The sequence below is a fragment of the Apis laboriosa genome, unplaced genomic scaffold (genome assembly GCF_014066325.1).
Source record: "Apis laboriosa isolate Shangri-la unplaced genomic scaffold, ASM1406632v1 scaffold39_cov144, whole genome shotgun sequence".
NCBI classification, from domain to species: Eukaryota; Metazoa; Arthropoda; class Insecta; order Hymenoptera; family Apidae; genus Apis; species Apis laboriosa.
In genome coordinates this window covers 1,301,103-1,445,281 of record NW_025223140.1, presented here as the reverse complement: position 1 = coordinate 1,445,281, position 144,179 = coordinate 1,301,103, and the positions used below count along the sequence as shown (strand labels likewise).

The following is a 144,179-nucleotide window of genomic DNA, read 5'->3' as shown; positions in this document are numbered from 1 at the left end:
CAATCATTTACCTTTCAATTTCTTACTTTTAATTTTTTATTTTATTTTACTTTATTTAACAAACAATATTTTATTCGATTAGATGGCAAGCTCTACTTCAATTATAATTACAATACCAAAATTAATTTAATTTTTTACTATCTCTCGTTTTATTTTATAATTCTAAATTCATAAAATTCAAATACGATTTGTCCTTTCTTTTCCACTAGATGTCAATCATTCACCTTTCAATTGTAATTACTCATTCCTTATTTTATCCTTTATTTCATTTTATTTTACAAACGATATCTTTCTCAGTTTCACGAAAATTCAAATGCGATTTGGCCATTTGCCCTTTCCCTTCGATTAGGCGAGGCAAACTTCATCTCTCTCGGTTCTAATTATAATTCATGCGAGCTTCTGCCGTGTAACGTTGTCTCTTATTCAATTTCCAGCGTCCCATCGTGGCCGAGGCGATAAAGTCTCGGTGATATTCATGCGACACGTATGTTAGTTACGACGTAACATTATACCGGTGAATAGAATTATTGCCGGGCCGTCATTAGGTTGTTTTAAGCGCACCGAGACCAACGAGACTTTCCGTTTTCCGCGAACGGTCACCCTCGTGATTCTATCGTTCACAATTCTATTATGATATTCGTGCAATCGTTCGATTCGTTATTGTTATTTTAATCGTGCATTATTTATTGCACGCAATCTTTATTATTTTATTTTTATTATTATTTTATTATTTTATTATCTTTATTATTTTATTATTATTTTATTTTAAGTATTTGTTAATTTTACTTAAAAACATCATTTGATCATGTGTACGTAATACTTGAATTTCGAGAAATTTCGTTATTTACAGCGTTAGAAATATGTATAAATTAAGTTTAATTGTTGTTTTTTAAGAATGATGATCTTAATTTCAGTTATTATTTTTTTATAGAAGATAATTCAATTATTTTTTTTTTTTTTAAATAAAAGATTATCATAATTTCTATTTCATTATAATGAATTCGTGGATTTAGAAATGATTTTGAAGTAGAATTTGCGAGGATTTGAGTAACCTCTTCCAAGAAGTGGCAGCATTTTATCCTAACCCGACATAAAATCGTTTCGAAAATGGCGAAAAACAGGGGAAATATGTACAGCGCAAATATGACCCGGGATAAAACTGAGAACCATCTCTTTGTCCGTGGATTTCTCTTGAAACAGTATTAAAAATATCTTTTTGTTTTTTAAGAAATCATCTAAAAATTCGTTATCTCTGTTTTATTATTCAAAGAGTAGCCGCGTTTCTCCTCGATTTTTCGAGTTAAGATAATTATTTTAATTTATTTGAAATAATTCTTATTCAATTATTATGATAAATTATATATATATTATATATATACATATATATTATGATAAATTATTGTTCAATTTTTGCGAATTTCAAATATCAAATTTTATATATCACGAATGAATCTTTTTAATTTTGACAGAAATAATATGAAAATACCTTCTTCGTACTATTTAAAATTTCTTGTTAAATTTTTTATTTCAAATTGTATCGTTCGAATTTCACATCTTGCGAAATTCCAATTATTAAATCTTTTATCGAATAATATATATATATATATTTTTTTCGAAACAATAAAATTCATTAGACTTTCTCATGAAAATTTTATAAAAGGAATATTTGATAAAAAGGAAACAATCGCAGAGAATATAGAAATACGTGATATCGATCAATCATTGATACGTAATTTAATACTGAATTAATTGCATGGAGAAAATTGGATGACCACTTCCCTACAAACATTGACTCGATCAGAACAAATTGTTCTAACGAAGCATCGATAATGTTATCCTCCGTTAATTTTCAATAACTAAGTTAAAACACAATTTAATATATATTCTCGTATAAACAGAGTAAATTAGTGAAATTAGTGAAAGGGTAAAAATAAAACTAGAAAAAATAGTTCACAAAGGTAAAGTAAAACTTTATAGAATGACACATTTTGAAATTAATCTCGCGGTATATGTAATGGTATTATATATGGTATGATATAATAATCTAAAATTAATGGTTTAAAAGATTTTCAAAATTTTTCAAAAGAACTAAACTTTTTTGAAAATTACGAAAAATAAAGATCTACGAAATTTTCAGAAAAATTAAATTCGGAAGTATCCAGAATCAAAAATTTTCAAAAATTTCTAATTGAAATGAATTAAATTAAAAAATTATGAAATTACGAAAATTAAAGATTTTTAAAATTAAAAAAAAATTAAATTGATTTTTCGAAATTATATAAAAAATCTAAAACTAAAAAAAAATTTTCAAAAGTTCAAGGAAAATTAAATTAATCTTTTAGAAATATAGAAAATCTAAAATCAAAAATCAAAAATTTTCTAGATAAACTAAAACTTTAGAAAAATTATAAAATTACAAAAAATCTAAAAGTAAAAATTTCTAAAATTTCCAGAAAAATTAAATTGATTTTAATCTAAAATTCAAAATCAAAGATTTTAGAATTTCCAAGAAAATTAAATTAAACTTTCAAAAAATTATAAAATTACGAAAAATCTAAAATTAAAAATCACCGAAATTTCCAGAAAAATTAAGTCGATTTTTCATTAGTATACAAAATAAAGTATCTAAAATCCAAAATTAAAAATCCTTAAAATTTTCCAAAAAAAAAAAAAATCCAAAATTCCAATTTTTAAAATTCCAAGAAAAATCCAATTGCTGCTTCAGAGTTAAAAAAAAGTTAAAAAAAAAAATTCAAAATTAACGATCATTTGAAAAAAAACCAAATCCAAATGAACAAACTTAATTCTTGCCCTTAAGCGACCGATAGAAACTTATAACGAGACCCATCCACAAAAACCACGTCAACCGATTCTTTGGCAGAGTGTCGCACGTACCGCGAATTTCCGTGGACGGAATAAACGACGCCTGGTAAACCATTCGAACGGCTTTTTGCGATCGTACACGGACCGGTTAGTGGGTGAGAAGTGGCTTATAGTGTGGCCGTGTACCAGAGCCGGCGTGTTTGGACTAAATCCGCACTACTCCAGCTAAGAGCCATGGCGTGTAGCCCTAATGGCAATGTTGACGAGTGAAATTTACCTGAAAATCGCGTTACCCGCGAAGTTTCGTCCGGACCGGTGTCTCTCTGTTTTGCACGGGGAAAGAGAGAGAGAGAGAGAGAGAGAGAGAGAGAGAGGGGTAGGAGTGAAACTTTGGCGGAGGAATTCAAGGCACGACATGCGCGGTCCAAGTTCTCTCTGAAATTGAATTGAAACCGCATGAAGAAGAGGAGATATGATGTAGATGTGTGGTCGATGGGATGGAAAATTTATTATTATGCTAAATGAGTTTTTGTTGAGTTTTATTTTGGAAATGTTGATGACCATGTGGAAGATGTTATTTAATGGTGAATGAAGAGAGGAATAGAGGTTTCAATAGTGAAAATTGTGAAATGTATAATTCTGTTAAGCAAGTGAATGAATATTGTATATATTTGAATGTTGAAATATAAACACATAGAGAATGGAAAGCTGAACTGTATTAGGAAGAAGAGATGGTATAATTGATGGAAAAAATTTATTGATGATGATTTAAATGATGAATTGCTTTTAATGTATTTTGGAAACTTTGGAATAGTATTACTTATGGTTATTATATAAAAAAGAGATAGATTTTCAAATAATCATATTATTATCATTTTATTCTTTGAATAAAATTGAAAATATATATTTCTATTAAACAAATAGTGTAGAGTATTGTCTATATTTGAATGTTGAAGAAGAAAAGATAATGATATGTAGTTGATAGAAGAAACTTATTAGTTTGAATTATAAGTTTCTTTAAATATTGGAAAGATATTACTTATAGTCATTAATGAAGAAGAGAAAAAAGTTTCAATAGAGATATTATTTTTTTTTTAATAAAATTGGATATTTCTATATATAGAAACATAGATGAATATTGTTTACATTTAAATATTAATTATTTAGAAGTGTTTAATTTACTTAATTGTAAAAACACAGAGAGAATGGAAAACTAAACCATTAAGAAAAAGAGATGATATATTTGATGAAATTTATTAGCTTAAATAATGAATTCTTTTGATGATTTTAATGGTGAATGATAAGTTCCTTCAGTTTTGATAGTTTTGATAGTTGATGTATTTTGAAAATATTGGAAAATGTTATTTATGATTGTTATCAATTTTGTTCCAAATAATAATTTAAAAATTAAGGACATCAATGTAAGAATTAAGTCACAATATTTTTCTATTTTTAATAAAATTTAAAGATTCAAATAAAATTTAATTGTTAATATATTTTATATATATAATATAATATTATTATTTTTTATTTCCAATATGAATTCAATTGGGAATATTTGAAGTTTACTTAAAAACAATCACATACAAATCATTATTTGTCACGTTTATAATTTAAAGTAAAAAATTTTGAATATTTGATAAAAATTATCCAAAAATACGACAAATCAAAATGACAGAATATATGTATACTATAATAATTAATAGAGCCTAATCAATTAATAGAAATTATTATTAAATACTCTAAGACAAAAAAAATACAATAATTAGTTCTCTAATTAAAACCTCATCTAATCTCTGCTTCCTTTATTATATTAACATTACATAAATCTTTAGAAGAAAATCTTTAATAAAAATCTTACCATTCACAAGATTCGACTAAATTTCTTCCATCCACTCATTCTTTCATGCCACGAGACATCAGGACAAGTATCGTTAACGAAGTATCGCGGCAGAATAGAGATTGAAATTCAATCTCGCGGCACAATGGCGTCGCGTCTTCCTCGTTGCAATATTCTTTCGTTGTTTTATGTCTACTTGTTCCGCCTCGAACCGTGTTTCGTAGAAGTTTCCGGCTTTTAGCCGCATAAACTGGCTTTCCTTTTTCTTTTTCTCCTTCTTTTTTTCCTTCTTTTTCTTTCTTTTTTTTTTCTTTTTTTTTTTTTTTTTTTTTTTTTTACAATCGCGAAATTTCAACGTCAACGTCTTTCAAGCGAGACCGACGACCTCTTGAATTTTCAACCACTTTTATCCACCACCATCCTCGACTTATCACACCCTTCATGAAAGATTTCGCCCGTTTGCCCCTCGCGTTCCTTCGAATGTATACGGTCAGCTGTTCTCTATTTATGTCTAGTTTCCGTGATTTTTCAGGAAATTGTGTTGCGAAGAGGAATTTTAGAAACGTTTGTTTCGATCGTGTTTGAAGAATTGATGAGTTTTTTTTTTGCAGCAAGAAACCATTTTAAAGGAAGGAAGTAGAACAAAATATTAATTGAAAGAATATAAATTTTTTTCACATGATAATTGTTACAATTATTCTCTTCAAATTTTTCTATTTTAGATGAAAGGTATCGAAAGAATAGTTAATATTTGTTAATAAAACATAATTTATTGTTATATTAAATTAATTAATCAAAAATGTTTTATTTTATTTATTAAATTTAAGAAAAAAACATCTTTATTATATGCAATAGCTCAAAATTTTTAGGTATGTTACACATAAGAATTAAAAAAATTATTAAAAATAAATCTTTTTATTGTTGCAAAGTCTCCAATTATGGCAGGATGTTTTAAATGTTAAGAAAAATTTTGATTCTATCTTATTATTATTTTATTATTTTTATTCTGGATATTTTTACCATTTACTATTAATACTATGATAAAATTACTAAACGTATATTAAAATAGAAAATGGATTATAATCATGATCATGATCATCTCGATTGTTTTTTTATTGTTTATACCTTTTTCGTCAAAATTGATACAATAGACTTCGAAGAATTTTCAAGATAATATACATTCTATTCAAAAATTCACTATTTTTGCCAGTTCTTTTAGCAAAAAAGAATTATTTTCAAACAATATTTGACATTGTTATTGAAATATGAAAAATGAAGAAAAAATATTTTTCATTTTCTCTTTCTAAAAATGTCGTTTAACAAACTTGAAAAAAAAATATTTCAATTTCAAAAATTGTCGAAAATTTAATTTGCAACGATTATTATCCCACATTTTCCATCAATTTCCAATAATTATATACGCGTTTTCCAAAAGTTCACAGAAATTCAAAATTAATTACGAGGTCCACTATCATAAACTAAAGTAACTAGCATTGATCTTGTTTACCACCGGATATAGAGAAAATTAAACATCTTTCTAATCTAATATCACAACAACAACGGAACGAAATTGCATACATCGTGCAATCGTGCGCTGTTTATATAATGCAATGTTATTACTGTTTATTTATTTTGCGTCCACTTGCGTCCCAGATTTCCCTTCCAACCCACTTTTCGCCAGTTTTAAGTTTATTACCGCCCCGTTTGCAAACATATTTTCCAAAATATTGTTTCAAATATCAATCATTTTTTTCAAAGTGTAATTTTTTTAAGACGGTACATGGAGTGATGTTGCGCGAGAATAGTAGTGCCATTTTTAAAAATTTTAAATTCAGAGAATTTCATCTTGAAACATGATCTTGAGACAATTATATCAATTTCAATGATAATCAGAATTATTCTACTCGACAAATATTATTACGAACATTCGTGGATCAGTTTTTTCAGAATAATGGATTTTATGGATACTTGTCAGTCTAATTTTAAGAATTTTCCTTGAATTGTTGTTGGATCAGATGTCATTGGCTGCTCGTGTAATCCATGACCTTTCGAGATGAGCATAGAGAGGGTTTAAAGGACACGAGTGTGGTGGCACAGTGAGTTAACACAGAATAATAGAATAATAGAAAATAACTGGACAAAATTATTTTTTATTTTTTGAGCATGAGCTACATATAGAGATTTAATTTTTAGAAATAATACTGCTTTCTATTATAATTTATTATTTCGCTGAAAATGTATATGATGTAAAAATATGATTAAATATATAAAAATAAAATAAAGAAGAAAGTACATAGTAATCGATATATAAAAAATATATAAATATACAAATATTTGTGATTTGAATCTTTAAATTGTAAAGAATTGCATACACAAAGAGTTTCTTTCATTTTCTTTCGAAATGCCTCTATTGTAGTTCGATAATGTATACTAACTGGACAAAATTTATTTTCAAATGTATAAAAAAATAATTGTTTCAATTAATATATATATAACTATTAAAATTAAAACTTATAACATTAAATTTATTTTTAATTTTTTAATTTTAAAATTAAAATTATAACATTAAAACTCTTTTAAATGTATTAAAATTTTAAATCGTTTTTTTAAATATTTACAAATTAAACAAAATATAGGCAGAGAATTGATAACTGATCGATATTTTGATAGTTGACAAATATTCTATAAATTTTTTAAGAAACATTTAAATTTCAATTTTATAACGGATATAACATCTCAAAACATCTATTTTAATTTAAATTAAAATAGTTATAAATTATCAATAAATTTTTTATTTTTTTTTTCATATTAGAATTTCACACAATGTGTAATATTTTGTTAATGATTTTTTATATGTTCCATGTCGTTCCACGCAATAACAATTGAATGTATGAAAAGTAGAAACTCTTTTTCATTGATTTTTGATTTGCAAAACTTTGCAAAACTAAATTAAAATTAATTTTAATATACAATCGGCCATGATATATACAGGCATAATTTAGCAGATTCTTTGATCTAGTTATTAATATTTATAGATCAATTTTAAGCTACGTTATGTTATAATATATGGATTTCTATCATTGTTTATTTATTATATTTTGGAGAAATAAATAATAATAATATTCCTAACTTTAATTGGCAATTTTTTTTTATTTCTTTCAATCTTTGAGTGGTCGACATGCAGTATGTCTTTTTACAGTACTTTTTCCATTTTATAATTTTCAGTTTTATCGTTTTTATTTTGTTAAATTATCATTGTTTAGATTCATATCTGGCCCATCTATGGTCTATCGAATAATTTATATAATAGATTTCTCGAGAACATTTCATAGCAAATAGCTATAACTTCTTTTTTTAAATAATTTTTAATAATTTTTTAATATTTGTTTCATCCGTTTAAATTGTAATAACATTTGTATGTATTCTATTACATTTTGTGATCATTATTTTTATATATATTATATATAGCTTGCAAATGAATTTTTATTAAAGTATCCATTTTAAAAATCTTGAAAAAACTATTGCTTATTGCAAGGTTAAAATTAATATAAAATATACAATATGTATTATTATCTTCAACAACAAATAATATTTCTTTTTTAACTTTTAATTTTTTTATTTAAAAACATTACATTTTTGAATCTGCATTACAATAATATAAAATATATATTTTCTCAAATTTCTATCTAAGCAACGATGTTACTTTTTTTTTTTTTTGCATATTCTTTTTTCAGAATCTACAATCTCTGAATAAAGAATCTACTACGTTAAACAATTTACTCGATATACGCAAGATCATTTTCCATTAATTTTTATTTACGAATATGGGTCACAGATCGACGTGTATCAACGCCTTTGTTATTAAGAGCCACCCTTTTAATATTCCTTTCCATCCAATGTTTTCTGAAAATGTCGTCGCACGATGAAATATCGAAAAATACTCGCGTCAACAACGTTGGCCGCGATCTATACCCGATATTGCAATTTTTCTCCTCCCCCCATAGAGGGCGCTTGCGTGTTGTACGACGAATTAATTAAAAATGTAACGCAGCCAATGTGTTTAAAAGTATCGAGCGAAATACCATTATCAAACGGTTCTTTAATTAAAAAATACCTTCGACACTTTGGTATAGGTATTTCAAGGAATCAATTACGCGAAATCGATACGCTTTTGATCGACGATCGAATTTTTCTAGAATTAAAATTTTCGAAATATATATAATCTTTAAATGGATAGTTGATTTATTATTTTTATTTTCTTTTTGTTTTTAATATTTGATGAAACGTTGAAATTAAATAATGCAGAATTATTCGTGGTTCTATTGTGTTTTATTTTTCGACAAAGTAATTGAAATATTTTTTAGAAAAATATATATAATTTTGAAAGTAAATATATGAAGGTATAAAAAAGAATTCGAAATTTTTCATCCCTGTTTCTCGATTATTTTTAACAGTATAAATCTATAAACAGGAAAAATATCATTGCGTTTTATTTTCTACGACAATAATGTAACACATATGTCTCTGTTCTCGAAAATAAAAAGTATATCTTATCAGTTTACGTTAAATAGTATTGTGTTTTATATCTGTGATAATGATATAAAATATGATAAACAATTGTAGAAAAATATTATCAAGATTATATTAAAAAAATAAATTCAAAGTATGGAATTCTTTTTTTCATTCGATGTTTCAAAGTAAATCGAGTTTTTGAAAATTTTTCAAGAAGATGAATATTGAAAAAGTAGATTTTTCTTTGAAATAATATTAGTATTGAGATAGAAAAATAAAATTTTAAATATATCCTTTAACACCAATTTGTACAAATAATACTTTTTTTTTTTTAATTATAAAATATTTTATAAGAAACTATTTCGAATAAGCAGTTTTCGATTTTAATATTCTATATTACAATTAATATAATTTTAAAATTACTGTATTATTGATTAAGTTTATTTAATCAATTGTATTCATGTTATATTAACTTATAATTAATCAAGAACTATACTAGAATATATACGCAAGAGAACATGTCGAGAGCTCTATCGGTTGTTCTAAAACAAAAGAGAATAAAACAAAAGAAAAGGCAGGAAGGAGAAACTGAACAATAGTGAACGCCTAAGGGCAGCACCAAATCGCAAGATACCTATCTTAAATTAAAAACAATAACAATTAAAAATATAGGAGACACAACTCTTTTCATACAATAATATGTATAGAAACGATCAATTTAAACGTAAGATTTTAATTTTATTTTTCTATCTTCTATTTTCGATAATAAGTTAATTAAAATATTATTTACTTTTAAAACATAATTTTAATTCAGCAAATGATATTTTCAAATGATATTAGATTCAAGTATGTTCATAATATTTTCATGTATCGCTTGCATGAAAATATTTTAGTAATTCGAATTTCCCGCCTAGAATATTCTAGAGATTTTTGTACAGTATTTCCATCTATCGGCAAATGCCCACAGCAAGCACGCGACTGATCTCTTTTTACTTTATATACTCTTAAATACTTTGTCTTTGCGAATAATTCAATCTACTAGATAATTTTAATCACAGTTTACTTCGTTTGAAATTATTTTCTTCTGAAATTTAAAAATCAAACGATTCGAAAATAGGAGATATACATTGTAAGACAGATTTTTATTAACTCATTCGATGGATGGATTTCCTAATTTTTCCAAAAAATTATGAAATGAATCTTCTATTCTCTCATTCGATTCGATTTTTTTCAAAAAACTATTCCGTCATTTTTTCAAAAAGTCTATATATATATATATATATATCTTAAAAAATCTTAAAAATTTTTCCCAAAAAATTCGAAATGTGGAAACTTAGGTCTCGAATTCGTATAAAGTACACAGTTTCTTAGGAGTGACTCGTGTGTCTCTCTTCTCTTTGAAATTGAAATTCCGAAATTCGCGCTCCACGTGGCGTGGAAACGAGCGAGTAAGTGAATCCTTCGGCTTAATCGATTATCCGCACTGTTGTGCGACAAACGTATTTCCCGCGATTACTATAACAGGCTTTCACCTGCGTTTTAGGTAACGCCCATTAACGAAATTACGCCGTTTGCATACGGGACGCAATATTTCAACGTCGCTTGCGCGCCATGTGCCTTGAGACTGTTATGGGGAGACAATGTTTCTTTTGTGTTGAGCTTCTGCCTTCATTTTAATCCTGTTATGATACAATTTTCTGAGAAATTATGCATGCTATTTACAATGTAATGGTGATTTTTTTTTCATTGATAATGAAAATTATTATTAAAATAAATTATTATTAAATCTTTTTTTATGCTTCTTTTCTATATGCTCTCTGGTCCTTATCATGATCGTACAGGTTTTAAAAGAAATTTGAGCGAATAAAAGAGACAGATTGATAAGGTAGAGAAAATTGTTAAACAGAAATCTTGTGATGATTTTTTAAAAATGTTCCATGAACTCGTATAAATACATATAGTTATACAAAATATTTGAAAATTTTTTGCAATCCATAAAATAATATTGTATAAGTTTTGTAATATACTATCACATATTCTTCTCATAGTTTCCCTATCGTTAAAAAAATTTAATCATCAAATTTCCTATCATTTGAAAGTTTCTTAAAAAGATATTTAAAAGAATGTTGATTAAAATAATTTATAATGACGTATTTACTTGATATGATTTTATATCGAATTAATATTCAAGCTTTTAATTACAAGATTAATAAAATTAATAAAAGAATGAATGAGAATAAACGATTGTAATAATATTTTCAGAATTATTTATAGAGTTAATCGATATATATATTTTTCTTCGAGTTTAAGTATATTATCATTAATTCATTCAAATTTCAATTTTTCATTATGAACAATCATCAAACACGAAATATTATCCGTCAAGAATCGTAAGAAAAATAATTCTCATAAGAAATTCTTCCATCGTTTTCTTAATCGATACTGCAGCAATTATTAAAGATATCGTAATTGGTGGCATAGCATGGTTGTTAAAGATATTTTTAATTGGAGGATCAAGGTGTTCGGAGTAATTGGGTTTAAGGAGTCCTGTAACTAGTTTTCGTATTAATTGGGATTTCGGATTATGGAGGGATTAAAACTTGGGATTGGCGAATCAGTTTAATTAACTTTCTTTTCCGGTTCGTAATTCCCTAAGTTATCGATCATTCGTTCCCCAATGATTTATTTTTTGTGGAATTGTGGATCTGCAGTGATAAGAAATAATTTTTTGTGAGTCGATAAGTAACGAGAATAAAAAGCAGATTTTATTTTTAACGATTGAATCGAATTGTATTCATTATTTTTAATATAAAAAACATGTTATCGAATTGGAAAAGAATTTTCAAAGTTTTAGTGGCTTTAACATTTTATAACGCCATTCATAGTGGCGTCATATCATTTTTAAATCTTATTTCTGCCCTTATTCCTTTGTAACGCAAAAAGTTTATGATAATTTGTTGTTTTATTACAATTTATTATTTAATGGAATAAGAATTATTATTTGTTGAAAATTTTAAGATTACATAAAGTATAGGTGTAGAGATTATCAAGCTTGTTATTAAAATTTTTAATGAAAACGAAATAACGAGAGATATAAATTTCCAGATTTCGTGTATTTAATACATTCAGATTAATTGTTTTCATTTTCGAGGAAAATGTTTTAAACGAAGAATTTTAATTACATTTTTAAAAATATTGTTTTTAATCGTATTCCACTCATGTATTTTTCATTTCAATCGGCGCTATTAAATAAACCATTTATCATTTGTAGAAAAATCATTTCTACTATAATTGCTTATTCAATGTTCGAAACATTAAAAAGTAATCGAAATATCATAACTGAACTGATTTTATTTATTTTTTCACTTTATTTTGAATTTATCATTTCTAGTACTAGTTCTAGTTTTATCTTTAACTTTTTATTAATTGTTTATTGTTGGTTATTTTTGGTTATTAGAAATTATTTAGTTGTTTATAATGACTAATTAAATAAATTAATAAATATATATAAAGATTAATTAATTCAATATTTCTTTTCACAAATTTTTGCTTACATATAAAATTTTTCATTCTAACATTTATTCTAATTAGATAATATATTATTATAGTATTAAAATACGTGTTAAAAAAATTCCAAAATTTTTAAAATCGCAATGATAAAACAATCATTCACAATCAAATCGAAATTATACGATTTATTTTCTATTTAAAAATCGAAGATAAAAAACGATAAAACAACATTTCAAATTGAATTTCGAACTTTTCAAAAATGTTGATCCCGATAATTGTCTTCCATATTTAAAGTATAAATTTCCACAAGTTATCGAATTGCGCACTCGTGCCTCTGGCGTAAAGGGAACGATACAATCTCTGCCCATTTACCTACGAAAAAGCTAATTATAGCAGAATATGCGCCATTCGAGACTATTCAGACTCTTATCTGAAACATTTATTAATATTATCAAAAACAAACGAAATATTCCAATATTATAAAATGGGCCACCTTAAACAATATTTATTATTTTTAAAATGATTTCAGTATATATATCGATATTTCCAATTTATCATTTCGAGCACATACTCGTCTCTTTTCTTCATCTGAACTGACTCAATTATAGAATCATATCCTTAAGAGTTTTTATAATTTGGATTCTATTTCTATTTATATTTCTTTGCTCTTATAATTTTTATCTCTTGTTCTCTTTTCCTTTTCTAGCTTCTTCTTCATTTTTTCTGTAAAATTTCGTTGATCCAGTCAGTTGCTAATCAAATTCAGATAATTTGTTATCCTCGTTTTTTTGAAGAATAGATTTTACATTTTTAAAAATAGTAAACATAGATTACAATCTTTAGCATTACATTATACACTCATTATTATTGTTATTATTATTGTTATTGTTATAGTTAACGTTCCAATTGCTGTAAATATATCTATTTAATTGTGGATTGCACCTCTGATGCCATTTCACCAGAAAATATATAGTACACCAGAGAATGTAATGTAATACAAATATAATACATATTAGTAAATATATTACATATTAATCTAAATTTGGAATAAATGATGAAAAAATAGAGATAGTCAGTCCAATATCAGGTCTTTTGAATCCTAATCAGATAATTCTTAAATTCAATATCTTCAACTTAATTTTAACTTTCCATATAAACAAGATAAACACTTCAATCTTTCAACATCAAGTTGTGTTACAATCTAAAGTCAAGGATACTTGTTACATTTTTCATTAACAATCTGAATATTACTCGACATATGGTTAATTAATCATGACTCATTAAATCTAATAAATAAATAATATTTTTATATAAAAATTTTTCTTAATTTTTCTTAATTAATTAAAATATCTCAGCATAATCATATTCTAAAATATCATCATCACCCCCAATCTATCCTGTGTAAATAAATTGGCGGATAAATTGCTTCGTTCCTTTCATTTCCTCCTCCATTTCCTTCCCGCTCAATAATCATCGCAAATTAACAACGTACATATGGACAGTGAAAACAATAAATAAAATATACGGATTTAATTGAATGAATATATTTAATTACATTGCGCTATCTGTTACATTTGAAATATGTAACATTCAATAATGATAAAAGCACAAATAAAATTTCACTGAATTTTAAATTCTATAACAGTATATTCGTCACGAGAATATTTTTCCTTTTTTTCTTTTTATATATCAACATAATGATTCCTATCCAAGTCGAGACACCATTTTTCATATTAATAATTTCAAGTACTATTTTCGTACAAAAAAGAATTATTCTTATTTAATGGTAATAACAACTTTTTGGAAGAATCAATATTTCAAAGTCGCAACCTCCCCCCCCCCCCCTCTCCTGTCCAACCTGTGCAATAAACTTTAGCGGATATCGAGGCCGGGCCGAGTTTATTTTCACACCACTTTGCTCCTCGTTCTTGTCATTTCCCCTTTTGCTCGATTTTCGGTTATTCCGCCTGCCCCAGCTATCTAGTCAAGGGAAACAAACCTCGTGAAGGCGTCTGCGCTCATTAGAGCGGGCCGTGCGCCGCCTACAGAATTAATTTAAGATTTCGTGAGTTATCGAGAGGGAGTGTGGAATTTTCCGGGAATTTTCCCCCGTCGTGCAAGATTTCGACGGTCGACTTCTTGGCGAGTGGCGATGAGAGAGAGAGAGAGAGAGAGAGAGAGAGAGAGAGAGAGAGAGATGTCCATGTTAGATGCAAAGTTGATTACGTTGATCGTTTCAGAATGTCATGGGACTCTATCTCTAAGGAGGGAAATTTAGAATTGTAATTTTAGTGGAAGTTGTAGAGAAAAATGAAGCAATTCTTTCTTTTTTTTTTTTTGAAAATTTCTTTCAGCAGGCGATAGTAAGTGTGAAAATTTCAATTTCATTATCATTTTACGAAATGCTAAGATATTTTAAAATAATTTTCGTATTTTCATTAGAAAATTACATATATTGAAAGGAATATAAAAATTATAAAGATTGATTTCATATGTATTTGTGCAAATTTTTGCAAGTTTGTTCTGTTCTAAACACTGTTGCTGAAATTAAGAATAAATGAAAAATTCAAAGACTATAAAAATTTCATACAAAAATTTTCAATATTTTATATTTTATTCGAATTCATTAAAAGTAACTGTAATAATTAAATGTTAATATTACAAACAATCGTCTTATATTTGGATAAAAATAAGTTGAAAATCCTTTCGATGAAATTTTCCAAAAAAAATAAAATAAAAAAATCAAAGAAATTCAAATTTAATTTTGTTGAAAAATAATTCTATTTATTATTTAATAATCTTGAAGGGATGATTTGATAACGTATAATATTACAATATCTCAAGATTTCATCAGAATTAGTTTACAAAATAACCAAGAATAAATGGAATTACAAATAGAAAACCAATAAGTTACTAAGTTATAAAATCCAATAGTTTGAAACTCAATCTTCATTTAAACTTCACGATCGAAAATATTTTTTCTCTTCCGCTTAACTACAAGATCGTTTAAAATCTCTGGTCGAAGGTTTGTATTGCAATATGGTGATGATTTCGTAATCGGGACATTCTGATCGAGCGTCAGATAATAGGTTGAGGGTCTTAATAAACACGAATGGATCCCAAGTGATATAGTGATAATGAAGAGTTATAGGCGACTAGAGGATGTACAGGATGTTAATATATATACGTGTGATATCATTGAAGGATAGATTCTAAAGATTAAAAACAAAAGTTGATACACAAAAATGTTGGTTCACGTTTATTTATTCAATTATAAATAATTTAATTTAGACGAAATGAAATAGAATAGTGGAGATAAAGATCTTTTATTTTATCTAATATAAGTTTAAATTTCATGTTAATATTGTACATGTTTTACAAATATGATATAAATATAAAAATTATAAAATTTACAAAACCTGTTGATTAATCAAAATAATTAAATTCGAATCGATTTAATTTAATAAAAAGATTTTTTATATCATTAGTAGAATCGTTGTACATAGTATTCTTCCAGAAATAGATATATTTATAATAATATAATTTATCTTAAAACTCGATTAAATTCGTTAAAACTCTTAAGATAATTTTTTGTTAATGGATAAAAGATCATTAGAAGAAGCTTGCTTCTTGCTTAATATTTATTTTTATGGTTTCTGAAATCATCATTTTTCTAAAAAAAAATTTTTAATCGTTTATCTTAAACTTGATTAAACTTGAAAAAATTTTGAATCGCTATAATTTCGAATATAGTAACATCTGAATAATTATTAAAAGTCCAAAATCTTCTCCTTTACAATTTTCGGTTCTCGAGATATCGCCACATAAATGAAAGATAATTTTTAGTCGTTTACTTTAAATCCTATTAAAATTAGCAAAAAATTTGAACCGCTATAACTTCGAATATAGTAACATTTGATCAATGAATGAACGATCATTAGAAGCGCAGAATATTCTTCTTTAAAACACATTTTCATTTATTTAGATACGATTTTTAGTTCCCAAGATATCATCGTGCAAAAAAGAAATAATTTTTAATTGTTTTCCTCCCTGTCACTTATTCCGATCTTTCACTCGTACCTTTTCGCGGAGTTATCGAAATAAATTGATAATTGATATATTGATTAATTTTAATAGAAATTCTATTAAAATTAAGAAAACTTTGAACCGTTATAACTGTGAAAGTAGTGACTTCCGATCAACGAGTAAACGATCATTAGAATCGTAAAACCTTCCTCTTTAAAATGCATTTTCGTTTATTCCCAAATGACTCCCAGTTTCCGAGATATCGTCGTATAAAGGAAAGCGTAATTTTCGATCGTTTATTTCCTTGCAACTTACTCGGACCTCTCGCTTGCATCTCGTCTCGCTGACCTACTCCAAACTCTAGACAAGCGACAGACACAATTCTTGGGAAAACGTAATACTGAGATTCCTGGAAGAATACGTATTTCCTGAAAAGAAAAGATGTAGGTCATTGGATCGCGGGTTCATTCATTCGTTTTTAAACGCTATGGAAATTTTATAGTCTTTATATCTCGGCAACCGATTGAGATATCGGAATAAAACAAAAAGTGTTTTCAATGGCACGGTTTCCTCTATTTTTCAAGAGTTTTTGTTGAAAAAAATTTTAAAATTTTTTCCTTCACGCGTTTTTTTATGAAAGATCGAAGTTTCATTTGTGATTTAAATAAATATTGTATTTTATACGATATATTTGTACAAATAAGCTTCAATCGATATTCTTATATATCAATTTTCGTCAAAAATGATGATTCACGAATATATCTTGAATAAAGAAATGCATTGTAATCCTCTATCAGACGTTTCCCACGAGAAATATTATACCCGCGATGCGCATGTAACAGAAAGAAATTACATTTTAAAAAACACCCTCACGAGCCATTCTGTTTACTTCGTCTGACGTCTGGTAATTCTCTCCTTCCATCGAGGATTTTCTTGTCGTTTCAGACAAGGCGGTGGAACGATTCGATGAGCTTCCTGGGGAGGAATTTAAGGAAGTAAATTTCAGAAATTTGTCACGAATTTCTAAGAGTTTGTGGGTTGACGTGTAATTTCACCTGAAAAGGTGCAATTAATTTTATCTACGTGCTGTGACTTACAAATATATTTATATTACAAAACTGAAATATTTTTATAAATATTTATATTTATATTCATATTTTATAAATTTCATACATATTTGAAAAATATTTTTTTTTTTTAATTCATTATTAAAAATAATTCCATGTTTCATTTCTTATTTCTGCAATTTTTAGAATCATCTTCTTCTATATAAATATTTCTTGAAAACAAAATCCATATATAATCTACACACATTCATTGTAAAATTTCATTGTATCTGAAACTATGAATTAAAATTCATTAAAAAATTCTATTAAAAAATAGAAAAGTAATATCGTAAATCAAATTATTTCCTCCATCAAAATTTATCAAAATTCCTCTCGTTCCTTTTTCGTATCAAATAACCTCGATTGCGATACGATAATATACAACTCAACTCGAGAATCAAGTACGTATTAATACATCCATTTGTAGATCGTATACGAAAATTCGAATCCTGTCCTCGTGTCCCGAAACGGTGCAACTTTACGCCGTAAACTATTTGCGAAATAGGTACGTAACAAAGGCAATAGAGATACATTCACCGATACAAACCTCGTCTCGAATAATTAGAATTGTTAGAAATGCAATAAACACGCGCCTAGAGTGGCCATTTGCGTTTCCAACGCTGAGAATCACCGGGTCAACTTCTGTCCACGATTGCTTCGATATCCAAAAGTGCTTGTGCAAAAGCATCGAGATATATCAATTGGGACAAAGTATTTGTTGTATCGTTTGATGTATTTGCAATATTTGCAATGCGATAAGATTGCTAATTAAAGAATTATACAAATAGGTTATTGATTTGACGAAAATTATTGTGCTAAAATGTTCTGCCGAACGATTGTTCGTTTATTCATGGAACAAGTTTTCTCATTAAATTGGATATAATTGTAATATATATAGAATGATATTTTAAAAATAAATATTGCGAGGATTTATCGTTATTCGAAATTCGATTTTACAGATGCTGTTCGAATTTCACTATCCAATTGAGAATAATCTTTTATCCTTAATATCTATTGAATTTTAATATTATAAGTTTATCTGGTTAAATTGATCCTAATCGATATTAAAATCATCTCATCTCAAAACAATTGTACGACCTCAGGATGTTTAATCTCTTCTAATCTCGAAACAATTTCATTAGACGACAATTGGACAGAGATTATTGGTCGATCGATCGGAGAAACAAAGTTGGAAAGCACAGGTTTCTAAATGGCAAATCCGACGAGCGTCGCGAATTGAATACCGATAACAACGTTGTGCGCGCGACATTGAATGTGCCCGTTGCAACAATAAGTGAAAATTCCAGACCAGATAATGTCATACACGCGTCTCGATACAGATGTATTTGCGACCATGTCCTCCAACAGCTCGTGGACAAACGCGGGGGATGGATCCATGGGTCCCTTCCCGTACACCCCCCCCCCCCCCGTATACCCCGGTATGCGACCAATTCAGTCTACGTCGACGTGTTTCGAAGTCTTATTTATAGCGTGAGGTGCGCTTCACCGTCACCGTGAAACTGTTCCCACCCCTCGGCTACGCTACGTGCAAGTTTCGCTGGCGCAGGTAGATTACCTTGGGAAGTTTGGAATCGCTTAGGTATTTCCGAGAAATTGTAGAATTTAAGGGAGGCAAGTCGGATTACAGATATTTTTGACGAGGAAATAATTTCGCGGTAGATTTGGATTTTTCTTTTTTATCGCCGCGAAATTGATTATAGAGTGGACTCATCGGATGTTTATATATCGAATAGAGAGTTTGGTTTAATTTAGGCGTTTTTAGAATTTAGGAGGAGAATTTTTTCAGATCAATTTTTATGTATATGTTTTTTTTCGGTATTGTTAATTATTAATTGTTCAGAATGATTTGATATAATTTATTTTATAGAATTTAGAATTAGAATTTTTTAAAATTAGAAAATTTTTTTTCTATAGAATTTATTAAAATAAAATTCTGTAGAATTTAGGATTAGAATTTTTTAAAATCAATTTTTATGTATATTTCTTTCATTTTTTTTATGTATTTCATTCAACTTTCAATTCTTGAAAATTTGATATAATTTAAGTATTCTGTAGAATTTAGAATTAGAATTTTTTAAAATTAGAAAATTTTTTTCTATAGAATTTATTAAAATAAAATTCTGTAGAATTTAGGATTAGGATTTTTTAAAATCAATTTTTATGTAAAATTTTTTCAAATAATTATTAATTTTTCAGAAAATTTGATATAAAAGTAATCTTGATTTAGGTATTCTGTAGAACTTAAAATTAGAATTTTCTTAGAAATTTTTTTTTTTATAAAATTTATTGAAATGAGTAATATTGTTATTGAGTATAGAAAAATTAATTTAGAATTTAACATTCTGTAGAATTTAGAATTAGAATTCTTTCAGATTAGGAAATTTTTTTGTATAAAATTTATTAAAATGTGTAATATTGACTATAAAAATAGAAAGTTTAGTATAACAGATATTTTGTAGAATTTAAAAGAAAAATTAGAATTCTGTAAATTAAAAATTTTTTTATGTAGATTTTATTATAGTGAGTGATATTGCTATTGATTATATATAATCAATTATATATAATTATATATAATTAACTTATCTTATATTTGTGTCGAGTTAATTATTTATAAAAAGTTTGGAATCGTTTATTTTGTAGAATTTTGTAGAATAAGATTAAAATTCTGTGAGATCGGAACATTTTTTTGTGAAAAATTTATTAAAATGAATAATATTATAATCATATGGAATATTAATTTTTTAAAAATTTTAGTATAATTTAAATATTCTCTAGAATCGTAGAATTGAGAAAGGAAGTCAAATTAAAATTTTATAAATTTTATTCGCATAAATAATACAGCTAATTTTTAATCAAAATTAATAAAAGATTCAATGAAATTATAAAAAATGATAATACTGTCGATTGAAAGTTTGAATTATTCATATATTTTACAGAATTCAAAAATTTATAATAATTTTTATTGTATAAAATCTGTTAAAGTAAATAAAATTATTATTAGTAATTGTAATATTAATTTCAAATTAATAACAAAATTAAAAATATATTCAAATACATAGTTGTGACTTAGAAAATTATTGTGATTTCAAACATTTTATTGCCAATATACACATTTTATGTAGGAAGAATTTTAAATTTCCAAAATATAAATACATTGGATAAACGAAATAATGTGTATAATATAATGTAACGAAAATGTTCATTTTTTCCTTTTATAATTTTTAGCAAAAAGAAACTGTCTCCAATAACGCGATACTTAAATTATTTCATTTTATTTTAGGACGAAGAAATTTGAATTAATAAATTTCGAATAATTTTTAAAGAAAATTTTCGTCCCAAATACATAATTTTACATAAATTATTATAATTGATAATATAATAAAAAGTAACAAAGGTGTCAATCAAAGACACAAAAGTTAATTAAAATTTCAAAACCCTTTCACCCCTTTGAAAAATCAATTTCATATTACCTTCTAAAAATTTTAACGCAAATTTTCAAAAAGTTTTTTTTTTAAAAAAAAATAATCTTACAACATAACTTCTTTCTTTTTCCATTCCATTATTCATTATCCAACAGTTCCAGAGATAAATATATAATTTATATATAATCATAATTTAAAATTATATGTAAAATATACTATACAATAACAAAATTTTTATACATTATTATATATAAATATATATAATATATAAATATATATTATATATTATATATATATAATATATAAATTACTATACATTATTATATATAAAATATATAAAATATTATATATATAATACTATATAATATAACTATAATACTTCTCTCTTCTAAATATAATTATATAATACTTCTCTTTTCGCCATTTTACATTCGCTTAACGTGTCTAACGTCCATTGATTTATTCAATGCCAACATGCCAACATATGTCGACGAAGATTCTACAATCCAAAGTGTCGCATAAATTGCGAGAGATGCATGAAGTAGGGTTTGCTCGAGCAGAAGTGTTTTCGCTATTTCCTTCGAAAACCTCGAAATCATTGTGGATCCGCCGCTTAAATGTGCAACGATTTAATTAACATTCGAGCCTCGTTGATTTGTTCCTCGTTCCGAATCGGTGCCAAGATCGGACGACAAGAAACTTCCACGTGGATGGCGATGCAGATGCTTAACAGACGCGAACTTCTTCGACGAAGCCTTTGTGTCTTCCCCGTAATGCATAATCTAGACGATTTAACCTCAATTTCGTTCGATTTGTTCCGGGTGATGTATCAAGGCGATTAATATTCTACGTGAAATATATTGCGCCTTGGTAACTCGAATGGCAAGGTTAACGCAATGAAACATCTTTCGAAGGTCAATTCTAGATATCGAAACCTGATTTTTAGATTTAATAGTAGAATTATTAAATCTGTAAAATGATAAAAATATATATATCTGTCAATAATTGAAATTGAAATCGACTTCATTTTTCAAGACAATAATTAAATTTTATGTAATGAAATTAAAATTGACTTGAATTCATAGCCATATCGATATCAATTTCATGTCCAATACTAAATTAGAATATCAATGTTCTTATAATCGATGCAATTAAAAAAATCGAAATAAATATAAGAAATCGAAGATCTTACTTTATTCCGAACTTAATTAATTAATAACTTGAAAAATGTATCATTTTAATGGTATTGCAAGTAAAATAATTTTATATACCGAGTATTTGAGTGATTAAAAGTATATGTGCATTTATATGATGATTAACATGTTTATAATTATATTGCAATAACTGGAGAAGAAGAGATTATAAAACAAAAAAGAGCAAAAAATTTTCTTTTAAAACATTAGAGTTATATCGAATTATATCGTTTGTACTCGAAGCAAATATTCTGAATTATTTCTATTGTTTTTCTTTTTACTGATTGATTCTTTTAATTTTCTTCTATATTTTTTATTTCGATTTATTTAATTGCATCATAATAGAACGTTGATATTCTAATTTAGTATTGGAAATGGAAATGAAATTGATATGGCTATGAATTCAAGTCAATTTTAATTTCATTACATAGATTTTTCTTTGTGTACAACGAGATAAAGATTTGAATGAGTTTGTTATAAAGATTTCTTCGAAATTTTTAAGAACAAATTTAAAAAAGAATAATCGTGGCACAATGTGGATGGACTATATAAATTTTAACAAAGTTGATTTTTGATATTTTTTGATCTACCAATCTTATCCTATAATTGATCTTAGATCGAGAGTGAACGAGAAGATGAGTTGACGAGAATTAAGGAAGAAGTAGGAGTGTTTCTGCCGAGTGTTTCAGAAAGTTGGAATAAAAGTTGCAAAGATATATTAAAGAAAGAAGTAAAAGGGCACGATAAACGAGATAATGACGATAAATGATTATGTTGCTCGAGAACCGAGAGCGCCATTAGTCAAAGCAGTTTTAGAGAAGTTTGTCAGAGAAGTTGATCAGATGAAATCTCTCTGTTAGTGTTTTGTTTGAAAACAATTGATGAATTGTCTTATTAGAGAATTTATATATGTATATTAAAATTATATATCATTCGTATGATGATAAGTTATTAGAAGAATTACGAGGAAGTGATTAATTTTTGGGAAAATTAAATTTACATATTCGTCAAGTGTAACTATTTTTTGTACAATTTCAATGTTTTTTGAAACGAGAAAATTTTCTTCAATATTCTTTATTTCGATTTATTTAATTGCATCGATCATAATAGAACGTTGATATTTTAATTTAGCATTGGAAATGGAAATGAAATTGATATCGATGTGGTTATAAATTCAAGTCAATTTTAATTTTATTACATAGGATTTAATTATTATCTTGAAAAATGAAGTTGATTTCAATTTCAATATTTTTGACAGATATATATTTTGATAGATATTTTATAGATTTAGTAGTTCTACTATTAAATCTAAAAATCAGGTTTTGATCCATCTCTAGATAAAATAAAATTCATTCCAAAAAAAAACTATGGTTATTTATATAAAATTTGAGAAATCAAAATTTATTTATTTTTTTATAAAAAAAAATTAACTTCTTTATTAACATATTTTATAAATATTCTATATTTTCTAGAATTCGAGATATCGCAATCTAGATTTCCTTAAATTTAAAAATAACTAAATTTTGAAAAATTCCAGAAATCAAAATTCTAAAATTTTTGTTAAAATTTTCTCCATGTATTATTTGCAAACATTCTAGGTCCCAGATTCGACTTTCTTAAATTTAAAAATCATATTTTAAAAATAACTACCGTCGTTGAATTTTAAAAAATTTTAGAAATTTTCAAAAATTCGTTAAAATTTTTCTTCACATATTATTGCAAGCATTCTAGATTTCGACTTCCTTAAATTTAAAAAAATCACTCTCAATCCATCATCGATGACACTTAAGCGATCAAAAATAACTAAATTTTGAAAAATTTTAGAAATTTTTTAAAAATTCGTTAAAATTTTTTTTCACGTATTATTTCAAACATTCTAAATTTCGACTTTTTTAAATTTAAAAAAATCACCAATTTCCAGCGATCTCTGGATAAAATTCGAAAATTTTCTCCAAGATCACTATTATCAATGACACTCAAGCGATCAAAAATAACTAAATTTTTAAAAATTCCAGAAATTAAAATTCTAAAATTTTTGTTCTTTACGTATTACTTTAAGCATTCTAGATTTCGACTTCCTTAAATTTAAAAAAATCACATTTCCAGCGATCTCTGGATAAAATTCAAAAATTCTCTCCAATCCAAGATCACCTCTATCGATGACACTCATGAACGATCATCGGTCTCGATCTTCGAACCCGAGAAAGGATCTATTAAAATCCCTCGATGGCCCCAGTTGGCCGAGAGATGGCGATCTTAATTCGTCCCTCGCGATTGGCCAACGATTTTTTTGGCACTGAATCTAAAATCATTCTCTCTTCCTGCGCCTCTCCTCTCCTCCCTCCCCTTCGTCCAAGAGGAAGAGAGGGCAAGGTGCATTGTGTTCTCGATGTCTCATACTCCTTCGCCACTTCGTCCTCTCTCACGATCCTCTAAACTTAGCCTCTCCATCTTTATTTTTCCTCTGTCGCATCTGTACCCTCTTCTTCCTCTTCTCGCGTTAGGGCCATGCTGATTCGCGTTCCCTATTCTCTCGTTCGTTGATGATTCCACTTTGCACTCAGTCGTGTCTAATCTCTCGAACGAGTGAGATAAATCGATCTAAAAATTGTTTCGAAGAATTTTGAAATAGAAGTTTTCGAAAGTTTTCGAAAATTTTCGAGTTCGAGAAAATTCGAGGTAAATCGGTGAGAATATCGTGGAGTCTCCTCTGTACTTTCGAAGGAATTTTTGGAAAATTTTTACTAATTACTCGAATTCAATCGTATCGATGAGGAATTCTTAAAAATTTTTGAAAATTTTAATTAAGTTAGTTAAATAAAAGTGGTATTCTTGTATTCATTTCGAAGAATTTTTCAAAATTTTTGAAAATTTCGAAACAAATAATTTTGAAGCAAATAGTATACATTATTTCGAAATATTATATTTCGTAGCAAATAAAATTTCTAAAAATTTTCAAACAAATATTTTTTACATCTATTTCGAAAGATTTCCATCCAAAAAGTTTTGAAAATTTTCAAACACCTTTCGTATTTATGTCAAAAGATTTTCCAAAATCATCAAACGGTGTAACTTCCTTCGAAGTTGTTTCAAAAAATTTTGCCTAAATTTGCCAATAAATCGCATCTGAGATACACTGGAGGTTCCTCTCTATTTGCCCAAAGGCCAGCAAAGCCGTCAAAGAGAAGCCCGCCGACGACAGTGTGACAGTGTCGCGTCGCGGAGTGAAAAAGTGACAGAGCAACCTATCTAGCTAGGTGTAACGACCTTCCACGCTCGCGTACGCGCCGGGGGAAAGCGAGCAGAGACTTGTGCCGCTTGTTGACCGAGTGTCTTCAAGCCCAGTCTGGCAGAGGGCTTCCGGTCGTGAGTATACTTCTTCCTTCTTCGTGCTTCTCCTTCTCCCTCTTCTTTTTTTGTCTTTCTCTTTCTTCCTCTAGTTTTTGCTGCTTCCACTTTGTTGTTGTCACCTCCTTTTTACGCGACTTTTCTCTTCGCTTCTTCTCCATATTTCCATCTCCCTCCCCTTCCTCTCTTAATTTCTCGCCACTTGAGAAAATGAGGGGGGAGGAAGCGGTTCCTTCGAAATTATTGTGATAAGTGTTTTTAACGTTGGTTGAGAATATTATAGTAATAGTTATGTAATTAGTGTTTAATTGAAGCTAGTGTTAGATAGATTTAAAAGAAGAAGTAGAATATTTTATTTACTGTCCAATAAAATATTTTTATCTATTTTTATCTTAATGCATAATGTGAGATTTAAGAAAAAAAAAAGTAAATAAATGTATTTAGTTAGCAAATAAATTGTGAAGTGTACAGATATTTGTTGATGCATGATAACTATATTAGATAAATTTAAGAAAAGAAGTAAATGGAGGAATTATTTTCAGATAAATCAATTAAAGTATATACACGATTATATCGATATATAATATATATATACTAGATATTAAACTTATATTTATGAAGAAAAAAAAAAGAAATTGAACTTAAATAAAAATTCTTCGAAGCATATTATACGTTTAATATTTTTTGTAAATTCGTAATATTTTTGCACATTTAAAAATATTGCATAACTGTATAAATAAGGCAATTTAATCGATGTATTCATAAAAATCGTAATCCCTATCATCACATCGAATCAAATCGTCTTGGCAAAACAACTTGCCAGTTTCGAAAAACTATTAGGATAGTCCTAGCTGAAACATCCGCAATGACGATCGCAAAGGCGAACCAAGACCGCGGAGAAGAACGTAAGAGGAACGATAAATATTGCGAGGGCGTTACTGAAGAATTTACGGGGACGTAAGAAATCAAGGTGAAAGGAGGCGATAAGGAGAGAGGAGGGGAGGCATTGGAAGAGTGAAAAGGCTTTCCAACAGCAGAGGCAGCAGCCGTCTTGAAGACACTCGGTCAACAAGAGGCGCGAGCCTAAGCCTTCCCTTCTTTTGACGACCGTGTCGCTGAGGACGATACTTTAAACTGCCACCAAGTCTCGCTTTTTACTATCACTTTCCAGACACTGTTCCGATATTATCCTCTTGTTTAGAAGAGTGAAATTTAATAGAGAATTATAAATGAAAAATGTAAAATTTGGGATTTTTTGGATGAGCATTGAATGAGTTGTATTGGGAAATTTTTGAGATTATGGAAGAAGAAAAGAGGAATTTGGAATTTTTATTTAATATAACATTAATGATATAAAGTTTTATATAACATTAATGATTGAAAGAATTCTAAAAAGGAAGAAATATAGAATTTGAATATAGAATTCTTGAATGACTTAATAAGTTAATAAATTATATTGTAAAAAATGTAAAATTTGAATATAAAATTCTTGGTTGATTATTGATGATTATTAAATAAACGAGTTACGTATGAAATTTGACATTGATTAGTAAGAAGAATCGTAAAATATATAAAAGTTAAATACGTATTGATATTGAATTGATAGTTATTTGAAAAATAAATTAAACAATCTTTTAATTCAACTCTTATAATCAAAATTTTTCTATGAGTAATTTTTAAATTTTGTTGCTTTGTCAATTTAATTTGGGGGTTTTGAATTAGGATTGAAAATTAGTATAACATTTTATATTATATATCAATAATCTGAAAATTTGGAATCATTTTTAATTGTAATTATATATTTTTAATTAAAATTATATAAGGATAAATTTATTCTCAATTTCCTGAATTTAATTTATATTTTTGTGTTAATTAGTATCAAGATATAAAATTAGTATCAAAAGTTTTTAACACTTTTTTAAATGTAATTATATTATAATATAATTAAAAAAATAAATACTATACAAATGAACAGTCATCTCATCTTTTCGATCTAAGTATTTTTATGTTAAATTAATATTAAAATGAAAAATTATAAATTATATATATAGTAAATAAAATATAAATTATATATATAGTATGATAAAAAATGAAATCAATTATTTATTAGTACTTTGTTTTTTCAACTTAATTTATATCTTTGTCAAATTAATATTAAAATAGAAAATTATTATAATAAAAAATTTGAAATTTTTATTTATTTTTTTAACTGTATCTATTTAGAATCTTCTGCTAACATTGATTAAAAATTATTTTTATACAAATCTATAATAATAATAATTCCATCTGTTGTTATCAATTACTTTGTTATCAGTTACAATTAAAAATTTATATTATAAAGATTTATAATAATCTTATTTACATTAATAGAACTTTCATCAAAAAAATTTTTTAAATTCTAATTCTAATTCTTTGTTTGAATTTTTGAATTCAAATAATACATTAACTATTGAATAATCTTATATACCAAATGTCCAATTTTATATGGATAAAATTATTCTTTGATATCTTATGTATACGAACTTGAACATATATGTATTATTTATAATATCTACAAATTTTTATTTTTTTTACATATTTTTTATAAGTTTAGATTTTGTAAGATGTACTTTTACAAACACTGTTAAAATTGAAACTCTACGTTTATTATAAATATGTTATAAGTTCATATTATAACACATGAGTAATTCGAGGGGTTTGTTTTCCCTTGGGCTTAATCCCTCTGTTGACCTACATCATCACCTTGCTAACCCTTCAGGTATCAAGGGATCTATGATCCTGTGATGACTATTTAGGTTGTAAACTATCAATTATGATTTATTATAAATTGCAATTAATTGCAAGCAATTATTATTTAAAATCTATCTCATTAAGATAATTGATATTTTAATTTACTTTTACTTTGACTTTAATAAAAACTGCAGAAGATGTAATGTTGTAAGGGATATCAACTTACAATATATCAAATATTTTTTGAAACTAAGACAAAAACTGATCAACTCTAATAATAATTTATTATATATTTATTCATATGTTAAAATTAGAAATTTTTAAAAAATGGAAGTTAATCAAATTGTAGCTCTTGATCTTTTTATTCTCTTTTTATTCTGATTTCTATTTCTAAATCACTCTAATTTTGATGTATATACTTGTATCATTGGTTACGTAAATGTTTCTAAATCGATCTCATTTTAACAATTATTTACATGCCAATTGGCAATTAATTTATTTATCTCACACATTTAATCACTATTTTTCATATTAAAATTATCCTCAACAAGGTCTTTTTTAATAGATTGTTAATTACATCTACTGTATTATACATCTTTCTTTTTTAAAAGCAAACTTTCATACAATTAACAATTTACAATTAATACAAACTGATTGAAATAAGAGAAATCTAATTTTGGTAATCAAATATATAAATATAAACTATTTTGAATATATGTACATTCAAATTTGACAATTTTTATATCAATATTTTTCTTAATAAAGCAATAACAATTTTTGATCAATTGAACACATTTCATACGGTAAATCTTTCCTTTCTATTCTATATAATTTAATACAATTTAATACAAGAAGATTGAAATAGGAGAACCACTCTAATTTTGTCGACCTGTTTACACGCACCAGATTTGGTTGCACATTCAAACGTGACAGTTCCAATGTTAAATACGTTCTCAACGAGGCCTCCTTCGGTGGACAGCTTTTTCGATTCGCTGATCAACACCACATTTTGGCAAATTCACCGAGCCAGGTGAACAACGTTCTTGGCAATCCGACTTGAAGCTGCGTCGAGACAATTTGATTGGTCGGGCAAACATGCGTGTGTACACGCAACAACAGTGACCTGTTTCTGACATCTATTTCACATGGCATTATTGATGTCGTTTACGCGAAAACAGCGCTATACAGCGTGTTAAAATATTCGTAATAGATATCGAGAGTGGACAAAAATTGGACAAATTTTTCTTGCACAAAGAAAATCGTAAAAGATGATCGCATGGAATGGATGGAATTGAATTTTCTATGGAATATTTGAAATATGGAATATATGAAATATTTGAAATATCGTTGATTGTAAGTTATAACAAATGGAACAGAAGTGGAGTAGACTTCAATAAAGCTCGTTTATATTTATTTCAAATACAATCGCAAAAAGAAAATGATATTTTATATTATCGATATATCAAAAGATAATCACAATTTAAGCTTGCATTAAATTCGAAGCTTTATCTCTTAAATTAATGAATAAATCTCAACCAATATTTATATTTATTTCGTAGTTAATAAATGTAGTTTCAAAATAATAATAAATATTACACTCCATAACAATTTTATAAAATCCTGTTTTAACTCCTTTGCTATCAAAAATAACTCATCTCCTTGTAAATATTTCCTCCACATCTTATTAATTGACTTTTATTCAATATATAAGTCAATGAATTTATCAACAATTTCATTGATTCTATTTATTTATTTTTTTTCTTTTGCATATGTTTGGTGAATAAATATTATGAATATATCAAAGGATTAATAAACTCGGACAATCCTCACACACCACGAATCGTTCCATTCCACTGTTTTTGTATCAGCTCTCAGGTTAACAGGATTTCGATATAATACAGAATTGAATTAATCGTGTTGTAAGGCGTATTAACACTTTGTATGTGAACAAAGGTACAGCTGTTGGAGGAAGGCGCGAGAACTAGTCGTCGTGTTGTTAGCTTGTCGCTCGATCGTATTGTGAACTCGGTTTCAAAGGAGCTGCTTGTTTGCACGCAGTTCCATTTCTTTCTCTTTATATGAAACTATTCTATGTAAACTTTGACTAAGCTTTTTCTTTACTTTTCTTCTTCTTTTTTTTTTTTTTTGGAAATGGAGTGTATTTTATTTAATTGTGAGAATACAAAGATGGAATGTTATATCGTTTTAAGATAAAGGGTTAATGTTTCATTGCCAATTGTATTATTAATCCAATTATTTGTACAAACTTATTGCGATTATATAATAAATTCTTATGATAAATTTAGTTATATATATAAAATTATATATTATAGTTACATTTTAGATAAATAGTAATTTCTCGAAATATATAAGTATGATACAAAACAAGAAAGATATATGATAAATTAAATAAAAATTGAAAAATAAAATTAGGACAGATTTGCACAATAATTCAAAAGAATTTAACATTTATCATTTAATCACTATATTGAGATTAATCATCACATCAATTTATGTTCACATTCACAATATTAAGTAGATCATTAAATTATTATCTTATTTAAACATTAAATCGTTTCAATCAAATTTATTAAAATATTAGTTGATTTAACAATATTATAATATATATGATTTATATTCTTTTACCAAAGATCAAGGTATGAAATTGAATTAAACATCAATTTAACTGTCGATATAATTGTTCCAATTGTTCCTGTACGTATTGTACACAAAGAGCAGTATCTATTTGAATTTGATTTGTAATCGTGGATGGATTAAATTATCCACTTACAAATTAATATATTCGCTAATTAATATATTCATGAAATATTAACAATAAACTTTTAAAAATAAATTACAACCTGAAATTAATATTAAACTGTTTACAGTTATCTTGTTAAAAATTCATTAAAATATTATATAACAATATCGTGATAATCAAATTCACGTATTTCCATTAATTGTAAGAATTCCAGATACATAACTTTCAGTTTACAGTTTTAGAGACTATTATTCGACAAACAATTGAATTGTTGTTGTTGAGTTTTATTGTACCCAAACAAAAAACAGTATCCATTTAGGGGTGGATTTGATTTGCAAAAGGATGAATTTGGATTGCAAACCCTACGCACGAAATCGTGGATAGATAAACGATTAAATCATCCACTCGCAAACGTGGGGGTGATTTAACATTTTCATCGATCACCATTGTCACGATTCGTTTCCCTATTTGCAAATTCAGCGAAAACAATCACTGTTTGTATTTACACGCGATTGTTTGCCTCCAGATACCAATTAACCAATATTCTTGGCGACAATTTCAATCGTGTTTTCGCTTAACATTGGCAATCAATTATTCAACAGGAAATTATGCTGCAAATCCTCAACCTCTTTAACTCTTCCACAAACATCGTTCAACATCTTATACATGATTTTTTTTTTAAATTCTTAAGCTATTTTGGACAGGAAAGAAATTGACGTCGAAAAAGCTTTGTGCTGGTCGTAACCTTTTAATATTTTCATCTAACGCCTCTGATTTGAGAGATTTTGTTTTTGACACGAAATTTGAATAATTTTGATATATTTTGCGTAGGAGATAATAATCGATTGTTTTTGTTTCGATGGGAAATTATCCGGTTTAATTATTTTTATTTTCAATTTTTATTTAATTTTTATTACGAATTCATAAATCGATATGTAAAATTAAATTCAAATTTATAAGTTATTAGATAGTTAATTAATTGAGTTTTGGTATAATTTTTGTTTTGTTTGAGTTTGGTATAATTTTGTAATTAGTTTGTACATTACAAATACAGAAATTGATATTTGTAAATAGTTTTGATTTAAGATTTAATTAATTTTAGATTTAATTTTTAATTTGTAAAAATTTGTATTGAAGATTCGAGCAGTGATTTTGTTTTTGAGAAGTGGTTTTCAATCGGATCGATATGTTATTCAGAGATTGACAATTTTATAATTAATTTTATAATTTTATCTCTGTTTCATGAAAAAGTTGTCCAATATAGTTGCAGATTAGAATTATTTAATGGATTCAATATTATTTGTTTTTACAATTATTTAATACGATTGTTTAATATATTATATGTACAAATCCAAACCATCGTGTTCAATTAATTAATTTATAAGGTAATTAATTGGTCGATATTTGAATATAATAATATAATATAAAAAAAAAATTGGAGTAAATATTGTTTGATTTCTATATTTATAATTTTTATAGATTAAATCTCGATAAAATTTTAGGACAGATAAAGAAAGAAACGCCTAGTAACATTTAAATTTCAAAATTTACAACTGTTCTTTTTTTAAATAAAAATCGCTATTCCACTATATTTATATTCATTGGCTATTGCAATTTCAATTTTTTTTTTTTTTTTAGGTCTTTGTCCGGATCATTCTTTGTTATTTGCATCGGTGAGCTATCTATTTTTTGTAAAAATTGATCTTGCATAAAAATATCTAGTAAAAATAGCGCACAGAAAATAGTGCTCAGAATTCTGCATGCATTTACATATTGCACAGTTTGTATATCTATTTTTTCTTATATATAATTATTAATAATAATCATGTTCTATAAGGGAAAAATATATATGATGATTATAAATATTTTATATAGTTTATAAATTTCAAATTATATTGAATTTACAAATTCATACAAATTTGATAAAAAGTTTAAATACAATCAATAAGATTTGTTGAATTATTTTTCAAATAACTGCAATAATTTAAATTTTAAAATAATAAAATAGTTGAAATAATTATAATATTTTTTTATGATTATTAATTACATATTTGATGTATATAAATATTTATTCAATTCAAAGTATAAAAGTTTATTTCCATTGACAATTATAGTACTTCTAATTTTCAAGAATTTTCAATTTTCAATTCAATTCTAATTTTAAATATATATTTATGAATTATTACTTAGATAAATGTATTTAGTGATTTATTTCAAAAAAATTCTTACAAATTTCAAGATTTATATATTAAACACTCCTTAATTGAAAAAAATTTGTATTCCATATAAATCCAACCATTTTCCCAGATCTTCCAAAAATCCAAACTTACCCATCAAAATATACATCATATCTCATATCAATTAACAATTAAATTTCAAATAAATTACAAGTAATTGAAAAAAAAATTTATTTGAAAATGTTCGAATAATATTTATTCACATATATCCGTATATACTATAATTGATATATATTTCTTCCTTCCTATAACTCCTCATTTATTCAATGTTATAATTATTCGAATGCTTTGAATGATACTTTGACAAATAATTGATCGAATTTTTTCATTTCTTAATTTCCAACTCATTAAATTTCTGCTTATATCGAGATCCAAACATCGTTCAACCCTGAAATCATGATGCACGCCATCCACCACATCTCTCTCGCCATACGTATAATTCGATCGTGAACGCGGCTCAATAACCGAAACTTCCTTATCGACCGTTCCTTTCCACCGTTTACACCGACCGAGTCCGGAAGACGAAGCGGCTGCACGTGAATCGGCTCTAGTGAAAGAGACACACGCTAGAGAAATGGGGGAGGTGGAGGAGGAGGAGGAGGAGGGGACGATATCGCGCGAAAAGGAGAGTGGAGGAAGGGTTGGTGGAGAGAAATGGTGGATGGAAGGGACGTATTGCAGGGCCCTGGCAGGCACGACGATGCATTTAATAATTAACTCGCTGGATACACGACGATGGATGTCTGACGGGGGTTTCGCCGGGGGCTGGTGGCCAGGCAAGGGGTGCAAGACGGAGAGGTTGGTTTGTTGCAAGGGCGAGGGACGAAGGGAAGGTGGATGGAGGATAGAAGAAGGAGTGAGAGGAGGGGAAGGGAGAGATGGAGAGGAGAATGGTGGTCTGGAGGAAAGTGGGTGGGGCGGATGAGGGAAAGGGGTAGTGCTTGGGGTAGGTAGGAAGGTTGGCAGCCGGAATGGCTCTCGTGGATGCTGCGCGACGATCAATACACCACGTGATGCCACGCGTCACGTCCTTCTCTTTTCCACTTTCCGTTCGTTCTTCTTCTCACCCTCTCGGTCTGCTGCTTCTTCCCTTTTTCCTGCTTGTTCTTTCTTTTTCAGTCTCTATTATAGTCTGATTCCACGACTCTCTCTCTCTCTTCTTTCCTTTTCTGATGCTCTCATTTCCATCGGCCCCTTGGCTCTATCTTCTTCCCTACTCGACTCTCTTCTCGTTTTTCCACCCTCTTTCTCTTTTCTGGTAATCTCGCTATTTTCTTCATTTTTTGATCCGTTTTAAGCTTCGCTCTTTCTCCCTCTAATTGTAGCCAACCGGTTTCCTTTTCTTTTGAGCCGGATCTCTCTTTTTTCTTACCTCTGTTTAATTCATCCCCTCTAACCGGCGCCGTTTCTCTCTCTTAGGCCTCCGATTCCTCTTTGTTGGCCTCTACGCTCGAATCTTTTCGTTTTTTATTTTTCGTATTTTCATTTCTATTTTTGTTTTTCGCTCTTATTCTTCGCTATCTCGACCAACCCCTTCGCTAGAGCGTCGTATCTGCGCGTTTCGCTCTCTTTTCATTTAGCAATCATAATCTTCCAGCTCCGCTATTCATAATATTCGCTATCTTTCGCTCACTACCGATTCTGGTCGTTTTGTTGCAATGCATAAGTTGAAAGATTTTTTAAATAATAATAAATGGATAACCGAATATTTCTATTTCTTAATGCGATAAGAATTTTATGGATAAACTTTTCTCTTCTAATATTAAACAAATATATTTAAACATATCCGATTAAAATATTTCAGTATTTCTAGTATTTTGTTTCAAAATCTCCTTCCTATGCAACATTAGGAAATCCATATGGTTTTATTTTCTTTTTTATCTTTTTAAGTATAAGAAAATCTCCATTTATGTATTATGATATTCAAAAGAATTAATAATAATTTTTTGAAGATAATACAATAATGAAAAAAAGTATTAAAAAGTTTAAAAATGTATTCATATATTATTGTATTAAAAAATGAAACATTAGTATTAAAAAATGAAACGTATAGTGTTATGTATCGAAGAATCTCAAGAGTATAAAATGAATTCTGCAATTATATAGCACGAAGACTTAAATACAGTTTTTTGAACGTTCTTTTTCTCTGCCTTTCTTTGTGTAACCACAAGCTAAAATAAAAAATTAGAAGAGGGAAATTCTGCACTATTCCGTGAAATCCTATCCGCGCGTTCTACCGAACTGCTCGTTTATTCGTTTATCGAAAAAACGCCACGATTTTCATTATTTTTTTCTTCTTCTTTTTTCTTTTTTTTTTTTTTGCACACGTTATCGACCGAGCTCTGCGCCTCTCCGTCTTCGAAAAAGCGTACGTTTTCACGCGTCGAAGCAAACCGTGATTCGTATCTCGCGCGAGACAAACGATGTCGATCGCACGTCTGCGATTTCCGAGCGCTCCTGGATCTGGAAGAATTTTTACCAATACTCGAAATGGAACGAGATTTCGTATACATTTGTATGGATGGCTCAGTTATTTTATTATTTCGTTCGTTCACTTTAGATTACGATTGTTCGTAAATTGATTAGATTAGATTAAGTTAGATTAATATGAAAGATATTATTTCGTTAGGTTAGATTAATATAAAAGATATTATTCAATCGAAATTTTATTATATTTGTGGATCGTTTAGATTATTTTATTATTTCATATATTTCATATGTTAGATTATTTTATTAAATTATTTTATTATTGAAGTTATTTTATTTAAGATGTAGATCATGATGACTTGTAAAGTGTTTAAGTTAGGTTATGTTAGATTAGATTAATATAAAAGATATTATTTCAATCAAGATTTCTATGAATAAATTATTTTATTATTTCATCATCTGTTCGTTTATTTAAAATGTAGATCACTTGTAAAATTATTAAATTAAGTTAGATTAAATTAGATTAATATGAAAGATGTTATTTAATGAAAATTGAAATTTCATCACATTTGAATGGATGATTTTGTATTTTATTATTTTGTTATTTGTTTACTTAAGCAAAGAACATTGCTTATAATGGTTTGTGATATGATTAGGTTAGTTAGATTAGTTTGATATGAAAGATGTTATTTCAGTTAAGATTTCGTTATATTTCTATGGATGATTAGATTATTTTATTATTTTGTTGAAATTATTCGTTTTTTTTTGAAATGTAGATTAATTGTAAAGTGATTAGATTAGGTTAGGTTAGATTAATTAATATGTTAAAGATATTATTTGAATTAATATTTTACATATGGTTATTTTATTATTTCATTGGATCTATTTAGTTATTTAAAAATGAAAATGTAGAACAAATTATTTGAACATGAATGATTTGTAAATTGATTAGATTAGTTTGTAAAGTGATGAATTTGAAAAATTGTATTTATAATAAAAATTATCCAGCATTTGTTTATTTTAACGTAACATTAATTTATGTAAAAGTAGGAAGAAATAAATGAAAATAACTTGTGATTTACCACGGTGGATATTGAAAAAATATCACCATGCATATTAAATATTTTATATTTGCACTAATCTTTTAAGTCTCTAGTTTTTAAGTTTTCAGACTCTAAATCATTTTCATTTTCATATATAAATTATAAAACTGATATATAGGGTGGAAGGCAAAAACATAAATTGTCCTCATAGAAGATATTATTAGATATAGAATATTTATTAAAAATATAAAATTATTTAATATTAATATCAGAATTCTTTATTTCTAATAATCGTTTCAATTCATTTTTATATGTATTTGAATCTTATGTTTTAAATTTTTATCTTTTACGAAAAAAATGATTTATTTTTACAATTTTTAAAAGATAATTTTTTCAGATTTTTTTTATTTTAATTGAAACGATAGACAGAAAATAAATGTAACAAGATCAAATCTTATTCTAAGTTGTTTGTAATTTTTAATTTTATTTGTGAGAAATTCTATTACCTACATTCTGTGACAATCGATAGTGTTGAAAAGTACACCCATAGAAAGGGACACCAGTTTGGAATCTGATAGGATCTATTTTATGAACAAAAGTTCCAATAAATAAATAAATACAGATTTCATAAAAAAGAAATTTTCCAATTAAAAAATATTCTTTTCTATATATTTTCTTTTATCTTTTAAAGAAAAAATTTTTAATCCAGACATAATTCGATAAAATTTGTGAGAGATAATTTCGTGAGAGAAAAATAATTGATTTTTTTTTTTTAAATATCTTCTATATTAAAATATAAAAATAAATAAAATTGAAATATATTTTTAGAATACGAAAACAGCAGAAGAACGAAAGAAAAAATTTTTAGAAACTATTTTATTTTTGTATGTGCTAATTAATAAAATTAGCAAATTAGTTAGTAATTTTTTATATTCCTACTCACAAAGTTTCGTTAAAAATAAATTCTATTTTTTAATTCTTAATTTTTCAAACAGAATTTATAATAAAATATTTTTAATAAAATATCATGAATACATACAATATAATATATATATATATGATCAAATATTACTTTAAAATGATGAAAAATTCCATTGTATTTTTCATTTTTTCGAACATACTTTAATTATCCAAAATACAGTAAAATTTTAAACTACAAAATATTCAGATTTTATTATTCTATCATCCAGCTGTAAAAAATATTATATTCACTCAAAATTATATAATTATATTAAAAATATATTTCAAAAATATATTATAATATATTTTATAATATATTTTAATATATTTTTTATAATATATTATAATATTATAAAAAAATATATTTCAAATATTATAAATTATATTAAAATTATATAAAATTTATTCAATTTGCGCTTATAATTTATATATAAATTACATTAAAAATTAAAATATTAAAAAAATATATATAATTTGATTTATATACACTCAAAATTCAAACTTATATGAATTTCTCAATAAGACACTATTCTTGTGATACTTTCTTCTATCCAATTATGCATATTATACATTTCATCAAATTTTCGAATCGAAATGAAATTTTCAAAATTTTCAAAATTTTCAAAATTTTCAAATACTTTCATGAGCAAATATACGTTTCTTCTTTTTTTTTTTTTTTATGCGACAAACACCATCACAAACGAATACCATCCTCTCAGGCGAGCGTTTCCACCATTTTCTTTATAATCTTGTCCCAAGAAGACGATCCTCCGGGGGAAAAAGGAAGAAAAGGATATCGTTAGTCGTTTCGAAGACCCGCGAGACTTTAATTATGATGTAACCGGATCGTCGCCGTTTCCGGGAGGGGAAAGTAGGACGAGCAATAAAGGGATCCCGGTACTGCAAGTTATCGAGATTCATATTTTCCGTTTGTTGGGCTCCTCTTCGCCCCGGATGAATATTAATCAAAACAACGTTTAGCGGACGGAGGAGGTGGGGGAGGAGGGGTCGAGGGTCGGAGAGAAATACGGAGTATCCTGTAATTGGTGGTACAATTGGATAAGAAGTAGTTCTGCGTGAAAAAAAAAAAATAAGGCGAAAATCAGTAGAACAAAATCATTTTTATTTTGAATCATTTTGTTTCGAGAGTGAAACAAGTTTCGAAAGATTGATTGTTTTTTACGATTACGATTATATTCGATAAAGGATATAAGGATTTTTGAATATGATTTTTGAATATGAAAATAAGCAAAAGTAGTTTTTTTTTTCGTTTGAAAAAGTTACTTTTCGAAGAAAAATTTCGATTTTAAAAATAAGAATTATAAAAAAAATAAGAATTTCAGTAATACGTTTTTTTTTATTTTTGTAATTCTAATTATTGATGGTTTGTGTTTAAATGTTAAAAACGATTAATTTTTAAATTTATTTTTATTAGAAGGAAAATAAAGTTTCGAATGAAAAAATTTTATTTTATATTTTTCGAGTTATTTTTTCATTTCTTGTCTGGACGCACTATTAGTTTTTACAGGGAAGCCTAAATGGATGATTCGTGACGATCGAGATATTGAAATAAATTTAAATGAACGAGGAAAGCGCAAATTGGATGAATTTCCTGCTGAATTCGCTATCTCGATATTTTGTAATTTAATTAGAGAAGAATGATGAGAAAGAAAGAGGTAAGAATTTGAAGAGAGAAGAATTATAAAAATAGAGGAATGATAAGAGTTTAGAAATAAATGAATAGTAGAGATGATGAGAAATTATGAATAAAAAAAATAGTAAGAATTTGAAAATTTAATGATAAGAATTTTAAAAAATTTATAAAAAAAAATGGAACATATAAATGTTAATGTTTCATAATGTAATAGTAAAAGGATAATGAGAAATAGATGATTGAAAATAGAAAAATAATAAAAATGTTAAAAAAAAAATTAGAAATATTAAGAATGATGAGAAATTGCAAACAAAGTGATAAAAATTAAAAAATTTAAAAAATATTCAAAAAAAAAATTCATAGAAACTTTAATGTTTCATAATTTAATAACAAAAAAGTAAAAATTTGATAAAATTTTAAGAAGAGGAAGATTATAATTTAAGAATAGAAAAATAAAGAAAAAATGATAGAGATGAATGTAAAAATTAAGAATTGAGAAATTGATAAGGAAAAAAAGAGAATTGATAAAATATACTCATTATTTTTTTTTATTATTAATATTTATATATGAAATTTAGTATTTATTTTAGTAAATGTTAATTATCAATATATTCATATATGATAATATGTCATTTATATATATAGTACTATATATAGTACAGTATTATAGTACTGTAAAAAATTAAATTATCATAAATTTTATTAAACTAATTATTTATAATATAATAATATAATTATCTTGGCACTCAAATCAATTTTTCACAAATTTTCTATTTTTTATCAATTTTTTTAAAAAAAATTAAAAAAAATATTTTTGTATCAATTATTAATATTGAAAACACATTTTGTAAAAAAGATATAACATATTAAATTATTATATTGTAATCTATTTTATACGTCAAAAAGAATAAAGACTAATTATTTAATTGACTAATATTTAATTAACTAATTGTTTAATTAATTTAAAACAAAATTATTCGCAACAAAATAATTATTTTTATCTTTAAATTTTTCTTATGTTTAAAAGGAGCTTTGTAAATTGAGTCATTATAGCATGAAAGCAAATCTGTTCACAACAGAATAGTAATCTTGCCCGAATTACTCTTACAATGTACTTAATTACACTGGACAAAGTAATCCGGATAATTACATTTGTCGAAATTGAAACAAACACCAATTTCCAACTCTCAAACTCTTCTCTTAAACGAGGGAAACTAATATCTTTTCTTTACTGGAGGATATCATTCCAAACACTTTTCTAACTACTCTAAAATTCTATTTGCATCCTAATCTCGCCGGACAGAGGATTTTACACAACTAAATGAAAAAAAAAAAAAAATGAAAGAAAGGACATCGAGAGGAGGAGAAAGGGTACGAGGAAGAAAGTTTCACGTAAAATGAAGTAGCCAACAGTTTATTTCCAGCTCGTTCGTGCAGTACAAACGCTCCAAAATTGCAAATCTCCTCGATTGATCTCGGATGAATATTTAAGCCTGTTGCAAATCGCGTGGTTCACTCTCTCTTTTTTTTCACCTCGCTTTGACCCCATCCTGAATAAAAATTTTTCCATTTTATGTATGTGTATCATATCTATCATATGTAGAATAATTAAACTTTTTTAGAAATCTGTGTGAGAGGAGACCGGTTAACAAACGAACGGGATAGAGTATACGGATAAAACTTTATTAGATGTATGATAATATAAAAGCAAAAAAGAATAAAAAAATAATGAAAATACAATGTTATTCGATAATTTTTAGAGATTCAAAATGGTTCATAAGTACAGGTTCGAAACTTCACCACCAGATGGCAATATTGCATAGACAATAAGCTTGATTGAAATATTTCTAATAAAATTAATTGTTGCATTTATTATTTTATTTTAATCGTGTCATGTCAGATGCGTTTTATGGATCATCTTTATTAGATAATGTCTAGAATAAAGTTTTTCCAAATGATAGAAAAAAAGTAATTATGATAGTGATAGTTATGAAGAGAATAATTAAATTAATTGATTTTTTACTGCTGAAATTCATTGTTTTAGTTTTAATTTGTAAAAATTGTAAAATACAATTTCAGAAATATGATTTAAAATTAATAAGATCTTTTAAGAATTTTTAAAACAAAATGACGATTGATTTTTTTTTTTTGAAAACTGAAAAAATTTGGAACTATTTTTCTAGTTGTAACTATTTAGAGATTGATAACAATTTCACTTGCATCAATCTTTTGTGAAAGAATTTTTTGAAGTTATGAGATTCTAACCTAACTTTTGACCAAGTAAATTCTTGAAACAATCTCAATCTTTTTTTGTTGGTAATATATTCTTTTTATTTATAGATTTACAAATTTATTTTTTATTTTTATTAATTTCTTGTAATTAAAAGATTTTTGATTGAACTTTGAAAATTTATAATTTATTTCTTTTCTCTGTTAAAAATTTTTTTTACAGCAGAGTTCGTTCCCAAGTGATTTGAAATCGTTTGTTTTTGATATCAAATGCATCAATAATTTCACAAATATTAGTCAGTAATTATACACAGTTTAATTAGGCTCTGTAAAGTCGGCCATCGATGATCCATGCAGCATTCTGATCTATTTGCTCATTAAGTTTTGCTGTCCTGCTATGATGTATAAACAGAAATGTTTAAAGAGGCATACTTGTCACGTGTAAGCATGATATAATGAATTATTAGGTGTAGAAATTTGGAATTATTGTTTCGATAAATGGAAAAGGATACAATTTTTTTCTATATTTGGTTTATTAATTTTTTTTAAATATTCTTTTATATCTTTCTATGAAAAATATGAACAAGCACAAAAAAAAAGAAAAGTATAAAAAATATTAGATGTATTTCTTTCTCTATTTTCATTGAGAAATGATTTATAAAAATTATTAAAATATTATTTATACTTTTAAATTTTTATTTTCATTTTAATTCGTTTATTTCTATAAATTTTTTTATATTTAGAAGTTCTTTGTTAAAATTTATTAACTGTATAAGAAATATTTTATAAAAAATAATTAATAAATATCCAAGGAAATTTCTTTTTTTTTTTATATATAGAAAAAAGAAAATACAAACGACAAAACTTTTGGTTAGATTAAATTAAATCAGGTTATATTAAATATAGACCATCTTTATATTTCCATTTTTCACTTTCAAATACAAAATTAAATCCCTTAAAAAATAATAAATTCATCAATGATTTGAATAATAAATGAAATTGTAAAACTTCTTCACTTATTAATTCGAAAATTAATTCAATTTATAAATTAATTTCATACTCCATTTTAAAACCATTGAATCTTTTTCCCACAAATCCTTCATCTTCAAATTCTAAATTATGCCATTAAACGATAATCAATTCGTAAAATTGAACAAATGGCAGAACTTTACTAGGTTACTCTTAAAATCTCATCAATTATTGAAAAAATTAATCTTCTTTAACTGCTGCTTAAACACCTCTCCAAACCATTTTTTCCACGAATCCTTCACTTTCAAGTATTAAATTACCACGTTAAACGCTGTAAATAATACCGATTCATCATTTCGAGCATTTTGTATAACACGGGTAACTATTTTATTTGTGGTGGCAAAAATGAAATTTTCATTGTGTTTCTCTTTCTCTCTCTTTTTCTCTATTATTATTTATTTATTTATTTTTTTATTGCAACATTTATATCCCGCGGTTCTTGTCCATGCGTTGAAAAACGTTTAATTCATTTAATTCGTGCAAGGATTTCCTCCTGAGGAGGCGACTTGTCCGATAAAATTAAATTTGCGCCAAGTATCAGGGCTCACATCGTGTGCATCATGTTTCACGGAAACTGCAATAGTGGAAGTGAAATCGTGTGAATCCACGAAACAAGATGGAATCTCTGTGTTTGTTGAAAACACATTGTTTGATCGACTTTTATCGTTCGAGTATGAATATATGGAAAAAGTTTCTAGATTATTTTTCTCTCTTTCTCTTTCTCTGTCTCTTCCTTTTTTGACTGCGTTGCTATTTGATTGTTATTGTTCCAGGATCGAATGTTCTAGATAGATATACTTTTCTTATGGATTTTTTAAATCGAATTTAATTGACCAAAATTGAAAAGGTTTCTTGAGAAAATAAAGAAAGGTTTATAAAATATGTAACTGCAGATCAATTATGTAATAATGATTATATGATTATAATTAATTAGATATAAATCAATAATTATGAGGTATTATAAAATTATGAAGCTATAAAATAGAAGAATCAAAGAATAATGGAGGATAATGAATTTATATAATAATAATGGAATCATAGATAAAGTAATGGAACTTTATAATAATGGAATTGTAAAATAATGTAAAAATAAAGTAATAAGGCCACAAAGAACTTTATAATAATGGAACTGTAAAATAATGTAAAAATAAAGTAATAAGGCCACAATTTAGTGGAACCATGCAATATAGTAGAATTATAGAATAATTGAATTATTGAACAAAATGAAATTATATAATAATAAAACTGAAAAAGAGTAAACTAGAGTATTTGATTGATTTATAATAAATTTAATATAATAAATTTAAAATAAATTTATAAAGTAAAATCTATATAATGTAACTATTATTATTAGAATTATAAGATCTTATAATAATAGAATTGTAGAATAGTATAAAAATAAAATAATGGAACCATGCAATATAGAATAGAATTATAAAATAATTGAATTATTGAACAAACTGAAATTATATAATAATAGAACTGAAGAAGAGTAAGCTCATAGAGTATTTGATTGATCTATAAAAGTAGAATCTATACAAGAATGGAATTCTAGAATAATAAGATCTTATAATAATAGAATTGTACAACAGTGTAAAAATAAAATAATGGAGTCCCAAAATAATGGAACTATCCAATAATAGAATCATAAAATAATTGAATTACACAACAATGAGATTATATAAAAGTAGAACTAAATAAAAGTAAATCTATGGAATAGTGACCTATAAAAATAGGATCTGTGTAAAAATAAAACTGTAGAATAATAAAATTGGAGAACAGTGAAAGAATAGAAAATGATAGTAAAACTGTAGAATAGTAAAACCACAAAATAATAGAATTTTGGGATCACAAAATAATAAAAATATAATATATCAATATTAAAAAATAAAAAATACCATAGAATGGAACAATAAAATAAAAGTAGAACCAGAGTATAATGGAACTATAATGAAGTCATATAATAATAGAATTAAAAATAATGAAGTCTAAATAAAATAATGTAATGAAATCATAGAACAGTAGAATTATTTATCATTCTGTCAACTTGTTTAAAATATTCAAAACAATAGGAAAAGTAGAAGATTCCTCATATATATGTGATTAATAATATATTAAACTTTTCTATTAAAATTTTTCTCTTATAAAAGATGAAAAATATTTTTTCCTTGTGATCTTCATGTAAAATTTTCATGTAAATGTATAAAATACCAAAAATAATAATAAAAGTTAAAAATAATATTAATAGATGATTTCTCAGAAATTTAGCAAGAATAATAATAGTTTAGAATAATAATAAACTGTCGTTCAAATTCAATAGCACATATTCATGTATATGTATATAGAACAAAAGATAAAATTGGTGAATATAAAAGCAAAATTTGAGAAAATTAGTGTACTTTCAAGGCTATCTAGAGACGGAGAAAATTCTTGAAAGTAAATGGACAAGGCGATAGGAAGCGAAAAATGTCTGGAGAAATCTAGACAGTGAAAGTTTGAGAAAGAACAGAAAAGGTGCTATAAGACAACGTCGTAACTGTCACAGGAGAATAAGGGAAAATGGACCGTGTGTGGTCAGACATTCTTGTTCATGAATAAAGCATAGATTTATCTATCTATGATTACTTCTGTATGCTGCGATTGGAGAACAATTGTTTGTTGGATTAAATAAATTGTAAGAAGCTTTTAAATATTAAATTAGATAAATTTTATAATAAATTTATATTAACTTATGAAATTTTTATAAGAAGAAATTTATTATATAAATAATGTGAATTATTTGTTAGGGTTAAATATAATAAAATTTATAATAAATATTCTGTAAAATATTATTGTAAAATACAGATTAATGTATGTTTATTTTATGATTTAGCAAATGATTTTTACATATATTTTTGCTTTCTAAGTTTTTTTTTCCTATTTTAAAATATTGATAAAATTTTAAATAAATATTTTATTAAAATCTATTATTATCTATTATCTATTTCTATCATTGAAATGAAACGTATAAAAAACGATGATAAATATATTCAACTGTGAATTTTCAATGCTTCTCTATTATAAAAGTGAAAAATAGATTTCTCAATATTGAATAATAAAAAAGAAAAAGAAGAATTGTTTATTTAATTGTTCGTTTAAATTTTATTTAATCATTTTGGAATTTAACGAGTAAAAGAATTTCTATTTAAAACATTCTATTATTTATATTTCGTTTATATAATATATTATAATATTGACATATGTCAAGAAATGGAAACATATTTTTTTTATTTCAAAAATTAAAAGATTTGAAAATAAATTAGATTTTAGAAAAATCTTTCAGTGTTTATTTTCATTCTTAAAATTTCATTTTATTTTGAAAACAATATTTTTATAGTTTAAAAATTTGTTCGAAAGTTCAATTATATTTTTCCAAAGATGTTTTAAACGAATCAGATCAAAATTTTTATGATTTATCTTTACGATCTCTGTAAAAGAAATTTATTGTCAAGAATTTCTGCTGATTCCACTCAATAATTTAAGAGAAACATAAAACAATTTTTATTATTATTGCAGATAATAATTGCAATAATAATACAGTACTTAAATTTTTCTTGCAATGTCAAACTATATCTGATATTTCATTCGATTTTTTTTTAATTTTGATATAAATAAAATGTATTTACTTATATTAGAAATATGAAAATATGAAAATATAAATACAAAAAAAAAATTATATGAAAATTTCTGATTCTTCATACTACCGATAATATTATTTAGTCTTTGTCAGTAGATTGACTTTATTTTCTCTTGTTTTTATTTTATGTATAGAACATATATCAATATATTTGTGAGACACCTTTGAAGAGATTGAAATAAATACAAAAATACGAATCGAGGTTAATTTATCAAATTATAAACTATATTGGTTAGATAGAGCGAGAGAAGACGGAGTGAGATTGTAGTATAACGAAGACAGAGTAGTCTCACTCTATCTTCATCTCACTTTATCTCGCTTTCCTCGTCTTTAGATCATCTTGCTAGAAATTCATCTTGAAATATCTCCCAAATTAATGAATTTTTAGAACAATTATCCATTTAAAAACGACATATTTCTAATTAAAAATAAACTTAAACTATGTACATAGATCATTTATCCCTCCAACAAATCCGATCTTCCGTAATTACAAAAATTAATATTAATTTAAAACACTAATCTTTTGCTCGTTTGAATTCATCAACGATCATAGACATTAGAAATAATCTAGAATTAAATATATACATCCTCCTTTTCATCCCCTAACACAGAGGAGTTCACGTGAACTTTTGTTCTATTCTTTAATCTACTTTCTATCATCCAAAAGATTTCAACAAAGATTATAGAAATAATTAAATTCCAAACAACCAATTATATTCTTCCTTTTATTCGAACATTCGAAGAAACCGATTATATATATATATATATATATATATATAAAGGGTGTCTCAAAATTCACGCAAGATTTGAATTTTGCGCCGTTTGTGCGGTAAAGTATTGCCAACGAAAAAAAAAAGACAGCGTAAGGATAATAACTGACAGTTCAGGATTATTAAAAATGAAGCGCTCCACGAAAGAACAACGCGTTTTCATTGCTCCAATATTTTAAAAATAACGAATAAAATCATCTTCAGCGACGAGGCTCATTTTCATCTTTGATGGATCGGTTAATCGATAAAATTTGAAGTTTAGAAAATCCACGAGTGATTGTTAAGAAACAAATGCATCCACAACGTGTCACTGTTTGATTTTGAATAGGAGGTATCATACGATCATTCTTCTTCGAAAATATTGGTCAGGCGATAACAGTTAATGGTGCTCGTTATCGCGACATAATAATCCAGTTTTTCGTGCCTAAATTTCAAGATATGAATATGGACATGTGATTTCAACAAGACGATGTTACGAGAAATAATTCAATTACTGCACGAGTCATTTCCTGTAATTTCCCGTTTTGGTGATCAGAATTGGCCGCCCAGATGTATCGTTGGACTTTCTTTTTAGGATTTTTTGAAGTCTAAGCTTTATGCCGATAAGTCCATGACCATCTTGAAGAAGGAAATTGAGCGCTGTATCAACGAAATTCAGTCATATTTACGCGAAACAATCATAGAAAATCTTAACAAAAAAGCGCGTATGTGCTAGTAAAGTGTCATGAAGGCTATTTACCTGATATGCCATTCCATATATAACCCTATATTGTATACTTTATGAATCAATTTACAATTTTTTAATTACAAACCTGTGTGTTCTATCAAAATTACATTTTGTGTAAATTTTAGGACACCCTTTATATATTATATATAATTTAAACACGAATGTTCCCTCGCTCGAATAAACGTTCGAAAACAATCGAATTCCTATTATATACACCTTTCATCTCCCGACATTCTTCGTCGCCTATATACGAACTTCTACTCCATTCGAGATGCACCCAGCGCAATTATAAAAATCAGTCCATCTCTTAGACGCTTACCCGGTAGACAAAGCGGGTAAGCTTCGCAAGCTTACTCGAAACACTCATGGAGAACTCCTCGCCATATAAACATACATAGAGAAAGAGAGAGGGAGAGAGAGAGAGAGAGGGAGCGTATCTGTGGAGTTTGTCGGTGCGTCGTTTACCAGAGAGCAGCTGAATGCACGCGAAGACGCAGACGAGCGCATTCTGTGCGCGTTGAATGCGTCCGCCGGCGCAGTTGCAACCTGTGTGCCGGCTCTCTGGTCTCCGGTGTAATTGAATAGAGTAGCACGGCGGCACGAGAGCTGGAGAGAGGGGGGAAGGGGCGATAGCGAGGGCGAAAAGTGAGAGGAGATAACTCGTGACAGCGTAGACCGGAACACAGTTGCGCGCAGCGCCGCCTCATTGTTTACGGATAAACCGACTCTGCTCTGTTGCATCCCTGTGAATGCAGTTTATTCCCCGCGGATTGCGTTTCCCCAGTCCGCGCGAAAACGCGTGCGCACTGCTTCGAAGGGGTTTTCGAAGGGGAGAGGTTGGATAATAGTTGATTTTTCGGTTTGGTTTGATCCGCGCGGTTTGGCTTTGGAAAGGTAAAAGGATGGAGGTGTTTTTCTTTTTTTTTTTTTTTTTTCTTTTTTTCACAGGTGCAGCAAGTTTTGACGACAATGGTCGGTGATGGAAGGATAATTGGGGAGGAGGTGTGGTTTGGCTTTGGAAAAATTGGAGGATGAGGTTCTTTTTTTTTTTTTTTTTTTAGAGATGGAAGTTTTATAGCAGGTTTTCGCGGTATAGAGGAATGTGTAGAGGAATTATATGTGGCGGCGAGTAGGCAAAGGATAATTGAATGGGTATTTTAAATTAGAGTGTGTTGTGTTGCATGAAATTTATAGAAAATGTAAGAATATTCATTGTTCGTTATGGTGAAGAAATGAAGTTGATATAATATGTATGTTTCTTTCATTTTGAAAAGTAAAAATAATTATTGAATATAAATTATATGATGACATGTTATATTCTATGAAATTTATAGAAAATGAAAAACTTATTCATTATTTGTTCTTATTCTATTTAAATACTTATTCATTATAAACTAAACTTATTCACTTAAAACTAAAAGAAATTGATATAATATACATGTGTTTTTTTCATTTTGAAAAGTAAATAATTATTGAATGAAGAGATGGAATAGTAGACTTTTATATATTGACATATAGTAGATTTTCACAATATAATGGGGTTGTAAATTATTATACATGATGACAATATTAATATTTAAAAGATAATTGAATGGATAATTAGAAAAAGGATATATCTTTGAATATATGTATTTCTGAGAGAATAATTAAGAATTTTAAAATAAGTATATATGTCATAGATTATATGAAATTTAGAGAAAATGTAAAAATTATTTATTGTGCAAAAAAGTTGATATAATGATGTAATATGCTTCTATATTTTGAAAAATAAATAATTATCCACTAATGAAATAAAGAGAGATGATATGTTTTATTGTTATAATAATTGATGCTAGAAAGATAATTGAATAGATATCTAAAATAAGACTGTATGTTTATACTTTAAAAAAAATTTACAAAAAAATGTAAGGACTATTCATTGTTCATTTTGACAATAAGAGAAGCTGATGTAACATATAGATTTTTTAAAGTTATAACACGTTTTAGTTGTATAATAAAGTTATAAATTTGTTATACATAATGACTGATAATGAAAAAATAATTTAATAGAAATATATATTTTTCTTGTATATTCTCAGGTCAAATAATTTGACTTTAGACAATGTAAATTCTAAAAATAATATTTTATGTGTTCTCCCATTTTTAATCGAACGAATATTGTATTTAAAATTGTTTTTATTTTGCTATGTTATTAGAATGAAAGTAAAATACAAAAAATTATCATTTCTTTCTTTTTTTTAGATACTGTTTTGTTACTATCCTCATAAACTTTTAAAAAAAATGGATATTCTGCCCCATTTTTTTATCTTTGTTCCATGATGGAATGGTATACAAATTTTTGCAGTTTCAGAAAACGCTTTTCAAAACAAATGATATTTGTTCGTATACATTTTTTTCATAACTTACTGTGTCAATACGAGGAAAAATATTGTTCCGTGGGAAAATATTACATCGCGAGAGAATTCGAGGAAACATCAATATTCAGGAATTCTTTTAGATACTTTTTAATATTATGGATAAATAATTGAAAAATGTCGATAATTTCAATATTAATATAAGATTGATATATATTTTTTTAATTATTTGAATATTTTCAACTCTACAACAAATTTTAATTACAACTTATTAGTAAAATATTTATCAGATCTAGAGAAAATTTGAATAATCTGAAACAAGATATTAAATTCTATAACATTTTCATGAGTTTATGCTATTTGAAAATATTTTTTTATTTAATTTTCAAATCATGAGCAAATATTATTTATTATTTTTATTCTTATATGTAAAAATTTTTTATATACCTTCTTATATATAACATGACTTCAATATAATATTTTATATTTAGAAATTGCTTCCAAATAACTATTTTCTTTCTTACATCAATAAAATACTCATCTCAAAATGCTATTTGTCACAAAAATTACTGTAAAATTATTCTCAAAAAACTGTTTTGTTCCATTTAGTTTCTTTTCTATTTGTAAGAAATCATTGGAAAAAAAAAAAATTATATATCTTGTTTCAGATAATATCACGTTAAGAGGTTTATCTCTGAACTATTATTTCACGGTCTTATTTTTGCTCGATGTTTAACATTGTTCATCGTTTCTTTCCCTTTAATTTAATTTTTCTCGTCCGTGTAGAGATTTATGTCCGTTACATGATAAATTTACAATGCTTCGTATTTATGAACAATTTTCTACTAAGGAAAGAAAGGTTTTGCTTCATCTCTGCGATTGCAAAGACTCGAGTTAAATGGAGAAATCGACGTTTCCGTCCGATATGTTGCTTGAGAATAATTGATAATTGTAAAAAGTTCGGAGAACATCAGTAGAAAGCTTAGTGTTTGACATATATAATACATAGATTTATTGGAAATGATTGTTTGATATCGATTTTGTATCGATATTTATAAGAATTGATTGATTAATGATATATTAAATTGTGTGAAATTATATAGATTAGTTTAATTAATGATTATGTTGTTCAAATATGTATATTATTATTGTTATTTAAATATTTTATTATTTGTTGTATAATTCAAAAATTCTAATTTAATGTTCTATTATTGGAATATTTCATTATTTAAATGTTCTACTTATTAAAATGTTTTACATTTTATTATTCAAATATTTTGTTATTCAAGTCTCATTGTTCAAATGTTTAAACGTATTAAAATGTTTCATTGTATTCTATTATTTAAATTTTCCGAGTATTTTATTATTTAAATGTTCTACATTCCAAGCGTTTTATCAATATAGACGAATATTTTACTATTTGATATACATTCTATTATTTAAATATTCTGTTATTCATATAAATATATTGATCATAATTGAATGTTTGACTAAATAATATCTTTCTAAAATTCTGCTATTCGAATATTTATATCATTTAAATAATTGTCTTTTTCATTTGATTTAAATTTTACTATTTAAAATAAGTTGTAATAAATTATAATAGAATATTATAAATTATAAAATTAATAAAAATTATGTAAAAGAAATAAGTAAGTGAGAGTGTTAAAAAATTTAATAATAAAAATTAAATTAAATAATAAAAATATAAAAATAATAAATTTAAATAATAATAATAAAATTTAAGAAAAATATTAAAAAATAAAATATTTACAACAATTATATTAAATATTATTTTTTTCAAGGTATAATTATTAAGAAATTATTATTTAACATTGAATAAAATTTATATATTTATGAGAAGAAAAGATTCCATTTAAGAAAGAAATGCATTTTCTCATAATATTGTTGTATTTAATTTGTTAATTGGGTCATTCCTTAAGTAGAAAGTTTTGCATAGAATTAAAAGTATGCGTAGAATTAAAAGAATACGTAAATAAAAGTTAAAAAATCTGTTTTAATTCTTACAGATGTATGATACTGAATTTATAAATACTGAATTATATAAATAATCCTGAAAATTTTATTATTTATTATTATTATTTATTATTATTTATAAGAATTTATTAATTATATAATTATATAATTTATTAATTATTTATTATTATTTATAAGAAAAATATAACAAAAATATTTCATTAAGATTATTATAATTTACTAGAACAATAATAATTTATATTCTTTTATAAGTTTTAAATAACCTCATTGATTGTAAAAACACAGAGTTATTTGGATTATTTTCTTGTTTTCAATATTTCTTTCTCTTAATGTAAATAATATTTCTTTATTTTTTTCTATATTGTATACATATATTGAAAATTAATAATATCTCATAGCATAAGAAAAGAAATTTATTGTTTTGGAAAAAGTTCAAGTTTGAATTTCAAGATGTTGACCTAAATAATTCAATTTTATTATATATATTTATAATACAAATACAATTTTACAACAAATATAACATATTGCTACTTAAAGATCCCCTAATTGTTCCAAGAATTTACAAATTTGATTAAACTATTAACTATTAATATAATTAACCATTTCATGTTCACATTAAAAAGATATAATTAAAATGAATAATTAAGAATAAAGAATAATTAAAATATAGAATAATTAAATTATATACTTGTAAAAATATTTTAATTAATATAAAAACAAATTAAGAAGTGTCCATGACAAAAACAATGTCTGTCTAATTCCAATCCTAAGATGCATAATTTATGATAATTAAATACATATATTCTTTCATATAATAATTTCAGATAAAATTCATATATATAGGTTAAATATTTTGTTAAAAAAAAATTTTATTTAAATTCAAAAGAAAATATTGATAAGAATCCATTTCTTTTAATCATTATTTATATCTACTTTTATATTTTCATTTTTTATTTCAAACACTATTATTCCAAAACGCACTTCTTCAAAGTCTATTCATTCCCACCAAGTTTCATCCAATCTGTCCCCCCGTTCAATTGTTGCCTCAACAATCAAATTCTGAAATTTCCATGATACACTAGAGCGCACATTCGACACCTGATGCACACGTGGATCCGGTGTACTATGTTACCATACCGGTGGACGTTAATAATTCGCAACTACGCGTTGCGTATATGTGCTATTTGCATTCCTAGGGCTGAAGTTGTTGGCCGGCTGACTAATGCCCGATCCGCGCTACTGGAAATGTATCGATAACGCAATTACGTTCCTAGCAAGGCTATTAATTATTACTGTTGCATGTGACAGAAAGGCTCTTTTAATAATTCACTTCAAATTGTATAGTAATTAATTGTTCGTGGGAAAAGAATTATTGAATAATTTTGAATTTTTTCAAAATTTTTAAAAAGTTTTTTAACTGTGTTTTAATTTTCTTATTTATTTTTATTTTTTCTGAAATATTTTAGGATAATTATATAGTTTATGAATATTAATTTCAATATACAGGATATTCGTACGTATAATTTTTTTGTTTTGAATTAAAATTAATTCAGTTTTTTTATTGAAATTGTAAATTTTGACGTTTAAATTTTCAAAAATAATTTTTTCGATAAAAAATTAATGTTACCTATTATTTGTTGTGTTCTTGCCAAGTTTCACGATCTTGTATACTATGATTTTAAAAAACTTAAAAAGATTTTACTTTTTACTTCCTTTAGTTATGAATTAACTTTGATTAAAGTAGATAAATCCAATTTAAGCTCAATATTTTAATTTATACAAGAAAAAAAAATATAAAATATTAATCAAATATTTTTCGTTAATAACTTTCTAAAAACAATGAATTGAAAAATGATTGAACTGAAAAATTAGAAGAATGATCTATATAACATATCATTCATTTGCTAAAATCATAATTTTAGGAAAAATGAGTTTGAACGTTTCTAATTCTTACAAGAACATCATATTAATGTTTCAAATTGAAAGCTTCAAAGGAATGTTTAAAAGCTTTATAAAGTTTCTATTAATAAAAAAGCAGAAAAATTTGTTATTTCTGAATTATTATAATAAATGATACACTTAAACCATCATTATCAATTTTAATAAACTATAAGTAAATGAATTTAAAAAAATATACTACAATGTAAAAAGAAAAATACGTATTGAAAATATACAACGTAAAATAATCATTCATTTCTTCATTCACTTTCGAGAAGAATAATGATACATTCTTTGCAAATAGATAGCCAAACCCAAGTTTCTCATTCTGTTCTCCCTAAAGAAATACTCGTGTAAACGAACGATTCTTTTGTCGGCTGACTAATGCTCGATCCACACTACTGAAGATGTATCGATAACACAGTTACGCCATCTGCCATTGATCCTCGTCTAAGGCTATTAATTACTATCACGAATACGTTCCAATAGGATCAGGTTGATTCGTTCGTTCGTGGACCAGAACGATCGCTTTCGAATCCACGCGTTTACTCGCGTTTAATCGGCTCGTGAGCGCGCATACGGCGCCAGAAATAATGCGTGGAATTAATCGAGCGTTGTTTCGATGGAGCTGCACATTGTCGATTTATTTATGGATTCTGTATGGATAGTATGATTTTATTGCGAATTTGAATAAACGTTTGATTCGTTTTCATGAACTGTTTTCTATCGATAGTTGTTTATTATTTATTGTAGTAATAACTTAATGTTAATTTATACACTTCGAAAGAAAGAATGTTATAAATTTTGAACTTGTCAGAATGAAATTTTAAAATTGTATAATAAGTGTATTCTTCGAAAAATTGTATACAGTTTTAAAATATTAAACAATGAAATTAAAGTAATTTAAATATTATTTTGTTGGAGAAATTTAGTTCAAAAATTTAAGATTTTTAAAGTATTTTTATGGTTTATAAAAATTAATTTATCATATATAATTGTACAAATATTTGAACTATTCTAAGCTTTATCATATATTATAGAGTTTAGATAATAAAAAAAACAGTAGAAAAAAAAATAGATCAATTTTATTTAATTTCACAAAATTAAAAAAAAATTCAACAATATAATTTATTAAAAAAGAATTACAAATATAATTTTGTATTAATTGAATATAATTAATTAATTTAAAGAGATCACGTTGAAGATAAATTGTTCGTGATTTTAATAGGAACAAGATATCAAAATTATCTAATAGGGAGAAGATTAATCTTTTACCTGTATTTAGTGTAATTAAAGAAAAGATAGACACGAATGAATTGCTATGGAGGAATATAGCGGCATATAAGTAAGAAAATTCTTACTTCTAATTTAACTAATCTAACTAATTACTAATTATAATTTTGGTTTGATTAAATTTAACAAATACTCAAACTCAATATTTAAAATTCATCTTAAAAATTTCTGTAACTATCGTTGCATCTATACTCAAGATTGAATTACATTTATATCATAAAATAAAATTTTCATAAAATAATTTTATATATTTATAATATTATTATATTATTATTTATAATTATTATAATTTTATATTATTATTATAAATATTATATTTATAAGTTTCTTTGATTCGTAAACAGGTATATATTCGAAATTTTTATTTTTTTTATTTTCTTTCTTTTTGTAATTGTTATAAATGCGATTGCAGCAATTATCATTTCATTATTATAAAAATTTTTATTGAACATTTCATAGTTGTATATTCATTATAATACTAATTATACAGAAAAAAGGATTTCTCACCAATTTCGATGAAATCTATTTTCAAAATTAACATTCTGAACAAATTTTCAATCATACATATATATATCCACCATTAAAGTCACGTTAAACAATTGATAAAACATAATTTTTTTCGAAAAAAAAATATTATACTTTTATAATAATCGTTTTACAAATAATTTTATCAATTATCATTTTGTTTTATGATTATTAGAAATATTTTAATTTTCTATAAATATTTATACTTTTGAATTAATGTTACTTTTTAAATATTACATATTTTTATCCTAACGACATAATAAAATTAATTCAATGATCTTTTCATCGACCTTGAATCGAAAAAAAAAATCGAAAAATGTTTGAACATATTTTAAAAATATTTGACAAACAATTATGTTCACACCTATATCTAAATATTATTATTGAATTTAATTACCTACGTACGTATCTAACACGTATCTTATAACACGTTTAAAATGAATACACGTTTCACCTGCATTTATCGATTGAGGAATCCAATATTAAACTAGCAAACTATAATATATCGTACAAAATTACTGACCCAATTAAATGTTTGCACAGAAGCAACAACTTTCTCCAATAGCTAGTAGGATATCGGAAACAAAGATGGCGGTGCGATCTCTGCATAGGGATTCGTTAAAAGAAAGATGAAAAGAAAGAACAGCAGGAAGAAACGAAGCGAGCGATGTCAAAGGACGTCGTGTAACGTTTCCTCGACATTGTTTGCAGACGTTCGTTCGACGCGTGTTGGATGCGGAGTCAATCTTCCAAAGGTATTTTCGAAAGGTGGCAGTGGCACACGGTTCATGCAATATAACCGATACTTACTTTGTTGCCGCCTCGATTGGGTTCAACTCCTGGAGAACGCTCCAATTTTCTTTCCTTCGACTCCAACCAATTCTTCGATTCCCCTTCTCCATAAAAATTCATCGATATTACATTCATATGGTCTGAATTCAACTTTTCCTTCCCGATGGTTTAAGAGAGTTTTATATATATATGGGATTCCCTTGAGACAGTATTTTATAAATGCAAATACAAAAGTAGGTAGAAAGTTAATGAAAAGTAATTGTAGAAATTTGTAAAGAAATGAGAAATTTTTAATGTAAATTTGGAGTTTTCTAATATTATAAATGGGAATGAAAAAGATTGTAACAATAATGATTTATTATTATATATTGGTTTCATGTTGTATATATGATATTTAATTTTAATTTATTGCATGTATTTTTTGAAAAATACTTAAAAAAAAATATTTTGAAAATGAAAAGTAAATATCATAAAATGATGCTAAGTAAAAACTTCAGATCATAAAATTTTTTTTAAAATTCTTTATCATTTTTTGAATATTTATTGCTAGCTTTATTTGTAATAATTATTGATCTTAATCTTGATATATTACTATACGTTGTTCCAATTAATTCTTTAGAAGATTTTATTATTTAAGAAAATTAATAACAGTAAATATTTAACTATCATTTTATTGTATAGATTAAAATAGATTACAGTTTAGATTAGATTATAAAATAAAAATAATAATAAAATAAATACTATATTTTTTATAAATTTCTTTTAAAATAATTTTCAAACAAATTTACAATAATCTTCCAAACAATAGAATGATATACTTTTCGTTGAAATTATTTCACTTTATATTATATTATTTTTCTTTTTTCTTTCCTGATAAAAATTTAATAGAATGATCTTTAAATCGCTATTTAACACAATATTTAATTATATTTTACATAAAAAAAAAATATTTTTAAAAAAATTTAACAATAAATGTAAGATCTTTAAACGATTTTTAAATTAAAGTTATTAATTCGTAATAATTAAATTTCTATTGTATTTAACATTTCTCTCCTCCACTCTCCACAATTAGTTTCAATTGTAAAAAATAATAATGAACCCCCCATTAAAAGAATAAATTACCACTTTCAGTGTAAATCAAATTTCTTCTCCTCACCCTTCGCTTTACACAACTTACGTGTTACTGGATCATTTTTTTATTTATACACGAATTATTTCCTTTTAACTTTTCATTTCATTTCCTCTCGTCCAATCGCAGTTGATGAATATTTACCGTTTTAGCTTTTTCATCTCGACGTAACGTAACATCACATCCAGACTTGTTTCAATAAACAGTTTTTCGCAACCGAGATTTCACCATGCTCGATTTCACACGTACGTATAGAGCATGGGGAAAGGGTAGGGGGAGAAGGGTGGACTATAAGCCGGACTTATTTATTTTTCGATTCATTTCGCGAAAGTGATTTTTCCTGTTACACATCTATCATCGTTTCGCGCTGCATTCTTTTTCAACTGGCGCCCGATAATAAAAATCGACAATACTGGAAATAAACGAGTTTGATATATGGCCCGATATAAATAAGTTAGAAAGTTGCGAAAGGAGAGATTTATGTTTGCTAATTTGAGGGTTTCTTCTTTTTTTTTTCATTTTTCACTTTTCATTCTGTGACCTTTCGATATTTTTGTAAAATATTTCGTATACTCGTTGTTGTTGTCAATTTAGAATTATTTTATGTATTTGCAAATTATTTAAATTATTCATTTTTCAGAAAAATTGAAGAATATTGTTTGAGAATAAAGGATAAAGAGATGTTTAATTGAGAATAATTTGAAAAATTGTGTTTTTGTTATTGAATTTATATATAATATAAATAGAATTGTGAAGTTAGAAAGTATAGGGAGTTGAAGAATTTAAGATTCTTGTTGTTGGAAAGAATGAAAAATTAAGAAGAAAGGATAAAGAGAAAAGAGAAAAATGTTGCAACGTTATTTTTTAATATAAAATCTGCTTGAAGGAAGTTTTGATGATTTTCTTAAATTTTCTTAAAATTTTATCTACTTTACTACGATATCGGATGAACATTTATTTAAAGTTATATCAAGTAATGTAATATGAAACTTTAACCTAAGGTCAGAATGTTTACATAACTCAACATCAATCTATCTGTCATATCAGGCTGGCTAACTTTTATTAACTCTCTATATCAAAAAACTTTGCAAATTTAGTAATCTATCTACGAAAAGTCTCGGTAATGTAGTCGAGAATAACATTATTTTTTTATGGAAAATTGATTGGAATTTGCAAAATATTATTTAATAATACAATAATATTAATACATTTTGTTCATCGAAAAAATTAAAGTTAAAATTATTACAATTTAATTTGATTAATTTAATAATTCTTCTCGTTCATTTCTTATGATTATATTTATCTATCCTAATTTATTACACCAATAGAAGATTATTTGTTCAATGCAATCTTTCGAAAACACTCGAAGTTTTGAGATTGAAGTATACTTCACTATAATAATTCGTTTCCTTATAAGAAAACAATTTCTAAAATAATATATTCAAATAGTATTCAACTATTTTGTAAATTACAAACATACAATTATTCAATAGAATAATTTTTTAATTTTTGTCGTTTATTTTTTATTTATTATTAATTTCACAAATTAACAAAATTCACATACAACAATCTAATAATAATAATCTAACAGTCTAAATAGCATGAACGTACTTTTTTAATATCCATTGAAATCTCATAAATCTCTATGTAAATACTCAAGTAACCACCAGATGGCAGGTGGATCTGGCAAGTCCATAATGAACGCCGTAACGATCTCGTGATCTTTCCTCGAATATTTTCGTTATTCCATCTTCGTTGCAATAAAAATTCAATAGAGATCGATAACATACGTGGCCAAAAATTTACGATTCCAACTGTATTGTATCATTATTCCGTCCCACGAAAAACCAAACAAAAAAAAAAAAAATCACACTACGTACGTTTTTATAAGGTGAAGCATCCCCTGTCGAGACAATGATTTACGGGGTATGGTATCGAAACGGGGCCACACGCAGGTGCGTGCAAATCGTGTAGGGGGTGGTGTCTCATGAAACATTCATGCGGACACCGCCACCCGTGACACCGCTTAAAACTGCGTGCAAAAAATGCACTGGAGGGGTGTGGTATAGGCACGTTCAAACGATTTCGCGGTTACGTGGTTTTCCGCCTTGATTTCTCTCACTAGCGTCTCTCAGAACGCCCCTTCGTTGTTGCGTCGAATTTTGTTACGCTCCTCTCTCCCTCCCCCTCCCCTTCCAGTGGCGTAAAGCTTCCCTATTCGCGACTCTGTCCATGCCATTTGCGCGCGTAAATTTTTTTGGTTTCATCTCTGTCCACTTTTCCTTTTTTTTTTTTCTCTCTATGCATTGGCTCGTCTATACACGCGATTCCATTTTTGCAGTGCGATACGTTGGAAGGATGACAGATTTCGAAGTATTCCTCTTTCATTTGTTTAATTAATTTTTAGAAGAAGATTCGATTTTTTGGTTAATGAGTTTGTCAGTCATTATAGTAAATATGATTAGTTTATGATTTTGATGTTGGAACTTCTCTATTTATTATTCCATGCCATATATTCTTATTTTTAGTTTTATCTCTTCTCTTTTTGAGATTTGTTCGTGTATGTGAAAATGTATGCTTCGATCTTTGGAAAAATGGAAAAATGATTTCTCTTTCTTATTGAAGTAATTATGATTTTTTTTTTCTTTTTTGATTTATATGATGAGTTTGTTTCGATTACTATAGCGAATATGATTGATTGGATTTTGATATTTGATATTTGGGCTTTTCTATTTATTATCATAGATTCTTATTTTTATTTTTATTTCCTCCTTTTTTAAGATTTGTCTATATATACGTTCGATTTGTATGATATTGAAATGATTTCAAAATATTTCCTATCGCCATTATCACAGAAAAATAAGATTCTCTCGAGATGAAAATTTTTAAATTTCTTGACCGGGTAGATCTCCCTCAAGCTCTCTTGAAGCACTTAAAAATAAACGGAAGAAGAAAAATTACCGATTAAAACAGAAGATGGATTGTTTAATCTTGATAAATGAAGTTTACCGACGGAACGATTTATTATACGATAATAAAATATTCGAATGAAAATACAGAACGTTTATATACAAAAGTTTTTCCAATTAATTTATTACCTTATTGATCTTTTAAATATTCAATAATCTTTTAATTTAGTATATTCTGTTACATTTTTCATGTTATAGTATAAAATGATTTAATGATATTGAAAATATTTAAATAAAAATTTATACATAATTTTAATTTTTTACATATAACATATATATACATAACATATATATGTAAAAATTATAAATATATTATCAGAATTTTATTATAAAATTAATTAAAATTTCTTTTGAAAATCTTTTGAAAATATTAAAAAAAAATACTAATATAACTGTCACTATTTTGTATAATTGTTTACATATTTAAATAATTGTATGTTCATAATTATACATTAGAATTTTATTATAAAAATCATCAAATTAAAAAAATTCAACATATGATACAAATCTTTATTTTCTTTCATGCACACAGATTCAAATGAAATAGAATGGAAGATCACGGGATATTATTATACATTAAAAGAATATAAAAGAATTTTTGCAAAAATAAGATGATCAGGAAACGAAATATATAAAAAGGCATAGGTTAGATAACACGATTAATCGTTTTATTTCCGTGAATGATCGAAAAGAAGAGAAAATAATCTTTCCAACTATACATTTCGAGCGATCAATCTTGCTTAAACCAATAAAAGAGCTTTCGTGCGCTTACAAACGATCCGATGATGCTGGAAATGAAAGACTTTTACCTCCAGTGTTGTTCCAACAACTTATCCCGAAGTTGTTTCGCACTTGTGCAAGAATAGAGTTATTTCTTGTAGTTTCAAACGAATGATATTTAGATGTTTTATATTGAATAATTCACTAAAGTGAATAAATAATTTGATAATTTTGAAATGATTTTCAAGATGATTTTATCGTTGATTAATTAACTATAAATGTAAAAATGTCCATTTTTTTGTAAATGAATTTTTTAATCTAAAATTTATCTATAGATAATGTTATCTATATAAAATCAATGATTAATGAAATGAACGATTATGAATTATTCGAATTATTTAATTGAAGACACATTTTGCATTGAATAATCGGCCATTTGAATTAAATTATTCGAATAAGGAAGCTTTGAATAATTAACATTCGAATAATCTAAGTTTGAACAATCAATGCTTAAATATCTAAAATTCGAATAATCGATGGTCAAATATTTAAAGTTCGAATAATCAATTTTTAAATATCCAAAATATGAATCAATAACTTTTGAATAACTAAAATTTGAATAATTAACATTTGAATAGTTAAACTTCGAATAATTGACGTTCAAACAACTAAAATTTGAATAATCGATATTCAAATACCCAAAATTCAAATAATCAATGTTTAAATATCTACAATTTGAATATTTGATGTTCAAATATCAAGTTCAAATAATCGATAGTCAAATATTTAAAGTTTGAATAATCAATCCTTAAATATCCAAAGTATGAATAATTGACATTCGAATAACTAAAATTTGAATAATTAACATTTGAATAGTTAAAGTTCGAATAATTGACGTTCAAATAACTAAAATTTGAATAATCGATATTCAAATACCCAAAATTCGAATAATCAATGTTTAAATATCCAAAGTTTGAATATTTGATATTCAAATATCAAGTTCGAATAATCGATAGTCAAATATCGAAAGTTTGAATCAATCCTTAAATATCCAAAGTATAAATTGACATTCGAATAACTAAAATTTGAATAATTAACATTTGAATAGTTAAAGTTCGAATAATTGACGTTCAAATTTATTAATTAATTAACTAAAATTTGAATAATCGATATTCAAATACCCAAAATTCGAATAATCAATGTTTAAATATCCAAAGTTTGAATATTTGATGTTCAAATATCAAGTTCGAATAATCGATAGTCAAATACCTAAAGTTTGAATAATCGATGTTTGGATGATTGATCATTCGAATAATCAATATTCGAATAATTAATCATAACTAAATTTCGAATAATCAATAATCAAAAGTTCGAATACTCAAAGTTTAAATAATTGACATTCGAATAACTAAAATTATAAATTATAATTATAACCAAATTTCAAATAATTGATGTACAAATAATCGACATTCATGAATAATCATTAATTCGAACAATCAATAACCAAATTTCAAATAACCAATTATTACAACAGAAAAAACGCCATAAGTACAAAAATATTAAAAAAAAAATAAATAAAAAAGAAACTTCAACATTCGACATTCACATTATCCATTTCTTCTTCTTAATAATTTATCATGAAACATCTCTTTTCATCTGAACATCTCTTCTTACAAGCAATCGTGCATCGTCAAACGATCCAAAGGAATTACTAATTCAAATTGTGAGATAAGTATCAACAACATAAGAACGGATCGACGAGAAACTGATCAGTATGCCGAACACGCGACGAATCTAAACCGATGATTATCATATTTATGATATCTTCTCGTCCACGTTTCACGAGGAAACGAGGAGCCGCCATTGCTGTCTTATACGCTGGTATTTCGAACCCTCACCGCGTTTTCCGCAACGGGACGTTTCGTCGTGATTGAATAATTAAGCCGTGATCGAATTAAATCGAGCCGTTAAGGGGCTCGTTTTTCGTTGGCATGGGATACGGGATTGGATAAGGAGAGGAAAATTTATCGTGCTTCTTTCGAAACTAATTATCACGGATATTTCTTAACCGAATTTCCTTTTTAATTACGTAGTTAATCATTGATTGGCGAATTTTCGAGTATTTTTTGTTGCTTTATTAGATTGGTTTATAAGATACATATTGATTGCCTAATATGGTCTGATAAAAATTAAATCGATTGTAAGTAAAATAAAGAGAAATTATTAGAAACTTTTTTTTACAGATAAGATTCGTGTTAATATATTCCTAAGATATTCTTAAAGAAGATGAAGATAGAGATAGAGCGTTGTAATTCCATGTCTCGTTTTATTTAATGCGAATTGTTTATTTAATCAGATCGCGAATGTTTATGCATTTATAGAAAATTTAGAAATGTAAAAATGCATATAATATTAAAAAAGAAAGTAAAATATCTAGAGTATAGTATGATAATATTTAATAATGAATTTTATATTTTTTTTATCTGTATTTATGTTTATTAAAATATATTAAAAATATAATTTTAATATATTTGCAATCGATTTGTATATCAGCTTTCGTGTTCATTTTGGCCTTTAAAATTGACTCTTCAATAACGTATCCATGAATATATTAAATATTTTTAAACAATTTTTATTTTTAAAATATTCTCAAGAAATCTTCCAATTTGACAAAGAAAATTTATTTTCCGAGCAAATTTTATAACCAATGTTACATTGAATATATAATACAAGAAAGAAGAAAAAAAAACATTTGAATCAATTAAATCCCCAAAATTTTTAAATTTACTTCCTCCTATGTGTAAAATATAAAAATTGTCAAAATCCAATAATTCTTTACACTTAATCACAAATACAATCATCCTTGCGATAACTAGTTAACGTAATCATATTTTTCCTACTTGCAATAATCACAACTCAACGCTATGTTAGAATTCGTTGCAGAACTTTCAAACTTTCGTACAACTCAACGGAACGATCATGCGTGCCTTTGTACCACGCTTCGAAGCTTCCCCGCGAGTTAAACAGAGCGAGAGAAAGAGGTTGAAAGGCGAAACGAAGCCGTAGAGTACACTTTGCCCCCCTTCTCTTCCCTTGTTGGCACAATTAATGTATGTGTGTGTATATGTGCATCAAACACGGTATTAATGCATTTTCTGAAACATTAATAACTCGGCCCGGTCGCGGAAAATAATTGAAATGCGTTCACATTGGACTGCGATGCCGCTTAACTCGGTCGCGCCATCTAGCTCACACTTCACGCGGGATAATTAGAATGTAATGGAATTTCCTGACCGCGCCGTAGTTCATCGAATCGCGCGAAATAACATAGTTTCGCGTTACCCGGAGCTGACGGAACGTTTATATTGCGAATCAAGGTTCGGTATCGTGGATTCGATTCAGTTTTAGGTGGCACGTCCGCTCGATGCTTTATTTCGAGGAGATGATGAAAGGATTTTAAAATGGTTTTCTGATGCTTCGGCTGTGAAACCGTTTCGAGTTTATTTGCTGTGAATGCTTTTGTTTTGGGTCGTTTTTAGATAGATTTGTCTTATTGTTAACGATACGAATTAAATTTGAAAAATTTTTTCGAAATTTAAAATATTAATAATATTCGTTTTTTTTTTCTTTTAGAAAGTATTATGTTATCGAAAAATGAAATTTTAATACATTTTGATTTCTGGGATTTTTTAATTGCATCAAGAAGTAAAAAGTATCGATTTTTTAAAAGTTTGCGTTAGATGAAGAGAGATGGAGATGGATAGAAGTGTGATGGAAATAAAGTGATTCTATCTCTGTTACTGTTTCGTCTAATGCGAACTAAACACAAATTCAGTTGAAGATTATTATTGATTGAATAAAAATGAAGATTATAAAATTCTATGTAATGTTATCTAAATTATTCTGTATCTGGAATTCAAGAGATTGGAATCCACAAAGTTAGTTTACAAAAGGATTCAAGAGACTCGAGAATTTAATTTTTTAATAATTTTTTATCATGACTAAAGAATAATATTAACTAATATTGATAATATTAACTAAGTTGATATTAATAATAATATCAACTTAAAATATTTGTTTATATAACAAACAATTACCGTATAATTCAAGAGATAAATAAAGAACTTGTTAAAAATAAATAACTGAAATTTCGTTGTATTTTCTTATATATTTTGATATTCCGAATTATTTAATATTTAATTGTTATCAAATATATTTTCAAAATAGGATAAAAGATTAAATAGGATAGAAAGAAATTATTTTTAAATTAAAACATTGATCGAAATAGTAAATATTAAAACTGTTTTTTACATTATTTATTTAATATTTATTCAACTATATTAATTTAAAGTACTCACAATATTTTTGTTTTCTTTATAAATAATATACAAACTTATGTTTTGCATATAATTATTAATTATTTAATTTGATTTATTTTAAATATGAAAGTTAATGTATTAAAAAATTAATTAACATTGAAATTACAAATCTAATGTATATCCATATTAATAATATTTAAATTAATTAATTATTAATAATATTCCTCAAGAAATTATATTTTTTCACTATATTGTAATTTATAATAATTTATATTTTTTATCAGGTATATAATTTCATGCATTGATGCATTAATGCAATGATATAATTGTCATGTTAAAATACTGTATAAAGTTGAGGCAAAAAAAAACATGCTGATTAAAAAACATTTAAAATATTAAAAAGTAAAAAAAGAATTCATCATTATAATCCTGGTGCAAAAACATTTGCAAACGTTTTTCAGTAATCAATAAAAACAAACAATATAAAACTTTTAATTTTTTACAACAAATTTAATACTCTCATTAAGATATCATGATAAAATTGGAAAAAAAAATTTTAATCAAAAAAGAAACATTTAAAATAAAATAAAAAAATAAATAAATAAAACGAATTCATCATTAATACCCGATAAAAACATTGCTTTTTAATAATTGCAAAAACAAACAATCCAAATAAAACTCTCAATTCCAACAAATTGAATAAAAAAGGAATAAAAATAATGGAAAAAAAATATTTTAATTAAAAAACAAAAAAGTAAATAAAATAAAATGATAAGATACACATATATATATAAAACACCATTAATCGAAACAACGACGAAATTAGCACCCAATTCCCTAATCGAGGATCATTGACCGGTGTTGAAAACAAAAAATAACGACTCGTTACTCGATAACAAGCCGCGTAAAGTTGACGATAACGAGTTAATTACCGTGTCTGAATCGCACGCGTATTAATTAACGTAATTGACACGCATTAATGAAGGATTCGATTGGCCGCCCGTTAATGACGAATGCGTTGTCGCGATGAAAAGCGTGGAAAATTATTTAGCGCAGTTGAAAGGTGCACGCTCAAGCGGCAGCAATTAATCCAAACGAAATTTTCATCTAAACACGGGTGGTAGTTGGCGCGTTAAGTGGGCTGTGGTAATAAGGTGGCTCGTTTCCTCTCCGTTTAACGGAACACGCTGGCAAAAGCCTCTTTGAAATTGTGATTGGTGCATGTGAAATTTTTTTTTTTTCCTTCTTCTCCAAAACTATTCCAAAAATTTGAGGTTAGGATGAAAATAATAATAATTTTCTTCGGTTTCCACAATTATTTTAATTTACTCGTAATGTAATAAATATAGTAAAAGATTTGTGATTACGTATAAATTGTTTAAATTCGTAAACAAATATTCGAAGATACGATAATTTTTATATGAGACTTCGTATAAGATTCGCTTCGAATACAGTTAATACAGTTAATAAAAGTAATTGACTTTGCGAATATTTCATATTTAACGTTGAATAGGTTAGGTTAGTATATAGGTTTGTCTCCTTGCGATTGTATTTTTTTTTTTAAATAAATGTATAATGAATATACAAAAATATCAAACTCAAAAATATCAAACTCTTATGTCAAAAATATCGAACTTTTTTTATCGATGTACAATTTTGTTATAAAATATTATATTATAGATGGCTGGATACTTTCGTGGTAAACTTTATCAATTTTATATCAGGAAGTAACGAAAAAAGTTTTTATAATTATACATATATCGAAGTTATTTTTGCTTATGAAAATATAAATTTTCAAAAGATGCGCAATAATTAATGGTATAACAATAAGTATTACAATATAAATAAATCTTCTGTTTATATTAATATTATTTGTATATTTCATTAAATAGTCATAAATCATTTGACTAAAATTTTTAGATTAAAATAAATTATTTAATATCAAAGCATTAATTCGAAAGAAAAAAATATATATTAAATATTAAAAATTTGTTTTGCATATATTTTATTCGATTATAATGAATCATTTTTATTAATATCTTATGAAAAAATAAAAAAAAAATTGCACGTCAATTTCTTTCATTAAAAGGATTCAAAGTTTTTTTCAAATTTAAAATAATATAACATTTGAAAGTAGAATAGAACTCTCAAGATCGTATGACTATTCGCGATCACTAATTAATCACGTTAATTTCTCCGTCGAAACGATTCTTAAAGCGTTCTTTTTCTACAACACCAGCGCTCTTAATTATCGTCATACCCTGATTCGCTTTGAGGCAAACATCGGCCATTCGATTATGCGCGCGCATTTGTGGTCCGTTTATGGTGCAAGGCAAGAAAACGATGCAATTAAATATTTTATACAGATAATTTTCTCAATAATCTACCATTCGCCATTTTTGTATCCGATATGCTGTTTCGAATCATCTAAATTTATATAATACGAGATACCGAAGTGAGTGATTTATAAATTAAACTGTTAGAAAATAGCGATTGATTTTTAGATTTAGGTTAGATCTAACGTGTGACTTTCTGGAAATGAAAATTCAGTATCAATGTAATTCGATACTCTTTTGCTGGCATTTAATATACCGTGGATTGTGAAAATATTTTGAATGTTATCTTACAGTGAATTTCGACTTTAAGAAAAATTTGTATGTATGTATATAAAGCAATATATTACTCAAGATAAACAAAATGAAATCAACATCCAAAGTTTCTACATTTCTTCATTTTTTTTTAAATATAATTTAACCTGGCAATTTCTTTCCCGCAGTTGAGCACTAAATTCTGAATATTTTGCAATTTAAAATTTTCCTTCATCTCTCATCATTATAAAGTTATATTTAAAAAACGCTTTAAAACTTTGATTTCATCTTGTTAAAGTGATATTTATGGTAAGAAGAAATTGCTGACTCGTTTCACACACTACAAAATTACAAATTTGAAAATAAAAAAATTTATCATTAATATTTCGTTAAAAAATATAAAAATGTTTGAATATTTTCGTAATTTCTATAATTTTGATTTTCTTTTTTATCAAAATATTTATCACATTCGTTATTTTGAAAATGAGACTAAATCTGATGGAATTTCACAGATTTTTTTTAATTAAATCGAAAGTATATGTTACTTTAGAGATCAGGAAAATTAAAAATGCTGATCTTAATTATTTTTATTATACATTAATTTTAATCAATATATTCAAAATGATAGATAATATTTATTTGCAAATATTTATTCACTCTGATTTCAAATTTATTTATGTGAAATATTTCAACAAATATTAAAATGATCATTAATATTTTTATATCAATCGTTAAAACTAAATATTAAGACTATTCAAATTTTATGAAATAAATTTTCTCTATTAAATTTATAACTATACACTTAAACAATTGATCTTATCTAATACTTTTTCAACAAAAACAGATTCACGAATTTGGAGTTCTTAGATTCACAATAACAAAATCTAATTGCTGAATAAAAAGGCAATCGTATAAAATCCTTTAAACATTATGAATTTTATATACTCTAAAATCTAAAATCTATCCTTCATTCAATTATCTTATTTATTTAAATTATTAAAAAATCTACTCTATCTCAATCTTGCAATCACCACAATTATAATAATTCCTTTGTTTCCGACACGCTTTATTTTTCTCAAATCATCGTAATTCGTAGCAATTTCACAAATATATCTTCTGATAATTGAAATAACGCGGTTGCAATCGTCATTGATTCGTGTGCGTATCTTTTTCTTGGATTTCTCGCTCATGATTCCGTTCTCCTTCCCCTCTTCCTCGGTGTTTCGCGTGTAACCGACTCTCCTTCTTCTCCGCGACGCCTCTTTCACCGGTGAGAATTAAAAATATTTAATTAAAATTAATGAAACACCTACGTCACGCATAGGGAAAGTCAAGCCCGGTAATTGGAGAGGTCTGAACCACAGGGGGAACACACCCTTTTGTCAGTATTCATTCCCCGCCATGTATAGGGGTGCCCTCTTCATCAATTTCCTTTTCTATATGACTGTATCGTCATGAAATTCTTTCTTCGTTTTTTTTTTTTAAATTTTTTTAAATTTTCTTTTTTTGTATTTTTTTTTCGAACGAGAAACAGAAATTTTGAATCTATCTATCTAATCTATTTTTTTTATTTTATTTACTATTTTGATTTTTTTAAATTTTTTTTTATATTTTTTTTTTTTTTTTTTGAATTAGAAATAGTAGATTTATAATTCTAATCTAATCTATTTTCCTTCTCTTTCTTTGTTCATATCTTTTGTTTTCTCTTCTTTTTTACTACTTTTGATTTTTATTATTTTCTTTGAGTGGTTAACTTAAATAATGCTTATGGGCCTTAATTTAATGTATTCTAATTAATGTATTCTATTTCTATATGATTATTTTATTTTTTCTTTATTTATTTCTCTTTTTCTTTTTTCTTCTATTTTTGCTATTTTTATTTTTGGTCGAAAAATATTAAATTTATGGATTTAACCAAATCTATTTCTTTTTTATCTGATTATTTTATTATTTATTTCTTTTTCCTTTTTTCTATTTTCCCTTTTTCTTTTGTTATTTTATTATTTTAATTTGGAAAGAAAAGGGTGAAAAATAATAAATTCACGATCCCAATCAAACTTATTCCTCTTCTATATAATTATTTGTTCAATCTTCTTCATTTATTATTTTTTTTCTTTTCTATTAAAATTTCTTTTTTTATTTTTTATTTTTTTATTTTTTTTGTTCTTTTTTGAGGGAATGAAGCGAGAAACAGTAGATTTATGGGAAATGTCTACGCTCGTTTTTGTCTCGTTCCTTCGTATAATATGTATGGTGGTTGGAATCATATAGGGGAAGCTTGTCCTGCGAACATTGCAATGTTGAACACAGTTCGTTCTTTTTAATGACTGAAATGGAACGTGCTGATTTTTGGACTTGTCTATCCGAAATAAGAGTGTCATTGTTAATACGTCAATGTAATAAATGATGTAATAAAAAATATAATGCTGCATTTTACACCGCAAATGGGTTTGCAATTTGAATTTTTAATTCGTTAATAAATAGAATACATTTGATTGAAATTGAATTTTTTATTTTATTTTCTATTATTAAGCCAATCTAAGATAACACTAACATTCAATAAGAATAAAGTTACAATTGAATTTCATACATTAACTATTCTTATATACCGAAATCTAGAATTCTTTTAATATAATTATATTTAACCTATTTTTCTCCTGTTATTCTCAGTCATTTTGAGATAAATTAAAACTTGCAATTAAAAAGAATAAAATGATAATTTAATTGAAAATTTTAAATTAGATCGTTAATTCCTTCAATTTCTTATTTACAAAAGGAAAAGTAAAAAAAAAAAAAAAAAAAAGATTTATTTTTATACAAAAAAAAACTTTATCAAACTATATACTCAAATAATCATAATCAATTCTCTTTCCTATTATTAAGCCTAATTCTAACAATAAGATAAAACTAACAACCAATTTAATTCAACTTTTTCGAATAAGATTACAACTTCCTTAAATGTTTTAATTAAATGCACAATCAGATACACAATTTAATTTTTAAAAAGAAAAGAAATCTATTTCTACGCAATGCTTTATTAAAATACTTAATCTAAACTCATTCTTTAAAAATCTCTTTAAAAATCAAATTTATCAATCATGAATAAACTCGATCAAAATCATCCTTACTAACACGTTGCCAAATCATTTCTACAAATCTCTCATCAAAATCTATCTACATCATAATCGCACTAATCCAATCGCCCGAATAAATTATTTTTTTAAAATTTCCCAAAAATCGCCAATACCATCATATAATCAATATCAATACATATGAAAAAAAAACCCATTCCCACAATCATAATCACAAATAACGCGCCCCATAACCTCATCCTTGTTACTAACCTCTCCACGCGTCCGTCTCGACGCGTTTCACTCGGTTTAAAAAACTCGCAAACTCGAGGTATCCTCGAGTCTCGAATATAATCGTCACAGTATCCACGACTGCTCTTCCTCTCCCTCTCCCTCTCCCTTCCCTCCCCCTTAAAAGGGGCCAACGACGACGCTGCGAGGCGGGCACACCAAGTTGTAATTAAACTTCAAACAGTGCGTTCCACGTGCATCGAGAGGGGATACAGAGGAGGAGGAGGAGGAGAAGGAGAAGGAGGAGAACGACGAGAGAGAGAAAGAGAGGAGAGGAAGAGAATTTTTTTAATCACGCCACGATGCACCTCCTATCGAGGGAACTTCATTTTCTTCGGCTCGTCGCCGGGGGAAAACCCAATTTTCCACCAGTTTTTCCCGCGTGCACCGGCTAACTAACCGGTTTACTTCCGATATCCGTGAGAAATAATAATTATATTTCCGGTATTGGGGTGTTGTCGAGGGGGGTATGACGCTCTGATGGAGAGTGAATAGGCAATTAAAAGAGAGCGTCGTCGGATTGATTATGAAATTTTTACTGGTAAAGTATTATATGTATAGTTTATTGTTATTATTATATATTATTATATATATCGTATATTGGGTGGTGTTAATATAGTTATTAAAGGTATTTCAGAGGATGAAGGATAAAATAGATAAGGGAATGGCAAGATTGGCGCAAGGAATCTTTAAGATTTTTATTTTTAAGGCTTTAAGATAGATGAATATAAGAATATAGAATTTATTTAATATGTAATTTAATTTTGAGATATTGAAGAAAATTAAATGTAATGAAGTGAGAATTGAGCGATATTTGTTTAAGAAATTTAAAATTTTGCGATTGTATAGAAACGAATATATTTTTCTTATTCAAAAATTGATATTTATTAATAACAAACTAATGTATATATGATTTTCTTCAAAATAATATTCCAATATTTAAAATCGAAGAATATATTCAAAGTAATAAATATTTATTTTTCCTAAATTATATTAAAACGAGCAAATCATAAATTTGGTGGTATATTGGGTGATGTTAATGTATTGGAGGTATTTTAGAGGATAAAGGCTAAAATAGAAAGGTTGGCACAAGGAATCTCTATAATGTCTCTAAGATTTTTGTGATTTTATCAAGATAAATAATAATTTAGAATTTATTAATTTGGGAAATTGGAGGAAATAAAATGTAAAGAATAGAGAATTAAACGATACTTGTTTAAGAAATTTAAAACTTTATAAATAATCTATTTAAATATATTTTTCTTATTCAAAAATTGATGTTTATTAGTAACAAACTACTATATATATGATTTTTTTCAAAACATTATTTATATATATATAAATAAAATTAAAGAATATATCCAAAGTAATAAATATATAAAAGATACATTCATTTAGTATTAAATTACTTTTCCTAAATTATATTAAAAAGAACAACTGTAATAAGAGAAAGAACAATATGTTATTATAATCTTTTGATGAGAATTGAGGAAATAAAATTTTAAATTTGTATTTAAATTTCTTCCCAGTTTTTCATTCTTAATAATTGAATTATTTACACGAAGTTTTCAACAGTTTCAAAATCAAATTTTCCATTTATTTCTCATCGACCTAATATATAATATACGAGAGAGTATATTATAGTAGTAAGTATACTTGAACTAGATTAGTATCCTTAGGGTTATGATAATAATTAGGATATCCTAATTGTGGTTCTCGTACGTGATCGATAGCCAAGTACTCGAACTTTCGTACCTATATATCTTCTCACTATGAAAGTTCATGCACATATTCTTAATTATGAAAATTGAATAAAATCAATTCATAAATTAGATTCCAAAGCAATAATCAGCACGAATAATCTAAAATTTGAAAATTCAATGATTCAAAATTATATTTAGATCTTATCTAACGTACATACAGAAGAAAAGAAAATTTTATAAGTACAATTTAAATCAATAATCTTTCACGTTGATAATAAATTTATAACATAACGAAGTAATCTGATTTAAGTACAGACGTATATCTCATTATATAAGCCATCTATTCTATCTAAGTCCTCGTTCAAAATCGAAAGACATCACTCTGATCATGTAACAATATTTCATCCTGTCATTAACATTGAACTTCTTTCTCATCATTTATACCTGACATTGTGTATTAAGTAAACGCTGAGTTTAAATTTTCTTGTGGAAAAGAATGGAATATAAATACAAGCAATAAGTTTTTATTCATTAAAATAATTACTTTTTAATTTGTTTGACAGAAAGATTAATTATAAACATTGATTTTGTAACTTTTGTAAAATTCTACTTTTGTAAAAGTAGAATTTTGAGAAGTAGAAAACTCTTTTTTGATCTCTGTTTTTTAATTTTGGAGATGAATAAGTTTCTAATAATATATTTATATATATGCTAATTATCAAAGGTTAAAATTTTAAATTTGTTATTTTAAAGTATTTAACATTTGTTCATTTTTCATTTTAAAGTATAATTTTTTCTTTCATTTAATTTTTTTTTATTCTATATATAATTTAATTTTTAAAATTAGCATCGAATTAATAATTTTGATTTCTATATCAAGAAATTGGACATATAACTATATTTAAAATTCTAATAAATCTCAATTTCTACCAATACCAAATAAATAAATAATTGCTAATTTATGCATATCACTATTTTAAAAATTCTAATAATTCTCGATTCAAAATTTCGATACCATATATCAAAATTTAGATAGATCATTATTTTATAAATTCTATCAAGTTTTGATTCAAAATTCTAATAAATCTCGATTTTTACTAATACCAAATAAATAAAATTGACAATTTATGCATATTACTATTTTAAAAATTCTAATAATTTTCGATTCAAAATTTCGATACTATATATCAAAATTTATATAGATCATTATTTTATAAATTTTATCGATTTTTGATTCAAAATTCTAATAAATCTCGATTTCTACCAATACCAAATGAATAAAATTGACAATAAAATATCACTATTTTAAAAATTCTAATGATTTTCGATTTAAAATCCTTTATATAAAATTTTAAATTTCGATCTATACTGATACCAAAAAACAATTTATAGACTTATAATTCTAACTTCGTTTTAAAAAATCGATCGTTAATAGGTAATATTTATAATAAATATACACACGAAAACAAATTTCAATCTCGAGTCGATATTAAAACTTTAGCCTAAAAATGGCGATGTTTAATTGAGCAAAAAAATCAGTGTACACATAGGCCACGCTGCATTTTCGTTATCACAGTTTTCACACGAAATTACGATATCGCATCTCTGATTCCACGAAATCAGGAGGTAGACATTAATCACCGAGTTATTACTTCCGATGCGTGTTCTCTCAACCACCTTCATATACGTCCGCTTTCTCATTCACTTATGCACACGTTCGTTCTCTCGCTCGCACGTCTGCACACTTGCGCGCACGTAAGAGAGAGAGAGAGAGAAAGAGAGAAAGCTACATTCATTTTCTTACTCCTTCACTTTCTCACCCCCTATTTCATCCTTGCACTCACCCGCACATTCAGATTTTCCATCTCTCATATGTACATTATCTCTCAAAAGTATATGAACACATGCGTATTTTTCAGGAAATATAATTGAAAATTTAATCACGCATAATGATTGAATTAAATGAAAATGAGAATATGAATATATATGAATGTGAAATTGAGAGTGTGAAGTATGAATTAGATACAAGTGTTATAGAGAAATTATATATTTTTAGATATGATTTATAAATGAATGTGAATTAAAGAAAAATAATTAATTTTATATTTTTTTTAAATATAAATTTAAATATAATAATTAATTTCAAATATTTTTCGTATTTTTTAATATTTAATAATATAATTTGATTAACTTTGAAGTTTGAATTTGTTGAAATAATGGAATTAGCTAGTCGTAGTAGATAAAAATGCAAAGAATTATGTGAAAATTATTTTAAATTATTAAATGCAGTAAAAGGAAAGATTTGAACATTATTATATTTATCATAAAATTCATATATTAATTAATTAGATCCAAATATATAATTTCATATTATTTCATATTATTTAATATTTAATATTTTTGAATGACAATTTGATCTGATAAAAATATAAAATAAAATAAATAAAAAATATATATATATATTGATATGTAATATTTCCTGTATTCATTACATGCTTTCATTATGCAAAGTAAAAAGAATTGCATCTATGACATATAATATTCTCATATAATTAACTCTTTCATAGTTATATCTTAAATATTACAATATGCAATAGTTGAAATTATAAAAACTGAAAGAATTCTTTATAAATATATCTAAAATCCGAAGTTTTAAAACTCATAATGATAAAAAAAATAATTATTCTTTTGTCTATTTTGAATCATTTGTAATTCTATTACACTATTATCATGTTAAAACAATTTAAAAAATTATATCATATTATTATCAAATTCAGAAACAAAAATTTAAAACTTCAAATTTTCTAATATAAAAAAACCATAAAGAATCTTTCTAAAAATTAATTTTAAGAAAACCATCTTTTGCATACTAAATTTACAGTTTACAATCGAGTTTTTTTAATCATTACAAAATAATAATATAATTTAAATATTGTCCGCCATAATTTCTACAAGAATGCAATACCTAAACTCATATAAATGTTGGTTGATTTTTCTTTTCTCTTTTTTCTCCATTTTTTTTTTTGTCAACACAGTGCACTGAATTTCTTTCAGGATTAATGATAGCAGACATCTATGTTATTTAAATATTAAATTAAAAATCACTGGAACCAAAATTCGCAAATGTTTTACTTTTCTAAAATCTATAAACATGTGACTTTGATTTTTTTTTAATTCTTAGAGAACTCATCGTTGAGAACCACTGAGTTTATTTTAGTATCATTAAATTTTAGTATCATTAATCATCTATATTAAAATTGATATTTTATTATAATCTTCTCTTTCTCTCACATCTTTTTCCAATCTTTAAAAAATTCACTTCTCGTTATTGAGAACCACTGAGTTTCTTTCAGTGTTATCAAATGACAATCATTTATATTAAAATCAGATAATCGAAATTTGCATAATCGATATTTTATTGCAATCTCTTGTTTCCCTCCTCACATCCTTCTTTCTTTACAAAATTTTTCTCTTGCTGAGAACCATTGAGTTTCAGTGTCACCGAATGTGACAATCATTTATGTTAAAACCAATCATTGGACAATCGAATTTCATATAATCGATATTTTACTGCAATCTCCTCTTTCCCGCATATCTTTCTTTTCCAATCTTTAAAAAATTCGCTTCTGATCATTGAGAACCACTGAATTTTATTTCAGTATCATCAATATATGTTAAAACCAATCACTGGATAATTGAAATTCATATAATCAATATTTTACTGCAATCTCCTCTTTCCCTCACATCCTTCTTTTCCAATCTCTAAAAAATTCCCTTCTGAGAACCACTGAGTTTCTTTCAGTATCATCGAATGACAATCATCTATGTTAAAACCAATCACTGGACGAATCGAAATTCACATAATCAATATTTTATTGCAATCTCCTCTTTTCCCCACATCCTTCTTTTCCAATCTTTAAAAAATTCGCTTCTGATTATTGAGAACCACTGAATTTCTTTCAGTGTCATCGAATGATAATCATCTATATTAAAACCAATCACTGGATAATCGAAATTCATATAATCGCTATTTTACTGCAATCTCCTCTTTTTCTCACATTCTTCTTTTCCAATCTTTAAAAAATTCCTCTCTGAGAACTATTTTTTTTTTAGTGTCATCGAATAGCAGCCACCTATGTTAATTCAAATCGATCACTGAACAACCGAAATTCGCATAATCGATCATTTTACCATTCCACAATCTTTCCATTTCTTTCTTTTCCATTTCTCTCTCTCTCTCTCTCTCTCTCTCTTTCTCTCTCCTCTCCTCTCATCACATCTTTCTTTTCCAACCCCCGTACAACTCACCGACTCGCTGAGAACCGCTGACTCTCTTTCGGGATCGAAATGACAGTCTGGCCGAGAGGCGCGAGCTTCGAAAGCACTCTCTACCCCCCTCCTCCGTCTCTCCCGCTCTTGGGGGTGGATTTCTGTGCCCGAGCGGGAACGATATGGGGATATCGCGGCCCGTGTGTACACACGCGTGTGCCTGCTTCTCTCCTCCGCGCGCGTGTCTGCGCGTGCACCCGCGTATTGAGAGGAATAATCGCGGCGTGGCCGTGTGTCGGTGTGCGGGAGCAAAAAACTCTTTTGCGAAGGGTGGCGGCCGAGGGAATGGAGGGGGTGTACTACAATACAGCTTTTGCAGGTGGAGGCCATAGAAAAGCCCTGTCTGGCTTAAAGGGTCAGGCCTCGGACGAATTCGCGATGCCTCGTATCGTCGTATCGACGGGGTTGGGACGGAGATACGAGACATAGGGGGTCGCTGTCGAGACACTGGGGTGGAGATGTGAATGAGGAACGCGGGAAAGAGGAGATGGTGCAAGAGAGAGAGAGAGAGAGGGGATATATACGCGGTATGACGTTCATGACTATCGGGATGGTTGGGATCGGTACGTTGCGAAAATGAATTTTATTTTTTGATTCTTTTCTTTTTCTTTCTTTCTTTTTTTTTTTTTTTTTTTACTTTTTTGTAGAAGAGGATGTTTAGAGAATGATTGGAATTTTACTTCGTGTTTTTTTTTTTTTTGATAAATTTTTTTCCGTTTAAAGAATGATTGAAATTTTGTTGTTTACTTTTATCGTGGATTTTTTTTTTAAATAAAATTTTTGATTGTATAATATTTATAGCGAAAGTGAAGTAGAATAATTAGAGAATAATTGAAATTTTGTTGTTTATTTTATGTTTCTTTTTAAATAAAATTTTATAATAATAGAATTAATAAATTTTTTTAAATTTTATAAAATTAATAAAATCTCATTTAGCGAAAATGAATTTTCTTTTTTTTGACTGGAGTTGAAAGAAGGATTAAAATTTTGTCACGCTTTCTTTTTGTTGCAGAAGTCTGGAAATTGATTTTTTCATTTATTTTATGCTCTTTTTCATTAAATAAAATTTTAATTATACAGGCCAAAGTGAATTTTGTTTTTTTTTCTGAAGAATTGAGTTTATTTTTTGTTTATTTTATGCTCTTTTTTTGAATTTAAAATTCTTTTATTGAAATTTTAATTTTACAAGTGATTATAAAGCACAGTAAAATAATCCTTTCAATTTTGAATGCAAAGAGAAATTGATGTAAGATTTTAAAAAAAATTTTCTTGGAATATGAAAGTATATCGTGCACCATTTTGTTTTGAAATTATGATTGTTTTAATAATAATCTTTGAAATGCTCTTTTGTGACTAATTTTGGAGATTTATACATTTGCTTAATAATTGGAAATAATTCTTAGAAAATCTCTAAATAAATAAAAATCATTATTTTGATGAGATTATTTTTAAAATAAAGTAAGAAGTAAATGATATTCTATATGGTATTTTTCTATATTCTAAGAAAAATTTAAAATTCAATCGTCTTTTTTAATAACTTTCAAAGATTCTAGAAGATTGTTTTGCTGTACATCCTGCATATGTATGTATATACCAATTAGTCGTAAAAATCTTTACATCTTACGAGTTCATCTAACAAGTTTATGTATTATAAAAACAAGCAATAATTTTGTTTTATATGAAATTTTACGATTATCTAAAGAGTAAGGAGTTATATATGGAGCAATTTTATTGATGAAATAAAGAAGGGATATATTACTTCATAATTTTAATATCTTTTTTTTTTAATTCAACTTTTTATGAGATAAAAAATGTTATGAGATAAAAAAACTTTAAATTTTCATATTTTAATATCCCTTAAAATATTATATACCAAATTAGTAAATGATGAAAATTTAAAACTTGATTTCATGTGTCGAAACAGATTTTCTGAAAAAGAAATTGTTGCACGTATTTATTATTTATTATTCTCTTTGTATATTTATTAAAATCATGATTTTTGAGTTAAGCGAATTTCCTTGTAAGATCATTTCTGTGAATGACTAAGTAGTAATAATAATAGTTTTTTAATAGTAATAATAATAATAAATTTCTTTCCTTTAAACTTTATATTTTTTAAACTTTGATATATTCATTATTTCACACATAAAAAGATAAGTTTGAATATCATATGAATTATAAATCAACAATAAATTATTTTTTCTTTCCTTAACAATGATATTTATTCATAATTTTATTGAGAATTTTATATAATGTTTCTCTTTAAATTTTTAAAGTCTCTCGTTATTTCATCGAATGAATTATAGGTATCATGTATATATTCCAAATATTTTTTAACATTGATATTTTGTATTGATATTCACGAAATAAAACAAATTTCGATATTAAATACTTTCAAAAATTATCTTTAAATAGGAAATAGCAACAAATTTTCATGTTGCCATGGAACCAAATACAAATCATGAAAGATACGAATCTTTTTACGAATTTTTATTTCCTCAAGAAACTCTCTTGAGAAACTCGTTTAAAATTTTATCATTCGTGATCTTTCAGGAAAATTTTTTAAATCTTGAAGAATCTTGAAAATTTTTGCGCTTCATATATTCCACAAATTAAGGATCATTTTATGAATTTCATTATTCGCGTTTTTAGAATTAATATCTTCGTATGGGAGAAAATTATTTCGTACGACTTTTCTCTCATGAGTTTTTGCTATCGATGCAAAAATTAAATCGAGGTTGCAAGAGACTAAAAAAAAACTGGTTAGCATCTTAAGTTTCGAAGAAATATTACGACTATATTATTAACAAGAATAGTTTACAACTTTGTTGGATTTTGTTTGAGAAGATGAAATCTCGTGAATCGATGGGAAACGATATAAGTGGATTATAATTAAATTTCAATTTATTATGCATATCGCGTATTAAGGACAATAGTGGTTCTATGATATAATAAAAAATAAAAAAAAATATGCTTTCACAATTTTTTAAGCATTATATTTTTCAGGTTAAGAATTTAACATAACCTAGTTTTTGCAATTATTGTAAAATATTCTGTTGTCAAGAACGTGTTTTTGATATTAATCAATTAAGAATTATCATTTATATTCAAATGTAGATTAACAGAATCTCGATTAATCCAAACTAAAGCAAGCAAAAAGAAAAGATTCAAAATTTATTTGAATAATGGAACACAGGTTTTTCTTTTTCTAAATAAATTCTTCTATATTTTAAGGGAAATTGGATAATGATGTAAAAAATGGTTTTCATTATGAAACTCATATAAATTGTTTAATATATTAAAAGTATATGCATTATTTTTTGTAAATTAATTTTCCATTTTATTCTTTTTGACAATTTTATAATATTCTCATCACTTTCTAATTTCTTAAGTATTTCCATTTTTATTTCAATTATTGTATTTTTAATAAAATAAAGTAAATATAAAAATTTAGAAATATGTATGAATTGTATACATACATAAGACAGAGAATGTACATTTTGGAATTTATAATGAAAGAATTTTTATATTTAAAAAATAGACGATAGGTTATTTTATTAATACAATTTTTCTTATTTGTATTTCTTTTATCATATTGTTAGTTGTCAAAAAATTAAGATGAAAACATATTTTATTTAAACATTTTTTTCTAAAGTGTTAAAATTACTCAGAAGATGAAAATAAGGGAATTTAAAAATATGAAATACTTAATATTTACAAAGAATTTTTAATATTTTTTTAATCTCCACTATAATAGACGGAATATATAAATAATTGTGAATAATAATTTAGAAATCGTGATTCTATGGAAAACACTGATTTGCATAGACAAATGAAAAGGGAAAGTGAGTACAATTATTCGAATCTTTACGAGTTTCACCTTTCACAATTATCGTTATACCTACGCAACGTACAGTACTGGCTAAAAATTTGGAATCACTTATTACAGCCATATTCAATCTTTAATTTTATTATTTAATTAAAAATTAATATTGCAAAAATAGATACTAATATTCACTTGACAATCGACAATCTTTTATAGGGAAATTCATCTAATGAAAATTTGTATAAGCATAATAAGTTATAAATTTTTTCGTTCGAAAAAGTTCTTCAAATGAAATCAATCCTCAAAGTTATATTTTTTCACGTTTGAAAATTTTAATTGGTAATTTCTTTTTTTTTTTTTTTTACAACATTAAATTCTGAATTATCATCAAATTTAAAATTTTCCTTTGTCTGATAATTAAAAAAACTGAAAATATCGATTTTATCTTAAAACAATATTTACATATCTAGCTCGATATAAAACCTATCGAAATTAAACAATTATTCATTAACATTTCGTTAAAAAATAAAAAAAATATACTTTCACAATTTTTTAAGCATTATTTTTTAGTTAGGTTAAGAAGTTAACATAATCTAACTTTTGCAACCAGTTTCGTCGATTCTCGTAAATGAATCAACGATTACAAATTTTTGGCCATTGATGTACTATTTATTCCTAATGGATATTCAACACAAATGCCAGATACACACTGACAGTTGCAATCAACTAATCTTTTAACAACTAATTCTTTTAAAAATAGTGGAATTTATAGTTTTACCAGAGGCAATAAATTTCCACTCGTATTTCTACTGATCGATCGCTCGATAGAATTGCATTTTATTCTGTGAAAAAGATATACTAGGAAGTATAGTTGTATGGTATCTTCATTGTAAAATTACTCTTGGATGCACCTGTTCCATACTTTCCTTTTTATCAACGATCTTAGTGAGCTGTGACGGCGCTATTCACGTCGTTTTCACTGTCTACACAGAAGTTTTTGATTTTTATCGCGTCGTTCGTGTTCCATCGTCAAAATTGTCTGGAAATTTCGCCTGTTGGAATTTTATGGTGGTCAAGTTGAAGAAAAGTTTTTTTTTTCTTTTTATGCAGATGTATATTGATAATTATTTTAATTGTACGTTTATTTGATCGTGGTGGTTTATGAAAGCATTTGGATATCATTTTAGAAGAAAGTTTATTTAATTCGAAAATTTTGATTTTAATGAAAATTGATTTTTTGTATGTAGAGTATAATAGATTAAGGGAGATGAAATTAAACATTTTTTCGTGTTTCTAACAGAGCATTATCCAAATTAATTATTGTTAATTATTAGAAAAACTATAAATATTATAACTATATTGATTATTGTATTCGTTAAAATAAATATTCTAACTATTTGTTATTTGAAATAAATAGTAATTTTTTAAAAATTTTAACATTTTGCATTTTTTCGAACAATAATTTGTTCGAAATTTAAGCCATTTTGTTTTTTTGAAATAAAATTTCGATAAAAAAGAATTGTTCCATGTACGTCTGAAAAATTCATTAACATTTTTCACTGATAAATCAATAAATTAAAAAATACTTTTTAATTCATTTTAATACTTTTTATCATGTAAATATTTACAAAATTAGTTGTATATAAATAAAAATCAATAAAAATTAGAGGATCATAAGAGAAATATAATTTTAATATTTTTAGAGTGAAAATAATAGATTATAGTATGAATTCTATTTATTTATTTATTTACTAATATTAATCAGACTGAAATAAATTTTACATTATTCACGAAAATTGTACAAATTTTGCCTTAATCCTTTGACAGCAGTAAAATTACAAGATCTTCAAAATAGACTCTTTTTTCGAGTAAAATATTTAATTAACTTCTTTTTCTTCATAAATTATGATTGATCATTTATGACTCTGATTTGTGAATTGTAAATCAATGTTGGCCAAGGTTTAAGAAAATAATTGCACTTTTATCATCAAACTAATTTCTAAAATAACGAAATTCAGAATAAATATATTTTCAATTTCTTACAGCCAATAAAAATTGTAATTTTAAATACGATATCCCGCCTGTTCTGTTGAATTCTAAAGTAACAAATATCATTAATGAAATATAAACTTTAAATTCTAACATGGTAACATCATATATTCAATGAAAAGAAAAAGAAACACGATCGAAATTGATTCTTATAATAATTCTGATTTCGAAGATCTCTTAACCTTTTATTATTCCTTACTATACCATCGATATTATCCCATTAATAAAAATTTTGAATTCTCCGCCATCTATCATATCGCAAAAATATTCAGAAATATTTTTAAATAATAAACGAACGTGTATCGACCAATCTTACTTATTTATCAATTCTTCCCCGCGTATACGCACAATTGGCAAAATTGGAACGTTCCAACCATCCTTTTTCACTTTCACCGGGCGATAAATTTTATCTTTCTACTTCCCCCCCCCCTCTCCCCCCATGAATCGACGAACAGCGCAGACGCTTGGGATTGCAGTAATTTCGTTTATCTCGATTCGTTTCGAGCGATACGTGTAACAGCTTTTAACATCCATATTAATTTCGCGCACGGTGTTATTTGCATGCGGAACTTGGCCGCTTCGTCCGTTCTACTACGGTCATAAACTGCTGTTTGTTGACTGCGTTTACACGAGCGTTGAGCGATGAACAGTCGGCAACTTCCGTAAAAATAAATTATTACGGCAGGATCGCTCGATATTTTCCATTAAACCCGATATGAAATTGTACTGAATACCGTAGGACGCGAGAAAAAGAAGATTCTTTTCGAGCAAAACATTTAATCGTAAGATTCTTTTTCTTTATAGATTATTATTTGTAAATCAATGCTATTATCAAAGTATTATTTTTCTAAAGATATAGAGATTGTCAACATTTTTTCGTGTTTCTAACAGAGTATTATCCAAATTAATTATTGTTAATTATTAGTAAAACTATAAATATTATAACTATATTGATTATTGTATAACTATATTGATTATTGTTAAAATAAGTATTTTGGCTATGTTATTTATTATTATGTTATTTGAAATAAATGGTAATTTTTTAAAAATTTTAACATTTTGCATTTTCTTAACACTTGTACAACACTTTTCGCATTCAACGATTACAATTAAGGAATATATTTACTTCGAGATTTTAATCCTTTGCATGCTTTTAATTTTTTTTTTTTTTTTTTACTTAGCAATAATTCTTTAATTCATTTAAAAGGACAAAAAGGATCTAAAAAGAAGGTCTCAATAAAATATTGTGTGAAATGGTGCAAAATATGTAACAAATATTTTTTTCATTTATATTAATTAAGTAATATGTTAATAAATAATATATATATTCAATTTATTTGAATTATTTATAATTTTATAATTTCAAAGTATGAAATTTTTTAAAACATTCTCCTGGATGAATACCGGGCTTCCTATCACAAGTATCACAATAGAATGTTGTTTCTTTCCTTCCTCCTTTGATCTTCCGATTGGAACACACCATACAATCTTTGTGTTTTTTATGAGAAAAAATAAAATAAGTCTTCCCATCTAATGTTGAATACTATCATCTGTAAATTGGGCTTTTGTATAGGAACACGAAAATCTTTGATTAGGCTCATCAATAATTTTTCTCTAAATTTTATACGTTACATTTTTGTCATATAAATTTTGTACATATTTTGAGTTATATATTCGTAGTCACTATTTTCATACTCAATTAATTACTGGTTGTTTTCTTTTTATTCGAGGCATCCTTATTTTTATATTATTTAGTACATAAAACAAATGAAACAATGTAACAGTTTAATTATTATTACGATAATAATTTTAATTAATAACACTGATATTGTTTTTATGTAAACAAAATATGAAACATCACGAAAAAACACGTTCTTTTTTTGAACACGTAGCACACTTACATTCAAGGCAGCTCAAATAACTATTTTGATTTTATTATAATAATAACAATTTAAAACTGTGTAAAAATGGCAAAATATGATAAATTAATCTTTAATTAAGTATTTAGAAGAAGAAAAAAAAATTTTAAATTATTTTAGAAACTGCGTTGTATAATATCGAGTCTAGCTCGACATTAGAGTCCTAATTGGGATGAAGATCCCATTTATTGAGATATTTAATTTAAATAAACTTTAAAGTAAAAGTATGATTCACAGGTTTTGATTTATTAATTTATTAATTATATGAAGCGTCATGCCACAGGTGAGTTATAGAGAGTATAATATATGAGTATATTATATATATATATATATGAGTATATTATATATATATATATTGAGTATAAGAGATTAAAGATAGCGAAAATGTAATTGAATTGCGAGAGAAAGAGGAATGCAATAGAGAAATAGTTTTTTTTTTAAAGAAAGTAGTTTTCATAAGAGATTCGATTGAGATTGATTAATCGTCCAACTTTGAACAAAAACAATTTCTCCTATCGTTCAAGTATAATTCAACGATCACTTTCACCAGTGAAATTACAATAACGATTGAAATTCGTACATTCAACGATTGTTAACGAAAGATTAAAATCTGCTCGACGATTGTCCAACTCTGACCAAAATCAATTTCTCTATCGTTCGGTTATTCGATTACTTTTAATTGTCATGATTACAGGTTATTGTCCAATTTTTAACGAAGACAACATCGTTAAAAATTCCCTATCCCTCAATTATTCAACAATTATTTTTAATAATCAATTTTGTAGATACGATTTATATGAACGAACAACGATCGATAATGATTAAAATTCGCGGTATTCAACAATCATTCGATCATTATCCAATTCCAAACGAAAACAACTCGACGATTATTTTTTTTATCAACGATTAAATAATTACAAAAATCACAATGATCATCACTGTTCAACTCCTCAACAACCTTTCAATTCCCCTATTTGACGATCATTCAACGATTATACGATTACCTTGACAAAAATACTTTTTTAATAATCGTTATTGAATCATCAAAAATCAAAAATCCACTCTAAACTCTAGCGAAACAAGCAAAAATAATTCCCTCGTCTTTCGTGTTATTCAATGGCCACCCGTTACAGATTCGAGGAGCGTATGCAACGAGTGGGCCCGTTGTAACGCTTCAGCTAGTCCCTCTTTCACCCCCTCCTCCCCGACGACTTCACCCCCGAAGAGAGAAGAGGCCGGAGGAGGAGGAGGAGGAGGAGGTAGCAGGGGTGCAGGCTGCGACTGGATGCAGGAGGAGTAAGGGGGATCGCGCAGACATCCTCCTCCCCCTCCCTAGTGCAGGCCACCCACGCCATGATCAATATTACGCCCCAGAGCTACGGCATCCAAACCGACCCCGAGACGGACTTCTTCCTGTTCCAAGCATCCAGACGACCGAGACGGGGAAATGCAAGTTTCAGGGACGAAAGTTCCCATCGAAATCGGAAGCCAGAAATTAGGGGGGGGGTTGGGAGTGGGGTAGGGGTGGGGTGGGGGTGGCTAGACGCGAAGAAAATGGCGATGGCCATCGGAGGGAAAAATTTCGTGGGTCGAAAGTTTTTAACGTGGAGGAGGAAAGACTAGTGAATGGATTCTTTTCAAAGTCTTTTCTTTTTCTTTCTCTCTCTTTTTTTTTTTTTTTTTGCTTTTTTTTCTCGATTTGGAGTTTCGAATTTTGGGGAAGATCGAGGAGATTGAATTTTTAAGTAATTAAAAATTTTTAGGATTCTCAAAAGAGAAGCGGATTTGTTTTTTTTTATTTGATTTGGTTTGGTTTGGTTCATTTTTCGATTTTGAAGCTGATGAGATTGAATTTCAAGTGATTAGCTTAAGGCGGTTTCAGTTTTTTAGGAAAAGGGAAATGGATTCTTTTTTTTTATTCTTTTCAGTCTCTCTCTTCTTTCTTTCTTTATTATTATTATTAGTTTTTTTTTTCTTGATCTTTTGATTCGTTTTTGGATTAGAGTTGAAATGGAATTGAGTTTTAACGATTTGATTAAGTGAAATTAAATTTGATGCAATTTTAACATCGGAAAAAAAAAGTCGATGAATTCTTTTTTATCTTAGTTATTGTTTTTTATTTGTTTTTGGATTTGAAATAATAGATGAGATAAGATTTCAAACGAACGAAGATTAATACATTTACAGATTTTTATCTATAAAGAGAGAAATGGATGGATTTATTCTATTCTTTCTTCATTTTTCAATTCGTTGATTTTTAAAATTAGATAAATCGTGAATATGTGAGATTGATTTTCAAACGAAGAGCAAATGAATTTAATGAAGTTAGTAGTTTTTAACAGAGAAATAAATTGATTTTTTGTATTCCTTTTCCTTTTTTGTTTTTTCGATAGGTTTATTTGTTTTGTTTTGTTTTTAGATTGGAATTGAGGAAATAGTTTTTAGTGTAGGAAAGAGATAAATGGATCCTTTTTTATTCCTTTTTCCTCTTTTTTTCTTTGATTTATTGATTCGTTTTTTGAATTCGATTTGAAGTGAGATTGATTCTTTTGTAAGGATTAAATGAGTTTAGCAAGGATATGATTTTTAGCGTAAAAAATAAACAAATTGATGAATCTTTTTTTTCTTCTTATTCATTTTCTCTTTTTTCTTCTTTGATGTATTGTTTTGTTTGATTGTCATTATATTTCTGTCATTACTTAAATATCGATATTTTTAAAGAGATTTAAGTTTTGAATTAAGTTTCTGTATTTCTTTCTGAAATTATGAAATCATTTCATTAAGGAAAATAGAAAAAAATTATTTTCAATTTTAATATACTATTAATTAAAATTTAAAATTTCCATATTTCCGTAATTTAACGATTTCATCTTATTCTCTAAGTTCTGTATCCTATTGAAAATCTATTTTTATATAATTATGTGAAGGAAACGAGATCAAAGCTTATTTGGTTTTTATAAAAGAACATGGTATCTTGAAAGGAATTCTTGGAAAATATTATTATAATGATCGATAAAAAAATTTGCGATTTAATTGGTTCTGAAACGAAGTTGAAAAAGATACATACTTGTGTGTATCTTTTGAAGAAATAGATTTTAATTCATTTATTTGAATATATGTAATTGTTACACATGAATCGTTTCATATTAGATTACAAGTATTGTCATTTTAAAAATCCAATTATAGTACCAAAGAATTATCATTTATTATTAGTTTTTAAAAAAATTCTTTCAAAAAAATAATCAACGGACAAGGAGTATATATTTTTATCCTTTAATATTATAAAGTATTTAAGAAGATATTTCTAAATACTTAATAAATATTCCAAGGATCATTTATTAGAATAACATTATTCTACTAATATTTTTCAGTTAAAAGAAATATTTCGTTGCAATTCTCTTCAAACTATCATTTTTATTGATAATATCATCAATATTTTTTTTTATACAAGGTATGCCAAATAAAAAGTCGTGGGCTGTTTTCTTCAGAAGATAATTCAAATAAATATTATTCATTTCGAAGAATATAAAATTCAAAAATACAAAATTAATATCGATTCTCATTGAAAAAATGTCTTTTTCTTCCTAATCTCCTCAACTAATTACAATATCTTACTGTATTTAACTCAAATGAAATCGATAACTTCATTTAATTCTGAAGAAAATAGCTCACTTTTTATTTGACATATCTTGTATAAAAAATTGTTAATAAAAATGATAGAAAAATAAATATAAAATAAAACAAATCGAGAGAATTAACGATAACTCGATGTATGTAATTGTAATTGCAGTTATTATCTAGCAAGAAAAAAAAAAGAAAAAGAAAAAAGTTAAATGTTAAATGACCGAAAATGTTCATCTTTCATCTATCAGAGTGTTGGCAAATAAAGTTCGGTTGTAGTTGCCACATAGTTGAGGGTTGAATTGAAAACTCGCGCAGGGGTTGCAGAAAGGAAAGGCCGTTCGATGGAAACTTTGTTGGAAAGTAAACACCATCTGGGCGGAGCTGTATCTGCAAAATTTGATAGTTAATTCCGATTCGACGACTTTTCGTCCAGCTTTTGTGCCTCCTTGATGAGCGCCCTCTTGAAAGAAGGTAATAAAACGTAGCTCGTAGAATCGATATTTAAGGCCAACTTTTTCCAGATTCGGGAATTTCATCCATTGCACGCCTAATTTTGAGAATGACGAGATAGTCATCGTTTTGAAAAATTCATGTAAGGATTTTGTAACGAATGAAAAATGATAAGACTCGTATGATTTGTACTATAATAATATTATGATGCATTATTTGTGATAATTATTATGAAACACTTTGATTTTGAAAATGAAAGATATTTTGGATTTTTATTTGTGCAATGATATTAGGAAAGCAGTGATAATTATTGTTATATTTCTTTCAAAGAATGTATAATGTTATTCATATTTCAATAAAAATAATACATAAATAATTATATGATATAGTAATAAAGTATCATAGATAAAAATAATTTCATATTTTTTAATAAACCATTTTTGAAAATATAAGAATAAGAAAGAAAAAGAAATATATGATATAATATTATTAGTATGTAATATTGTGCAGATCAATAAAAATAGTACAAAATGTTGCAATATACATTAATGAAATATCATAAAATAATATATAAAAGTAATTTCATAATTTTTAATAAACTATTAGCTCTTTATAATGGATTAAAAAATATTCTAACTTTTTAGTACTCTGATATTCGCGTTTTTCAACTTTCCTCTTTGAAAAATTAAAATAATTAAAAGTATATAATTATATAATTGAATTGTTCATAATTCCATCTCATAGTTAAATATCACATTAATCTATTTTTTAATTCTGATCGTTTTATATGATTTTCCAATTGAAATATTTTTTATATTTTGTTAAAAATGTAGTATTATTTCAAAATTTCTGTATAATTTGCAATTCTCTTTACCCTAAAGATTTATGCCTCAAAAATTAAAAAATAAAATATTACTTTACCAATTCATATTATAGTGTATAGAATATAAATTTCAAGAAAAAAATATAATATATACTCTCAATATATGAAAATTTGTATTTTATATTATAATGGATATAAATTTTTTAAGAAAAAAATATAATAAATATGTGAGAATTTGTAATTTAAAATTTCAAAGATTACATGTTATATTAATAGAGCAAAAAATATATTGGGATACAAGAAATAAGATGATAAATCATCTGCAATAAATCTCTATAAATCGTTCGTTTCTTCGATTGCTTGCAAACTATCACTCATTCTGACGTTAATAATGCAAGAAAGAGGAGAAACGTACCTGTTTCATCTGTTATTACTTTATCGCAAGAACCTGAGTTGATGCAACGCACTCATATCAAATGACACGCGATAATTCCAGTGTCTAACATTTCTCATTATTACATGATCGAAGCTTAATGATTGTACGTGCACGATTCTTAGCGGTATTAAGAGAAACAGGAGGAATCGAAATAAAATATCTTTGGCAAAGGATGTTCGTTTTGCACACGAGCCCGTATCAACGTTTTAAATTTTCAGCTTTGAATAAGGAGGGTAAAGGGGGATTAAAAATAGTGGCCCTCGTTTAATCCGTGGGTGAACGTATTGTCGAAAGTATGTTGAATAGAAAGGATTGAACATATGGAACTCCAGGAAAGAGTAATAGTAGTACGTATGTACGTACAATGTAATGCTGAATGATCGTATATTCGAGAGAGTTTTTAAGATAGTTTCATTATTTAGAGTGAAATAGTGTTTTCATAGTTATCGTAGAAAGAAAAGGAATGCTTAAGTGATAGATTTAAGTATTATCATTGTATGAATAAATCTGTTCTGCAAGTCCATTAAAGAGAGAAATGGATGATTACTTTTTTCTTATTTTGAAAGTATGATGTGGTAAGAATTGAAAATTTTATTTCACTTAATTTTATATTTTGATATAATACTTTATATATTATTAATTTAAATGAAATTGCCATTGATATGTGTAATTCTTAATTAATAACAAAATTAATATATATTTATATATTTATATGTAGTAATAATATCTTAAAATTATATTATTGTAATAGTAATGATATTGGAAATTTCATCAATATGTGATTTTTACAATATTCAAATATGTTAAAAAAATAATACAGCTCAAATATAATTTTCAATATAATTTTTCAATAAAATTATAAAAGAAAAAATTTAAAATTATAAAAGAAGTTATAAAAATAATATTTTTTACATTGATAGTTTTTTTTATAAATAATAAAATCTTTCATTAATTTTATTTGAATTCTGGATAGATTTTTCATGAAAGAATTTTTTGGGATTGTGAAATTATAATCTAATCTGAATGATCAAGTTTGAAAATTTTAAAACATATTAATAATTCTATTTTGATCGATAATAAATTATAGTTAATTTGCAAATTAAAAAAAAGAAAATTATCATTATCAATCACATCAATAATGTACATTTTATTTTGCATTTTGTACATATTTTGGGTATTTAAAATTTCTATTGATATCATTTAAATATTAAACAACGTTTAACAACAGAATATATCATTCATTCTTTAATAATTCTATAACATTTCAATCATAAATTTTTAAAGAAATTTATCGCAATCGATTAAATTCAATAAATGTTCGTTTAATTCGATCAAGATGCATAACTGAAATTAAAACTGAAATAGTACGAAGAATAAAACGATAAGAAAACGAAAGAAAAATCGTACGTTTTAAAAATTATCATTGACGCGTTTATATATATATATATAGATCTTTATCGTGGAATAACTTTCGATGGAAACACGCATCTAGTGAGTTGGCAACGAGCAATTCCTGTTGCCACAGCGAATGGGAACAAACCATTCGGATGGAAAACCTGTGTTGTTGAAAAAAGATGAGGTCTCCATGACAAATGGGGTCCCATCGATGCACGGTCGTCAGCATGGAAATTTCTCCATCGTTTATCATCTGTCGATGGAGCAATTGGTACGCACGTGACGCGGCCATAGACAAACGGGGGAAAAGTTTTTGCTCGATTGATATGCCAAAATTCAGCCGTTTCAGTTTTACGGTTGTCCAAGAAGGCTGAAGCTGTGATCGAGTAGCGCCATCTCGAAGAATCGCGATCGATGGATTTTATAATGGAGATCTGATTGGCCGAACTTCGGTTTTGCGCCATCTTTTTCCTTTCAGATTTTTTTCACTAGAATAGAAACGAAATGTATTAATTTCCATCAATATAAAATTGTGTATTTTCTCCTGTTATGTTAGAATAGAAATAAAATGTATCAATTAGGAATTTAAAAATTCATTGGTGAAATTAAAGTTATGCAAATTTAAAATTTCTTTCTTTTATATTTTCTGCTTTGTTATTAGAACAGAGATGAAGTAATTTTTAAATCTACATACATGTACATCCATAGATAATAAAAATTTAAAATTTGGTGAAAAACGAAATCTCGATCTGATTCGAGAGATTAATTGTAAAACATGAAAAATTTTTGAAGTTTTGAATATTCTTATTATGCATTTAAAAATGCATACGCATGATTTTTTTGAAAGATAAAAAAAAGATCCTCGCATATGCTTTTATATTTTTTATCAGAATACGATATATTCAAACAATTGAAAACAGAAATTGAACTAATGATGTTTTTTTAAAAACTGACAGTTTTACAAGAGAAATTTCTCCATTAAGAACCATGAAAATAGAACATAACTTCTAACTGGTTGGGAAGGTACATTCTATTTTATTTTTTGCGATAACCTTTATCTTTAACAACCAACTTCTTAAGGAAAAGTAGTGGCTAAAAGCCTTTTTAACCTTGCAGTCCTTCCTATATCCTCTATGCTCCTGCAATTCTTTTTTCTTCTGAGAGTATAATATAGTAGAAAATATACTCATAAAATCATTTATTCATCAACAATATCTATTTTTAAAGAGAATTTTTTTGCGCTTAAAAATGAATTGTTAAAAATTATTATAGATCGTTCCATAAGTTTCTCTCATTATTTACTTCCACTAATGGTTTTAAAATATCCCATATATAACCTATGTAACTTATTATACTATGTAAAGTATGTACAAATCAGAATTCTCGAATTTCTTAAAATAATATTCAAATATTTTGTGATCCATTATACATTTCACTTATCATTTACTCTAAATTTTAATTACAATTGAACAAAAATTTTAAACACAAAAATTGCCCCATAATACACAACCATTATATTGCCCCATAATATACAAACTTTCGTTCGAATCAGAATTTTCGAATTTCTTAAAATATTTTCGAAATATTTCTCAAATATTTATCAATTATCAATTATATACATTATTCATTCTAAATTTTAATTACAATTAAACAAAAATTATAAACAAACACAAGAGAAAATTGCTTCATAACCCATTATACACAAATTTTCGTTCGAATCAAAATTTTCGAATTTCTTAAAATATTATTCAAATATTTCGCAAATATTTATCAATTATCAATTATACGCATTATTCACTCTAAATTTTAATTATAATTGAATAAAAGCTGTAAACAAACACAAGAGAAAATTGCTCCATAACCCATTATACACTGTCCCATAACACATTATAAACTTTCATTCGAATCAAAATTTTCGAATTTCTTAAAATATGATTTAAATATTAAACCATTATAAATCACTTCAAATCTCACAATTACAAACCCAAAAATATACTATATTACCCCTTCGCATCGATCCAAATAAAAATCTCGACTACCTAAAAACATTCCTCGGCCACTCTTTCTCTCTCTCTTTCTCTCTTTCTCTCTCTCTCTCTCTCTCTCTTTCTCTTTCTCTCTCTCTGTCTTTCTACGTCTCAACTCTATAATTCACTCAGAAGCCACCTTCGAGTTTCCTCCATTTCCCGCAACGCATCGCATTAACCCGGTTACCCCCATTTCTAAATCAAACTCCAAACCAAGTCCGTCCACGCTTGCAAAACCGACAAACCGCCGCCCCGCAGAATAATTCAACCTCCCCGAATCCTCAGACTCTTATCCAACCCTCTATAGTTCCCCTAAAATCCAACCTGGAAAATCCTTGTCGGTTGTTTCCATATACTACATTTTACTCGTTCGCACCCATGAGAGGGGGAAAGAGAAGGGGAGAGGGGGGAGAAAGAAAGGAAAAGAGACAGGGGAGTGAGGGTTAGAGGGGAAGGAGGAGAGGAAAACGTAAATAATTTTCGCGTCGAGGCGTCCGGATGTGGAGAAAAGGGGACACAGGCCGTCTGCTCTAGGAAAGGGTGGCCCGGTATGCAAGCTCCTCTCGTGCTGCCTCGACAAAGGGGAGAGGGGAGGGGAAGAAGGGGTGAAAGAAGAACTCGTAGGGGCGGCGAAGAAGAGGCTGGAACAGAAGCGGAGCTGGAGGTGAGGAAGGGGTTGAAGGGGTGGGCGAGAGGTGGGGGAGAGGGGAGAGGGTTTTGGTGAAGAAAGAAAAAGGGGGAAGAGGGAGTCAGAGAACTGGAGGAGTGTCACAATAGCCTGCAGATTGGAGAGGCAGACGTACAGTCCCTGACCTGGCCGTGTACAGTTCCTTTCGAGGTCTGGAGGAGGGTGTATGTGTAGGAGGTATAATGCTCATCGCCATTTCTTGTTTCACCATCTTTTGTTCGATATTAATACGATAAACATGGAGTTACTATGGGGTATTCGAGTATCACAGTCATCAGGAGTTCTCTAGGCTTTTAGACACGGTTAAAGATTAGATTACTTTGTCATCCTTAGTCGTACATTGGCCACGATATCGTTATTTATTGTTAGACATGTATGGATACGTATGGATAATGAGCTGAAGTTATTTTACAACATATATTTTGCTCTTGTAACCGATATGGTTATGATTTTATATTACAATTATGGCTAAATACGATAAAATAGGCTTAATAAAATTAAGTGAATGGAATGTTCAAATGATTAATTAAGATTCAGCTTTTTACTTTATTATTGTAATCTATCTGGTTTGATCAATAAATATATGCATGATAAATTTATGTTGATAAATAATGATGTTCGAGATAGGCAATAGTTTGTACATTGAAGAGATAGGCATAGTATGTCTAAAAGGGGAACGTGTGGAATAATGCTCATAGCCATTTTTAATTCTAATTTCTTTTGTTCATTTTACTTTATATGATTATTTATATACAAATATAGATATGTACAACAAATCTAATTTAATAGAATATTATAGTAATCTATCTGGTTTGGCCAAAAAATATATGTATAACAAATTTAATTTGATAAATAATGGTATTTGAGATAGGCAATAGTTTGTGTATTGAAGAGATAGGCATAGTATGTCTAAAAGGGGAACATATGCTGAAATAATGCTCATTGCTATTTCTTATTCATTTGTTCATTTAGCTTATATTTATTATTAGCTTATATTATTTTTTTTAGCTTATATTACTTTAGCTTATATTATTATTTATATACCATTAAAGATATGTACAGCAAACTTAGTTTAATAGAATGTCGAAGTGACTGATGACTTTTTCAATCTTTGATCTTTAAAATAAGTTATTTTCTATCATTTTTATCTTATTATACTCAACTTAACCAAAGTATGCTTGTGTACGATAAATCAGACTTAATAGTAAACGTATGACTAACGATGAAAACTCTCAATCTTTTATAGTCTGTTTCGAATGTTACAAAAGATAGATTTATGAAGTAATACTACTTTTATTTTATAACGTTCGACTGATTCACGATATGTCACAATAGTTTCAATATCTGAAGGATAGATGTGTAATGTTCATGTCTAGTTGTTTATCATCTAGTTTATCATTCTGTTTGGCTTGGACACGTAAGCCTAGTTTAATAAGCTTTTCAAGTGACCCATCATGAGTTGCCAACCTTCTTGATCCTTGGATGATTAGGATATCTAAATACTACTTTATCATCCTGTCTAACTTGTCTACGATATTACTACTTGAATAAATTTGGCTTAATGTATCGGAGTAACCAGTGTTCTCAATCTTGTCGATTTAATTGATTTTCCTTGAGATTCTTGTCAGATATATATATATAAATATAAGAGTCTTATATATAAATATAAGATTCATTGCCCTTTAATCGATTCAAATGTGAAAGATTTAATTCCTTGCTTTTTCAAAATGATCCGATATATGATCGTGGTATTAAAATTAATAAATTCAAAGGAGATGATAAATTCGTCCTTCAAATTATCCAATTATCGATTTATCCGTCAAGAGCATTATATTCTAAATATATTTTTTTAAAGAAAATTAATAATTTAATTCATCCGTTTCTTGACTCCATTTATCGACTCGATCTATTTTTGATCAGACCCAGAGGGACGCCGAAGCTTCGTGTTTTCTCCGCGAGGGGCGTTAAAAGTTCTAATGATAATAATAATAAGTTGCTTACGTAATTTCAAGGGGGCGCGCAATCTCGCGTGCAGCTCGTTTGATCGTAACTGCATTCTGATGTTAAGATAAATTAATTAGATGAAGTTGGTGTAGAAGCGACGTCGGTACAGTTGCGGAAAGTGAATTAAATTGTTTGTCGCCGCTGTTAATTCGTTTATAAGGGCATCTGGATGTTGAACGTGTACGGAATTGTACGAAAATAATAGCGTGGTCGAGAGTTATTCGTACTATCGGGAATAATGGCTCTTCTCGAGTGATAAGAATTCTTTTATATGATCTTCGTTTCATATAGTTATTTTTCGTTATTTCTTTTTTCGTAGGATGATCTAATGATTGATTATTGTATATTTATATTGAAATAATTATTATTTTTCGTTATAGAGAATAATTTTATTAATTTATTATTTAAAATTTTCTTTATTAAAAAATTAATATTAATAAATTAATTATTTTCGTCATTCGTTATTTTTGGTTGTTTATTTATTTGAAATAATTTTTATGAACACTTATAACTTTTCTATAAACTATCTACAAACTATCAATAATTTTACGCATATCATTGTTTAGATTTTGAATATGAAAGATACTATTTAAAATAATTTAATTAATACAATTCAATATATATACAAAATATTGTAAGTACATGATATATATTAATAATATCAATTAATAATAATTAATTATGATACGTATCAATATCATATAATACATAATAAATTAAACAAGAAATATGTATAAAATTTCATGAAGATATCAATTGCAACAATTTACAAAAAGGTGTACAATGAAGTTATTACAAAATTTCAACACTTAAATTCAACAAATCTACTTTCACGATTTACCATTACTTCCTCCTTCTATTTTCCATTTTTTCCCAACAAAAACTGCCACGTTCACGATGTTTGCATGATCTTAATTAAAAATGGTGGAGAACGCGAGGACGAGCGAGAGGTAGCTCGTGAGAATCCGTGAAGACGATGGACGCGTTGAACGGACCGATAGACAAACAAGAATCCATTAATCTGGATGGGGGCGCAATCGTGGCGTTAATAACGGTGGCTCGATTGAAGATCGAAAATCTTCCCCAATGGGAAGATAATGCGGCAAGTGGAATTGAAAGTTCGTGATTCTTCATATTTCACTCGGGCGGAGTTGGGAAATGACGGAATTACGTAAAACGATGGCCTGACGACGATAAAACGGCGGCCGAAGGGTGGAAAGCGTTGGGAAATTTGAAGAACAAAGGGCACAATTATTGGAAAGTCACGAAACTTCCCCTTTGGCCTTCTCTTTGGATTCGATCCGCTCGTTTATTGGTCGAAATTGTTTGCGTCGATTGAAAATTTTTGTTTCGTAGTTTTGTGTTGCTTGTTAAGTTTTCTTTTTCGTTTATCACTATTGATAAATTAAAAATTGAGGTCGAGTGATATTTAATTATGATTTCTTTCTTTGTTTTATAATTGTTATTATAATTTTCCTGTTGCGTTAATATATATATATATATATATATATATATATATATATATTCGTGATATATATTCGTATATTTGAGATCGAAACAAAAAGTTAATGTACAAAAATACGTTGGTCGAGACTTATTTATTTAAATTATAAACAATTTAATTTTCACATCTTTAACACAAACTTTGATTATTCATAACTTAATGAAGAAAATTCAATCTTTGTGTACGAATCTATTTTTGTTACTTCATATATTTCTTTAAAAATTTGGCTCGACATATTTCTTCTTCAATTTATTGTGTATTATATGATATTGATACGTATCATAATTAATTATTATTAATTGATATTATTAATATATATCATTCATTTACAATATTCAAATATTGGTCCAATTTATAAAATAAAATGAATGAAAATCATCTTGAATCAATAAATTTATTATCGATAAAAAATAATCGTTTAAAATATATTACTCATCAAAACTTTCATAAACAATAGCTGTTATTAATATAAAAATTCACTTTTTATACTATTAAAATCTCGTTATTGCTTCATCTATGTTTATTCCAAACTGTATACAAATGAAAATTAATATCCAAACACTTTGCCCATTTTCACGCCAAAAACCATCGAACCAAACAATATTATTAAATTAATGAAACACGCATAAACTCGATCAAAATCCCCTTTGCGCATATCTATATCAAAACTCGTTCCAATTCGTTCGTTCCACATGTCACGTCCTCATCCTTCTTCCCTTCCCTTCCCAGTTTTAATTTCACATTTAATCGCTCGATCAAAATTTAATACCCACGAAATCGTTCGTGATCAAGGAAGACGCCAAGGCAGATGGGCGTCACTGTGCAAGTCCCATAAACCGCGGATTAATTTTTAAGAGGGTTCCCTTAAAAACGTCATCCCTCTTATTTCCAATTTGTAATGCCGAGTTTTCCACAAATTTGCCCGCGATTACCCGGCTGGTCGGACCCCGGTTAGCCAATTTCGCGATATAATCTGCGAAATCCGTGCAATCTCACTGGTCTCTCCCCTCCCCGCGCAGCCTTCACCAACCCCCTTCCCTCTCCTCCCCCTCCAGATCACGCTAACTTAATGAAGTCCTTATTAACCGCGAGGTTAAAGCAGCCAGACGAGAAGTCCTCGAAGCTCGGCGAAGGATCGATCGATACTTTTGGTTTACAAATTGGCCGACGAATATCCCACCCCTTTCCCCTTCCACGACCGAGGAGCCCGACGCCCCTTTATTTGCTAACGAGAAACATTTATTTCCCCTTTCTCGAACCGATTTTTTAAGGAATATTGCGGCCGAGATCTGTTTGATCTGAGCTCGTCCCGAGATTTCTTATTTCTCTTTCACGCAAACTTGTGAGAATTTTCGAAGAAATTTTTCTTTTTCTTTTTTTTTTTTTTTTTTTTCTATTTCATTTTGTAAGGTAATGGATCTTTTATTGGATATGAAAAGGAGAATCCAATGTTTTATACTTTGAGTTTAGGTTAGATTAAATTCTGTTTGATCTACGCTTGCCGAGATTTATGCAAATTTGTGAGAATTTTCGAGAATTTCTTTCTTTCCTTTTTTTTTTTTTTTCTATTTCATTTTGTAAGGTAATGGATCTTTTATTGGATACGAAAAGGAGAATCTAATGATATTTTTGTGCGGATATTTTGAGTTTAGATTAAATTAAGTAAATATATGCAAGATTTTCTAACTCTTTCATGCTTGCAAAATTTATGAAAATTTTCTAGGAAATTTTTGATTGATTTTTTGAAAAGAAGATTTTTCATTTCATTTTGGACGAAATGATAGATCTGGTAATGATATAGATCTGGTGATTTTATGTATTTTGTGAGAAGAGGAATTCAATAATAGATGTTTTGTGCGGAAATATTGGATTTAGGTTAAGTGGATTTGTTTGATCCATGCAAATTTGTGAGAATTTTCGTAAATCTTGTATTAAATATGAAAAGAGGAATTTAATAATGTAGATGTTTTTGTTTGAAAATTTTGGATTTAGGTTAGGTTAATTCTGAAACTGATGCAAATTGAGAGATATTAAACAGAAATTGATCTTTTAATTAAACATAAATAAAATTTTCTTTCTTGACAATAAAATAACAATTTAAATATTTATAGAAACAAAGATCTTTATAAAAATTTAAATATAAAATTTAGACTATAGAAAAATGTATAAGAAAATCTCAATTACTCATTGTGATTTCATTCTTCTTTATGATCTTAAATTATTTATATACGAAAGGATATCGTTGCAATAAATAATTTAATAAACAAACTTTTATTTATTTTTCTTTTAGCAGTTTCATTTAGCATTAATATTCCATAATTTTCGTTTTAATTTTCTTCTAATTTTTCTAATTCTCTTTGTATATCTTATTTATTTATTTATATATATATATATTTATATATTTATAATATAATATAATATCAAATAATAAATAAAATATATATAACAGATAACGAAGTTCTTTGCATACGGTAAGATTTCATTTCAAATTATGAAGTTTATAAGTCGAAAAGTAAGGAAAGAAATATACTGAGGTTAAATCTAGACAAAGAAACGTAGCTTTGGAAAATAGAAATTCCACGAAGAAAAATTCCATCACAAAACATCTTAATATTTTCTTCAGTTTCTTGGATAGCATATGAAATCAAATAACAAATATTAATCGAATATCGTATCAAATAAAGTAACAAATGTTATAAAAAAATATATTTTATAAATATATTTTATAAATATATTACCAAACAATATTAAAACAATTATTTAAAATGAAATATTTATTAAATAAAAATAAAATAAAAATTTTCCTTTAGTGAAATCAAATAACAAATATTTACTAACGAACGTAAATTTTATTATAGTAATTTATTTACTTTTTAAATATATTGTTTAAAATAAAGTAGCAAATTAAATAAAAATAATATAAAAATTTTATAATTCATTTGGATAATCATCGAAATAAGAATTTATTTTTTAAATTGTATTCTGGATAGATGTAATGTTATTAATTTTCTAATGCTATTAATTTTTGTGTGTAACAGATAAGAAAATACCTATTTATTTTGCTTATGAAAATTCATCTTTCTGTCCAATTTCACTTGTCGTCTCTTTTCTTCATTTTGTAGCCTGTTACACCTCCAACGTTGGAAATTCGAGACATATTTTTCAACGAAGATATCTCTAGCACATACACGGTGTGCAATAAATCACGATCAATGTGCATGATTGATTAATATAAAATATGCAGAATTTATTATTTTAATTTCATTTTTCTATTTTTTCATTTTATTTTTCTGCAATGCAATAAATCATGAATGCATAATTTATTAATATAAAATGTGATAAATATGTATTTTTATTATCTTAATTTTATTTTTTTTTTGTATGTGTGAAATTCTTTTTAATAATATACATACGTATATATTAAATTATTTCAATATGAATTTATTATATGAACGATGCAAATGCGAATATGTCAAACAAATTATTTATATATATATTTTCTAATAAAAAATAAAATGTATTTGTAAAATATAAAAATATATATTATTTTAATAAAAATTCTTACACTTCAATATGATCTTTTTGCCGATTGTATTGATTTGCAATTGTCGATTAGTTATATTATTCGAAAAATGATGATTTATTGAACACCCTTTATTTGCATTTCAATAATATTTTTCCTCAATTTTGGCATTTCATAAGAAATCTTGTTCACCTAGATATTTTCGAAATAAAAAATTGAATTGTTTGACTTTTTCCTATATTATTTAACTATATTATAATAAATAAATTTATAATCCAAAATCTTTTGTGAAATTTTTACTATCATTTTAAAAATAATATTGAAATACATGGAATATAAATATGATATAATAACAATGATGAATAAAAAAAGTTGCATATAAATATAAATTCATATATATTGCATATAATTGAAATAATTAGAAATTAACTGGTATTATCAAAGGATGAAAGATCTTAAAATTTGAATATACTTGCATCAAGATTGCTCTTCGAATTTTCGCTCGGATATAAAGCTATAAATCAATTTCACAAGGGTGCAAGACGTTACCATGAGAAAAAGAAGAACGAAGGGAGGAAGATAGAGAGATATCTGGTGGTATCTAGGTAATATATAAATGACATTATACTGTGGTGTCGTGGGATCGTATCTCGAATTATAAATAAAATATCATACGTCTCGTCACAAAATACATCCCTATCGATTACGCTAGATATCGTTGTTCATGATTCGTTCGTGTCATTGCATTACGTTGATTAATTTTTATAGAATTTCTTGGTAAGATATTTTTAATACTATTTTCAAATCTTCCAAATTCCCGTGTTTTCTTTTTTTTTCCCTTCATTTATAACTATTATTTAATCATGTTAATTATTGAAATTCAAGAAAAAATCTAACTTTGTTTATATTCTTGTAAGTATGATAAATTTCTTGGTTAGACGTCTAAGTAAAATTATATTTCATAATTAAATTGATTATTCAAGCAACTCAATTTGATTTGATCATAGAAGAAAGAAAAGTATTATTAGATATGCAGAACATGCAGAATACACATTAAAATAAAACAATTAAAGATAAATTATGAGAAATTTGTTCTAGCAAATAGATATTTGTACATTAAAATATCATAAAATCATAAATATTCTCAATTTAATTATATTCTCAACATAATTATATTCAAAATTGTTTCATAATCTATCTAATAATGGCATAATAAAAATTAATTTATGTTAATTGTAATAACATTTTTAATATTATTTCATAATTCTATTATATATATTGAATCTTTTTATATACCATATATACTCTATAGTTTTATGTATATTCAAATTCTATAGAAAATCATAAACATCCAGATTAATTACAACTTTCTTCATAGTAAAAATTGTCTCATAATATGTATTGTCATTTTTCCAATAATGATAAATATTCCTCCGACAGTTATAATATAATTACACTTTCAAAATGTTTCATTTAAATTCTTTCCATCTTATTAAAAATTATATATAATTCATTGACAATTCCTCATCAATGTACTTTAAATACTTTTTGCACTCTGTAGATTTTTATACATGCAAATTCTGCACAAAACATTCGTAGTTTAATTATAATAACTTAATAGTAGCAGCCAATAATTGCAGTAAACATTTTTCTATCAATGTAATTATATGAATTCTTTGACAATTCATTATCAATTCTATTATAGTATTATTTAGATACTTTTTACATATCACATATATTCTGTAGATTTTTGTAAATACAAATTCTGCGTTCCAATTCTAACTTCAATTACAAAATTGCAATAACTGAAATTACAATAATCCTGAAATGACAATGAAAATTCCATCGACACATTCCTCTAACACAATTTCATACTTCTGTTTCATAATCAAAGTGTCATACCATAAATCCCATCCTTTCCACCTTACCGCAAATAACGTAATGTCAATTCCTTCACCACTGTCCATCCTGGCAAACAATTAACATCTCGCAGACAACAAACACCAAACCCCCTGGCGGCGAATAACCGAACACCTGAAAAGGGGTCCTCATCCAGGAAGTCCACAAGCGTTTCGGTGGCGATTTTGGGGCGTGAGTCCGGCTCGTGTCCCGTTCGCTATAATTGCGTTCCAGGATCGATCAACCAGGCAGACGTTAGAGGATGAGCGTAATTTCCCGATTTACTGTTTTCCTATTATCGTCTCGCGCCCCCCGGCACCCGAACTCTGATCCGCGCTGTTAGTCCGATTGCCGCCAGCTCGACCCGCTTTGTACGTCGATAACACGACGTATAACATCCCCTGGGCACTCTGTCCCGATATAAGTGATCGCCGACGTAGGACGTAGTGATGGGACTAAATATGTCGAGAGTGGATTCGAATGTCGATGAAAGTGATTCGAATATGGGTAAAGCGTCGATAACCGAAACTAGCGATGGGATTAAGTGTGGTGCGAATAAATAGAGCGTTAATTATAGAGTTAAGCGTATTGAAAGTGGATTCAAATGTCGTTGGAACTGATTCGAATATATTAGAGCGTCGATTACCAAAATTAGCGAAGGGATTAAGTGTATTGCGAGTAAATACGATGTAGAGCGTTGATTATAGGATTAAGCGTATTGAAAGTGAATTCAAATATCGTTGAAATTGATTCGAATATACTAGAGCGTCGATTACCGAAATTAGTAATGGGATTAAGCGTGTTGCAAATAGATTCGAATAGAGTCAATTATTTAGAGTAACGATAGGTTTGAATATGTTGAAAATAAAATGTTCTTGGAACTAATTCGAATATATTAGAGCGTCGAAACTAGCGATGGGATTAAGTGTGAGTAAATTTGAATAGAGCGTCAATTATAGGATTCATTGTATTGAAAGTGGATTCGAATGTCATTAGAATTGATTCGAATATATTAGAACATAATTACAATGAGATTAAGTGTGTTGCGAGTAGATTTGAATAGAATGTCAATGTCGAATAGAGAGTCAATTATAGGATTAGGCGTGTTAAAAGTGAATTCGAATGTCATTGGAACTGATTCGAATATACTAGAGCTGATTATCGAAACTAGCGATGGGATTAAGGATGTTGCGAGTAGATTCGAATATTGATACGCTTGATTCGAATACTATACAGCATCGATTATCCAAAGTAGCGATGAGATTAAGTATGTCAAGAGTGGATTTGAATATCGATTCGAACGTGGATTCGAATATAGAGCATTGATTATTAGATAGGATTAAATGTGTTGCGAGTGGACTCCAATATGATAGAGCATCGATTATCGAAATTAACGATGAGATTAAATTATTGAGAATATAGTAATGCATCAATTATTCAAATTATGAGATCGATAATTGCTCCTATAAATCGATAGAATTGATTCAAATATAATATTCGTATCAATTATTCGAAATAGCGATGGTATTAAGTGTTGCGAATAGATATAAATGGAGTTGATTCAGATAATCTTTAAGAGAAAGTTATAGGGAAAAGGAATGATAGTTTTGAATAGACTTGAATCTTGAATTTATAATACTATTCTTCATCGATATAAAGCAATATGATTGTTAATGATGGGACCAAGATTTGATAGAATTTGAACTCAAATACAAAACATCACTTATCCAAATTAACGATAGAATCAAGTATATTAAAAATAGAATATCGATAAATACAATAGAATGTCAACTATCGAAATTAGGGATGAGATTAAATGAATACTGATGGAACTGATTCAGATATAATAGAACATCAATTATCCAAAATAATTGGAATTGGGATTTGGAAAATCAAACAGTGTGGATAACTCTATAATTGTCATATTGGTTCCGAAAAATAATGCAGATAGCAATCATGCAGTGCTAATTCACATAATTATTATTCTATTTCTATTGTTCTCTTCTATTGTAGGAAAAAATTTTTAATTTTGAAAAAAAGAGAGATAATTCGAATAGATTCGAATAGATCTGAATGCATTTTATCCTTATAGAAGACATTATAATCGCCAATGTATAACCAAATGTATTATGAATAGGTTCGAGTATCGATTCAAATACGAATTATCCGAACAAATTTCATATTTAATTTCCTATTTTTTTCCTTGTTTAAACCCATAGAATATATTAAGAAAATTTGGCTTAAACTCAGAGTAGTCCAATTTTATATCGCACTCGAACCCATTACTAGTTGCAACTTTAGAATAGCACCGCGTGTTGCTACGTGTCCTGTTGATCGTGGATTGACGATGACACATGTTAATCAATAATAAGGAGCAAAGGGTAAAGAGAAGGTGGGCGAAAGTAATGGGCCAAGTCAGAAGCAACCCTTTCGTGTCATGCGAATACCAGGGTGCGTCGAGGGTGGTTCTCGAAGGCAAACGACAGGTCGATTTAGGGTTACGAACTGAGATTGAGATCGGCGAGGAAGATAGGAGCAGGAGTGAGGGTTTATGGGACTTTAGATCGATATAAGGGGTTGTTTAAGTTGATGAGGTGTTACGTAGATGTAGTTAATATTTTATGAAAATTTTGATAATTTGTTGATAGCCAAATGATAATTTGACACGACAAAGTTCGTTCAGATTTTTATGCATTATATTATTTTTTCAATAAAATTAAGCAAGAATATCCAGATTTTATGCGTATTGGTTATTTTACATATGTATTTTAATGGATTCTTGGCTATCAATTTTTTAAAAAAATTGTTTCATTTATATAAACGAAAAACAATATCATTGTATGATATGTAATCAAATGAAAAGTTAAATTTTGGTTTAATAATAAAAATTACTTGCAAACTTCTGACTATTAATATTCAGATCTCTTCTCAGATTAATTTAAAAATTAGTAATAGATGTTACACTCGACGTGTACTTAGAAAAGAGATATTCTGATTATATTAATCTTGCACGATATGATAAAAATATAAAAAAAAATTAGAAATGTAATTTCTTCGATACCAAAGAATTTTATAAAAAATCAATAAGTAATGTCCATTATGAAAGAACTGAGGTATTACAATGGTATATATAATAATTACCAAAAAGAAGGTAAAAAGTTATAAATTAAAATATTAAATAAATTAAAAAAAAATATTTTTGAGATTTATATATATTTCTTTTAATGTTCGCACATCCTAATAATTATTTCAAATAAGGCTAAATAAATAAATTATAGCTAACTAACTATAGTCATTCGAGGGTCACCTGATCAATAAGCTGTTACAAATAGCCAATCTCCAACAGTTCATAACCCAACCTTGCATCGACATGAAAAACACTTCTCGTATCTTCTATCTGATAACTCAAAAAAATCACTTTCTTAACCACACCTATCTATCTCGTCTGACACGCATCAAAGTCAATCTTCGTCAGAAACTTTTATCCCAACATCTATCCTCCATTGGCTTACATTGTGTAAAAAATAGATTATGTTAAATTGTCTTCACTTTTTATCACTGCCGATTCTTATGGAAGTAGAAAAATTTTCATCTAAATTTTAAAAGTCTGGAAGAAATTTATCTAAAGCAAAAATCCTTTTAAGGAAAGATTTTAAGGAAAGTTTATGTACAAGATAGGATGATAATCGTGGTATAATCGAGGAAGAAAGATTCTGCGAAAAAAAAATAAGAAAAAAGTTATTATTTTTTTTTTTTCGTTTTTGAGAAGATTGAAAAGATTGAGCTTGGAAGTTGATAAAAAATAAACATCCATTTAAAAAATTAAAGGTTGTCTTTCTCGAATAATATTGCAAATATTGTGAAATTTTATATATGCCATCATATTGATTATTAAAGGCAATAAAATATTTTCCTCTTTTATTTTTTTCTAATATATACTACTTAGAAGAAAATTACTGACTAATGAATATCCTATATATAAATTATATATGGAACAATTTGTCTTCTACTAGTAATTTTATACTAAAATTTTATTTTCATTTAAAGAAGCTGAAATCAATGCTCAATGTTTCATTAATTTTTTTCATTTTCTTAATTATAACAATTATAATGATATAATATAATGATATATATAATAATTATAATGATATAAGATAGGTATAAAACTTTTTCAATAAGATATATTCAACTTTCAATATACTCTACTATATTGTTATAAGAAAAAAATCATTAAAATTGTATTCAAAAAAACAAGAAATATTTAAGTATAATCAAATAAATCAAAATTATCTTCAGTATAATTCATATAAGATTTACAATACTCTACATATACACAAATTTTCATTAAGATTTTTATTTCAGGTATAAAACTTTTTGAAGCAACTGTACCTTCCAAAAAAGAATTGTCATCATTCATAATTTATAATATTTTAATATATAATATTATATTTCACATACATTCACAAATTTTTATTCAAATCAGGATTTTTAATTCAAATATTCAAAAACTTCTAAAGCAACTGTATCTTTCAAAGAAGAGCTATTATCAGATCGTCACAGGTCACAAGTTTCTTGTATTTATGTATATAATTCATATACAATTTATAATAATAATATTCTATATACTATTATATTACATATAATATTCTACACAACTTTTCATCAAAATCAGGACTTTTAATTCAGATATAAAACTTTCTGAAACGACTGTATTTTCGAAAAAAAGAATTGTCATCATTCGTGCAGAATTTATAATTTTAATTTTATAATTTTACATTTATGGTTGAGAAATTTTTATTCAAATCAGAATTTTTAATTCGGATATTTGAAAAGCTTTTTAAAGCAACTGTATTCGAAAGAAGATAGCTGTCATCAGATCGAAGAGATCACAAGTTTCTCGTGTTCACGGTGTGTTCTAGGATACATTCCAGTGGCGTGGTTCGACAATGGTTGGTAGCTGTCTGGCATGGCCTGTTGGCGGAGCATCAGCGTGAACCACTCCACCGGCCTTAATTGCCGTAGACTCGCTGCTAATTAGTTTACATTACACTCTCCGTATCCTCTAAGTCCTGGCCGCTCGTGCCTCCTCCTCGATATTGCGAGAGGCTCTTTAATGTTGGCCATCCGCGTCTCCCATTCTCGTGCACGCTCTTCTGCGTATCATTTTCATTAAGAAGGAGTAACGCGAAATCACGATTTTGAGTGGGGAAAAGGAGATCGAATATTTTTGGCCACCGAATGTCACATTAATTATTTAAATTGGAAGATAATTTGAAAGTTCTATTAGATAAAAGATTTCTATGGTGAAAATTGTAAAAATGCTATTTTTTAATCGTGTCACTATTTTATTAGTTCAATATCTCGATTGTTATTTGAAAGTTGATTTAAGTTCTATTAGAAAAAGATTTCTATGGTGAAAATTGTAAAAATGCTATTTTTTAATCGTGTCACTATTTTATCAATATCTTATTTTCAATATCTTGATTGTTATTGGTGAAAAGTGAAAAGTGTGCAGAAGTGATAAATAATTTAAGGAAAATGGTTTTTCAATAAAAATTGTAGATTATATTTCGTATATTATATTTCGTTACTTGCATATGACCTTGTACCTGTTTTAAAACTGGTATGTAAAAAAATGAAATTAATTTTTCAAGAAACATTTACATTTTACATTTGATTATGTGTCATTTGACATTATGCAAGTTTGATTATATTTGTTTCTATTACTATTAATAGCTAAGATATTCAAATAGCCACTATTTGCAAAAGTATTCAAAGACTCTATATTGAAATATTGAATTAAACTATTAAACTAACTTTTAACACTATTAAATTAATATTTTTTATTGACAGTTTATTATCATTATCATTATTAATAGTGTAGAATAATATAAACAGTTTATGAATTTATATTTCATTTTATCTTAACATATATTCTTTGTATATTATCTTAACATTTTCTGTAATATATAGCTTCTATTATGTATTTTATTATTCTGAATGTAATTTTGATTATTTTTCATTTTTGCACCCTTTGTTTCTCAGATATAGACATGATTTTTACACAATCATCATAAAGACCTTTCTTATTCAGTAATGGAGCAATTTGTAGGATTTGAGATTGAAACGTATGTGGTTGAGGTCTGGTAAATGGATTTCATGCTCATGAGGGGACTTTATGGGATGTGATTTGTTCTACTTTAACTTGAACTTTAGAATTGGGATTTCTTTTTGGAAGATTGGAATATTTTATTTTCCTAAATTATTTTTTTTTGATTATAGTATAGAAAACATTTAAAAATTATTGGGTTGAAAATTATCTAATCGATAATGATTAAAATTATTTTAAATTCATGTAAAAGATTATGTAAATTATGCTGTTTATGCTTAAGATTACTTGAAGATGGTCTAATTCGTATCATTGAAATTATCATCATAATATTTTAATGATTTAATTGAAGATCGTGTAATCGTACTTTAACATAAAAAAAAATTTCTATATTAAGATCATCAATCATCATTAATTATTTTAAAAATCGTTTAAACTATTTCTTAATATTTCTTTTCTAAATAATTTGAGATATATTTCTTATTTTTATATCATATTTTAATTCATAATTTTAGAATTTTTGGAATATAATTGGAATCAGGTGTAAAATAGAGCGTTAAAAGATATGAATAATAAATAATTTGTTCTTAAATTTTATTTTTCTCATCGTATTATTTTTCTTTAAAAAATAATTTCAATTGTTCGATTTTAAAATTATCCAACTTTAAAAATGATTAAATTATATCTTTAAATTTTCGTATCTATCGATCTTATTTCCCTTAATTTTTAAAATCGATACAATTTCTACTTTAAAATATCTATAAATCGATCGCAATAATTTGAACGCATCGAGAGCCGGATAATTCTTTGATACTTATCGATTTCATCATACGGTGACTGCGCAGAGAACGTAATGCTATATTACTTATTTCTTCGGGGGATAAAGGTGAGCCACGAATGATGAGGGCGGAGATCAGAGGTAAAAATAGCGTTAAAGGATATCACTGAAATCAGATTATGAAAAGGAATGATTCAACAGAGGATGCATAGATTACCGTAAGAAGATATTGTTTCTACGAACGAACCTTGCAATTTAATGGATTTTGTTATACCACGACCTGCTTATGGTCTTTTGGAACGAGACGAGTTGCTTTAAAAGATGGAACAGAATGAAATTTTCATTTTCTGATTAATTATTATTTAAAATCGAAAAATTTCAATAATTTAAAATTGAACAAAAAATTTATTTAGTTTAATTTATTATTTAATATTTATTTAAATTATTATTTAAAATCGAAAAATTTTAATAATTTAAAATTGAACAAGAAATGTTTAATAAATCAAGATAGAAATAATCGAAATAAGAAATTTTGTACGCGTTGCGAAAATTACATCTTTGAAAACTAATACTATCTCATATGATTTTAACCTAGAAAATTTGTAAAAGTAAATTTAATTTTTTGCAAAAACGTGATTACAGCTTTTAATGGACGGTTTAAAGTTCAAAGGTTATGAAAGTTGACACACATTTCCGAATTGAGAATATTAGAATTAATTCACAAGGTTCGTGCACCCTTTAATATTTTCGTGATATGGAATGTTGGCATAGATAAAATTTATATTTTCTTTTTTTCTTTTTTGATAACTGTTAATTAAATATTTTTAAAGAAAATTATATTGAATACAAATTTTTAAAAACAATATTTTAATTTCAATATCTCTTACTTCACTATTTATTGTCTGATTATTTTTTTTGTAGATCTATAAATTTTTTAAGATAATTCAAACATTTTTGAAATATATCGCAAAAACTTTAAGTATTCATTTTTATAAATATAATTAAAAATAAACTTCAGTATTAATCAAATTCAAAATTGTGCAGTGCATATTATTTATTAAATAAACGAAACTATATTAATAATTTAAATATAAATTTGAAATTATTATTACATTTTTATAAAAAAATTCCACCAAAAATAAAATGGAATATTTTTGAACGATACTATGCATGTTAAATTAAAAAAAATAAATTCATTTAACGACAGATTATTAAAATTTAAACGATTAATAATGTGCAGTTTACAAAGTTTGTTGATGTTAAATTAATAATCTTAAACGAAAAAGCATAAGTCTCCTTATTTCCTTCTAATCTCGACAGAATTAATAATTTAATATTATATTTACATTCATACTATTCTATACACGAAAATAATTTATTATTGTGACAATGAATGAAGTTAATAAGCCATTCGTGTCAATGCTCGCTATAGAAATATTAATCCTTTCAACATAGGATTTTTTTAATAATAAATGTAATATTAATAATAGTATATAATACACAAGTATCAAAACAAAATTAGAAAAATTACATATATGTAACAATGGTAGAATAATTTTTTCAAGGTCATTCATCATATTCTTTTTGTACAATACAGTAAAAGAAAGTAAAGACTTTGTAAATTAATAATCCAATTATTAGACAACTAATAGATTTTTTAAAAATTAAAAATAAATAAAAAGTAATTAAGTTATTATACTTTTAAGACAAAGCTTACATTTTCATTTATTTATATAATATTAATAATAATCTTTTTTAATCTTTTTAAATATAAAAAATATTTACTGAAAATATTTCACAAAACAGTGTAATTATTTTTGTTAGAAACATTTTTGTAAAAAACGAGAGAGATATTAAAAAATAAAATAAGATATTAAAAAATTACTTGAAATGCTAAAAAACATTTTTATTAAATTTCTGTATTATAAAAAATTATAAATAGATAAATAACAATTTATAATACAAAATTCATAACGTCTCGTAAATGATTGAAAAATTTTCTTTTAACAATTCATTCATAGAAAAAAAATAAATATAGAAAATTATTTAATAATCAACTTCTTCTTTCAATCTTAATACAACAAAAAAAAAAAAGAAAGAAATTAAAGAATATCTTGAAAATATCCAATTATTCAAAATTAAAAAATATCTTCATCGTTCAAATTGTTCAATTATTCAAATGTTCAAATGTTCTAATTAAATACTTATTAAACAATACTTATTAATCAATTTATCTTATTATCTTACCTCGGAACAAGTTAATAAGATACCAATTGAGTTAACATCCACAAAATGTGGACTCAGTTCAAACATTACAATTCTTCTTTCGTAGTCGAGAAAAGTTGGCAGCCGAAGTCACGAACAAGATCAGTGTGGAAGTTTTCGGTTACGAATCCGAGCATCGATATTCAGGCCCGTCGACCTAGGGAAAAGTTACGTGCCTTTTTCGACAACCAGCTCTCACCTGTTGCCAAGGAACCAAGCTTGAGTCTATCTTGTTTTCCTGACGACTTCACGTTCGTTCTTTTTTTTTTTTTTTTTTTTTTTTCCTTTCCATCCTTTCATCCTTCATTTACTGGCTCTCGAGGGCACGTCTTTATTTATACCCTCCGCATTCGATGTAACAGAAGTTTGTTTGTAAATAACATCATCATGTGAATTAATTGTGAGACAAAAAAATTATATATAAGAGAATTGTCACGTTCACGTGTTTTATACGTAATAGTAGTAAAATTCTATTTGTTGGAATGAAATTTTTCATTTTTATTTAAACTAGTCGAGGGTTACTTTAATTATTAAAAAAGTGTGAGAAAGATGAATATTTTGTGTAATGTAAATGTTGAATATTCAATAGTGTCTTTCCTTTTTTTTAATTTTTCAATATGTGAATAAGATATTGTTCATATTGTCATTTAAATAAATAATTGAGTATTTTCTATGATTTAAAAAAATAAGTTAAATTGGATCCATTATTTGAATCTGAATTATAGTTTTTAAACGAAAAATTACAAGTGATAGGAATAATTATATTGATAATTTTACAAATGAATATATTTGTGGAAGCTTTGAAAAGTCAATTCTAGATGTTAAAACAAATATAAAAGTTGATATAAAAATTTTTTTGGAATTTATTTATTAAATTATAAGCAATTAAAATTTGGATTAAATGAAAAATAGAATAGGATAATGGTACAACGAAGGCATTCCTTTTCTATCTATTTTGCTATTTAAATAGTAGAAATAATAAATTCCATTGAATGTTGAAATAAAATATTTTCATCGCATATTGAAGTCAATAAAAATTATTGATTTTCAATGAATATGATTTGAATATTGGAATTGCTTCAGTCGTTGTTCTACATAACTATGCGCATAATTGAACGAAGTAAAGTGAATAAATTTATTGTAATACGATTTATGGAAATATAGAAAGCATATGTAGAAATAATAATAATTATTTATTATTATTATAATAATTTATAATAATAATCTTGAAATAATATAGTGAAATTTAACAGAATAGAAAAATTATTTTTTTAATTTATCAATTCTAAAATATAATTTATGATATGTAATTTAAATATCTTTATAATAATTTAATAATAATGTTATAATTTTCCATCTGCTGCAAAATTGTTTAAGATTGAATAAAATACTTTTCTTCATAAAATAAAAATTTTTGGATTAGAGAACAAATAATTTATTATAAATCATTTATTACAAATCATATATTGAATGTTAATGTTGTTGATAATAAAATGGAAAATAGAAATATTCTAAACTATAGAAATTAAATATATTTAAAAAATTTTTATATACACTTCTTAAATGTAAAAATTAAATAATATACGATATTTTAAACATATAAAATTATATTAATATATAAATATTATATATTCGAAAAAATTACACATTTTTGTAATTATTTATATGTATAACAAAAATTCTTTCTTGTTTAATTTTCTTTCAATGTAATTACTTATATAGAAATCTGATAAATAAAAACTATACTATAATTTGATATATTTTAGTATCTCTTTTTAATTTGCACTAGATCTTAATTTATATATTTAAAAATATTACGTATACTTTATTTTATATCAACAATGTATTTTTATAATTATGAAAACGAATGAAAATTATCGTAGTTTATTTATCTATTATAAAAAAATTGGGAAAAACTGTCTAGAAAATGTAATTTAAATTTCATTTAGAAAAAAAAAAAAACAATATACATCTATTTATATATCATAAAATCGAATTTCCAGTTGAAAAAAAAATAGTTAAAAAATATGATACTTTACAAATACTTGAAATATGATTTTAATTAAATCCATAATACCTCCTTATTTTTTCCCAAAAATATTTTGACAAGTTGACAACATTCAGTTTTTTATCATTTAATAAAAAAGTAAAATATTTTTCGATCGTAGCAACGATCGAAACGATCGAAAAACGGATTCGCAATAATATTAAAGTCACCAAGTTTTGTTTAAAATCAAAGTAAATATCCACTGTTCTTGAAAAATAAAATATTGGAACAAACGTGAGATTTCATATGGCTACCGTTTCGAAAGTTTCTGCATTTTACGCTACCGGCCAACAAATATTCCCCCTTGGTTTCCCGCCGGAATAATCCGTCAAGGTTACTTTATGCTTGGCAAAAATGCAAAGTAAAGAATCTCCAGAGCACCAGAATGTTTTTCTCATAACTCTGAAAACTTCGTACCTACGGGCTGTTTGTGCATCTTGTATGCAATCACCGAGACATCTCGTGTGTCATTGAAAGAAAAGATTTATATTTTCATATTTTTTTGAAATCATTTTATATTAAAGATATGAATTTTGTTAGATTATTTTGAATATTCATGAGATTGTTAATGGGAAGTATTATTTCTTAGACGAGAAAAACAAAAATAAGAAATTTCATTTTATTTTATCCCAGAGAAATGGAAGAATGAAAATTTAGCTTGTACGTCTGTTCGAATTTTGTAAGAAGATTTACAATTCTTATAAAGTTTCATTCCACAGAAATCTGAATTTTTATTAAATTAAATATTTTATAGATCATAATTGATATTAATATAAAGTGTTATTTTTTCAAGAAAAAAAAAAGTGAATAAGAAATTTTTGTAAGAAAAAAAAAGAAAATTTTATTTAATGTCCAAAACAATTATGAAAATTTATTCTATTTTTAAATTTTATAAAATTCTGGAAAAAGATTTACAATTATATTATAATAATAAAATTTCATTTCGTAGAAATTAAATTATTTATCCTATATTTTTAATTATAATTTTTGTTCTTTAAAAAAGGTTAGCAATTTCAGTAGGAAAAAGAAAATTTTGTTTAAATTATTCGAAAAAAATATAAAATTTATTAATACATATTACATATCTTTGTTCATATTTTCTGACATTCAGAAAAAATTGAAAACGAAAATATTTGTAATTCTTATAAAATTTTGCCGCATAGAGATTTAAATTTTTTATAAAAATTTTACACAAAGAAAATCGGGAAATTTTTATGACACTTCACTCTAAAGGTATCAAAAATTCCCACGAATCTCCCTTTCACATAGAAATAGTAGAATATTTGTGAAATTCTGTTTAAAAAAATTGCAATTTTTGTAAAGCATCGTATCAAAGAAATCTAGAACTTCAAAGAGAAAAAGAATAATTCTATCATTCCTCTGTGGAATTTAAAATATTATTTCAAAAAGATACGAAATTCACACAGAAATATTATCTTAAAGAGATCTGAAACTTCTCCCTGTAATATATCTACATAACTCGAATTGAGGAAAATTTGAAATAAATTGAAATACATAAATAGAAGAGTGAATATCTACAAAAATCAAATAAAAATATTCGAAATATTTCCAAATACACTATTTAAAAGTATAATTAAGAAGAAGAAGTTAAGTTAAGAAGAAGGAATTTTCTATTATTATTACATAATATTGTTTGAATATATAATTAGAATAGAATTTCATTAAATAAATTTTTAATTTAATTTAATTGAAATATAATAATAATTCAATGATAATTATTTTCTATTTTTATTTATTTTCTATATTATATTATTATATATTATTATATATTATATATTTATTATATATAATAATATAATATATTATTATATATTATATATTATTTCTTACTCTTTGAATAAAAAGATAGATCGAATCTTTTATATATTATACATATTATGATAATATATGATATATATATAGCAATAATATGACTTTAATATATCGCATAATAAATGATGTTAAAATAACGTTAAAGTTAAAAAATTTTTATTCGAAATATCTTCGAAATTTCTTATATATATTTTAATAAAATATATATAAGAAACTCATTTCAAAATAATATTTGTATACATTTTGTGTATTAATTGAAAAAAATAATGATAATTATAAATATTTATTATATGTATATTATTGCACAAAGATAAAATTTCGACATCACGTTATCTTCGTGTTGTTTTCCTTTGCAGCGGAGTTTTATCTTGCTCCAGAGAGTCGAACTGTGTGCACATTGGAAGGAGGATCACGGTGTTCCTGCGAAGCGTGCGACCTCACCTGTTGCGATCTCCTCTGTTGATCTTAATCGAGATTCCACTGGCCAAAGTTCACAGGCATCATAATCTTTCCTTCCTACCTTCTCATCCTTTCGGCTGGAATTAGCGGGACACGCAGGGATATATTGGCAATCTTTTTCCAGGTAAAAACGGATACGTTATTTTTCCATTTATGTATTACACTGTTAGATCAGATGTTGCTTGTCTTATCTTCAATTGTGATTGAAAGCAAGATTTCGTGTGCATGGAAGTGAATTTTTTTCGAAATTTTTTGAACTTTTGTAATTTCGAAAAAAGTATGATGTATAGAAGCCTGTAAATGTATCTTTTTAATGAGAGTAAAAAAAAAATTTTTTATTAATTATTAAATGATATTAAATAATTGTATTAAAGAATTATACGAATATATATGAAATAATAAATAGTAACAATAATAGTAATAAAAAATAGTAACAAAGAATAATATAATTAATAAATTGTTTAATTAACGTACTTGTTTAATAACGTTAAATTAAACGTATATATTCCTATGTATGATGGATTAACCTAGAAAATTAATTTGTGGTTTTTCAATAAACTTTAAAGAGATAATTAATTGAATTTGTGAGCACTAATTTGTAATAAAATTATGCTTAAATCAATTGAATATTATTTATTTCTTTCTTGTAATGATTTTAAATATCCTTCAATTATAAAATATATCAAAAACTAATTTTTATGTAATATACAAATTTTTACTTTATATTATGATCTATATAAAAAAACGAAATACTATTACGATCACTTTTTTTTTCGTTCATATTTCTCCCATCAAATTTTTCAATTTTCAATCTCTATAACATATCGACTGCACAATATATCTAATCGGTGCACCGCAACGGGGTCGTAGCTCGCCGCGATCGATCACCCATAAAATACGTACATATTCGTATACAGGAATGGGAGATTGCACAAAAAGTCAGTAGTGAAATCGCTATCGAATTGTATCGTTTCAAAACGGTTCTCGTTTATTCCCCATTTAACACGAACAAGTTATATCCCGCAAGATATTTCGAATTCCGCGCTCGTTAAAGCTACCCTCTGGCCTCCCGATATTCGAGTTTCCCTCTCGTCCTTTATCCCGCTTCCGGGATTGGCTATATCGGTCAGCGCACATGATGAGGCCGGATGCGCGTAGCAGGATGCGCATGAAGCGCGCGTGTATACGCGCTCGTGAACAGTGTCGCGTCAGCCCCCGGCCCTGCTACACCACGTACCATCATCCAGGTCCAGAACCTATACCTGTTCTTTCTCTCTCTCTCTCTCTCTTCTCTTTTACCACCGACCGACCGACCGACCTAACCCAATCGACCCATCCACCGACACCACAACCTGGCGAACTTATTCGATTGCCACGTTGTCGAGTCAAAAGTCGATCAATCAGTGTTTCATCGTCGTTGTCGTCGTCGTGGTCGTCGTAGTGGTGGTCCTCAACGTTTGATCCATTGACACGCTGGATTAACCTTCACTGGCAAGTCTATATTTATTTATTTCCTTTCGTGTATATATCTTTCTTTTATCATTTTTCAACGGTTCAACATTATCGATCGAACGCTTGCGGTGACGCGTTTACGCAACGCATAGATCTCGCATCAGCTGCCATTGATTTCGAACCGTGGTCACGTGACTACGGTGCAACGAATCCTTAACGCAGCCACTGGTATTTCGCGTCGTAGTTGAATCGGTGACAGTGCCGTGTGAAATTTACGCGTAAATCAGGAATATTCGAAAGTGATATCTAAATTCGCTGCAATAGCGAAGTTAAATTTTTTCTTCAGTTGAAACATAACTTGTTCACGTGTTATTGTCGACTTAGACATCCTTTGACAACAAATACACGTGTATACCTACTGTTTCGTACACGGAATGGAAATGAGAATGACTGTACTTTTAAACACATGCAATCTTAATTTTAAAAAGCTAATTAATTTCAATTTTTTTTAATAATTATTATTTATACTTGCGATTATTTCTTGTCATTATTATTATTTCTAATTTCGTTACTTTTTAACTTTTTTTTCAAATTATAATAATAATCTTTGTTTAATTACTTATATATTTTGTTTAAAAATGTTGTATAATATTAATTTAAAAAAATATTAGCTTTTTTTTATTTATTATATTATAAGCACCATATTTATAGATTAGCATTTTACATTTGTGGCTTAGTATTAATTTACTTCAAATAGATTTTTGAATATTATTTAATAAATATGAAAATTAATATATATTAAATATTATAATTTAATATAATTAATTGGGATTTATAAATTTAAATTATAATAATCTTTAAATAAAACTTATTTAAAGAAAAATTATTTAATTAAATTATTTAATTGTTGAGTTTTTAAATTTAATAGACAATATTCAAAGATCCACTAGAAGAATTAAAGCAATAGAATAAATAATAGTACGAAAATAATAGTATATGATATAGTTTTAAAATCTTCATTTTAATATTTTAATGCAATGTCAATATTTATTTCTCTGAATTATAATATTATCAAAATTTAATATTGATAGATTATTATAACGTTTTAATAATTTAATCAAATATTATAAATCATGTATTCAAGTATTTATGTAATCAGGTATTCAAATTGTTCAAATATTTGGTTTATGTAATACCACAAATTATATAATGCAAACAAATACAATGAATCTTCTATTTCTAGAACAAAGCACTAATTTCCCATTTTAAAATTAATCAAAAATTTTCATTCTAAATTTATATATTTACTATCACTTCAAATCTATATATTTAATAAAATATGATACATTATAAAAATTCATTATTAATATATTTTGTTTAAATTTTCACTTTAAATCTTACTATTACTATTTACTTCAAATCCATATCTACTATAATATTTTAACAAAAATATGTCTCTTAACAATAGAAACAATAATTAGTTCACACCTTCAAATACTGTTTCCTTTCAAATTCGATGCAAATTTTAAGATTAATCAATCCCAAAATTGTTCTAAAATTTTCATTCCAAATATCTACTAATAAAATAATATAATATCTATTACAAACATTTATTGTTCATAATTTTCTTTAAATAATAAATCCAAATTTGATGCGCAATTTTGAAATCAATTCTTAAAAATTGAAAACTCGAAAATTTTCATTCTAAACCATATAGCATAATTGAAAAAAATTAATCAAGAGTGAACGAAAGATCGAGAAAGTTATTTTCAATGTTTAAACTATAAAAAGAAAGGGGAGAGAAGTTGATGGCCGTTAATTGTCGCAAGGGAGGCGAAAGAGAACCGTACGATTTTCAGCGTGAAAACGGTGCGAAACGTTTAATCGAGTTGGCCCGCGTTGTTTTCCTCGTGGCGGGATTTTTCTTTTTCGACGACACTCGTAATTACAAAAGTTGCCGCGTTAACCTTTTTTCGCCTGTGCCCGCGCCGACATTTACGCAACTTTCTTCCTTTCACTAGGAAATGAAATATATCGTTGTCCCGCTCTTTAAAAACACCATGGACCGTAATTTACAACGGATGAAACTTTTTTTCGCGTTTTTCCACGACCGGCCATTGGATTTGTAATTAATCTTCTCCGCTTGAGATTAATTTTGATTTATAATTGGGATGATTGATGCGTGACAAATTAATATAAAATCTTTCTGTAATATATTTATAATTAGGAGTGGCTGGGTTCGATGAATCTTGTATTCGATTAAATAATTAAAAATAGTTAAAAATGATATAATGTAATAATAATTGAAGTATTTTAATGTCTTTTTAATGTTTATTAATTAGCTAATGTAGAATCTTGCTATGGATACTTAAAAGAGATTGATGCTGATAGACCAATTTTTCAGTTTTTGATTTTTGATTAATTATATGAATTGTTGCGTCTAATAAGATTATTATTAATTCGATTATTTGTTTGAATAATTAAACATAAGTAAAAATGAACAGAAAATTCAAATTCGATGAAAAATATATTTTTTCCATATTAATAATGTATTTTGATATTATACTGATTTCTTTTTATAAATAAAAAAGTGTAATATAAATTTTGGTCATGTGACAATGTTAAAGATATAAATTCTATTAGTTAAATTTTATTATAATTTAATACAATTTTCATATCAAAGATAAAAAGTGAAAGAATCTTATCTCTCAATATAAAATTCAAATTGAAATATCTTCTGAATTAATAATTTTTAGGCATACAAAAATTAATATTTTTTTTTATAGAGAATTCCATTTAAAGAAACAAAGTTAATATAATATTTATGTTATTTATTCGCAAAATTAATAATACTCTCAACATCATTCATCTCGTTTTTACTGTGAGTAATAACACTGAGAAAATAAAGATAACAAAATTAAGTAAGACACACTGTATATACACGTATATTTTGTACAATTGTACGTGTATTTAATATGTATTTCGAATGAGAAAACTGGCTCTCCATAACTTGTTTTATTTTACAATTGTTTACAATTTATAAATAAATATATGTATTTTTAATTGTATACAGAAAGCAAAGTGAGATTCCGTATTTGGAGAACAACTGTACCAGTCCATCTGATTGGTACTGTAACGAGGTCATTCTTTGTTTTCTTGATTCTGAGCAACCTCATTAATCCTGAAAAACTCTTGACTCGAAATTTCGTCCTTAATTGAAGTAAATCTTCAGAGGTATTCCGTTACGACTTATTACGTGTTTAAGAAGTACTTGGATGATTGTGGTTACTTGCTGATGTGGTATCAATATCACTTCACAGACTATTTTGTAAAATAGTCACAATCAGGGCATGCCGATTTTCATTTTTGATTTTAAAAATGGACCCACTACATTGAATGCTAAGACATGGTAAATTTTTCAGGATTCCTGCTCTTTTCTTTGCTTAGACATATATTCTACATCTCGTTGAGAAGAAATCTTATAAAATTGCTGATATTCTCGAAAAATTATTTATATCAAAATGTTATTGGAAAGTTGTGAGAATTGTTTGAAACTTCTGGAATTTTTTTTGGACTAACAATAAGTATGATTTCTTCCTATTTTCAGAAAGAATAATCCATTTTATGTAGGAAATTTTATATTTTCTAATAGTATTTTATGGTAGGCAAAAATTAAGCAATAATCTTGTCAGTTTGGTTTCTCATTTATTCTCTTTTTTTTTTTTAAGATGAATCTGATTTCTTCATCTTTAAACTGGACTATCTTTCGATCTGAATATGGAGTTTCACAGGTGGTTCATAAAAAAAAGAAAAACTTTCTTTCTTCTTCTTCTTTCTTGTATTTATTCTTTTCCTGATATGAACAACTTCCTAAAGTAAACAATTCTTGTAGTTTTTTACAGGGAGGGTACAAGTTGGATATAAGTTTTTTCGAAAGTGCATTAACATTAGCATGTGCTTTTCTTCCTCAGTTCTGAATCTTGAAAACATAGTGTTACAATTGTTCTTTCTATCATGTTTATCGAATTCTTTGTCAACCAATGTTATGTCTTCAAGAATAATTTTCATACATAAAAATGTGAAAAAAAATGTTTTATTGATTCGTTTCAAATAGTTATATGTATTTCAAACATTGTTATAGTAGTATAAAAAATAAAAAAATTAATTTACATTGTTAATTACTCTATACTATATAAAGTATATTCTATATATTATATAAAACAATTTATTTTTTAAGAAGATAAAATTAAAAAGTTCAAAGTTCTATTTTTTTTAAAAATATAATTTTGTAACGATGCAAAATAGAGTAAATTTTAAATTAAAAAATAATAAGATCAAAGTTTATAATAGTGCTACTATTATTTTGTTCTGAAAAAAATTTTCAGGCAAAATTTTATTTAGAACCTGATGAAACTTTAAAATATTTTTTAATTTCAAGATTTCTTATTGTCAAATAAATTGCTCCAAATTATGTAATTCATTATATTCTAAATTCACACAAACTTTTATTAATTTTATATCAAGATTTTTAAATTAAATAAATTTCTTTGTAATATATGCACAAATATTTTTATGAGTCATTAAATTTTTAAATTAATGTTTTTTTGATAATTATTTTTAAATATCTAGTTTTATATAGAAAATGGCTACCTATATTAATTTATGTAGTTAAAAAGTTATGTTAGTATTAAAAAAGAAGTTGGTTTCTTATAATTTAAGAAAAAAAAGTTTTATATTAAATAATTTTTTAAATTTAAAAATGTTATGTTCCTTTTTGAGTAAAATAAATCAATTATAATATTAGAATATTATTAATATTATTATTAATATGAAAAAGATATATTGTCATTGAATTTAAATTTTCTATAGGGATACCTTATGAAAGAGGTTGATTAAGTCTTAAAGTAGATTTCAGAAATAACGATGCATACTTTGTATAATATTAACCCTTGACATTAAGTGCTCTGTTAAACAAAGTAAGCATAAAAATATATCTTATATATTATATATGAGGTGTATATTATAAAAAAAAAAGATTATAAAGAATTGAAGGTGACTTTGTGAATTTATTTTAAAAAATATTGTAAAAAAAAAAAAAGAATATACTCATTAGAGATTTAAAACTGTCTCATTTATGATAAATAAGATTAAATATTAATAGTTCATTAGTAATGGAAATAGTACAAATAAATTATTATTTAATATCATTTTTTTATTAAAATTATATTGAATCTTCTGTAATTTTGTAATTAATTCAAAAATAAAACTAAAAATATATGATTAAAGATTAAATTAACAACAATATTAGTTTAATAAATTTTACACAACAAAAGTTTATAAAAATTTATAAAATTCTAATTTAACTTTTTTTTAAATTATTAAATTCTGTAACATATTAACAATTTCAAATTTTTGATATATTATCATTTTATATATATTTACATTAAGTTATATTCATATAGTTGAATTTGTTATTAGTATTTAATAATAATATTTTTTATTAATGGACACAATTTTTATTAAAATATATATATATATATATATATATATACACATCAAATGTCAATTAACTTTGATTAATCAAATAGTCTTTAATTAATTAACTTTTTAGGATCAGTACACGATAAATCTTTATCAATAATCAATCAAACGTTGAATTAATTAAAAAAGTTATCTAAAAGAATGTTTTAAAAGTTAATATGAAATTAATATTCGATATTACGTTATTTAATATTCATAATATATACGATATTAATATATTATCGTGAGGGATTTTTGAAGAATTGAAACATAAAATTATAATATAAAATTCAATATTTTAAAAATTATGATTTTGATTGAGCAAAAATTTTGATTGAGATTATATTTATTAATATAAAGAATTCAATTTTTTTATTGTATTTATATCTTCTTATTATTATGTTATTTATATTATTTATGTTTTTTTTTATGTTTGATTGAAGAATCGATCCTTATCAACATATTAAAATTTTATGGATATATTTCTGATATATTATATTTAATTGGTAAATATTTTTCTTTATTTCATGTTATGATCTTGCATGGTATTTTACATTTATTTATTATTTTCTAAAATTTTTTTCAAAATATGTCACACGTAATACACGCAAAATTTTAATATTGAAATAATATATATTTTGAAAAAAATGTTGAAATTTTCTTCTTTTATTCTTGTAATATTATTATAATCCTTTTAGACTGTTAATTTATAATTTTTTTCTATTTTCTTATTTTTCATCATTTCATATAGTTTTTATTCTCGCTTTTTGTGAATTTATTATATCACAATGTTTTTTTTGTTTTTGCAATTGCATTCAGTATTCTATTCTTGAAATTTTATTGTAGTTTCTTTACAGTTTTATTATCGCACATATTTTATTTTGACAAAATAAAAAAAGCTATTTTCACAATGTCACAATGAACAGAGAATATCAAATTTCATTTTACCTTTTTTCTTTCGGAGAAAGCACATTTCGAGAATTTACTATTAATACCACAATGTGCAAACAGAATTCACATTATGATGTTAACTGTATCTACTTTGAGACTTTCGTCGGAATCTGTTGCAATGTTTACACAACATATTTTGTTTCACCTTTGCTAACAATATTATTGTTAACAATATATTGCACTTAAAAATTTTGCAAAAAGAATTAAAACTGCAAAAAGAAAAATTTATAAATTAGTGTCAAAATATGATTTTTGAAAAATATTAATATATATATTTAATTTGCCAATAATCGTATTTTATGATTGGCCAATTTAATCTTCTTCTTAATTGTTAACTTTTTATTATTCAACTTTGAGTAAATTATTATGATGCATAGTGATAGGAGTGTGTATACTTTGTATGGAAAATATCTTGTTTACCTTTAAGTTTCCTGAAATTTTAATTACATTAGAATTTAATAATAAATTTCCAATTTCGATAGTATAGGATACTATTAGTTAACTAAAATTGTATTTTAATTATTATTTATTTACTTTAATCATATTATTAAATATACAATTTATCCATATAGCACTTATAGATAAAAATATTAAAGAATCAATTATGATTAAAATATCTCAATTTGACATTAAGATGATTTGCTAATTTAACTTAAAAATATTAATAATATTAAATTTATCCATCCACAATAATTTAAGATAAAAATAATAATTGATGAATTATGAATCAAACATTTCGATTTAACACTAAACTAATTTAAAAATAAACTATTTATTAACATTATTATTATTCGTATACATTATCTACAGTATTTCATTACAATAAATAATTAATGATGATTAAAATATCTCGATTTAATACTCAAACTAATTTCCTTAACTAATTTAATTTATTGAAGAATTCATTTGCACTAAACAGACATTACTCTTAATGATTTCCGCCTTTAAAATTTTACGCTATGATTTTTTATAATACAGTATATTACGTTTTATAATATTTAAAGATAATGTTTTTTTAAATTATCTTCTGCGAAATATTCTATCTTATTAATATTTAATATTAAATCAAGATAGAAAATCATCTAAAAATACAAAAAAAATTTATTTTAAATAATTTTTGGAATCATTCTTATAAAAACTTGAAAACTCATATTAATTTCTATTCCAAAAAGGGTAAATAATAAAAATGGAAATATTTTCATAAGCAAATGCTTAAATCACGAAAAAATTTTATTTATCTGTTTACATCAGAAAGCAATGCATCGAGAATAGTAAATATATATTTAAAAATAAATATTAAAAATTGTATATTTACTTTGATATAAATTGAGATTTTTTATATCTTGTATTGTATACAATATGTAATATAGTTTCGATAGATTATATCATTTTTAATTATATACTTCAATTATATACTATTAAATTTAAAAAATATTTATTCGATATTGGAAATACTTCAGATTTTATTATATTTTAATATAATTATATATTTATATGAATTAGTATTTAAATATATATCTGAAATATTATTTCTTTGCCAAAAAAAAAAATTTATTTCCAAAGTTAGAAGAAATAAAAATATTTATTTCGACAAATCTATTTCGAAAATTTATTTTTCTCGATTTAATTCCAAAAAGACAATATTCATTTCAATAATAATAATTAAAAAATAATTGAAAAATAAATGATAATAATTTCAACTGAAATTATGTTCCTTATTTGGTAAATTAAATGAATTTGAGATATTAAATATTTAAAAAAATAATGAACTAATAAATTGATTATTTGTGGAAATAAGTTAAAAGTAAAATAAGATATAATATAATAAGTATAATAAAATAAGAATAAAATATGCAATAATAAACGATAAAACAATATATTAATTATTTATTTTCATTTAAAATCAAATAACAAATAATTTATTTCGTCAAGTGTTAAACAAATTATTCAATCTCAAATATAATTTATTTTTCACGAAATATATAATTTATTTTTATAAAATGTATTTTTAAAAATATAATTTATTTTTATTTTCCACGAAATATTTTCCATCATTTTGAATAATAAATAATTTCAAAAAATAATATAAAAAAAAACTGCTCGAAACTCCTCCAAACATAGTGAATTAACAAACGAGCAGCAACACGGTTATTTCCTTTCCTAAACTTAACTCCGTGCAAGAAACTCAAACACGTTTCTAACTATAACCTACATTATTTAGGAAAGAAAAGAAAAAAAAGGGGGAGGAAAAAAAATTCCCTCCCTCTAAAAAAGACACTCGTTGACTCCAAAACTCCGTCGAGTGTTTCCAACAGTGGCTTAAAATACGAGAGAGGTTGGATTTACACAGTCCCAAGGAGAATTTACTGACCACTCTAATATTTCGTTCATGGAGGGTTCTCGCTAGGTTAAAGACGCGCGCTTGCTCCGTGTACACTTGTTTGTTCCGGCAAATATTATCGTTAGGGGAACTATTATTACATCCAGACAACAAGTGCGACAGAGCATCGTCGACTTTGGTGCGCGACCCCGCTAATAACTCGCGCTTGGCGAAAATAGACGAGAGATGGAAGGGGGAGATGAATGCATGAATAGTACAGAATACGAAGAATTAACGTGATTTGGTGTTGATCTACGTTTAATTAATCGAAAATTTGTAATCAGTGGGTGATATCAGTGATATATTTGTTAATTATTAATTATTAAAATTTATTCATAAATTATCTTCGTATAAACGTGTATCTCGTTGTTTTATCTCGAATTTTTATTATTGGTTAATAAGGTACAAATTAGGTAAAGTATAACTCAGTTTCGAATATAATGGAATCTTTATTGTATTAAGAATTGATAGGAAGAATATTTTTGAATAAATCATTTTATATATTTCGAGGAAAATAATATGCTTACTTATGAAAAATGAGATAATTGAGACGTTAATTATGATGTTAATATATGAAATTATGAAATGATATCACTTTTACTATTTAATTAACAGAGAAAACGATATAAAAATGAACGTATAATTAGTATATCATTGGAAAATAACTAGTTTGGTGATTTTTTTAATTAATTCGAAACATAAGGGCAATTAATTATTGGATTAAATTTTTCAAAAATAATACAAATTGATAAATTGTTTTCGAATAGGTAGATTATAATGATCTATAGAATTAGGGAACTGTTGAATTATTTTCTTTAAGTATTAATTAATAAACAATATCTTTTGATGTATAAAAATAATTCTGAATAAAGAAGGTTAGATTTAAAATAGATTGAAGAAAATTATTATTTTGCAAGTTTTCTTAATTTACTCGCTGAATTTTAATTTTTAATTGTTTGGTGATCATTCGTAAAAATTCATAAATTATTTTCTATATAAAAGGATATTTCATATTCAAGTCATATGATATTTTACAAAATGTAATATTACAAATGAATCATATATCTTTTAGTTTAAAACTTTAAATTTCATAATATAAAATATTCCAATATTCTAAGACTCTAAGCTTTTAACAATTAAATTGAGTAGAGAAAAGTAAAAAAATATAATTAGCTGCAATATTTTTTCTGCAAAAATAGACAAAATTCAAATTATAAAAGATAAAATAATTTCGTGAAACGATATGTAATATACAGATACGTGACACGAAAATTGACTAAATAAACGCGACAATATTATGCAAATTTGGCCTTTTTTACATATCATATCGAATATCTCGAAACAAAGAACGAGGTTATCGTCCTAAATTACATGTAGGCAAACATCATTACAAGATGGTAGAAGTTAAAAGATGGTAGAAGTTCACAGACTTTCCCTTTTATCGTCGAACTTTTATCGACACAACTTTAAGACGAAAACAATTAAGCAACAAAACTAGTTTTTCATTCGATAGTGAGATCGTATTGCCGTGTCGAAACTTTTCAATTCCTTCGTCGTTAAAATCTTTTTCGCTTTTTTTCCTCTCTTTAAATTGTCTTTACTCTTGATTGCAATAATGAATGGAATTTTATCATTTGTAACTTCTTTCTTGTTCTCGTTTACGCGTTTTTTCGTTTATTCTTTTATATCTTACAATAAATAGACCATGATTCTAATGAAATAAAAAATAATATTTTTTGTGATGTAAAATTCTTCTCTAATTATTGTAATGTAATTTTTAATTGTTAAAAAATTATTTTCGAAAATTAATTCTGAAATATAATATTTTCATGATTATTTTTTACTCTTATAGCTTCTCAAAAATGGAAATTTTTTGGATATTTGATGTCTATTTTATTTTACTGTTATCCAATTTTCAAAAAATTTATTTTCAAAAGAATAAAAATTTGAAAGAATTAAATTTCGCTTTGGATATAAACTATTTAAATTGTGCATAAAGAATTAATATTCTTATCAAATTTATCTATTTGTTTATTTTATCTATTCCTTTTCAATATTATTTGATGATCTAGTGTAAATAAATATAATTTGTTTTTTGAATTAAGTTTTTTCAAAAACTTTTCAAAAAATGTCAATATACTTTTATATTATATTATAATATACTTTTCAAGTTTTTTTTCAAAATATTTTTATGAAAAAGTTTTTGAAAAATCTGTTTTCAAAATTTTTTGCATTTGTAAACATTTGTATTGTAAACATTTTTATTAAATTTTTGTTTTACTTTCATAATTCCACAAATATTCAAATTATTAATTTCTATTAGATTAATCTATATCTATTATTTATATCTATTAGATTATAAATCATTAAATTAATTTATATAAAAAAAAGCTGCATGCATTAAATGGAGCAGGTAAATACATTTTAGACACAAATCTAATAATTTTGACAATTTTTTCGATGCAAATAATTTCTTGCAATGTGCAATATAATGTCACAAGATATATTATCAGTCCATAAATATTAATGAAAAATTAAAAATATTAGGGCAAAATGACCATGAAACATGCAACAAATATTCTTAAGATAAACTATATATTATCGTGTCTCCTCTCCATTACTTCGAATAACGAATTTTCTATAAATTACGAAACAAATTATATAATATATAATTAAATTATTATATTTTCAAGATAAAACATAAATCTTTATTTATCTTTCAAAATATGGAAAATACTTAATAAATATATTCTTCCACAATATAAATAATTTATTCATTTTCTTTAAAGAAAATGACTAATCAAAAATAAATAAAATAAAAATTTCATTCCATTATAATATATAAAAGTAATAAAAGTATCCAATTTCGATATGTCATTAATATAATCATGATGTATCCATTGGTCGATTCTACAAATCAAAATAAACAAAAAAGTTTGTGTAAAATATCAGACGAAGTTTATTTATAGAGTAAGATATTGAGCCTCTTTCTTCGTCACATTGTCGTCTAAGTGTATTTCCATTTTGTTTTATTTAATACGAATTTAAATAAACCTGGTATTTATGTATACCAATTTTTGTACTTATTTTAGCAGAATTAGCACCTCCAATAGTCCATCCAAATATCCTGTACATTACAAAAATATTAGAGAAAAAATGAAAAATATCATTTATTATTATAAATTCAATTACAAATTTAACTTTCATTCACAATCTTTATTTTCTTAAATCTGTTTCTTATCGCACTTTTTTTTTGTCAATTGTACATATTATGTGTATCTCAATATATATCATATTCTATATTCATTTGTGTTATCCCAATTGAAATTGATTCTGGAAATAGATTTTTATTTATTTCTTATTTTATTCCATTTCTATCATTATTGACTGAGAACAATGATGACTTTACAGTATTAATGTTATTTGTTTGAAGTAATTCTGTTTGTTTATAGTTGATACTTTAAAGAATCTTTAAGAGAAAGATACTTTAAGTGAAAAATAAGTGCTGAAAAATTATTCCATTCCTCTCTGTCTTGATACACGTTTTGTCATGATGTGTGATACATCTTCTGCCAATAACGACAATGCATGCGATATCAAGAACGATAAAATAGAAGAGAATGCACACATTGCTTTGTTTTTCATCTTTTGATGAACGCAACGTCATTATAATCGACACTTTAATTAGAAAGGCACATCAGTGTTGTGAATCATTTTGCTCCAGTCTTTCTCGACATGCTCATTGTCGATCTTTGTCACCCTTCTCAATCAATGACGACAATGCATTGCTTTCCCATCTTCTGACAAAACTATTAACAAAACACTCAACGAAAAAGATATATGATTGCGTAAGATCAAGATCCTTGAAATTGGATATTTCTTAGAAACATTGTGTAAACGTAATCTCTTTAGATTTGAGACGACATTTTCCAATCATGCCAATATTAACAGCGATCAGTACCACTCTGCACTCGAAGAAATTTATTAAAAACAATCGGATCAATTTTCGTGGGATGATGTTTTTTTTAGGAATTTTAGGAATTTTTTTTAGATTGGGGATGTCGTGTAAATGATGTTGATCCACGATATCATTGGCACATTAAAGAAGTGAAGAGGACAGGAATCGAAGAAAAATCAGAACGTTTTAACTATTGGATTATTCGAATTATTTGATCTTTAAATCGGACGTGCATTTTCTTTGAACCTTTTGCGAACCTCGAACTCAGGAACGTTTAAAGAGGAACAATAATAAACTTTGTAACGAATCATTTTATATTGTACAGAGAATTCCAAATTAAATATTTTCCTTTCCTTAGAACTCTATTTGTCCTGTACCAATATACCATTTCCGGCAAATACAAAGCGAAACTTGAGCAATTTTACGTAGACAAAGAACGTGGTATATCCATAACTTATATGAAAGCAATGAGAAGCATCCTCATTAAATCTGTGCTCCCGAGCAATCACCAGATCTGTCATCAGCATCCTCGTTTTATGGAGGACGGTCCACCATTCTCATTAACTCTTTTCATCGAAAATCTTAAAACCCATTTCCACCTTTTCCTATTAACGACAAATCAGTCAGTTTTAAGGAAAAAGGGAGAGGAATACAAGGGGGAGGGGATGAAAGAAAACAAAAAAAAAATTGGTTGCAAATCGAGAATGTGGAGGTTTCTTCATTTGAAATCTCGTTTTCTAGTAAATCAAGTTTGAATGTATTTCTATGAATAAATGGTTACTCTACGTACAAAATTAAGTAAGAAATAAAAATGGAAATGGAAAATATGTGTAGTTAAGAAGTAAATAGCGATACTTTAAAGTTTATTTTCTTGAAAATTAATGTTTAAGTGAAAAAAATTTGTTTGCAAGTAGAATTAGTTTATTTATATGTTTAGGATACTATTCTTTTGTTTATTATTTAGCCATTTTCACTTATATTTGAAAAATTTTCAAGTTTGATTTATTCAAAAACAAAGCCTGTGAAAACATTTTATTCTATATATTTTTGACTAATTTTTTTCATGTAAAATCACGGTTGTACCATTATCTGTGTTTATGTTTGGATCTATCGTTTGAAGATTATCGATACTTGATGGTTTGAATTGATCCAAATGGATTTCGAATGAATAAATTAAAAAAAACGTTATTCGTTTAATTAATTTTAATAGTTACAAAATCAGAAACTATTATCTAAAATATCCACGCAATTCGTATAACAATTTGTCGAAACTCCCTTTCCAATTTTCTTCGACGAACCTCTTCTTCTTTTCGCATGCCAAGCTCAAAGGTATCATTTTTCCTGAATATAGGGGAGCGAAAAGCCGTCCCTAGTTGCCAACTTATTCGATTTTAGGGTTACAATATTAAAATGGCACTGCCTCTCCAAGGGAGAGAACTCCTTCTTCTCCTCCTTCCCATTCCTCGAGACTGTTGCGTTAATATTGCAATTGGCCCATGGGAAAAGTGGAAACCTTCGAACTTAGAGAGGAAGGTGAAACGAGGCTTCTGTGTAACGTGCACCATGCTCTTGAACGCATAGGGACATTTGTCGCTGTCTACTCTCCGCCATGTTCCATTTCGTTGACTTTGACTACTTGCGTGTTCTGTATTTCCTTAGAATTAGAGAATGAATCTTAGATTTTCTATTTCTTTTTTTTTTTTTTAATCCGTAAAATTAATTTGAACTTTCTTGATTAGGATAAAAGTATTATATAAAAAGTAACTATATGGAATATTAGGTTTAAATAAAAGAAATGAGAGTTTAAAAGAATATTCGTATAAAAGTTGTGTTAGAGAAACGAGAGAAATTTGTCGTAATTAAATATTTGAACTTGAAAGAAATAATTTGTTTAATTGATACATTGAAATATACATCTGTTAAGTGATCATAAATGGATTGAATTCCATTTTGTATAAAATAAAGATAATTGTTATTAAATTGCTAATACTTGTTGCTAAGAATAGAATGTTTTTTTTTTAATAAATTGTATAAAGGGAATGTTAAATGGTATAAAAAAGTTTTATATTGACTTTGATTATTTATGTGTAATTAGAAATTATTGAAAAAATAATTAATTAAAATTTGAATAAAATTACATTAAATAATAATTTTATTTAAAATGTTTGAATAATAAATTATTGAAGTAACTTATTTTTAGTTTCAACTATTAAAATTTTATCCATTTTGTAGATTACTATACATTTCTTTGAAGTTTAACAAATCTGTGAAAATTTATTAAAAATTTTAGATTTTTTATTTTTAGTAATTTTGAGATAAAAATAATATAGAAAAATGTATTAAAAATTCAGGATTGAAACTATTAAAAAAATATATTATATAAAAGTTGTATGATATAAAATTAAATATTAAATGTAAATGTGAAAAATTTTTATATCAAATTAATTTTTTAAGCAAAATCTTATATTTTTTATCCTTAATATAATATAAGTATTTATAATTTAGATATGATTTAATATAATTAATTATGATTTTTATTCAGTTGAATTTCTATTGTTATTGTATCACTTTAATTTAATCAAAAACATGTTGTATGTTTGTATACATGTTTTAGATGCACATTATAGCTTTATAATAGTTCTATTGTTGTCTTGTTTATGTTAATGAGGAAATCTATTTTTCATTGTATTTTAGAGAAAAAGGAATGCTATATTGTTTTTATATTCTTATATTATTTCTTATATTAAAATAATTAAAATAATTAATTTTAAAGTAACACAAATAAATTTATAAAATCATATAATTGAAATCTTTGATTTTGAATTAAATGAGAATAATTTTGTATAATATAATATGCATTCCTAAGCATATTTTTAATCTATGAAGCTTTGATCTTGTGTTCTTTTGCTTTGATTGTATTTCGACGAGTAATAAGATGAAAATTCGATATATTCTTTCTCGTATATCTATAACATTTTATATTGAGATCATTTCAAAAAGATTTTATATTTATAAATTTATAAGTTATAAGTTATAAATATAATTATATTATTTTTTTAATACATATTACGTTTCTTAATTTGTTCTCTTAATTTGTTCTCATTTTGAAGAATTCTCCTATTTTTATCAAAATATCAGGTTATCATTATTTAAATTGATTATCCATTTATTCAAAAAAGCATTTACATCTCTATTTGAGCATCAATAAAATTTTAATACTGCATTTTAATTTTTGAATATTTATTAACTATTCCTCTTCGAATCATTGATTTAAAAATTAAATCGAGCCATAAATTATTTAAACATCTTTTAAAAAATTCAATTCTATGTTATTTAATTAAATTATTTAATCAAAAATTATCTCTGTTTCATCGATGATATTTCAATTCTTCAACTTTAATTATTTAATTATTTCAGATCCGTTATCAACCATTATCCTCAATTCATTAATAATATTTTACAATAAAAACTTGAATCTTCTCTCTCTAAATTTTCCATTATCGATCTCCAAATTGAATCATTTAAATAATTACCTAAAACATAAAAATATTCCGCATCTATATTTGACTTATAAAATTCTAATTCTAATTAATCCAAATCCATTCGTTCATTAATTCCAAATCATTAATAATTTTTTTAATAAAAATTACTCACAGTTAACCTCAATTATTAAATCATTTTAATTTAAATTCTTTTTATCGTCCTCTCTCTCTAAATCTTTCATATCCGCTCCATCAAATCGAACAACATCATACAAGGATCCACGTTCACACTCATAAAAATCCTCCACATCTCTATCCGATAAAATTCTAATTCCGCGCAATACGCGTTGCCAAAAAGTAGACCATTTCAATTCACCTGGCCACCTCGTCGATTCCGGTTATAACCATAGTTTTCACAGTTTCTTTCGTTCGTAATATTCCCGTTTTCATGCTTGTACCGCCGTTGCATTTATGCAATCCTATCAACCTATCTTCCCTCCATATATTTTAGACTTCATAACGATCGGGGGACGCGATACGTTCGACACACCCCTGTTGTTTAATTCGCTTTCTGACGCATATTGCATTAAACGTCGACGGCAAAGGAGTATAGAGTTTTTTTTTTTTTCTAAATATTTATTTCAAGAAATAAATATGAATATATAAATATAATAATAATAAATGAATGAATGAATATTTAGTTCAGCTAGTAGGAAACATTACAGAACAAATGATTCGTATCGATGATTCGCTCCGTAAACTTGGAACAATTTAATTGGCCGAAATTTCACCCACGTGACATTGTGCGTTGTGCGATACATATTCATACGGTTTGTTGACTCGAAGCTCGAATATCGATGATATATTGCGAAATGTTTGATTAGAGGTGAAATGTATGTATAATATTTTCGATGTTCCGAGATGAATTTTTTTCAATTTTTAATTAATCGTTTCGTCTTGCGAGTTAATTGAGAGAGAAATAAGGAATATAGTTTAGGATAATATTATAATAACGAATAATATTGTAATTATAATATAAATCGAAATTTTTCGTTATCTAAATTATTGTAATAGATTTTCCATTTATATGAATGTCTTTATGATATAATTGGAAATGTATATTGTATTTATGATTTGATTCGTTAAACATTAGTTAGTATGTTTGTTAAATTGTTTCTAAATATATTATGATTCTATTACACGAACGTATAATGTGAATATATTTGTTCGCAGACAGATACGGAGTTGTGCTGTAATTTAATATAACTTTAAAAACAACGATTTAAATTCTCTATTTAATAAATCTTTTAGAAAGACTCAGAGATTTATTCAATACCAAAATAATAATGAAACATCAATTTAAAAGTACCATATTATTAATTATTCAATGAAATTGAATATAAAGTTACAATGAATTTTATATTTTTATTTAATTCCAACTTTTAAATCTAACAGGAAAATAAAAATTTTTTAAAGAATAAAATTAAAAAATTGAAACTTTTTTTTCGAATTTTAACATTCATTGCAATCTGAGCTAAAAAAAATATTATTGTCGAGGGATAAAGAATTAAGATAACGTTTAAATATAATTTCATAATTAATTAACCATTTGAATATATTTCCATCTTCTTTTGTTCAGTTGACATATTTTTCAATAAAATAAAGGGACCACGGCATACCATGAACGTTTCTTGTTTGTTAAGAAAACAGTGCTCATTACAGTGTACGTCAGCATTTCTCTTGCGCGGTATTTATAAATGTTTATTGACACAGGTGGCACATTGTAGTCACAGTGACTGCTTGAAGATAATGAATAGTGGATCACGATCCTTTAATTAACTGTAACGATATACGAGAAGTTGGAAACTTCTAAATTAACTGGTAAATATTATCTCGATTAATATCAGAGGGATGTAAGTAAATAGATTTATCTTAATGATAAAGTGAAAAATCGTTGAATGAAAAATAAAAAAAATTAAAGATGATTGACAAAATAGGATTGAAATAATTATTCGAATAAAATTTTTATTCTATTCTTTATTTATGATGTTATCTTATTTTAAATATACCTTAGACACGATTAAAATTTATTTCAAATAATAATTTAATTAATATTCAGATATTCTTTAATTTAATATAAAATTAAAAATTTATTATTTTTATTCAAAAGATTTATTTACTACTATTTTAAGTTTAAAATTTTATTATCAGAAAATTATTAAAATCAAAATAATGTAAAATTTTGATTATTGACATAAGAATTAAATAAAATTATTTACTCTCTCATAAGTAATTTATTTCAATGAGATTGTGAGATTATTTATATGTATTTCATTAAATGTATTTCATAATGTATTTCATTGAGATTGTGTTCTTTATTTAATTAAATAAAGGAAGTTGAGGTTAATATTCGAAAAACTAATAAATTAAAAAATTGTTTGAATAAATTACATTTCTTTTTAATGGAAATAATTTCTAAAATACGTATTGAATAAAAATTATAATAATTGTTCAAATTTGATATTAAAATTTTTAATTCACAATTTATTATATTGTAAAATAATACGTCTAATATTTTTTTTTGTGAAAACATAGTAATTATTTAACCCCAGAACACATTATATTAAATATAGACTAACAATTCTCAATTACCTTGTTTAAAATCCTGTACATTTTCTCTGAAAGAATTAAACTATCAAGTTTCTTAATTTTCTCCACGAATGAAGTTAATCTTCCCACCCCTCTTAATTACATTATTCCGCAAAAAATTAATTTGATTTCTTCCATCCTTCCTTTTATGAAAATATAATATTCTACGTTTTCTTCTTACGCGAAAGTATTAAAATGGAAAACGCATTTGTATATGAAGAGTAATCACGTTTTCGTTTAACACATCTTTTAAGCAAAATATTATTTATTATTTAGATTTAGATGGAAAATAAAAATAAGAAGTAAAATTCGTTTCCAAATAAAATATTATTTACAAGTAAATAATGAGAAATAAATTATTTTTGGAAATATTTAAATGATTTTTTTTATGTAAATGAAAAGTTATTTATTATTTATAATTAAAATATTAATTTTATTTATTATTTATTATTTATTAAATAAGTAATAAAAATGTTTACTTCTGAATCATTCATATATTATAATTGATATGTATAATTCTTTGTATTATTCGAATTAAATGTCGCATTGTTATTTTAATTAATTTTTTAATCTATTAGTGTCCACGCATTTCATATCATTATTTCATCCTCATTTGCTGAATTCATATCGTTATCTCCGCCATGACAGTTGACAATATACACTTTTATCTCAGTTTAAAATCACTTGAATCAGTATTTGCCACACACAATAAAGAAAAAGGTTGTTTGAATAAATAGAAAAGGACAGAGTATCTGTCGAAAGAAATCGTTAGTGGCAAAGATGTAATTCCACTGTAGATATATTCTCCTTCTACGCTTGTTTGTTCGTTTGAGGAGAGAAAGGCCTGTCTGCCACGTGTGTATCTTTACACCGGTGTGCAAAAAAAGTATCCTAGAAGCGAATTCAAGCCTTCTTTCTTTTTTTCTTTTTCTTTTTTTTTTTAAATGAAGCGTACACAAGTCGAACGAAGTTTCGATGCTATAAATTTTCGTTGCTAGAGGAATTTGTTTGAAGAAATCTCGAGTTTTGGCATTTTTCGTAGAGATTTTCTTTGAGAGATTTCCATTTTGTGGTTTAGAGAATCTTTAAATTGTAAGGAATTAAATATGCTTAGAGAAAATATAGTTGCTGGAACGAGTTTAAAGCCACACTCGATTGCTCTATTTTGTAACAGTTTCTTTTTTAGCTTAAAAGGTAATTTGCATGTTAATATTAGTAACATTAGTAGCAATATTTTTTTGTTTGTATGAAGAATATACTGATTTAACATTTGAAAAGTAAAAAATTAGAAATAATGAATAGATCAAAGAAATGAATGCATAAATAATATGTATGAATGTAACTAATAGCCACGTGGCGCTATTGTCGCGTCATTGGTCGCCATAGTATTATTGCAGATCATAACTATTGTGATCTTTCGAGCATAACCTCTCGATCCAACTATGACATGCTTTCCAAATCGTTCTTCCATTAACTAAAGTGAAGTCAATTGCTTGCTATGTCAATATCGTGCTGTGCTGTTGTTGTACTATTAGATTTTCATCATCTGATTGAAAATGTCAACCTATTATCGATTATCGATGTAATGTTTCTTTTTTATATTTTCTATATCTTATCTATTTTTTTATTTTTTTTCTTTTTATTTATACATTTTTGATACATTTTTGATGAGGATTATATTCGATAATTGATTAATATTTATTTTCAATTGAGCAATGTGAAAAGTAATATATCGATATCGATCAATTTCTAATCAAATACGATGCACTCAATCTTTTTTATTCCTTCTTTTTACAATGATTTTTGGAAGCAATGTGTATGCAAATGATCATAATCATTATAATAATTAATTTTTTTAATTGGTATTTTTAATTAATCGAGTAATATTATTTTTGAACAATTTTAGATCAATTCTTGAAAAATATTATAGTTTTTTTTTTATAGTAATTCAAGTTTGAAAATGATTTTTTAGTAAGCGAAAAGGATTTTAATAAAGTTCCATAAGATGCATGATGCATCTTTTAATGAATCTCTTAGCTGTCCCTTGGGCAATCTTTAATTAATTCTTCTTTAATTCCACTTTAATCTTATAAAACTCTAAATAAATCTTCTTTAATCCTTTATCTAATGTGATTGATTATTTGATTCTTCTAAGCTTTGAAGCTTCTTTCTCGTTTTTTAAGTCCTTTTTAAATTTTCTTAATTAAAGTGTATCCAATATAAATTTTGGTTAGCTACATTCACATCTTGTTTTATAATTAATTAAAGATGCTATGTAATTTTATGAATTAACTATTTCATATAAATTATCATTAACAAATAGTAATAATTAAAAATATAAATAATAATTAGTGTTATTGTTTGCGACTTTTCGATTTTGTAGAATTTATTTTGTAAATATCCTGTAAAAGTTTTCAAAAAATTAATTTTAAATAAGTTATTCTTAAAATATAAGAAAAAAGATGCATTTAAGAAATTTGAAATTCATTATCACTAAATTTTAAGTTATTAAATTGTGAATGTTATGCAAATTTAAATTTCTATGCAATTATAGAAATAAAAGTAAGAAGATTTACTATTTTTAAGTAATGATATATATTTTAGGTTTTTTTTTAATATATTTCTATACATTTTGAATATTAAAATAATGTATATATATTCATAATTTAATTTTTACTCTCTATTATTTATTATTTTCATTTTACTTCCTTCATTTCAAATTACATATTTTCTATCAATCAATTTTTATTTGATAATATTGTATTATATAAATTATTTTTTTTTTATCAAAGTATTAAATTTTCATCTACCTACGTCTATTTTTCTCTGTATAAAATAGTATTATTTATTTTTTCTATCTCTATTCTATCTCTAATCCCCGAAATGAAAGCTATTGTATATTCATAACTCATCTTTCCGATTCTCAATCATCTACGAATTCGAATAAATGTAAATAAAATTTGTATTCACCTATGAATAACATAGGATACAAAATAAAATAGGATAGGATATATTGAAAATAACATATCGAAAATAAAAATTTAATTGAGAAAAATTACGTAACGTCAAAGAACGATACGTGGCATCGAGAGTACATAAATGCAGTGTATTTAAAAATATTTTTTAATATTGATTTAATATTCAAAATATAAATATTATTGAATGTAATCTGCATTTCAAAATTTTAAAATAATCTTCAAATCCAAATATTGAAAATATTTAAAATATTACTATGAATATGATTTAATATGTTCTCTGAAAGAGCGCATCAATATTCTATTGATATATAATATTTGATTATAATATAATAATATAATATTTGATTCCATTTTTAGTCTCTAATTACAATCTCGTTCTTCAAACATCACAAACAATATGAAAAAGAAAAATTTTAAATATTAACCCAGAAGTCATTTATATTAATAAATTTACAATTATAATAATAAATAAAATAAATCGCAAAAATAAAATAATCGCTTTTTTATAAAACAATAAAATTTGAAAAATTTTTTTGAACTATATTTCTTACATTCCTTCATACATTTATTTTTTTTTTTTCATCTTTCTCATGTCTTTAAATTCTAAATTCTTTTTCATTCGCAACTATTTAAAAAAAACATTCAATCATAATTCTCGTTAAGCACAAATAATAATTTAATAATAAATTGGGATAACATTTTAATGTAATTTATAGAATAATTAATCAATCTAATACTCAAATTTCAAATTCTTGAAATAGATCTCAACGCGAAAGTCCAAATTACACTCGCATATTACGTAAAATCGCGTCGAATAAAATCGCGAGAAAAATATTAGACGACACGTAGCACAATCGATAAGGAAGAATCTGTGACATCGAAGAATTCCGATTTTTCCCGGATAGAATAGATATCGTATCGAAATCAGATCACCGTTCTCTGTCGTCTCATTCCACGTCACGTGTTTCTTTGTCTGACAACGAGGCAACGAATTCGGCTGTCTCTTTTCTCGAAGGAATCAATTTTAATACAATTCGTCGCGAAAGGATGTCTCTGATATCGACACACTATGTTACCGACCGAGTTTATTTCTTGTTTTGAAAATTACTCTCGTGGAAGCCTCGCTATTTCTTTTCAGAAAGATTTCTGGATATTTTTTATCGAACTGAAATTCGTGGAAACGAAAATATAATAAAACATATTATTATATAATAAAACATTGATGATACTGATATTTAGATTAAAAGACAATGTGCAATATGGAAAAGTTATGATTCTTAAAATGGATTATTGTGAAAGAATAGCTGATAAAGGAGATATAGAAAATAAAGTTTTAAAAGTAGTATATATTTATATGAAGAAATATCATTTAAAATATATTATATATTTTAATACCATCATTATTGAAATATAAGAAAAGTATTTCAAATAATGATTTTAAAAAAGTCAATCTATTTTTAATTTTAAATCATTTCTAATTCTTTAGACATTGAATGGAATGGTGTATTCAAATAATATTTTGCTTATAAAAATATAGTTTTTAATTTTTATTTAAAGAACTGAAAATGAGGCACATCATATATAAATTATTATCAAAAATTCATATATTTAAATATTAATATTTAAGAAAAAAATATTCTTCGTAACATATTTATATTCCTTGTAATTTTAGAATTATAATGACTTTAAATTGTAATTGATATGTTGAAATAATTTTTTTATCGAATGATTTAAAATAACTTGAACTTTTAATTCCATTTTCTTTTGGTTGAAGTTACACCGCTATAATTTTCAATATTGATATTAAAATGAATCTAAATTTATAAAAAACAATTAAATTATGAAATATTTCAAATATTTTCAATTCTAGAACAATAATGATAATAACGATAAATTTTTGACTATTAAATTTAGAGAAGAAAATACAAATTTTTAACTAGATTATATTCTAAAAAAATTTATATTACAAAAATCGATCTTTTTTCTAAAAAATGATTATTTACAATTGAAAATCAAAAGAGGAATATTCACTTCGACGTGAAATATCTCGTATAGATTTCTGACTATGAGAAAATGAAGAAAATAGAAGCTTTCGATTACTAGAACTCGTTCTAAAGAATTCTATGTTACAAATCGATCTCTCCAAGTTTTGCCAACACCTCGACACAAGATTTTCACGCAAATATATGTTACAAGTTTGGGCTATTTGCCAAAGATATCGCATCTCTGACTTTAGTAGCGACATCGTGGCTTGTATAAAGATTGATTGAGATTTCGTGCATCGTGTTTATTTAAGTTTTAGAAGTATACGTCTATTCCTTGATATGAACCATGAACATTGAAGTAATATCAATTTATTAAAATTTAGTTTTTTGTCTAATCGAAATATGGATATTTTTAATTAAATATGAACTTTCATTTTTAATAGATGAAGATATATATTAAATATATAAGAGTATTTGTTTTAGACAGATATTAAAATATTTGATTATCATGAGATAAAATAGAGAAATATATATATAAAATCTTGATTAATTTATTAATTTTAGAAAATTCATAAATTCATCAAAAGATTAAAGCTTTGTCTAATAACAGATCTAATATACATATAAATTAAAGTTTTAAACGAAAATTTTAATTTTAAATACTCTTATTTTGAGTTATTAATTATTTATTTATCAATTTTGTTATTATTAAGATACGAGGAGAATTTTATTCATTAATTTATTTGCTATAACTATAATTTATATTTTATTTTTCAAATATAGTTACAGATGTACATTCTCAATGAGACGATTTTATAAGAATACAATTTCAATAAATAAAAAACTCTTCGAAATCCTTTGTTTTTAATTTTAAAGATGATTATTCAGATTAACAAAATTTGTTTATATGCAGTAATTTAACAAATAATTTTTAATCATTTTTATATACCAACTTTTGTGTTTACAATATTACTAAAAAGACTAAAGAAGAAGAATATTAAAAAAAAATGAACAAAAATGAACTGAATAAAAAATTTTCATCTATGAGTCTCTGACAACTTTTTTTGGAAATGTTTCGTCAATTCACTGAATAATTTTATCAC

The 144,179-nt window shown here is 25.9% G+C and overlaps 1 long non-coding RNA gene across 1 annotated transcript; it reads left to right on the top strand.

Annotated features, from left to right (window-relative positions):
* The first annotated feature begins 25,074 nt into the window (after nucleotides 1–25,074).
* LOC122715603 lies at nucleotides 25,075–87,189 on the top strand. The gene is made up of 3 exons (XR_006346869.1): nucleotides 25,075–25,132; nucleotides 25,618–25,819; nucleotides 86,991–87,189. It is a non-coding gene; the product is annotated as an uncharacterized LOC122715603 (long non-coding RNA).
* The last annotated feature ends 56,990 nt before the right edge of the window (nucleotides 87,190–144,179 follow it).